Genomic DNA, 143,121 nt, shown 5'->3' with positions numbered 1-143,121 from the left:
GTCCAACGTCATCAAGGTGGGAAGCAAGGCAGCTTCCAAGCCCACGTGGTGCTGGAAGAACCAAGTGCTCTACATCTTGATCAACGGGCAGCCAGGAGGAGGCGCCCTTCCAAACAGGGCGGAGCCTGAGCACTAGGAGACCTCAAAGCCCACCCACACAGTGACACACTTCCTCCAAGGCCACACCCATTCCAACCAAGCCACACCTCCAAATAGCGCCACTTTCCGAGGGGCGAGCAAACCGCCCTACAGGCTAACACAAAATGAACTCTGGTTTTGTGTTTTACGACATGTGTGTCTCTGTTTCTTGTGCTTTTCCTTTGGTTCTTTTTCTTCTGTTTGTATTTGTTTTATCCTATTTTGATTTGTTTGGCTTTGTTATATCTTATTTTAGTTCATATTATTTTTTAGATGCCTTGTTTGTTTTCTAATGAGAGATGCAGATGGAAGGGGAGTTGGAGAGGAACTGTAAGAAGTTGGGGTTGGAGGAGGACCATAATCAGAATATACTGCATAAAAAGTCTATTTTCAATCAAAGAAAAAATAAACAATAAATAATTTTATAAATAATTCCATACATGCATTGAATATGTTTTGATCAAGTCTACACCTCCAATCCCCTCCTCTCAAAACCTTTTAATTGTTAAATTAAATAGAAATACACAGTGAAACAGCAAACACAGAGCTTTTGTATTATAGTAAGATGGCTCTCCCTGCAATCATAAACTAGTTCCAAACTCAGAAGTGACCCAGCATCCTTAGGACTCCCTTACAGTGGTCCAGCTAATCACGTCCCCCTCCCTTCTCCCACGGCTTCTCTTCTGACTTTTGAGCAGTCATCCTCTGGCATTTCTCCGCAACTCCTTCACTTCTGCCTGTGTATTTATACACCAATTTACTCTTGCCCAAAAATCATGCACCAAAAATTGTTTCATTGTATCGCTCTTGTCTTTGGATGTGATGAACTTTATATTTTAATAAAGATGGTCAACCTAGGTGCAGATGATTAATGGTGTCATTGGCTACATATGTGTCCTGAGTGTATTCTACCTCTGTCAATGGTAGTGGAGGAGGAGGAGGAGGAGGAGGAGGAGAGGAAGAGGAAGGAGGAGGAGGAGGAGGAGGAGGAGGAGGAGAGGAAGAGGAAGAGGAAGAGGAAGAAGGAAGAAGAAGAAGAAGAAGAAGAAGAAGAAGAAGAAGAAGAAGAAGAAGAAGAAGAAGAAGAAGAAGAAGAAGAAAGAATAACAAGGCAGGCATGGTACCATGAGGCCTGGATTCTTAGAATTTGTGGTGCTGAGGCAGGAAAGTCATGACTTCCAGGTTATTTGGGCCATATAATGAAACCCTGTCTTAAAAACAAATTAATAAAATGCGAATGAGCTCTTTTGAGGTCTTTGTTAGAATCAACTCCGCAAACCTTAGCAAATGTCTGGTGTGTGTGGTTGGGGGAAGCCCCTCAAACATTTGTAGTATCTTTAGAGTCTCTTTTGGTCTACCAGTTTCTTCTCTCTCTCTCTCTCTTCCCCTCATATTTATTTACTGCAGGATGCCGTGTGTCTGACTCGGATTCCCTTACCATGGTTTGTTGACCTTAGATTCGTCGTTTTGTTTTGCTTCTTCTGTCTTCCATGTTCCTTAGAAATTGGCGCTAGGCCCAGAGGCATCGTCGACCCAAGTTCAATCCGTTGTCTCATGCTCTTTGTGTGTGTGCTTGAGAGAGAGCCTAGCTATGTTAGACTTTGAACTTTGATTCTCCTGTCTCAGCCCTCCAAATACCGGGCTTACAATTCTCTTCCACCATGCCGATCCTTTGCCACCTCCATCCGCTTTTTGACAGTCTTATTTGAATTTGCCCGGCCAGAGGCAGGGGAGTCCGGCCTCTAAAGTGGGCTCTGTATAATGGAGAGGTAGAAGCGCGGCTAGCCACGCCCAGGAGCGTGAGCTCCTTCCGTAAGCCTTACCACATGCTCACAGTGCGGATTTCAGCGGAATCCAATCCATGCTCTCACGACTTGACATTCAGGTTGTTTTAGATTTAGCTAATGGGAGACCTTCAGACTAGTTCTTCCCCTTCTTGGTTTTTATTGTCTTTCTGAGCCCTGTGTTAGTTATTTTCTTGGTTTTTATCATCTTTCTTTCTTTCTTTTTTTTTTTTTTGGTTCTTTTTTTCGGAGCTAGGGACCGAACCCAGGGCCTTGCGCTTCCTAGGCAAGCGCTCTACCACTGAGCTAAATCCCCAACCCCTTTTATCATCTTTCTGAGTGCTGTGTTTCTTTCTTGCCCAGTGAGATGTCCCAGGAGCGCTTTGGCTTCGCCCTGTCCCAGCCTTGAAGTCAGCCATTCATTTGTAGATTTTCATATCTTCTTTTTAGAGAATGAGGCTCTCTTCCTGTACGAATTCTCTTCTTTGACTCTGACAAAGACGGTTCCCATGATCACAATGTCCTCAGCTAAGCTTCCTGCATGTAAACCATTTCCCCACCACTAGCTGCCTTGCAGACCAAGACAACACCAACTGTGGCTGCCCAGGAGTGGAAATGTCTCCACAGAGAGGCAACGGGGTCTGCTGTTCCTATTGTAACTTGTAAAATCCATTATCCAAAACATGAAACATTTTCTTTTCAAGTGATTCCTATGTAAACGTTTACAGAGAGCTTTAGAATTCTGTTTATTATAGCTATGGAAAACTTATTTTACTCTAGACATTGATGGTATATGTATTAAAGCTGGGATTGTCCTCTGCTCTGACACTTAGACTCTGTTTACAGACTTACTGCAAGGAAGTGGTCGTACAACTCCTTTTGTTAGGGTTCAAGAATAGCTGAAGGAGACCCAGATTTAAACAGTATGCAACAGCAGTCTTTATTCAGCTGTATTTCCTACATGCAGGGGTCGCCCCATTTGGGAATGGAGACCCCTGGTGGGCTCATAGGCCCAGCTTTTATTGTCAGTTAGGGGAATCCCAGGGAGGGGTGTGTGCCCTTTTATCTGGATTGGTTAGCGCTATCTCTAGGGGTCTGATAATCCTACAATTGGTTAGGCTCTGGAGACCTCCCTGAGGGGTCGCTTACTCATTCTACCTACCTATTCTTACCTCAGGTCAGGTGACAAGGTGTCCTCAGATTGGTTGCCCAAGGCTGTGGTTGGCTGACCTGGTTCTTGGATCCTGGTTCTCATTTCTGGCAAACAGAAACTTAGGCCTAGTATTTCAAGGCCAAGTATTTCATGGAGTCAGCCTGGCTCTGGCTAACTCAGTCCTCTCATTTTCTGGATATTAAATTTCACAAATGATATGTGATCATGTCTTAGTTGGAGTCTTATTGCTGTGAACAGACACCATGACCAACGTAAGTTGTATAAAGGACATTTAATTGGCGCTGGCTTACAGGTTCAGAGGTTCAGTCCATTATCATCAAGGCGGGAGCATGGCACCGTCCAGGCAGGCATGGTGCAGGAGGAGCTGAGCTCTACATCTTCACCCGAAGGAAGCCAGGAACAGACTGAGCATCCCCAGGCAGCTAGGAGGAGGGTCTCCAAGCCCACCCCACAGTGACACACTTCCTCCAACAAGGCTACACCTTCTAATAGTGCCACTCCCTGGGCCAAGCATATGTAAACTATCACAGATCAGTAGGGAAAAAAAAAAAAAGACAGTGAGAAAAATTTAAATTCAATTAAAGCCACAGATACTAATCACATTAAAAGAACAATGTTAAAGAGGTAATGAAAAATCTCAAATCTCACCCTAAACTCAGTGTGTTCCTAAAAGGTTTACTACATTGTTGTAAGCATTGTTGTTAATAAAGATAGCTTTTCTCTGCACGACTAACGAGGTTTACAAAGCACTTAAGAGCCAACATCTCAATTACCCTCTCCTGGGTCTGTGCCGTAGCTGAAATTATCCTTACTTAATGGATCCATCACAGGCTTGTTAAGAATGTAGCTTGTAACTGGTCACTCAGCTATTAGAATTAGAACCCAGACACAGTTCTTTTTTTTAAATTAAACTATTTTATTTTTGTGATGGGTGTTTAAAGTCTGTCCACTACACATGTACCTAGTACCTGAGGAGGCCAGAGAGGACTTCAGATCCCTGGACCTGAAGTTATATGTGGTTGTTAGCCGCCATATTGGGCTGCGTATTGAACCCTGGTCCTCTGTTAGACAGAGTTGAATGATCCTTGCAGGGCCCAAACAACAGTTCTTTTATCTCATAATTTATTGGTCGATTTTCATTATTTTATTTTTCGCTACTGGGGTTTTCCTCTCTCTTCTCCTACCTGTCTCATTTGCTAGATTAGAAGTGGATAATTGCTTTCCCGAGTTTTAATAATTCATTTCTTATGCCACCAGGCTTGAGATCATTTTCCCAACTCCACCAGTTTCATTTCTTTAGAGAAGCTGAAAATGAACATCGTTCCCGAAGTTTATTTCCCCTATTGCATAGTCATAGAATGTTTACAGGAAAGTGGTCATGCCAGGGTAAGCATAGGTCTGAGGTAGGCGTGGCCATGTCTGAGGTGGGCGTGGCTATGTGATAAAGGCATCCACATGCACAGCAGTTGGTATCCCTGCTTTCAATGTGACCCATGCTCCTTCTCCCTCCTGCTGCTTGGAGTGAGGCTCATGAAAACAAAGGTTGTATCCTAAGACTGTCATTGGGGTCAGGACTCAAGGCTCCCAAGGACAACAGAGAGAGCTATGGGCCGGTCCTGTACTATCCACATTGTAGGTTTTAGAAGAGAGAGATACTCTGTCTGATCCATTAGTAGCTTGACTTACCTAGACACATCCTTATGAACTTATTCATTTTCTCGTCTGGGCTCTCCCGCCTTCGGTTGTCATCAGCCAGTTTGGCCAGTGAAAGAGGGTGATCATACACTCCATTTCTAGAGATCTACCCCCTGGAGTTATGGCCACTACAGGGAACTTCAGCAGGGTGCGAGCAACTGGCTCAATAAAGAGGGTGTTCGATCGTTAGTGACAATCAGCTTCCAGCCTTCCTGGGCCCTTGGTGATTGGTTCTGCTGACACAAACATGGGAAGTTTGTATAGAGGCCACCTTCTCCTCAGGAGAGCATGCAGCTCCACATGTAAACATGGAAGCTTCCAGCTTTAGAGAAACCAAGTAAAGAGAATGTTAGTTGGTGGGGAAATGTAGACTCAAGAGAAACTGTGAGTGGTTTCTCTCAGATTGGACTAACCCTAAGACAACATATGGTCATCTTAATAAAATGGGCCAACAAATATATGGTCAGATAATTTAAGCTCAGTTGCATTGGGTTTTGTGCTAATAGCGCAGAAGACAGACAGCTCCTGTCACATTTTCCAGTGACTTCAGTGTTCAGTAGCTCTCAGCAAGCTGAGTATAGTGACAGACACCTGTAGTCCCTGAGGTAGTCGAGGTTCTGAGGTCTGGACTTTGATCCCAACTTTGGGTTCAAGGTCATTCTTGGTTCTATAGCCAGTTCAAGGTCAGCCTAGGCTACCTGAGACTCTAAAAAAAAATTAAAAGATGAAGTTGGTTAGCATGATGTCAAACACTTGTCTCTCAGCCCTCAGGGGATAGACACAGGAGAGAAGCAAGCTTGAGGCCAGCCCAGTCTGTGCAGAAAGTTCCAGGTTTGGAACTTGGAACCTTGTTTTCTTCTTACAATGTGCATGCATGTGTACATGTGTGCTCACACATGTATATGTGTGTTCACACATGTGTGTTTATGTGCTCCTGTGTGCTAATGTGTGTGTATGTAAGTACTCATGTATGTATGTGAGTATGATGTATGAGCTTTTGTGTGTGTGTGTGTGTGTGTGTGTGTGTGTGTGTGTGTGCTTGTGTGTTTTGGTGTTACTGAATTTGGAGGTCAGAGGCCGATATTAGGTGTTTCCTTCAATCACTTACCTTATTTTTTGAGTCAAGGTCTTTCACTGAACCTGACGCTCACTGATGACATCATTCGGCTAGATTATCTGGCCACCAGGCCCCAGTGATCCACTTATTTATACCTCCCCAGTGCTAGGATTACAGACATTGACTGAACACCTGTTTGGTTTTTTTCTTTCTTTTATGTGCGTACTGGGGATCTGAACTCAGGGCCTCATGGTCGCATAGCAGGCACTTTCAGTAATGTGAGCGATCCCATAGCCTGTCTTCTTTTTCTTTTTATTAGAGGCAAATTGCTCCACAAGATCTGTTATATGTCAAAGGCGTGTGTTGGATTCCCTTCTTATGTAACTCAGGCTGGTCTCGAACAGGCTATATGGCTGAGGCTGGCCTTGGACTCCTGATCCTCCTGCTTCCATTTTACAACCGATGAGATTATAGGGTACCATATCACACCTAGACGTCCTCTGTTATTTATTTTTCTACATTTTTTTTTTTTGCCCATTTCTTGGATGTTGTCTGTAGTGAACTCCTTAAAGGTGATTTTGCTAAGCTTCAGGAAGACAGGCATGTTCAAAGGCTTGTTTGTCGTCATTTGAAATATTTCTCTTTCATTGACAAGTAAAAATGTATTTGTGGTAGACAGAATGATTTCAAAATATGTATCCATTGTAAAATGGCTAGAATGAGATTAATTAACATGTACTTTATTTCACACACATTTTCTGTGGAGCACTGAGAACGTATTGTGTTAGTGATCTTCAAGTAAGTGATACATTGTTATTAACTACATCAGATGGCCTGGACCTTCTCCTCCCATACAACTACAGTTGTATCTTTTGACCAACATTTTCCAACTCTCCTCCAGTCCCGACTCCGCTATGCTTTCTTCTGCCCACTACTTCACTTTGGCTTTTTCAGACTACGTTCATGAGGGAGATGTTTATATGTCTCTTTGTGACTGGCTTATTTCAAGTCTAGTAGTCAAGGTCCATGGTGTCTCCTGGCATGGCGAATTGTCTGCCCGATTTCATGTGCAGCCTATCCCTGAGAGCTACTCACTCATAGTTTAGGGATCAGCTCTCCTTGTCCTTTAGCCCCCAGGGCTACACACTCCTGAAGTACAATGACGATCTTTGTGCACTAACCTCAACTTGCCTCCCAAACTCCCCTCTTAGTAAGATTTCTCTGTTCTCAACCAAAACATTATTCTCAGTCTCTCTGCATCTCCAAATTCAAAGTCAACCTTATCTTCCAGTTTCCCCCCTTTCAACCATATTTAGCCCATTATATACATTTTTTTCTTCTGCAATGAATTCAAGGCCCACTGCCTGACATCTAGATATTTGGTTTTTTTTTTTAAGCTTGTGACACTCTCTTCACTTTCAGTTCAACTCATATATGGAATTATAATATCCTGCTAAGAGTCTTTGAAGACCCCTTTGAAACCCTTGCTATGGAATGTGTGACTTCGTGTGTGTGTGTGTGTGTGTGTGTGTGTGTGTGTGTGTGTGTGTGTGTGTGTGTGTGTGTGTTTGAGACAGGGTTTTTCTATGTAGTCCTGGATGTCCTAGAACTCACTCTGTAAAACAGGCTGGCCTTGAATTTACAGAGATCCACCTGCCTCTGCCTCCCAAGTGTTGGGATTAAAGGATATGCTTCCACTGCCTGGTTTTACTTTTTCTCTTCCCCAAATCCCCCAAATCAGATACACTTTGGGCCAGACTATCAGAGGTCATCTTCAGCAAATTTTCTAGCTATTGTAAGAAGCAGTGTCATGGTACCTAATCTGGCCTCAGGATCTGGGGACCCTATAGATTATACAGCATGAAGGGAAAACATCGATAAGTCCTCCCTAGCCTCTCCTTTCACCCTTTCTACTTTGCTCTCCAGAACTAGAAATCCTAATCCCTTTTGGAAGCAGACTGAATCAGAAGAGTTGTTGACATAGAAGACAGTTGGTGCTGGGATTCAGGAGGCAACTACACTAAGGAGCGGGGAGAAAGGTTGAGATCTGGCCCCGGTGGGAAAATCTGGGGAGTAAATACTGAAAGAAGCAGAGGCATCCTTTATCTCCAGTGGTACAAAAGGCCTTTCTTTGTGTATTTGTTCTGACTGTGTGAACGTGACCTGCTTGATAAGGTCGGGCAGTAAGAAGTACAGTTAACTCCCTTCTGGAATATGAACAGAATGTGACAGTCAGTCTGTCACAGTCAGCCTCTGGCTGTAATGGATGACCCACTTCTGGGCTGTAAGGAAGGGTTTAATGGAGACACTATTTTCAGAAGTGTGGGCCAGGTTAAGGGGCCAACAAATGCCGGAGAAAGACTCAGGATTAGCAACAGGTGGAATTGCTGCTGTAAACCTGGAGAGACCAGGGAGGGAACAATAGCCCCTGAGACCCCGGAAGCTGGAGCTGGGAAGGGACTCCCCAGCCACAACTGTGGCCATATCGTAACACAGCCATGACCAGAGGCACACAGGGTGTAAATCTTCACTTTTGTCTCATTTCCCACTTCTGGGGAGCAATCCAGTCATTCCCTTTGAAAGCCACAAAATAAGGGAGCCCAGGGTCTGAGGTCCTTGGGCGCCATCTTTCTAAGGCACAGAGGAGAGGCAAGAAAGCAGAGGATGGGTCAGGGATAAACCCAGGTGATGTAGCAAGCTGAGGTTCTAACAGCTACAGTCTGAACTCTAATACAGGATTGCGCATACTCCACAAATTCCATCGCATTTATCTGTGTCAGTGGGTTTGATGTTTTCAGAGTTCAGGAGCAGGGCAGTATCCAGGCCTTTTTATGGGATGGGAGTTTTGTGTTAAATTCTCAAACCTAAGATCTTTGTCTGTCCGCTGTGGAAATCCTAGAGGCACCACAAGTGCTTTGTAGATGACGTGTCTGGATCAGGTGACTGTGGCTTGTTACTTTCCACTCACAAGCTGTCTCCCATGCTTTTTGTTTCAGTGGTGTGTGTGTGCATGTGTGCATGTGTGTATGTGTGTCTGTGTATGTGTGTGTGTGTGTGCACGTGTGCGTGTGCATGTGCGTGTGTATGGTGTGTGTGTATGTCTCTGTGTGTGTGCATGTGCATGCATGTGTGATGCATGTGTGTGTGTATGTGTGTCTGTGTCTGTGTATGTGTATGTGCATGTGTGTGTATGGTGTGTGTGTATGTGCATGTGTGTGTGTGCATGTGCGTGTGTATGGTGTGTGTATGGTGTGTGTATGGTGTGTGTATGTGTGTGTGCGTGCACGTGCATGCACGGACATGTGTGTACACGCATGTATGGTGTATGATATGTACAGCTGTGCAAGCATGCCTATCACAGGTATGAGGGGCCTAGAGAAGGATCTCCTGCTAGGAGATACCATAAAACATGCCATTGAACCGGAAGCTTAGACTTCCCCCTAGCCACTTTGAGTTTCTTTTGTTTTGTTTTGTTTTGTTTTTTTTAAAGATTTACTTATTTATTTTCTGTATGTGAGTACACTGTCACTGTCTTCAGACACACCAGAAGAGGGCATCAGATCTCATTACAGATGGTTGTGAGCCACCATGTGGTTGCTGGGATTTGAACTCAGGACCTCTGGAAGAGCAGCCGGGTGCTCTCAACCGCTGAGCCATTCTCCAACCCCTACTTTGAGTTTCTGATGCCCTTAGTCCAACAGGCTAAGAAGTAATAACAGCATTAGGAAAGCGATTGATCCAGATTTACAGGCGGGAATTGGATTGCTTCTCCACAATGGAGGAAAACATTGAATGGGTAGTGGAGGAAGGCAGTCACGAATACTAAGACCGCATGACCAGGGGTTGGGGATTTAGCTCAGTGGTAGAGCGCTTGCCTAGCAAGCACAAGGCCCTGGGTTCGGTCCCCAGCTCCAAAAACAAAACAAAACAAAACAAAAGACCGCGTGACCAGATGCAGAAATGACATGCGTGTTTCTGTCATATTTTGCTAAGAATGTGCTTGAGTAGATATTTGTGTTTTAGTTTCTCGATTTCCTCATCAGGTAATGTAATATTAATTGAAAAAATATCAATGGTTATCATATTTAAGTTTTGGGGGTTGGGGATTTGGCTCAGTGGTAGAGCACTTACCTAGGAAGCGCAAGGTCCTGGGTTCGGTCCCCAGCCCCAGAAAAAAAACAAACCAAAAAAACCAAACAATCATATTTAAGTTTTGAGATCCTAAAAAAAAAAAGTCCCTCAAAGGGCATGGCCACTTATTCTAGAATGTATAATGCAGTGTGATTGTACCTGGGATAGCTGTATCATTTAGGCATAATTATGGTTATTGTTTTCATTTGGAGATTAAGCGTAAAACGAGAAGATATGATTGACTGCATACCAACTTGACAAGACGTGAGTTTGCCATGACTATTCTTGGTTGTCAATTTTACTACATCTGGAATTAACTAAAAATCAAAACCCAAGCAGCTAGTACAAGTGTGAGGGGTTTTTCTTAATTAAATAATTTGAAGTAGGAAGACCTTCAATCTGGGCCATGCCTTCTGGTGGCAGGCACCATAAAAGTTATGGAAGAGGGAAGCCGTTGGCTCCCTGCCTGCCTGCCCTGGCTCCTGCTAGCAACTTCACTCCTTCACTGGAATTAGAGCCTGAAGACCAGCTGAGACTTCCAGTTTTGTGGGCTGAGCAAGCACTGAATTCTGGATTTTCTGCTGGTGGACACCCATGGTTGGACCCACTGGACCATGACCTATAAGAACTCCAGTAAGTCTCCCCCATTTTTTTTTCCTTTTTTCTTTTTTTCGGAGCTGGGGACTGAACCCAGGGCCTTGCGCTTGCTAGGCAAGCGCTCTACCACTGAGCTAAATCCCCAACCCTCCCCCATTTTTTAAAAAAGATTTATTTATATACTTAATGTATATAAGCACACTGTAGCTGTCTTCAGACACACCCAACCCCATTACAGATGGTTGTAAGCCACCATGTGGTTGCTGGGAATTGAACTCAGGACCTCTGGAAGAGCAGTCAATGCTTTTAACCACTGAGCCATCTCTCCAACCTGTAAGTCCCCCTTTAAACTATGCTTTCATTGCTCTCCTAGAGCAATGTTACCCACTGTTACTCCACTGTTACCCAAGTCCAGTTCCTAGTACTAAAAAAAAAAGTAACTTATGCTTTAAAAAGAAGTAAGAAATAGCTACACACTAGATCCCAGGCTGAAAAAGGTAAACATGTGGAAACAATAGAATTTATTGATCACCAGGTACATGAAAGGGAAGGAGGGACAGACCAAACATAGAAGGCTGTCTGAATAAGGGTTTCCCATGGCTGTGAACAATCACCACGACCAAGGCAACTCTTATAAAGGACAGCTTTTAATTGGGGCTGGTTTACAGTGTCAGAGCTTCAGTCCATTATCATCAAAGCAAGAAGCATGGCAGCATCCAGGCAGGCCTGGTGTAGGAGGAGCTGAGAGTTCTACATCTTGTTCCGAACGCGAGGAGAAGACTGACTTCTGGGAAGCTAGAGAGAAGGTCTCAGAGCCCATCCCACAGTGACACACTTCCTCCAACGAGGCCACACCCACTCCAACGAGGCCACACCCACTCCAACGAGGCCACACCCACTCCAACGAGGCCACACCCACTCCAACAAGGCCACACCTCCTAACAGTGTCTGTCCCTGGGCCAAGCATATTCAAACCACCACAGGAGGCTTTGTGGTAGTGAAGCTATTCCCCCCGCAACACTGCAATGATACGAGCATATCGTTACACACTGGACCAAAGGTGGAGGAGAATGTTTGACACCGAGTGATAACGCTGTTGTAAATGATGAACACTAGGTGACAGGCATGTGCGAGTGTAGGATCATCCCTGTAACAGATGTGCCACGGTGTTAAATGGTGGGGGATGCTAAGCATGGATGGGAGCACTCTGCACTTCCCATCTAACTGCGTTGTGAATCTAAGAATTCCCTCAAAAATATCATTTGCTAACTTAAAGACAAATCTTAAGTTTACTAGGAAAGTTGTAAGGATAATACAGAAAACTTAAACAACAACAACAACAACAACAACTACTACTACTACTACAAATCTTTTTTTTTTTCCTTTTCTTTTTTTTTCAGAGCTGGGGACCGAACACTACTACAAATCTTAAACCAGTCTGGCCAGGCGGCCCGGATCTAAGTTTCAGAACTTGGTAGTGCTGTAAGTTCAAGGGCTGAGCTCTGCACTGTGTTCCAGACCAGCCTGGTCTACAGAGTGCGACCCTGTCTGAAGAGGGGTGGGGTGGCGGGAACAAAGCCACATAATACATCAATAATAAAATCTTACACAGTATAACAATTGAGCTCAGAGCTAACTTCGGTAAACGTCACTGCTCATCCCTGAGCTGCCATTAGATTTCGTAAAGTGTTCCAATAATATTCTATATGGGGAAAAAACTCAGGTCCCCTCCAGGGGAGAAGGAAAAGGTACTAGGAAACGTTCACTATTTTTCTTTTTAAAAATTTATTTGTTTATTATATAAGTGCACTGTGGCTGTCTTCTCACCAGAAGAGGGCATCAGATCCCATTACTGATGGTAGTGAGCCACCATGTGGTTGCTGGGATTTGAACTCAGGATCTCTGGAAGAGCAGTTGGTGCTCTTAACCACTGTGCCATCTCTCCAGCCCTATGTTCGTCATTTTTAATGGAAATGCCAGTTGGTAAAGACCTGTGCTTTCCCAGCTCCTTCCTTCAGTTTAAAACCAGGAACTTAGGAAAGAAAGAACACAGCATTCAAAACAAACAGAGATGTGACTGACAGAGTGCGAATAGCTCAGTCCTTAGAAGGCGTGACAAACAAAACGAGGCTGCCACCAAAACAGAATTCAAAATGTGTGGCAGAAATGCAAGCGACTTCAGAGGCGCCAAACGGAATTTTGGATGAAAATTCGGATTTTCAAGAAAGCGTGAAGCTGTGTTTGCAAGAAGCTGAAGAATGGAAGGAGAGATTGAATGCATTTATCACACAGGAAAAGTCTAGAACTGCTAAGGACATATGGAACATGTTTTAAATGACTTTTAAAACACGGCAAGCGTATGGGTTAAATTGGCCAAACATGAGAAATTGGACTCAGTTGTAGAAAGATTGGAAGAAACCCTCACAATGTGAGAAATTTGGAATTGGATGCCTGAGTGGAGAGTGAAAAAAATCGATTGCTAAACTGACTTACTGTGCAGAGGCTTTTGAATTCAAAATAAAAACAAAGCTAAATGTATATACTAAGTTAACAGATGGGAGGGAAGGAATCAGTAAGATCAGTTGGTGACCATAGTAGAAGTTTCCAAACAGTAAACTGTTTTCTCACAATTATTATTTTGCAGCTTGGTGTTTTCTTCTTTATTGATTATTTTATCTGCTTTGTTCCTGTGACTTCAGCCCCCTTACATCTATGTCCCTAAAAGAAGGCAATAAAAAGACGGAATGTCAGGGTTCTGAGCCCCTGAGGCAATTAGAGAGGGAGTAGAAACCACAGCAATCATCGGACATGACACAAACTGACAACCAAGAAATCCAAAGCAGGGCAGGCATGGAGGACAAACAAGGGGAAAGGAGAGAGAAGAGGTTCCAGTGGCTGTGTCCGCCATTACTCGTTTGCTACAAGGACCTGGAGAGAAAGCCTCAAACATTAAGGTCATGAAGAAGGAAAATGGTGTTAAATAACGCTTGAGTTTGAAATGGAGGCCAAGGTCCCTTCTCCGTGTAGAATGGAACCCACTCCAACCTCAGAGAAAGCAGCTTCACAGACAGCGAGCGAGACACTTTGTTCACCGTGGGCAAAGTGGAAGGAGAAAGGCAAGTCTTAGAAGTGTACTAGAGGTCCTGGCGTAGCTGACCCAGAGAGGCACTATGGCTGTGAAATGGTGTGGTTGATACAGAGAAAAGGCATCCTCAGCTCAGAGATGAAATTGACTCCAGATGGAGGGCTAGATTGAGCAAACACGAGGGGGAAAACCTTTGACTCAGGTCTTCTATTCCAGAGTTGGGAACTTTTCCTACTGTCACCAGGACCCACTCTGGTTATTTCTCTTGACTCTTCTTGCCCACAGGATGGCACTTTAAAAATAGATGGTCCTCTTTGTACTAGAACTTCACCCTTCAGGAGACTAGGGCCAAAGAACATCGACAGCTGTCAGAGTAAAGGAAGGTGCGGGAAGAGTGGACCTCAGAGCTCCTGGGAAGGGAGAGACCGAAGCGCTGGCAGAATGATCTTTCAGAACGACTTCAAGGAAAAGAAATGAATTTTCACAAACAAACAAACCTAGAGGCAACTAAGTTAATAAATACAACGCAGACTCTTTCCCAAGCAAATACGGAGACCAGTGCTGAGAGCTCAAGGAGAAGAAGCCATGAGGTGCTAAAGTCCAAAGCCCAAACCAAAATTTCTTCCAAAGAGACTGAAAAAGATTGGTGAAATATCATCAAAGCTACTTTGTTCTTTACAAAAAGAAAGACTTATAGCAGTCATTTGAGTGTTATTTAGGCTGGAGAATCCTTGATAGCTTGTGAAGAGAAAATGCCTTTATAAATTAGGTGTTTGGAAAATACCCTTAAGTTCCTCCTAGCTTTCAAATTGGTCAGAGATCCAAGACTAATCACGAAGGAACCAACCCTCTTGCAGACTATATCACCAAGGAAGAAGGACTATCCAACAATGTCATGGAGATCAAGGGTCTAGAGTTCTGTATGGGATCACGTGCTACCCCCTAGAGCTGGGGTCCCCTGGCCAAGGATTCTTCACTTGTTCTGACCCGGTCTGTCCTAATGCCTATCTTCTAGAGAATCCTAGTGTTTATCAGAATGCTCAAGGTTATCTCTCCGTCCCACTTGCCACCTGCACTGAAGGCCACTGGTCCGAGTGGTTCTTCCCTTATCCTCTTCAGGGATCTGATGTTACAGCAAAGCCCAATGTAATCTGTTACTTTCTAACTCTTTGTTGTAGCTTCCCCGTCAACAGTTCCCATGGCCGGGAGCTAACACCCAGGAGCTGCCAAGATGCAATTCAGAATCTCCCTTCCCGACTCTGATACATAAATCAGCTTGAAACTGCCGGGGCGGGAGTATCCACACTACTATACAGGCAAGTGCTGTGTGAGTCCGATTGAAGCTTGGCCGCAGTGCTCCTCCAGCTCCCCCTCCAAATCCTCTTTATCCACAGGTCCATCACCTGGAGAGCAATTCTCCCTTGTTCTTCAGTCAGATGTGGGCGTCACTGATGTAGAGCTCCTCAGTCACCTGGTCAAGGGCAATGTCTGCAGTCTACTTCTCTTCTCCTGCCTGCCGCGTTCCTACCCACCCCCAGCAAGGTAAGTAAAGAATAACATGAAACCAGACTAGATCGGCTGCTGTGCTGGTCCAGGCTTCTCTCGGCTGGAACTCACTCTGCTGCCACTGGCTTCCAGTCTTACTCAGTATTCAACATGGTGAGAGAATGGCTTCTTTATGCCGAGCACTGCCTTTGGCATAGGTCTTTGTTACAAATTCATTTTGATTTTTGTCACATTTATTCAGCGTGTGTGTGTGTGTGTGTGTGTGTGTGTGTGTGTGTGTGTGTGCTCTTGACTGTGTGAGTTTTTTGAAAAGTGTTGGTGATGTTTTCAAAGCAAGATTTGGCATTAAAACCATCATTATGGCTGCTAAGAAAATGTCAGCAAACTCGGAAACTGCACCAGAAGTTGCTAGCGTTTTCAAAGAACTCAATTCTGCATAAAATCCACTCTCTGAACTATCTTATCGAGCTACACGACTAGGTTATTCTAGCCAGACAACTTCTTGCTGGGGCAGGTGCCTGCTAATTAGGTGTGCAAGAGCTTAAATAGGAGCGAGGGCAGGCTGGCTGGCCTCCTGTTAAACTGTAAACATTAGGAAATGCCAGCATCTTTTTAGCGATTTCAAAATAGCACACTGGATCCTGATGGTTTATTTAGAGAACACCGCCTTACGCGTGAATAGAAAAAGTTCTCCTCCTCACTGTTTTTTATTAGCCCCTGTTATAATTAATTCAGCAATGTTCTGGAAGCAACAAAAATAAAAACTACTCTGTTATTAGGCAGCCACCAGACTTGTTCCCAAAAGAATAGGCCAGAGTCTTTCTCCCCAGATTTTATTTCCTATTCGACATTATTAAACAAAATAAAAATATACAACACGTACATTAGGATGTTTTCAGGCACAGTTTCTTAAGCCCCACAAAGTCTTTAATAGTAATAATAATAAAAGGATGTATTTATTACCTCAGATGACAAGAAGTCTCAAGGGTGGGCAATTAGAGCTTCATGGATCCCACGAAGGACGCAGGTAACTTCTCTTTTCTGCTTTGCTATCTATCCTCACTAAGTTTCTTTTGCTAACCACGCTGAGGTCCCAAGATTCCTGACAAGCGCTGTTCTAGACATCACCACCTCAGACATGCATCTCACAGCTGGGCTGGAACCTACATCTGTGATTTATATCCTACCCTGTCTCCCTCCTCTCCTCTCTCCCTCTCTCTCCTTTCCTCCCCCTTCCCTTCCTCTCCTACTCCCCTCTCCCTCCTCTCCTTCTCTCCCTTCCCTCCCCTTTCTCTCCTCCTCCCTTCCCTCCCTCCCCCTCCCTCTCCCCGTCCTCTCCCCTCCTCTCCCATTTTTTTTTTTTTGTTTTTTTTGTTTTGTTTTCTTTTGGAGCTGGGGACTGAACCCAGGGCCTTGTGCTTGCTAGGCAAGCGCTCTACCACTGAGCTAAATCCCCAACCCCCTCCTCTCCCATTTTTAATTCCCCCCTCTTCCTCTTTCCCCAAGCAGGAAAGTGTGTAATGCATTTTATCAATCTTCCTTAAGGTGAGCAAAGTCCTTTCACCTCAGCATGGAGCTATATGCCTGTTAGGACGCTGAGCCAGGATTGCTGGGAATTTGCAGATAGACTGAGATATACAGTGGTACCAGGCTAGCCCAGGCTACTACAAGATTTGTCTGAACAAAACAAAACAAAACCCCCCTTCCAACAATGTCTCAGCAAACTTCTCTTTAAATTTTATTGCTATGATTTGAGTCTCACACACTGGAGCCAGTCATTCACAGGGAGCTTGGCCAGCACTGTTTCGCTCTCCCCTTAGGCATTGGTCTCTAGAAACGGTCTGTCTTTTGAAGGTGAAATGAGTCTTCTGTGGAAGGAAAGTCATTGGTTTAGGTCAATCATTATTTACCCCGTGGTTGCAGATCCACTGTCGCTGGAGCCCAGAAAGGCAAGCAGAGAGGAGTTACCTGTGGTTTCCCAACTAATGCTAGTCTGTCTAAATGCTCGCTGACTAGAACACATGGTTTTGTGATCTGTCGGTGGAGAATATCAAAACAACACCCTTACTTTAGGAGATTCTGGTGTCCCTACCATCTGTGGGTCTCTGCAGTCATTCAGGATCTGCCTTTGTTAAGGCCGTCTTCTGTGTAACATCCAAAGCTTCTCGATTCTTGTGACTTCTGTCAACCATCTGCTGGGGATTAGTACTTATGTCCTAGAGTCAACTATTTTTTAATGAGAAAAAGTATGAATAGTTTAATTAATTTAACAACTATGTATTGGGTACCTGTCATGATCTGGGGATGTGTATTATAAAGGAAAATGACCAGGCTAAATTACTAGAATTGAGAGTTAGGGAAAGCTCTCCGAGGAGAGACATTCTAGCTAAGATATGAGGAGTTTGTCTGGCATGGATAGGTCACACTTCTGAGAGCAGACTGAAGAGTCACAGAGCTTGGGAACACCCATGGAGACGGTGATGATGGTGATGGGTATGATGATGACAGTGATGATGATGGTAGTAGTGATGGTGATAATGAGGATAGTGGTGGTGATGATGACAGTGATGATGAAGACAGTGATGATGGTGATGATAGCAGTGGTGGTGGTGGTGATGATGGTGATGATGATGGCAGTGATGATGATGGTGATGGTGAGTCCACTACCTTGGACCTGATATATTTTTGTCCTTGGAATAGGAGTGGCTTTAATTCTTTGTGTGCTATAATAATTTATTTATCAGGATACACAAAGTTGCATTCACCTTTTGTGATTTTCTTCCCCTAATTCTTTTTTTTTTTTTTTAAGATTTATTCATTTATTATATATAAGTACACTGTAGCTGTCTTCAGATACACCAGAAGAGGGCATCGGATCTCTTTACAGATGGTTGTGAGCCACCATGTGGTTGCTGGGAATTGAACTCAGTACCTCTGGAAGAGCCGTCGGTGCTCTTAACCGCTGAGCCATCTCTCCAGCCCCTCTTCCTCTAATTCTTTTTTTTTTTTTTTCTCTTTTTCTTTTTTTTTTGGAGCTGGGGACCGAACCCAGGGCCCTGCGCTTGCTAGGCAAGCGCTCTACCACTGAGCTAAATCCCCAACCCCTTCCTCTAATTCTTAAGGCAGCATTGTTATCCTGGTTTTCTAGGTGCAACTCTTAGGCCCTTTGCTGTAAGAAGTCCTCACTTCTGGGTTTCTACTAGATCGACTTCAGACCTCAGGGTCTATGTCTTCACAGACTTTTCCCATCTGACCTCACTGTCTGAGGCCATCTGGGAAGTTTGAGGAGGATTCTTTGGATCTAAAAGATGCCTCTCGCCTTCCCATCTGTTTCTCAAATAACCCCCACTTCTTGTGACTGCAGAGACTAAATACTTCTTCGTATAACTCACAGTTATTCTTACAGAAAAAAATCCTTAAAATCCTCCCCTTCAACCTTTGCTTACCGAGTAGCTTCTAAGCTTCGGAACTTGAGGTTAGTTACACGATATGATAATGACTAAAACTCAGTTCCCCACCTCTTTGAGCAGTCTTGCCACAGGAAATGATATATCGACGTGAGTGGAATTCGTGTTGTGAATTCCACTCTACAGTTTTGTGAAAGAACATATTTCCAGGAGACTAGGTAGGTATTGACTCGAGGCTTTAGCTGTGTCTCCATGCCTCCTTCTGCTACAGAATTCCATGCAAGAATTAGAACAGAGACATCCTATCATCAAAATTAGCATCAGGGCGGGTTCTGATAACAGAATACAGCGCTTTCCAATCCTGTCCCTTCACATTTGACTTTTAACTAGAATCCTAGGCTTAGGCAGAAATCTTCAGTCTTGCCAATCTCTTACTATTTGGTTTTATTTTGAGACACTGGCCTTCCATGACCAATCCCCTGCCTCTATCTCCCTGTCTGTTTGCTGAGACAGGTTTCCCACTGCAGCTCAGAATGGACTGGAGTGCAAGATCCTCCTGCTTTGGCCTAGAGTCCTGTGGTTTCAGGTGTGTGGCGTTGTGCTCAGCACCTGGTGAGTTCAAGGCCAGTTTGAGGTACATGACACCTTGTCTTTAAATATATTAATGAACGAAATTGTTTACCTAGCCAAGTTTAAGTAAGGGTAGCACAGCAGAAATCAATGAAGCCATCTTTTTTTTTTTTTTTTTTTTTTTGAGCCTCTTGCAAGTTGAACCATCTCTATTCTTAAAACCCATCCTTATTCCTAAGCCTGGAAGGTTCCTCCCTACACCTGGTTAACCACAACATTATTTTGGGTGTCAGGTTAAAGACCCCCTAAAGCACTGAAGTCATGACTTATATTTTAGGGTAAAGCTACACTGGGAGGTTTGACTTAGTACATCAATGGCAATGAGCACTTCTTAGAGTGATGTCACAGGGATGCTTTTCTGAGAATGATGTCACAGGGATGCTATTCTGAGAGTGATGTCACAGGGATGCTTTTCTGAGAGTGATGTCAGAGGGATGCTCTTCTGAGGGTGATGTCATAGGGATATGGAGACCCAGATGCTTGACTAGCTCTTCCATGATCTTGTCAGTCACAGTTCCATATGTTCTTTACTAAATATTTGAAACTAAATATTTGAAAGTGTGTATGAACTAAATAAAGTAAGTTGTTGGTCCAAAAGATAGTCTTAAAAAACAAAATTATTATTATTTTTTTCTTTTTTTTTTTCGGAGCTGGGGACCGAACCCAGGGCCTTGCGCTTGCTAGGCAAGCGCTCTACCACTGAGCTAAATCCCCAACCCCAAAACAAAATTATTTTAAAAAAATATAACTCCCACCTTTTTTGTGATAGGGCTTCATGTAGCTTGAGTTGATCTGTTACTTGTAATACTCATACCTCTGCCTCCTGAGTGCTTAGTTAAAGGTGGCCATCACCAATGCCAGACCAATTGCAAAGTTTGTGTGTGTCCATGATGGTGTGTGTTTGTGTGTGTGTACCCATGATTGTCTCTGTGTGTGTGTGTGTGTAAGTATGTGTCCATGATGATCTCTATGTGTGTGTGTGTGTTTGTGCATGTGTGTGTGTGTTTGTGTGCACATACATGTGTACTTATGTCAGGTATCTTTCTCAATCATTCTCTACCTTATTTAGTTAAATTTAAAAAATTTTTAAAAAATAGATGATTTATTCATTTCATTGTATGTGTTTTGCCTGCATGTACTGCATACAGGCTTGGTGACCTCAGAGGTCAAAAAATGGCATGGGATCCCCTGGAACTGGGGTTATGGATGGTCACAAATGACCACCTAGATGTTAACAATCAAACCCGGGCCCTCTGTAAGAGCAACAGACACTCTTTTTTTTTTTTTTTTTTTCGGAGCTGGGGACCCGAACCCAGGCCTTGCGCTTCCTAGGCAAGCGCTCTACCACTGAGCTAAATCCCCAACCCCCAACAGACACTCTTAATGGCTCAGCCCTCTCTCCAGTCCTTCCTTAAATGTTTTCAACATTTATGGACGTACAGGCACGGGAAGGTCAGATGACAGATTTAAATTTTGCTTCTCAGGCACTGTTCCCTTTTTAAACCTTTTGACAGGGTCTCTCACAGGCTTGGGACTTGCCAAGTATGCTTGACGGGCTGGCCAGTGAGCCCTGGGGATCTGTCTGTCTCCTCAGCTCTGGGATTATAGCCCAGGCTACCACACTTCACTTGTTTGTTTGTTTGTTTGTTTTTTAATGTGAGTTCCATGGCTTGAGTTCAGGTTCTCACGTTGGCAAAGCATCAACTGAGCTATCTCCCCAGCTTTGCATACAGTTTGGACATTTTGTTGTTTTGGTTTGTTGGTTTGTTTTCAGACAGAATCTTGCTATGTAGACCAGGCTGGCCTGGAACTTGCAGCAATCGAGCCTTTGTCTTCTAAATGCCCGCCTAGGTGCACATGCCTTAGCCTTGCAGTTTAAGAGCCAACATTTATTACATGTATATTTAGATATTTCAGACATTTACATATAGTATTTGTTTAATTCGGTCTGTGATTTTTGGGAGAAGGCTTCACTGTATAGTTCAGGATGACCTGGACTCACGGAAGTCCTCCTGCCTCAGTCTCACTAATATAAATATTTTATGGGGTTGGGAATTTAGCTCAGTGGTAGAGCGCTTGCCTAGGAAGCGCAAGGCCCTGGTTGGTCCCCAGCTCAAAAAAAAAAAAAAAAAAAAAAAGAAAAAAAAAAAATTTTATGGGCATGCGCCACCCCACCTTACTGTGCTGTTTCTGGGAGTTTCGTGCATTAAAGAATTGACACTTCGAAGCACAGCATAGATGCCGCTGTACTGAGACGACAATGGCTTACACATTGGTAGCGTTATCAAATGTTCTTGGTTTCCTGGGCTCTAGTGCAGTATCTGTGGTTTAAAAAAAAAAACAAACATAGGGCTTTGTTTTTCTTTTAAGAATCTGATACTGCATCTAGGGAGATGGCTAAGTGGGAAAAACATCTTGCTGCAGAAGTCTCATGACCCGAGTTCCATCCCTGGAGCCTACACTCCTACACACAAAGCCTTGTGCTGCTGAGCGACTGAACCAACGGAAGACTCAGCCTCAGTGGGAAAGGCTCATCCCAAACGCGGCGGCACCGTTGGATGTGCTGGGGCTCCGGATGCAAAGGTGCTGAGAACCATCATCCACCTGAACTTCCGGTCTACTTCCTGGTTGTAGTTGCCAGCTGCCTCATTCACTGCTTCAAATTTTGAGTACCATAAGCTCCACCCCCTTTAATGAAAACGTCTTGCTTTATTCATTTTGTTGTATATTTTATGAGTGCTTTGCCTGCATCTGTGTCTGCGCATCACATCTGCCTCGTGCCGTAGGAGGCCAGAAGAAGGTGCCAGAGCCCCGGAAGCTGTAGGTTACAGCAGGGTGTGAGCTGCGGTGGGTGGGTGCTGGGAGTCGATCAAACTCAGGTCCTCTGTGAGAGCAGCAAGTGCTCTTAACCACTGAGCCATTTCCCCAGCCCCACAGAATAAGCCCTTCATTTCTTTTTTTTTTTTTTTTTTTTTTTTTGCTTCTTTTTTTCGGAGCTGGGGACCGAACCCAGGGCCTTGCGCTTCCTAGGCAAGCGCTCTACCACTGAGCTAAATCCCCAACCCCCAGCCCTTCATTTCTTAATCAAGTATTTTGATCACCACAGTAAGAAAGTAACCGATGCAGCCCAGTAGGCCTGGTATATGCTATGTAGCCCAGAGTGGCTTTGAACTGCCAGCAACCTCTTGTCTCAGCCTCTCAGATTCAGGGATTACAGAATAAGCTACCACGCTTGGCTTATTTTTATATTTAAAAATTATAAGTGTGTATGCGTGCGTGCGTGTGTGTGTAGTCATATATCCCAGCCCACATGCAAAGGACCAGGAGTCAGTTCTCTCACACCGCGAGGTGGATCGTGGGAATTGAACTCCGGTTGTCAGGTTTGATGTCCAGCACCTTCATCTGCTGTAGCATCTCACTGGTCCCATTCCTACATTTGGATTCTTTAAGACTTTACGTACATGCCGTATATCTATGTTTCACAAAAGTTTTTTTTCTCTTGCTTCTCAGGTCGTTAAAAAAATTATTTTATGTGCATAGGTGTTTTGCCTGCACGTGTGTGTACCAGATCTGTGTCTGGTGACCAAAGAGGGCGTTGGATCCCCTGGGACTAAAGTGACAGATAATTGTGAACCACTGTGAGAGTGCTGAGAATCGAACCTGAAGAGCAGCCAGTGCTCTTAACTGCTGAACCATTTCTCCAGCCCCTCCTTTCATAAAGGGCTAGATAAAACCACACACCCCCCCAACCCACGTTTCGGATGCTAGGATTTGAACCCACGGCCTTTCACTTGATAACTTGTGCTCAACCCTTCAGCAACACCCCCGAAAGTAACTTCAGATCCAGGGAACCTGACACTTTCCTGTTTCTTCAGGAACCCACGCATGTGACACAGACAGACAGACAGACACACACACATACACACTGCACCCGTAGAGGCAGGAGCTGATGCAGAGGCTAGCCCCTCGGGCTTGCTCAGCCTGCTTTCTCATCTGACCCAGAACCGGTAGCCCATGGATAGCACCATCCCCCAATGGGCTAGGCCCTCCCCCATCAATAACTAAGAAAATGCCCGCTGTTCCCTCCTCTCATATTACTTTAGCTTGTGTCAAGTTGACATAAAACTAGCCAGCATTGTCCAATGTGGTTAAGATTATTCAAAGGAAACAATATTTTTTAAAGATTAAAAGACCGTTTATTGATTCAGCGGCTTGAAGTAGTTAAAGCCTCTTTTAATTCATTGATAAGCTTACAGGGCTCTTGTAGATTAGCAGTTCAACTTCAAAGTTTATGTACTTTCTGGAAGGTACTTCTGCCATAATTTCATGGAAAATATATTCTTCTGTAGTTTTAAAATTTTTTTATGTATATGGTGTTTTGTTTGCCTATGTTTGCACACTACGTGCATGCGTTTGTGGAGGTCAGAAAAAGGCATCTGATTCCTTGAGACTCGAGTTACAGACAAGTTGCGATCAATCTTGTGGGTGCTGGGAATTGAAGCGAGTTCCTCTGGAAGAGCAGAGGAGCCCCCGCTGATCTCAAATTTGCTTTGCTTTGAGGATGACCATGAACTTGTGGTCCACCTACAATTACCTCCCAAACTCTGGGTTCATGCCCAGTGTATAAATGACACCAGGGATCAAACTCAGGGCCATGGGCTTGCTAAGTAGTACATTTTACAAATTTGAAATAGAGCCATATATATGCTAGTGGTAGGACCAAGATTAGGAGCAGGCATGTCGGATATCTAACAGTGTCAAATATATTAAGGCTTCTGGACTACCTGGGAGCGTTAATGAACTTGTCACTGTAACCGTGCTCTAGGGTTAGGGTCCTTGCCATGTGGTGACACTCCATCTCCCCAATCTCTGCTTCTCAGGGCTCACGTCCCGGCAGCTCCCACCTCTCCCCACAGCGCTCGCGGCCGCCGGCAGGGGGCGCTGGCGCACTCAGGCTCCGCGGCCCCGCCCCCGGGCAACCGTCGATTGGGCCGGCGCGTGATGTCACGCCGGTTTAGCCAAACAAATGGGTTTCGGGGCGAGCGTTGGGCTCCGCCGCCCAGCGCTGAGCTCCTGGTCCGTCTCAGTCTCGGGGAGCGAGTCAGGCCTGCCGCCGCCTCATCAGGCTGCCGCAGCCCCGGGCCAGGCCCCGGCCGGGCAGACGCACAGGTGGGCCAGGCGGGGGCGCGGGGCTGCGAGGCGCGGGGCGGGCGGACACCGTGGCGGCTCCCGCTGCTCCCCGCGGCGGGGCCGGGCGTTGGGGGCGGGGACCGTGGCTCGCCGCGCTCGGGGTGCCGCCGCCGCGTCCTCCGGAGAGCCGTCCGCGCGGCCTGGCCCCGAGGTCGTGCGCCCGGCGGCTCCCTGGGCCCGGAGTCGGGCGACCGGAGCTAGGCCGCCGCGGGTGGGCTGCGTGCGGGGCGCGGGGCAGGAGGGGGGGGTCCTTGCGCAGGTGAGCGGCGCGTCTCTTCCTCCCTCCCCGGGGGGGCCCTGGCGTGCGAGCCTGCGGCGGTGAGGTCACAGTACCGAGGCTCGGCGTGCGGGTGATGTCAGGGCTCTACCGAGATAGACCGTGATGTCACCGCAGGCCCCGAGTGGCGACCTTGGCGCGCGGAAGGGCTGGGAGGACCCGCGGGGAGAAAAAGGAAGTTCGGTCCTTGCAGATTTGAACCGAAATCGTGGGATCTCAGCTTCGTACGGTTTGAATGTAATAATTGTCAGGTGCTTAAACTTCGTTTCGGAAAGCATCTATAGTACAGTTTAAGGACGTTCAGTTTAGAAATAGAGAAATCACGGGGAGATCTTGGGGGGGTGGGGCGTGGAAAGGGTATTGGGGTGTTCACTGTAAGTGCCTTCAGGAAGCTAAACTCAGTTTGATGGGTTGATGTAGCAGTTGCTGGGGAGCGGTGCGCGGGGGCTGAACCAACTGGAGGGCTGATAATTCTGTTGGCTTTATCTGGGGGCGGGGGGGCAGTGATCTGCTGCTTAGCTTTTTTGTTAGCGAATGGCCAAGGCAAGCAGATCTTGAATGAACTTTGTCTTGCAAAGAGGGGGAACTTGAATTAATCCAAATTCTCCTTAAATAATAATCACCTGATGATGTAATTTATCCAGGTGTTTTTTGCACATCACCCCTCCCCCCCGGTTTCATCAGGGACATTTGGTTTTTTGTGATTATAACTCAGCGATAAGCCTTTTCTTTGCAACGCCCCACCCCCACCCCCCAAGACTGGGCTGTAACTTAATATAATAACACGTCTGAAGACTACTTTCCAGGTCAGGTGACTAAATTTTGTCGGTAGTGCTTCCGAATGTGAAATTATAAATTTTAGCAGGTGATTCTGTGAATGTTGCTTTCCCCCTGGCTTTGAAAAGATAGTAGACCTGCATAGAAGCTGGTGTGCTAACCTGCTGGGGACATTCAGAAGGTCCTCTCATCCTTTCTTCCTTCTAGAATCTGGTTCAAAAAGATAGGGAGGGGACTTGAAACGGAAGCATAGTTACAGTTAGGGTTTTCAGCAGGAAGCTTTGGTAGGGAGCTTTGGTCCTTGCTTCCTCAGGGACAGTTACTTGAACCCCTCCCCTGTCCCCCTGCCCTCCCCCCCAGACACACACACACACACACACACACACACACACACACACACACACACACACACACACACAACCTTCTACTTCTCATTTGTTCTTCAAATATTTGCATTCTTAAAATGCAAATATATCTTTGTTTAATAACTTCGTTTTTCCGACAAGGCCTCACAGTGACTGAGTGATGTAGTACTTGGTGTGCAGCCCGGTAGTCACCGCCTGTGTGTGCCATTACACTTGGCTCCTTGAAGACTTTCAGTGACTCTGGATTTTGCCTCAGTTTGCAGACGGAATGTCAACAACACAGGAAAGGAAACGAAGCAGAGATCATCTCTGTTATTGCTGGTTTGGGGGTGTGTGTCCTGAGACTCAAGGCCAGGGTCTTCTGCATGTGTTGGCCCTGAGCCACTTTCCCCAGGCCCTTTTGTTGGATTGGACCGGAAGTTCCTAAGACAAGACTTTCTCATAAACCTTACCTTTTGTGTTCACCAAACCGTGGTAATTCAGCAGTCAGTGGTAATTTTGAGCAGGATTTTTCCCTTTAAGGGAATTAGAAACTGTATGGTAACAGTGTTAAGGCTCCTAAAATAAAATTTGAGCTTCCTGGGGTTGGGGATTTAGCTCAGTGGTAGAGCACTTGCCTAGGAAGCGAAAGGCCCTGGGTTCGATCCCCAGCTCCAAAAAAAAAAAAAAAAAAAAAAAAAAATTTGAGCTTCAGAACACAGTGATCAAGGGAAGCTGCTGTTGTGGGGTGGGATGAGTGGGTGTCAATCAACCTACAGGAACTATGTCCTGAAGTTGAACATTATATAAAATAGATACCCAAGGCGGGTCACTGCTGGACAGTAGCCCTTCATGGCTCTGTGTGCATGGCTCTCCACCTTCCTGATGCTGTGACCCTTAATATGGTTCCTTACCAACCATGTCGATGCCACTTCATAACTGTAATTGCTCCTGTGATGAACTGTAACGTAAATAAATCTCTGGTCTGCATCCTCATCCTCAAATGGACTGAGACACACGCGCTGAGAACTGCTGCCCTACAGTCATACCAGAAAAGGGCATCGAATCCCATCACAGATGGTGAAGAAGGTCGTGAGCCACCAGGTGGTTGCTGGGATTTGAACTCAGGACCTCTGGAAGAGCAGTCAGTGCTCTTAACCGCTGAGCCATCTCCCCAGCCCCTGGAAGTGAGTCTAAGCGGGACTTGAAAACCCTGTCGGTGATGGCAGTAGCTGTGCTTGGCCGTGCTTGCCCACCTCACTGCCTATCTTGTTAAGGTGTTATTTTTTATGTTTAGGTGGAAAAAGAGTTAATGGGTGGGAATAAAAGCCTTCCTGTGTGGTGCTGTTACTAAGGCATGCTGGTGGGCATGGAGAAGCCTACTTACTGTGTGCCATTGCATAACCAGGCATAACTCTAGGGAACATTGTCTGATCTGTTTCTACTTTTAGCAGGTTGCCTTTCACCCACGCTTTGCAGTTTTGGGTCTAGGAAGCAGCCTTTACTTCTTAAATGGTTTTGTGGAGATTTGAGGTGAAGTGAATTTTGAGACATCTGTCGTTCATTTATGCACTTGAAGGGACCGAAGCGGTCATTGGTAACGTGGCATCTTTCTGATGGATAAGACTTTAGGATACATGTGCTGTGTCAGATATCTCACCCACACGCGGAATTTAATGTCCTATAAGCATTTTCTACTTTAATTTTAAACTTAGTTTATGCTCACCTAGTTTAATTTCCACAGTATTGAAGTTCCGGCAGATTTTACTCTTGTCTCACTCAGTATTTGTTGGTGGGACATGTTTATCTCGAGAGGCTTCATTTAGTGCTACTTTCCAGAAGTTGCGGCTGCTTCAAACCAGGTAGTTGGAGGAAGTGCCTAGGACGTGATGAACGCCTCCCTTGTCAGGCAGAATTCAGTAGGTGCATAATCTGCGTGCAGTCCTCTGGGAGCAACAACAGAAAGGGACGGATAAGCTCTGAGGCACTACAGGGAATTGGACACGGTGCCTTCAGTCCTCTGTCTAATTTATCTTCCCACTTCTCTTTATGTTTATGGGATTTTGAAGCAGATGAGCCTACTGTATTATCCAGGACGGTGTTAATAATTCACACGTACCTGATCCTTGGTGTTTATTAAACTACGTAATTGTTCATTTTCAGCTTCATCCTCTAGTTACTGCTTCACAGGAGACTTCAGAGCCGTGTTTCTCAGCCTTCCTAACGCTGGGACCCTTTTACACAGTTCTTCATGTTGTGGGGACTCCTGGCCATAAAATTATTGCTGCTACCTCATAACTGTCACCTGCTATGTTATGTTATTGCTACTGTTACGAATCATAAAGTAAATGTCTGTTTTGGGTGGTCTTAGGGTGACCCCTGTGAAAAGGTTGGTTGATTCCAAAGGGGCAGCACCCCACAGATTGAGAACCCTTGCTCTAGTGCGTGCTGTCTAAATACTTAGCTTCACAACCTGTCTTGTCCATTTCCTACCTCAGTCACAATGTAAGTCTGTGATTGCAAACCTGTGCTAGTGTGCTGTGTAACACTGTCGGCCAGCGAGCAGGGACTGGTGCATGATGTGATGCCTACTGCATATTCTTTCTCTCTCTCTCTCTCTCTCTCTCTCTCTCTCTCTCTCTCTCTCTCTCTGTCTCTCTGTGTGTGCGTGTGTCTGTCTCTTTGTCTCTGTCTCTCTGTGTCTCTCTTTCTATGTCTCTCTCTTTCTCTGTCTCTCTCTCTCTCTCTGTGTGTGTGTGTGTAAGCACCCTAATGTACCTTCCTGCATGGGAAGATGTGTGCAGACCTGGTGTTGATATCAAGATGCCTCCATTAGTCACTTCCACACTCTAATCTTTGAGACGGAGTGTCATTAAAACTGAGGTCACTACTTTATCTAGACCTTTGTGACCAGTGAGTCCGTGGGATCCGTACCTCTCCCAGTAGCAGGCATGCAGACATGTGCCACTGCGCACAACTTTGCATGGGTTCTGGGGATCCGCCCTCAGTCCTCACACTTGTGTAGCAGATTCTTTTACTCATCTGTGAGCTGTGACCCTGCCCCTTCACCTTTGTTTAACATTGACGTGACTGGAGAGCACAGTGTCTGCGGGATTAGTCAGACTGATGACGACTGTGGCTACACTGGCTGGGCAGAGGTTTCGTCCAGATGTTAGTTTAAGGAGGAATTAGGAACTCAGGTACTTATAGCCTCAGACCAGGATGTGCACCAATACGTTACTGAGCTGTGTTGTCCCAGAATGAATGGACATGGACGGATGCATGCCTCAGGCCACAGCTTGTGTGTGGAGGCGATCAGATTCAGTAGATGGAAGAGGCATCAGCTGTCTGCCCTCTTCCCCTTCATTCTTCCCCTTCAAGCTTTGGCCTTTTGAGGCAGGATATTATCAAATGGTTCAGGCTGGCCTTAAACTCAGTCTCCCTGCCACAGCCTTCTGAGGTCCGAGATTCTAGGCACGCTTCGCCATGCCTGCCTGTCTTCACTCTCAGACCTGTGCCTTTTACTGGCATGTGCTCTCTTGGTTTGTGGCCTTCATTTTTAGTCTTCTCTTTTCCTGATGTCTTATGTGGAAATCGTTAATCATTACAGGAAAATATTGGAACATTGAATACCTACATACCCACCATTTAGATTCTATAGTTCCAAGGGTTGGGGATTTAGCTCAGTGGTAGAGCGCTTGCCTAGGAAGCGCAAGGCCCTGGGTTCGGTCCCCAGCTCCGAAAAAAAAAAAAAGAACCAAAAAAAAAAAAACTAGATTCTATAGTTCCATAATGTTCTGTGAAATAGTTAGCTGCGTTTATTTTACTACCTGCATATTTCCTCCCTCCCTCGTATCGGCCAATCTTAATTTTTGTTGTAGTTTATAGTGACTATAACACACACACACACACACACACACACACACACACACACACCAGAATATCATTACTTATTTACTTAATTTTAGGTAACATTTATAGTAAAATGTAAAAATGTTATGTGTACATATTCGTGTATCCTGTGTACATATTCATGTATCCAGTCAAGATCACATTCCTGTTATCACAGAATGTTTCTAGTCAGTGTAAGTGATTTTTAACCTTTTGCTGTATTACATTCATTAGTTTCTTGTAAACCTGTTCAACAGACCACTTACCTACCTGTTAGAGCACACTTGGGCAGGACCCGGCTGGGAGAGAAGAATATAAAGATGTGGTCTGTCAGAGGTGATGGGAGCAGAGTGCTCCTGAGAGAGACTTTGAGACCTGTGTGACCTTGTCATCTTGTGACTCCTCAAGGTGTCAGGCACCCTGAGCGTCCCAGCCTCCAGAGCTCAGTATTACCTCCCGTTTGTACAGAACCCAGGCAAGGTGCTTTGCTTCAGCAGTTCTCGAGTGAGGGCAGAGAGAGGCACCTAGAAGCAGTGGCTGAAAATGCGGGCTGGCTTTGGAGTTGGGGAGAGGTAGAGAACAGAACTGGCTTGGGAGTGGGCTGCTGGGAAAGGAACTGTAAGGACAGCTGTGGACTCAGGCGGAAGTGAGGAGTGTGTTGGAAAGGGGGTGGGGGGAATTGTAGAGACAGAACTGGGTAGACTTATGCTGTGTGCCGTGCTTTTCCAGAAACACCTTCCGAGCAGTAAGCTTGTGGCAGAAGCAAGCACTGTCGTGCACAGGGCCTCTGAATGGCCCGTAGTAACATGGGGGACAAAAGCAGTCACACAGTTGATACTTAAAGGGGCAGAAGGGGAAGAGTGGAGCACGGTTCAGACTGGCCATGTTCTAAATGAGGAGATTCAGTAGAGAGCATGCAGGGTGTAGCCAGGTGAACTTTGGCTGAAGAGATTAGCGCAGGTCGATGATGCCAGGTGCTGCTCATCAAGACAGTAATCCCTAAGGCACGCCAGAGCTTTACAGCTGCCCTGCCCACCACGGGCCCTGTGTGGCTTCACCGTTCTGGTCCTCACATCCCAGTGCTAAGTAACCCAGGTGCAGTCTAAGTCACAATGACCTCTCTGGAGGTCTTAAACTTTGGCTTGATCCATGTGGCTCGGGCTCCTTCAGAGCAGACTCTGTGTGCATGTGGGGGCTGGGGAGAGGAGTGAAGTCATGAACACTAGTGGGTTCTGTGAAGATATTCACTTCGCCTATATTTCAGATGCTCTGGAGAACTCTGGAGTCCAGACAGGCCCCTCCCCCATCCCCAGGAGGTGGCCATGATGGAGAGTGCCCTCACCAGGCAAAGTTCAGTGGAGTTTTAGGGATGGGGTTACCCCTAAGATCTGTAGAGCCTTTAGCTAACAAGTCTAGGTTGAAGAGATTTGTGGCTTGGGCTTTGTCCAGAAAGGCCATGGGAGTGGCTACTGCTTGGCTCCTTAGGCGCCCAGTCTCCAGCATAGTTTGGAAAGCAGACTTTCAAGTCAGAGAGACTGTGGAACTTTAAGGTTTAACATGCTCGTGGGAGATTCTGTCCTAAGTGACTGTTTTAAGGGGAGATTTGATTTTAATGCACGTTCTACTCCCTTTGGACTTGTGACTGACCCACCCTTGTTTTTGGAAGCATATGAGCTATTTGGTTTTACAGGCCCCTGTCGAGTCAGCAGTTTGCTTCATGACGAAGCTCACCTTTGATTCTCATCCATACCCATGTAGATGAAAGTCTGGACTTTAGATTCTGGAGCTGTTGCTGCAGTTAAGATATATGGGGCTGTTGCTAGAAAGGAGAGAAGGTATTTTGTCTGACCTTGGGAAGACTAGGTGTGAATGTCCCCCTAGGTTCTGGGATGGATCCTAAGCTCCAGTGGAGACTGTGGGAGCTTCAGGATGTGGTTAGGTGTGCCCTCACGAAGAGGCTTGTGCCTTTAGACAAGTCTCACAGGAATCCCTGACCCTTCCACAGCTTGAGAACATGGTAAGTGCTCTGTCCCTGCTAGGGTATTGGTTATAGTTCCCCAGCCTCAGCTGACTTGTTCGCTCTAGTCGTCATCAGACAAAGGGAAGAACTTCTGTTTGCTTTTTTTAAAGCCTGGAAGTTTTGCTATAAAGTAAGTATTAGAAAGGATTTTAGGGCCAGAATTTAATGAGAATTTTTTTAAAAATTATCTAGTTTCCAAGTATTTGAGTGTTTTCCTGTTGTGTGCTTGTGTACCGTGTATGGTGCCTGCTGAGGCTGAAAGAGGATGCCGGAAACCCCAGAACTGGAGTTAGAGAGGGTTAGAGCTGCCGTGTGGGTGCTGAGAACTGAAGAGTAGTCAGTGATTTGACTCCTGGAGCCTTCTCTCCAGCCTCCTGTACTGACATGATTTGAGGAAAGACTAACCTGGAAAGTAGACTCCCGGGGAGATCTTGTCCTATCTGTTGTCAGTCAAAGGTTTGGCTGACTTCGCTCCTCCCTCCCCTCGTGTTTCATGCCTGCCTCTGCCTTCTCACCTTTGCCGGTGGCTCTCTCTGTTCCAGATCCAGACTGTCCCGTGTCTCTGACACTCTGAGGGCTTCTTAGCTGTAATCTCTGAGAAGACATGGCTTCTATCTGTACCCCATAGACCCTAATTTGCTAGGAGAGCATCTTTTGTGGATCGTTGATTCAGATTACTGCTAAGGACGTGTGGCATTCTCAATAGTAGTGGTACCAAATGGGATTTAATGAGAATGGACTTGTGAATGTTGGGGTGACTACCTATGTTAAATTGAGCGTCAGGGAACAAACACCGGAATGACAGTGCAGAACTTGCCTGCTAAGTGCCTACTGCCAGCTCAGACCGTACGCCCAACGTTTGAACCAGAAGCTGATGCCACTGTATTTGATGGCAGTTCTTTGAGAAATGTCGTTATTTCTGTCTCTGTGAGATCTTTGCTTTCATGTGAGGCCATGGATGGAGTTTGTCTGCAGTGCACTGGGTGAAGATCTGAGCTCATTTTCTCAGATTGTCTTCTATGTGAGGATAAAGCCTTTTCTAATTTTGTTGCTTCTCAACAAACCCATGGATTGTAGTTTTCTGAGTGAGTCTATGAAGTCAGTGGTAACATTAATTTTTAAAATGTTAAAACGGAAAGCTAAGTCATTCACAGGCTAGCACAATTGCGGAATCTAAAGATGAAGTTTGACTGAGTCCTTATGTGTCTGACCTCCTTTTCTGCTTGCTTCTTTCCTTCATTACTGAGCTCAGCTTTTACACCTTTTGCCCCGTTGTGGTCATAGTACATTTGTCATCATTCAGATCGTGTCCTCGTGTCATGTGACTACATGAGGACATGCAGAGGGAGGGAATTGTGGAGAGGCTATGGGAGGGCTCCTAGGCCATTCCACAAATACCTTTGGCAGCATGGAGCCTGAGACCCCTTCTCTTGAGAAGAACTTAACTAGCACACTACCTACACAGCATTGATGGAGAGGGGCGTTCCTGAGGCCAGGGGCTGTGATGCAAACAGCAAATGCGAATTATTGTGCACTTCTAGTCCACCTTTCCTTGCTCCCATTGTTCCCTTTAGTGAATTTATCTTTTCCAGTTTAGTCTTTGCTACTGTCCTGACCCTCTAATAGAGGAATAAGGATAGTCGGATTGAAGAAAGAAAACTCCTTCATTTCATGAGTGCTTAACAGAATGAGCTGGGGTAGCTCGGTAGGGTAGGTGGTACTGTCCCATAAGAACACAGTGTGAGCCATACGGCCCTTTACAAGTGTAGATAGGACACTGTGTGTGTGTGTGTGTGTGTGTGTGTGTGTGTGTGTGTGTGTGTGTGTGTGAGAGAGAGAGAGAGAGAGAGAGTGTGTGTGTGTGTGTGAGAGAGAGAGAGAGAGTGAGAGAGAGAGAGAGAGAGAGAGAGAGAGAGAGAGAGAGAGAGAAAGAGAGAGAGAGAGTGAGTTAGTTGCTGGGAACTAAACCCAGGGTTTCACATGTGCTAGGAGAGTGTGCTTTAAAAGTTAAAACAATTATGTTTATGTAATTGCGTATTTGAAGCCATAAAACCACTCTAGGAACTACAGAGGTAAGTATTGATTAGCTGGAGTTTCTTAAGATAGAATCTGTGTTTGATAAGGATAGCTCAGAGGACCCATTTACTTTACTGCTGAAGAACCAGGAGAGGCAGGCCAGTTTCCAAAAGTAGGGCAGGAGATCTTATTTCAAGCTCAGGCCTCAGGCTCAGTCTCTGGGTTCTTAGGACCTTCACGGCCCCACTCGCTTTAGTTGTAGGGTGAGTTTCTGTCACAGGCTGCCTGCTGTTCTAGGTGAAGAACCCTTGGAGAGTGGTTCAGAGCGGCTCTGAGGACTTGACGCTTTCTAAGGAACCATCCCTTCCACCCAGTTTCTTTAGCATGTTCTAATGATTAGCTTGGTGCAATAGAAATACATTGCCATTTTTAATTTGTGGAATTTTAAAACCCATTAATTATTTCCTGGGACTGTAAAGTACACATTGATGCTAAGTGCATTGATGCTAGTGCATTGGTGGTTTGTCTGAGACAGTAGCTTCCTATATAGCCCAGGGTGGCCTAAACCATGAGCCCCCCTGCCCTGTTCTAAAGCTTGGATGGCAGGCATACCCGTCAGACCTGGCTGTGCTCTGTCTCTCTTCTCTTAGTTCAGGTTTATAGACTCCTGTTCTTAGACAAGTGCAAGACTTTAAGAATTCTCCTGTGTTCTGTTGTTGTTTCCCCCGAATACCTTATGTAACACTTCCTTTGCTAAATACATATGGATGGTTATAAATTTTCAAAATTTATTGTCAACAGCCAGATAAATGGTTCCTTTTACTGGAGGGCTTACATTTTTGTTCTGTAAGCTGGTTAGCTAAAACTTTGCTTCAAATTAATGTGCAACTTGATGTTTTAGTGGCATATTGTTACCCTAAAACTTTCAATAAAAGGGCTTAGGACTTTTCAAAACAACAGTCTGATGGTCTCTAAAACATGAATTATTGTAAAATCTCTTGATTTAAAGAGTGTATTATGGATGAACTCAGTATTTATTGTATAAGCTATTAGAAAATCACTTGTTTTTACTGTAGTTGTATGACTTTGGGAATGTTTATCTTGCCTGTGTTGCTTGAAATGTGTTTGTGTGTGGTGTGTGGTTGAATGCCCACATAGGGGAGGCTAGAGACCTACACCAGTGTTTTCTTGGTCATTTTTCACCTTATTTACTTTTAAGATTTATTTTGCCTAGAAGTATGTCTGTGTACCATGTGTATACAGTGCCTGTGGAGGCCAGAAGAAGGCTTTGGATCCCTATGGACCTGGAGTTAAGGATGGTTGTGAGCTCCCATGTAGGACTGGGAACTGAACATGGGTTACCTGAACACGAAGTGCTCTTAAGGGCTGAGCTTTCTCTCTACCTCCGTCCACCTTACATTCTGAGACAAGGTCTCATGGTGAACCTGGCCTCACCCATTGACTAGGCACTCTCAGAGCCTCCTGTCTGCCTCGCCCAGCCCTCCCTACCCCCATCGCTGGGATTACAGGCTTAGTCTGCAATGCTTGCTTTTATGGGTGTGCTGGGGATTTGAACTCTGTTCCTTAGCTTGGGTAAGAAACACTTTACCCTGATGATTCATTTTCCCAGCCCTTGAATTTTATTTACCATTGGGAATGAGATTTGCCCTACCCCAACCTGCTTTAAGAGGCACGTGAAGTGAAGTACATATTTCTGGAAGATGTTATCGGCCTGACACGGTACCCCATGCTTATAATTTCAACACTTGAAAACCCAAGACTAGAGGATTTTTGAGTTTGAGGACAGCCTGGACTACATGGTAAGATCCTACTTCAGAAAAAGAAATAGGAAAGAAAAGGATATAATTTGTTTGGCAAGATACCTCAGTGGGTACCTTCCATCAAGCCTAACAACCTAAGTTTAATTCCCAGAACCTACATGGAGAAAGAGGAAATATGCTTCCACATGTCGTCATCAGACCCACAGCCATGCTGTGACCCATAAATGCACATGAAATAAAAATGTGGTAAATACATAAATAAAAATTATATACTTTGTTTGGTAAAGATCTGTTCGTGAGTCTCGAGTGCTTTCTGACCTTCCTCTGGCTGGACTGAACTCTTGAATCCTTCCGTTTAACTGCTTCTGTTCTTACCTATTCATGTGTTTATTTGCTTGTTCATTTCTTAATCCAAAACAGGGTCTTAACTCGGTAACCCTGGCTGGCCTAGAATTGCAGTAATTGTGTGACTGTTCAGTTTTCTTTGCATTTCCCATTGGTATTATGTGGCTGTTAGTATAGACATCTTAGAGATTTTAGCTTGATTCTGTTTGCTTGGTGTGTTTGTTTCTAAACTGTTTCCGCTCATTGCACTCACCGAATGTGTGACTGACTGCTTTGATCCTTCTGTACCTGAATGTCCCGTTATTCTGTGTTGCTGAGATTCTGGCTTATAAGATGATAATATATTGGAAAGTACAGCCTTGTCTTTGAGAGTGTTTACTTTGAAAAGGTTGGTGATTATTGTCTGTGCCAACCTGTAGTCCAGACGACCCACTGCTTACTAAGGACTTCTAAGTAGTCGATGGTTGGCTGTAACTTCTCGAGCCTATGAGAAGCAGTGCGACGTTCAGCTCTGTTTTGTTCTGTAGTACTGGAGGCTCACAAATGCTGGGTGGACTCTCTGAGCTACAGTTTTAGCCCAGCATGTAGTATTTGCTCCCGACAACCTGAAATGATAGATGACGTCTCCTTTGGGTTGAAATGTATTTATGTTTAGCTTAAAAGGTCGTTTGTATCTTGGGTGGATCCATACTTGAGTGGAGTTCTGTGTCTTAGTTGTCATCCTGGTACTGGTGCCAAAAGCCAGGGTTTGCTGCTGCTGTAGTTCTCCGTGTACATAGCCTTTGCAAGCCTCCAGTAGTCTTTGGTGCCAGAGATCCTACATTTTATGTATATTTTTAAAGTAAAGGAACATTTCATGTAGTATAATTATAATTATTACATAGAAATATGTAGGAAATGAAGTCTGAAATTATATATTCAAAAATAGACCCAGTCTTAGATGATGTAAGAATAGTTAGTTTAGACGTGTATGATGGTGCTTATCTGCAATCCTAACCTCGTGGGGGCTGGAGCAGGGGTATTCTGTGCTCCAAGCCAGCATAAGCTACACAGTAAAACCTTGCATTAAGACAGTGACAATAAGTATATATACTTAATGGCTGAGGCAGCAGGATCACCAGGAGTTTGAAGATGCTTGCCTTACACAGTGAGTTTCCTGTCTGTATGTTTATGCAGCATATGCATGCGGTGCCCACAGAATGCAGAAGAGGGCGTCAGTCAGATCCTTTGGCGTTAGTTACACATGGTTGTTAGCTGCCATGTAGGCGCTAGGATTTGGATCCGGGTCATCTGGAAAAGCATCAGGTGTTCTCAACTGCCGAGCCATTTCTTCAGCCCCCTCTTGGCTGTTTAGCTGTATGTGGTTGTTTTGTTTATCTCTATTCAGAGCAGGTGATGAGAGACAGGATGCGTTTTATCGCTGAGCAGGCCATGTGCTCTTGCCTCCCTCGTATCATGAGAACGGACATGGCAGTGCTACCCACCCCCTTGCCCTCTCCAACACTGTGATTCCCTTTATCTGGTGTGTGGTGGCTTGAATGAGAGTGGCCCCCACGGCCCAGTCACCAGGGGGTAGGAGGTGTGGCCTTGTTGGAGGAAGTGTGTCACTGGGGCTGGGCTTTGAGGTTTCAGAAACTAAAGCCAGGCCTCGGGGCTTTCTTCTTCCTGCTGCCTGTGGATCTGGATGTAGACCTCTCAGCTCCTCCAGCACCTTGTCTGCCTGCACTGCCACACCATGACGATAGTGGACTACACCCCTGAAACCGTAAGCCAGCCCCAATCAAATGCTTTCTAAAGAAAGAGTTGCCATGGTCATGGTGTTCACAGTAGTAGAACACTGGCTAAGACATAGTGGCTCTTAAGCTCCATGCAGAATTATCTAAAAGTATGGCTTTTGAGAAAACGTTTTTTGGCTAGGTCCTGTGCTTAAATGGTTGAATGCCAACTGTACATTTCCTCCTTCGGTCTGTCGGGTGCCCATTCCCCTCTGTAGGAACAGCAGGGCTGCTTGTGTCTTGCCTGTTCTTTCTGTTCTTCCTCTGCCTTAAACACTGTAGCCTTCATTATCTCCCCACCCACCATTAACCTATGTTTTAGTTCCATCTCTTGTTGGCTGTCCTTCATGTGTCAGCAGAGCTCCTGGGCGTACGCTGCCTGTCTGCAGCAGGGGCTGGCTGGCTGGGCCTCAGTATGGCTTATGGGCTGTTGTAAGGGGTAAGTGCTGGGCCACACTCACAGTGCTGAGTCAGCACTTCCCAGTGCCCCGTCAGAGGACGCCTCCCTCGTCCTTGCTCCTGTCGCTCCTGTACTCACCTGTTGCTCTTTCAGAAGACCTGTGTTCCGTTTCCGGCATCCATGTACTAGGTCTACCAATCCAGTTCCAGAGGTTCTAATGGGCGTGCACGTGATGCTCACACGCTCATGCAGGCAAAGTATTCATACACATAAGATGAAAATAAACCAAAAAATTCTTAGAGAAATAGGTGGCACTTTGCTTTTCTTAGGTTTTTTCCCTTTAACATTTTTGTCAATCTTTACACAAAGTATTTGTGAGATAGGAAGCCTGACCAGTGGGTTAAAAACAAATACTTCTGACGCGGGAGTTCGGGAGCATGTAGGCCTGGGGTAGTATCTGTAGTGCCCGCTCTTCCCTGTCTACAAGAGAAGGTATAACATAGAAGATGCACATACACGCATGCATGGCTCAGCACTCTCTCTTGTCACGTAACAAGTGCTGCAGTCGTGAGAAGAGGCGTCGAGTCTGTCCGCCTGTCCTCCCCAGCCCTCACCTTTCAAGTTGTGTAGGCTTTTTCTCTTCCAGGGTTGACCAAGTCCTCAGTGACCTGTCTGGATCTTCAGGTGGACTCACTCCAGGCAGTGTGGGTCAAAGAGCAAAGGCTGCGTGCTAACCTAGTTTAACAGGACGGTTTCTAGAAGTTTCCGTCCACAGCGGTCTTGTTAGGTAGAATGTTGTGGCCACATCAGAAGAAAAGGATGCTGGGAGATGTAGGCATTACCATCTTTCTTTCTTGCAAACAGTACCACAGTGAGCCCTTGCTTCGGTGCTGTTTTGTAGATGAATCCCTAGAAGTTGAGCTACTCAGTCAAAGTAGCGGCAGCCGGAGAGCACGCCTGCTCTTTCCTTGCTGCCACAGTTTTTATTCTTTACCATTCCCATAAGTACAAAAGAATTATGGCAAGGCCAGCTCTGGTTGCCCAATAAGATAGGTAGACAGGTAATTTTATCCTAATGCCCCAGTGTATTGACAATGGCTTGAGAATGCAAACTGCGTGAAGCGGATGTCGTGCTCAGTCGGATGATACACGCGGCTCACTTACGCTGTACTCAGTCCTAACAGGATGAACGCCAGTGGGCCATACAAACGCAGAAGGACTAAACACCTCACACTGGGCTGGTGGGAAGATGGGAAGGAAGAGTGTCCAGGAACCAGTACCCTGGTTGAAGAGTAAAGTAAGCTTAGTGTCAGTGTGCCTGTCGTTCCAGCTACAGAGGACGGTGGGAGGAGACCAGGAGCTGGAGGCCTCTGTCAGAGAAATGAAAACTAGATTAGGCCGTCAGGTTCGTTCAGCGTTACTGCTATTTTGTCTGTTTTTCCCCGTGTACCTTCTTCCCCTGTGGAAACATGACTCATGGTCCGTCCACCTCTTCAGCTCCCTGGGTGTGACTTGTCATTGTCCTCAGCCCACAGGGGAAAGTCACAGTAACAGACACACGTTCACTTTGATTTTCTCTTACACACATGCATATGTCTATATAATTATGTTTGTTGTGATTCTCTAAGTTTTCTTTTTCCTCTTCAGTCAGAGGGATCCAGGTATCATACAATGCACTTCGCTGAAGTGCCTTAGAGGACTGTGGGGGTTTTTAAGATCATTCTAGATGCCCTAGGTGCTCTGCTGGGTGCCGTGGGTGCCTGTCATTTTGGCTCTCAGGTGATGAGGCAGGAAATTGTAACTTGGGGTCACTTTGGGCCAGTAAGGTTTCTCTTTGTAGCCCTGGCTGTCCTGGAACTCACTCTGTAGACCAGGCTGACCTCAAACTCAGAGATCTGCTTGCCTCTGCCTCCCAAGAGCTAGGATTAATGGAGCGTGTCACAACTGCTGTTGGTGGTAGTTTTTTGCTTGTTTTTGGTTTGGGTTTTTGTTTTTTAACTTTAAAAAGTGCAGAGACTGGAGAGATTGCTCAGTGGTTAAAAGTATTGACTGCTCTTCCAGAGGACCCAGGTTCAATTCCAGCACCCACATGGCAGCTCTGTAACTCAACTTCCAGTGAATCCAACACCATCACAAGACATACGTGTAGGCCAAACACCAAATGTATATGTATATGTGTGTGTGTGTGTGTGTGTGTGTGTGTGTGTGTTTGTGTTATACATATATATTAAAATAGGGATTTTGGACTGGGAGGAAGAGTTTCATAGTGTTTTTCCAGCTAATACTATATAGAGTGTTATAAGCTATCTTTTTTCCTGACACAGGAATGGGGCAGTTAATGGAAGGTGCTCTATAGCCCCAGCTACTTGAGGTCTGAGTCAGGAAGAACTTAGCTGTTACAATACCAGGACCGTAAAGCAGCTTTAATGAGAGCCTGGCCTAGGACCCCAGACGGGGATTTCAGAATGCTTTGACTTTAGCGTCACTGGGCTGCAGGCCGAATTTCTATGTATCTCTTTCTTTAAGAACAACAACAAAAGTCAGAAAGCATTCTCTCCACCAGTGGACTTTGTAGTTAAATTTAAGACCTTCTGTGGCCATGAATGCTACACTGACGGTGGCACAAGCCTCTGTGTCAGATCAAACGAATGCATGTGACTTGTTTCTCCAGCACATACTTCTTAGGGAAACGAGATAGAAGAGGCTAATGGGAGGCTGATGTTTCGGTCATTGGTAACATCCGCCACTACCTGACTGATCAGAGCAGCCAGCACTTGCCCTGTGATGTGTCTCGGTGCTTCTCTGTCTAGATTGCTGTCATTAGATAAATCTGACTTGTTTACGCTCTTTCCTCATACATCACCTCAAAGGCCGTGCGGACCACACTCTTTAGGTTGCCATTGCCCTTTGAGCCTGCAAACGCCACAAGTGTGTATAGCAAGTGGAAGTTAAGTGAAGAGGAAAGGGAAGGTCTGTGCTCCATTTTCTCTAGCAGTCAGCTCCGAGCGCTGAGTGCTGGAGCTGCAGATGGGGCCCTGTGCCCAGCCTAGAGTGTCTTGATGTTCATGTGTGTGCTGCCCATTGCCTTCTCACTCTGTGTGGCAGCCCCTGAGAGCGTTTGCCAGTTTGTTGTCCGCATTCTAAGTACTTGATAGATGCTCAGAAGATACTTGTCATCTGACTAAAGGTACGAAAGAAATAACATGAGGTTGGTAATAAAATAGCTTATATAAAATTATTTGTGCTCAAAAGTATTTTCATTAATTAAAATTTAGGAGCTTAGTATAATAAAAAAGACTATTTTGGATACCACTGTGTTCTTTAATGATAGCAAGGCAGACAGGCCGTGCTCGCTTAGTACTGTGACGGTGGATTCTGTTTCCTCTCACTTTGCACTGCTGAGTACTGAAGCCGGAGGATTGCACATTTGGGCAAGTGTTCCCCCACTAGACGACATCCCCAGCAAAGACCGTTGGTAGACAAGGTACTGAGCAATTTTTGTTGTTGTTTTTGTGCGTGTTTGCGACAGCTTTTTTTTTCTCTGTGAAAGGTAGCCCTGGTTGTCCTGGACTTGATTTGTAGACCGAGGTGGCCTCAGACTCACCCAGATCTGCCTGCTTCTCCCAGTGCTGGGATCGAAGGTGTGTGCGGCCTCGCCTAGCAGGACTGAATTTTAGTTTGATGGCTCAGTTCAGACTCCAAGCACTCACATAAAAGCTGGGCCCTGCAGTGCTGTGACCCGGGCATTAGGGAGGCGGGTAGAGCTTGCCCGTCAGGCAGCCTGGCTGAATCTTGAGGTTCCGTGAGAGACTCTGGTCTCAAAAAAAAATGACACTTCTGGCCTCAGACGTGTGTATGTGTAAACATGTACCATTTACACACACACAAAGCTGAAAAAACAAATATATACATACATACACATATACACATATACATACGTATATACATATGCATGCATACATATAAAATCTGCCTTGTGCCTGGTGTGCCATCTTTTCAGTTTAATGGGACAGTGAGGAAAGCTCCCTAGGTTTCAGTTGTCCCAGTGTACAAATGAGCGTCTCCTGTCGGAGCCCTGCAGCTTTAACAACGGTGACGGTGACGGTGTGAGTAATTCACCAGAGCCCTGCGTTAGGTCTGAATGCCCCAGGCCCCGTGTGTTGAAGACCTTTCCCCTAGTGCAGCAGCTCCTCGGCCTCGCACAAGCCAGGCCGTTGTCTGTCTCTCAGCTGCGTCCTCCCTCAGCGTTTTAAACCATCTTAAGTCGTGAAACAGGGTCTCGATGGTTACTGTGGTGGCTTTCTGTCGTCAGGTTTATTTAATTTCAGTTGGGGATTCCTATACCACTTTAGATCATTCCGTTCCCAGATAAAAGACGCACAACTTGTCTATTTGTAATAAGTCTCTAATGCACCAGAGCTGGGCAGATATCTGCCCTCGAAGCTGTTACAACTTCCTTTCCCACAGTAACCCCAGTTATGCTGTAGTCCTCCTGGGCAGCTCTTCATTTCAGCTGGCCAGCCCTCAGCCATGTTTTCATGATTCCTACTCCATCGTTGTCTTGTCCCTCTCCATCTTTGCCTTCCCCGTGGTTCTCCTCCACCCCAAGCCCAGGAGCCAGCCTCGGCCTCCCTGTCTTCTGCCCAGCTCTAGGCTGCCCACATCTTTATTTACCGTCAGGGATAACTCGGGCAAGGTTACATAGACTCATCTGGGGCGGTGTTGGTGTTCACTTGTCCTAAGCCAGGACAAGGCCTAGAACACTGTTTCTTAGTTTGTCATCATTGCTGTCATGAAATAACTGAGACTAGGAAACATTTATTTATACTTTGTTTCGTTGAGACATGATCTCATGTAGCCCAGGCTGTCCTTGAACTCACTGTGAAGAGGAAGATGGCATTGAACTTCCAATATTCCTACTTCTTCATAACTGCTGGGGTTAAAGGTGTGACACTACTTCTGGTTGGTATGGTGCAGGGGATCAAACCAAAGGCTTGAGAATAGAAAGCCATACCTAACTGATGATCACAGGGGTGCTTTTCCCAGGGTGAGACTTACCCATTGGGTTCCAGATATGCTGACCTCTGGGGTTTTCCCGAATGTGGGAATCGGACTGCATAATTTGTGGTAGTGGGGGACTGCTTCACACTCTCCCCTGAAAGGGGGAGAGAAGAGTGATAGGTGAGTACTCTGCCAACTGACTGTAAGCACCTTAGTACCTTAGTACCTTTGTTTGCAGTGGTCCTAAGTAGCCCAGGCAAGCCTTGAACATCTGACTTCCTGGCCCACCTTCTGAGTGCTGGAATTAGAAACATGTACACCAGGTTCAGCTCTAAGACTTCAGAAATGTTTATTTTGCTCCGAGTTCTGGAGTTCAGAGCACGGTTCTGGACTTGGCTTAGCTCTGGTGAGGACCACCTGGTCAATGCTTTACAACAGTAGGAAGGCTTGGGAGGGAGGGATTTCTTTTGGAGACAGGAATGGGGAATGGATTGGGCTTGCTTTTTTTTCCCCACAAATAACTTACTGCTAGAGAACTGTCTTAATCCTTCCAAAGGCAAAGCCACTCAGGAGCACCTCTTTATAGTCCATGTCACTTTCCAAGGTGCTGGAGTAGGATCACACTTGTAACACTTGGGACCCATATTCAAAGCCTGTCCAGTTCAGGTAGAACAAAGAGAAAGGCAGACTTGAAGGAGATAACAAGAAACAAGTCTGAGAACTTAAGAGAGACTTCATATGAAACGGAGAATGGTTAAACACCTATTTGAACACACTTTCTAGTTTTAAAGGTAGGCACTAAAATATGAATTTTGCCGTGAGTTAATTATAGCTTAATGATGGGACTTTGTGTGAATATTATCATTGTCTTTCTCAGGCCTTAGAACTTGGTCTCTTTGGGTTTACATGACCGCACTTTGTAGCTGAGTGTTTTAATGTGCTTACTTTCAGACTTGGAGAGTTTGTTACTCTTTGCCCAGATTATTAATGTGTGAGGCAGTTGGAAAAATCCCATGTTTACAGGCTTCTGTGTTCCCTTCTGAGAAATCAAACTATCACCAACTTTTAGGCCACTGGGCATCACCGCCATTCAGTACCAAGAGATAACTCTCTCTTTGCATTCCCTAGCATGCTACCATTCTTTGTTCTGCAGTGATACAGTTTATGTCAGTAGAATTTGAAAGGTTTTTCCTTTTGCCTCTGACTACTGTAATGAAATAAGAATGATGTGTAGTGGGTAGCTTTGCTACCAGCCTAACCTCTGGGCATGGGCTGCGCTACCAACCCCTACCCAGAGAGTATTGGATCCTCGAATGAAAAACACGGACACACACAGCTGTTTAATTTCTGCTTGCCTTATTGGCTCAACTGCTGGGCACCTCCAGTCTACCTTGGCTAGCGTGCCCTTCTCAGAACTCCCAGCTCAGCACCCTAAATCTGCACTCAGCCACCTTCAGTTCCAGCTCAACATCCCCACCCTCCACCCGGAGAAGTAGTCCATGGCTGCTCAGCCAGGATATCATATGGCTGGTTAACTTTTCTCCCTCCAAAGCATGGCAAACACCTTTCTTCTCCCCTGTGTCTGCCAGCTTGCCTGAGGGACCGAAAGTCCTGCGTAGTCCTTCCACTCAGCAATTTGCCAATGGCATCTTTACTGATAGATCAAGAACCAATTGGGAATAGGACCTTAGCATCAGACCCACCCCTACAATGATAAAGGGTTTGTCACACAAATCTGCATCCTTAATCTTTGGAGGAGGAGAATTCTCATGCTGATAAATAATCTCATAGGTCAGGTACTTGCCTGGGACTCAAGTAGAGGGGCAGGGGCATTGCTGTGATGGTGGTGGTCAGTAGACTGGTATTATAAAGTAACTTAATGAATGCGTTAACCAAGCTAATGCAGGTACACTGCCGGGTTTTAAGCATGGAGTCATTAGAGGACTTAAGGATTCTAGGATTAAGCTAAATCATAGAGAAATAGATGCCCTCATTTAACATATGCACATGTATATTTCAAAATCCAAAATTTAAAGGCCTTGAAACATCTTTTTAAAAGACTACATGTATTAAACTTAGGATTCGAAGAAAATTATATATGATTTTTTTTCTGCCAGAAGAATGTTTAGATTTATTGCTGAGTTATTGTGACACGGAGGCTTAATAAACGCCTTCATTCTAATGGAACTGGCTCCAGGCGTATGATTATGCTTGCAATTGAAGTGTGTGCTGTGGGTTTCCTTCTTAGAAAAAACTAAAAAGCTGTTGTGCATTTGAGTGTCGCACGTTCATGCTGTCGGTAGTGGAGTGTGTTCAAGAGTGGAAGCGCGAGTCCTCCTGGGCACCGGCACAGTTACTGTTGCTCTAATCTGTGGAAATATTCCCAAGACTATTCGGAGGTGCTAATTGGACATTATAAGTGTTCTTTGATTCATAGAAGTCAACTACAAAATGTGCAAGCCGCAGCTTCCCCGGTGTCCAGAGAGTAGCAGTTTCTGTTCTTCACAGTGCATGTGTGTGGTAGCAGTTGGTTGAAATGGTTAGTCTTTTGTGTGCTGTGTTCTGTCAGTTAGGCTGCCTTTTAGACCATTGAATTGGTCTTCAATGTATAGACTACTGATCTTTTTAAGTTACTTATTTTGTTATTCTAGGATGAATTACTTCCAAGCCTGGCCTGATGGCTCACACCTGCACTCCCAGGACCTGGGAGGATTCGGCAAGGGGATTGAGTGAGTTTTGGGCCAGCCTGCTATATGGATGAGTTACAGGCTGACTTGGGGCACAGTGAGACCCTGAGTGAAAACTCGTAAAGCGAACGCTCCCACTCACTTCTCGTGTCTGATGAAGCTTCATTTGTTCTCACTTTCTACTTATCCAGGCTTATTAGCAGGCTCCTTCTCATGTTGGCTTTCCCTGTTAAGTCACTGTAAATACCAGATAATTGGGGGGGCCTCTTCATTTTTGTTGTAATCATCTCTCCTGACTGGGTGTGTAAAGTGATTTTTTTTTTCAGAATGTTTTTGAAGATGCTGGGAAGATGACTCAGTAGATAAGGTACTTGTCTTGCAAGCATGAAGACCTGCACTCGGTCCTAGAACACGTGGTCTTTTGTTCGTTTGCTTCAAAGCTGCCCACTGTGGCACACGCTTGGGGTCCCAGTGCTGGGGGGCAGAGGCGGGCAGATGATGAGTTCCAGGCCAATAAATGGCCTTATCTGGAAAGAAAGATAGTGGCGACTCTTTTCCAGGGTTGCTCACCGCTTTCACATGTGCACAAACACACAGACGTCGTTGAGAGAGGTTAGAAACATGGGGCTGGAAGAGGAATCCGGAGAGTCAGTCACCAGTAGGGAGGGGTTGTTGATCAAGTTTAGTAGACATCTCTGATAGGCAAAGTGTAGTTTGTTTAGTGTTGGAAGCTCCGAGTGTTACTGTGTCCCGAGTGCCACCGTGGTGACTGTTTATCAGTGGGACCTGTAGTGTAGTCATGATCCTTTCGCTGTCTGCAGGCTTTCGCTCAGCTCAGTTTCCAGTCCCTCAGCTGCTCCACTGTGTGGTCTCCCCCAGCCGCTCTCAGGGCCACTCTAGCAGGTGGACGTGCTTAGAGCCAACAGCCTCTGGCGTCATCTGTTCTCCATGCAGCCAGCCCAGTCTGCGCTAACCACAGTGAAAGGTCATGGGCCAGTGAGACCAGTCAGGTCACTGAACTCAGTCTTTTGGGGGCCCGTTTTACAGCACAGGGAGGCAGTGCACACGTGGGATGTCTCCTGGACTGGACCGTCTGAGGGGAAGGCTGACTGTATAGCCATCCGTGCGTTAGTCTTAGATCTGCTAACCACAAGCTTTTGCAGAACCACACTATGTAGAGTGCATAGGCTGCACAGGAGTGCTAGTTTGCCTATCCTGTCGCCTGTGAGTCGGAGGTACAGGGAGGAGTAGAGGCTTTTATGGGGGCTGACGAGTGGGGGTGGGGGGGCAGTTTCCTGGCAGCACATTGGGAATGAGTGTGGCTGAGGCATGGTTTATGGTTATGTGGTTATAGTAGCTGTTGAAAGGGATCACGAGTCTTTCCAAGTGGCTGTGAGATGTTTAGAGCATCCATTGCTGGCTGTCATAAGGACAGGTCCATGGAACAAAGAAGTCATTGTTTAGGGCTCAGTGAGTGGAGAAAGGTACTTGCCACCAGGCCTGACAACCTAAGGGTCATCCCTAGGATCCAAGAGCACAGTGAAAGGAAGGAAGTGACCCCTGGCTTCTGAATGCATGTGTGCACACAGTGTACACTGATTACCTGATGGTAACTCTTGTGGCTTCTGTAGAGGGGGCACAGTTAAGGTTGTGCCTGCTGCTGCCTTTGATGAGACCTTAGAAATGGCAGTGCTGCTGTGGTCAGTTTTCTGTCAACTTGACACAAGCTAGAGAGTCTTCTGGGAAGAATGAGCCTCAGATTGGTAAGCATGTGGGGCCTTTTCTTATAAAATCTTTAAAACTTTATGTGTTTGGTGTGTTGTCGTAAGTTATTTACTAGGTCTCTAATGCCCCAGCCAGCCCCCAATAATTGAGGCAGAGTCTTACCCACTCATTTAATCAGCTTAGCACAGTCACGGGGCGACTACCCCTAAGGTATTTTCCCACCGTAGACTGGCCATTTCCCAGCAGCTCTCCAAGTTACTTGCTGTTTGAGTCTTGCCTGAGCTCTCTCTGGTCCTTCTGGTCTAATGGAAACCTCCTGCTCCCACTGTCTTCTTTGTTCTTTTTTCCTCTGGGCAGTCTTGAGACCACTCACTCACTTGAGGAGCAAGGTTTTACACAACAAAGGCCAGTGCATGTGATGATGCACTGTATGGAGGGCAACCTGATGTTGGGGTTCAGAATTAGCATTTGTATGCATATCAACAGACCATGTCCCAACATGGTTGTTTTGCCTGCATATTTATGTCTGTGCGTCAATTGGGCATCTGTGCTACGCAGGTCAAAAGAGGGTGTCAGATCCCCTGGAACCAAAGTTAGAGTGTGTGAGCTTCCTTGTGGGTGCTGGGAATTGAAACTGGAAAAGCAGCCAGTGCTTTTTACCCCAGGGTCATCTTTCTTCCCCATAGAGTTGAGTTCTGTGAACAGCATAGAAACAGTTGCTCAATGCCGTAAGCCTCATCTCGCTGTGAGAACAGAGGTAGAATTGAGCACCTGAATATTTTGAAAGGCATTTGCTAGAGTTGCTTCTGCAAAGCATCCTTTTGAAAATTCTCTCTCACATGTACCATTCAATGTATATAATTTAAGTTTACAAATTATATAAGGAAGTAATGTATGATCTTTCAGCTCTCTGTGTTTAGAAACAGGACTTACAGCTTTGAAAAAGAAAGCCTTTCACTGATACTGCTTTTCAGGTGGTAAAATGTTTACTGTGTGTGTAAAGGGGAAGGGCACTTTGTCTGCAGCAGGGTCAGTTTTTCTTGTCATTAGTTAATTGTTAAATTTGATCTCCACACCCATTTCGTTTAGCCACAGCCTTTGCTCTCATGAAAGGAAGACTGATTGTTCAGAACTGCAGTGTGTGTGTGCTTTGGCACTCCGTGAAGGTCCCCCTAATAACAACTGCCTGTTGTCTTTTAAACAGCTTGTAGTTACTACCACGAATAACACGGCCCAGCAGGAGATGTGGGAGGTCAAAGCTCTGCTCCCAGGGTTTAATAAAATCTGTCCTGCACTTCTGGTGTGTTCCCTGAGCGACCTGTTGCATTTTCTGTCAACTAAAATGTGTTTGTGTCGTCACTCAAACTTTAACCTGTATACTACTTCTAGCCTTTTTTTGTAAGATGAGGTCTTCCTGTGTTGCCCTGGCTGGCTTTAGTCTCTCTTTGAATTCTTTTCAGAGTGACAAGCAAAGCAAATGTGTGGCACTTAAATGGCCTTACTTGTGGGAATTTAATGTGCGTTTAAATACTTCAGCACTGAGTAATTGGGTGTGACTCTTGTCCTTCCAGTGTTTGTTTATTTTTCTGGTTTAGAATCCAACCCCTTTGTGTGCTGCTTATTTTTCGATTTTATTGTTGTTGCCGTTTGCTTTCTTTTGTTTGAGACAGTTTTTCTGTGTAGCTCTCTGAGTTACTTTTCTATTGCTGTGAAGAGACACCAAGACCAAGGCAACTTTCTTTTTAACCATTTTTTTTTTTTTAAAAAGATACACTGTTGACTATTAACCCATCAATCAAAATGATTTTATCGACACTTTTTTAGTATGCCAAAAGCTACTTAACAGTAACTTTACCTTCCGAGTAGTAAACATAATTGTATATAGGGATCTTCAGAAGCCCCAGCCTTTAGCGTGTATAAATCAGCTGGCCATCCTGTCTTCTTTCAGCCCCGGGGAATCACCCCGTCTATATTTTCTTTCTATGAACTTGAAACATGTAGGGCATTAGAAATGGCATGTTAAGTAGAATCATGCAGTAGAAATCAGTTGATTGGAAGCTTTATTATTAATATATCAATAACATAGCTAACTTATGAAGGCAACCCCTAAATGATTCTTTGTTTTTTGTTTTTGCAGTGCTTATTTTCTTTATTTACATTTCTTTTTTATTGGATATTTTTTATTTGCATTTCAAATGTTATCCCCTTTCCCGGTTTCCCATCCATAAACCCCCTATCCCATCCCCTCTCCTCCAAGGCAACTTTTAAAAGTATTTAGTCGGAGGCCCTACAGTTTCGGAGGGTGAGTCCATGACCGTGTGACTGAGAGCACGGTAGCAGCTGGGCTTTTGAAACTCAATGCCCACCCTGTAATACTATTCCTCCAACATGGCCGCATCTCCTAATCCAGTGCTTCTCAACCTTCCTAACGCTGCAGCCTTTTAATACAGTCCTCATGACGTGACGATCCCCGACCACAGCATTATTTGTGTTGCTCCTTCATAGCTGTAATTTAGCTTCTGCTGCGAATCCTAATGCAACTCTTGGAGACGGAGGTTTGCCATAGAAGTCACAACCCACAGGTTGAGAACCCCCGTTCTAATCCTTCCCAAAAGAGTTCCACCAACTAAGAACTAAGCATTCAAATTTATGTGCCCGTAGGGACCATTCTGACTCAAACCCACATCCTCTGTAGCCCAGAACTCCTGCCTCAGCCTTGAGTGCCAGGATTAGGCATTCGTCAACACACTAGACTAGTGACTTCCCTCGTTAGTGTACATCCCTACTCGATAATCAAATCAGTCAGAGCAGGGAAGGGGTAACTGCACTTAGCCCTGGCTGGCTTGGTACATACCTAGGCAGGCCTTGAGTCAGGGTCTTTCCGCCGTAGGCCCCGAGGGCTGGGCTCACAGGTGTGTGCCGCCCGCCATGCCCAGTGGTTATTACCTTTTCAACAAGGAGGCTCTGGGGCTGGAGAGCTGGCTTAGCAGGGAAGAGGTCCAGCTGCTTTCCCAAGGGCCTGGGACTGCAGGACTCAGTGGGCAACTCAGCCCACTTGTCACTCTGGTACACAGGGGTTTTAACACCTTGTGGCCTCTACAGGCACAAGGCATGCGTGTGGAGCAGACATGTATGAAGACAATACACTCATACACATAAAAATGGAAAGACATCAGACTCTATGGAAAAGTAATTATCGTTTACTGAATTTGTTATGGAGACATTTGTTGGTGACATGAGACAATTATGCCATATTTTATTATAGTTCTGTTTTCTCTTAAACTTCTGTTAGGGGACGACTCACTGTGTAGACCAGGCTGGCTTTAAGCCTGTGGTGATATTCTTGCCTTTGCTAAGCTAGGATTACTGGCATGTGGCACAGCACCTGACCCTTTATTATATCTAGTAAGTGATGAAGAAAAACAAGGTAAGCATCTACAGTGTCGAGCGCAGGAAAGCCTCCTTATTGCTTCAGAAGGTTACTTCCATAATGCATAGCTCCCGGCCCATTTAGGCAGGAGTCCTTCATGGCACCCTTGTAGCTGTATTTATTCCCATCTTATTGACTGACAGGCGGAGAGTCAGAGCAAACATATTTTGCTTAGCGTTGCAGGCACATAAAGGCAGTTCATTCATATATTCATGTATTTCATCAGATTACCTTCATGTGCTCTGTTCATAGGGTTCTGTCGTCTGAGCATGAGAGCCAGGGCTTTGCACTTGCTAGGCCAGCTTTGCTACTGAGGTTGCTAAGTCCCAGCCTTTCTCCCTTCTTAACTTTAAGAAACTGATTCCTAGGGTCAGTTTGATTTCTAGGGAAATCACTGGATGACAAAATATTGAATATATGAGGTAAACCAGAATTTGATGACTTAATACACATAGAAAGAGTATCACCTTTGGTTTCTCAGGAGACACACTGTAATAACGGTGGCTTGGGAATGTAGCATAGGGGTGTGGTGGCACTTGCTAGGCTACTCAGCACTGGGGAGGCAGAGGCAGGCGGTTCTCAGAGTTTGAGACTAGCCTGGCTGTCACAGTCTGTATATGCTTGGGCCAGTGAGTGGCACTATTAGGAGGTGATGTGTCACTGTGGGGGTCTGCTTGATACCCTCATCCTAGCTCCCTGGAAGCCAGTCTTCTGCTAGCAGCCTTCAGAGGAAGATATAGAACTCTCAGCTCCTGCACCATGCCTGCCTGGATGCTGCCATGCTCCTCCCTTGATGATAATGGACTGAACCTCTGAACCTGTAAGCCAGCCCCAATTAAATGTTGTCGTTGATAAGACTTGCCTTAGTCATGGTGTCTGTTCAGAGCAGTAAAACCCTAACTAAGAAAGAAGTTGGTACCAGAGGCTGGGTATTGCTGTGATGGGCCTGACCATGCTTTTGTTTGGAAGAATGTGGATTTTGGGACTTTGGATTTGGAAAGAACTGGACTGCTTCAAGTGGGGCTTAGTGGGTTTCTCCTAGTAGGACTGTGAAAGACTTTGTTACTGAGAGTGATATGAATTGTGCAGACCTGGCCCAAGAGGTTTTAGTGAAAAAAAATTTCAATATGTGGCCCAGAGACTGTTTTTGTAGTATTTTTGTGAAGAACGTGGCTGCTTTTTGCCCTTGTCTGGAGTCCGCCTGAGGCTAAGGTGAAGAGATATTAATTGCGTTGACAAAGGAAGTCTCTAAAGGAGCAGCAGAGACTTTGTTCTCTGGCTAAGGTGTCTTCAAGAGCGTTTGAACAAGTGCAGTGAGCTTAGACAGGAAAAGTATAAAATGCATGGCTTGAGTATTAAAGGGGCACCAGGAAGTGAAATGGAGCCGAATCCTGTGTTCTAGGAGATAACAGATTAAGGGATGGGGACGTTGGGGTAAGATCCTACCCAGCTAAATTTAGATCCAGGCATGGTGGTTAACACCTTTAATCCAGCATTCAGGCGATTGAGCCATGCTGATCTCTGAGTTCAGGCCAATCTACAGAGCAAGTTACAGAGAAGCCAAGCTTAGCCAGAGAGAGTCAGAAAACAGAGAGCTGGTGAGAGAATAAAGGGGTGGGGGGTGTTCTAGCCCCAGAAAGCAGCCATGTGGCTCTGGCTTTAGAGTTAAGAATAGAAGGGGCTACTAGGACAATTAATGCTGGTCAGCTGGAGCTAAGAAATTAGTGGTGATAAAGAGACCAGCATCATTGCGGTGAAATCTTCTGGGAGGTGTTTTCTGAGAGCACAAAGAAGCTGTGTTCCAGAGATAGCCAAGGTTGTAACTCTTGCTGCAGCTGGACTTGGTAATGTGTAAGAGTCACTCAGGTGGTGCTGGTTTTGAAGGCGTGAAGGGGTCATGAAGAGCAGCTGAGGCTGGGCACTGTGAGAGGCCATGGAAGGTCATTGGTGAAGGTGCAGCCTCAGTTGCAATTGATGGCCCAGGACTGAAGGGGTCAGGCAACGGAGTTGAGGCTTGGAACCATGAAGAGAGCCTGTGAGAGGCTATTGGTGAAGCCTAGTTGCAGTGGAAGACCCCAGTGTATTGGAGATGCCTGTACCATGGGATGATCGCCAAGAACAGCAGCCGCAGTGGAGTGGATCAACCTGAGCTTAGAGCGCTGCAGAGGGCAGAGCTGGAGAAGGGACAACGGCACTTTGGTGGAGCCCAGAAGATCAGGTGTGGATCCCAGACATTGAAACAAGGAGCCGTAACATTAAAGTTGCTTTGAAGACCCCAAGCTGTTTGAGGTGCCAGAGCCATGGGCTATCTGTTGAGGAAAGCTGCTAAAAGGGAAAAAGGAGTCGGAGATCTGAAGACCGCTTTGACATCAGCCATGGAGATGCAGAGTTTGGAGTTTGCCCAGCTGGTTTCCTGTCTTGCTTTGGAGATGGCAGTTAAGTGATTGGATGAATCTCAGAGGATACCTTGAACTTAGGACTTTTATCTTTGTTGAGACTGCTATTGACGATGAGGACTTGTGAAGTTGGACTGAATGTATTTTGCATTACGCTGTGTTTAGGTATGGCCCCCATAGACTCCTATGTTTGAACAAGTCTGTGGGGGCCAGGGAGTAGAATGCGATGGTTTGTATATGCTTGGACCAGGGAATGGCACTATTAGGAGGTGTGGCCTTGTTGGAGTAGGTGTGTCACTTAATACCCTAGTCCTAGCTGCCTGGAAGCCAGTCTTCTCCTAGCAGCCTTCAGATTGAATATGTAGAACTCTCAGCTCCTCCTGCACCATGCCTTTCTGGATGCTGCCATGCTCCTGCCTGATGATAATGAACTGAACCTCTGAACCTGTAAGCCAGCCCCAATTAAATGTTGTTGTCCTCATAAGAGTTGCCTTGGTCATGGTATCTGTTCACAGCAGTAAAACCCTAACTGAGACACTGGTCTACAGTTCTAGGACAGCCAGGGCTACACAGAGAAACTGGGGGGGTCGGGGAGGGGAGATGGAGAGAGAGGGGAGAGAGAGCAGCACTGTGTAATAATCAGATTTTACAGTGTACATTTCAAATTACAATCTGATAATTATCTTCATTTTATATGTATGGAATTAAGGTGCAAGCTAAGACTTTTTTTCAGCTTAAGTATATTGCTTTTTACACTGTATCATATGTATGTATTATTACTAGATTTGAGGATCAGACTTTCAGACGTAAATGATGGTTTATTATAAAAACACATCCAGTACTTAGGGGCTGAAATACTTGAGGCAGTCAGTGTCAGGCACTCTAGCTTAGCTCACCAGTGTTTGAGTGAAGAGCCTGGACGATGAGCCATTGCCTCCTTAAATGCGCCACTGCATTTACTCTGTGTGTGTGTGTGCGTGTGTGTGTGTGCGTGCGTGTGCATGCGTGTGCATGCGTGTGCGTGTGCGTGTACCTGCGCCAGCACAGGCGGAGCTCAGAAGACAACTTTCAGGATCCGGTTCTCTTCTGCTCCCCAAGCTTTTCTGAGTTGAATGTGGGTGAGCTCTCGTTGACTTAGTGAGCCATCTTGCTGGCCTGCTGAGTGTATTTTAAGAGCTGGCGGGGGTGGGGTGGGGGTGCCTGTATTTGGATGGTGAAAGTCAGTACAAAACAGTAGTTGCTTTCACTAATTTTTAACGAAACTGTATTTTCTTCCAGCTCTTAACAGTATTAGAAATACATTTGACATTGTCACCAATAGAAAGTATAATTATTTCCTTTTAAAAATTTATTTTTGAGATAATATAATTGTATTTCTCCCTTCATTTTTCTCCCTTCAAACCTGCCATATATGCAGAGCTCCTTGCTGTCTTTCAAATCCATGGTGTATTTTTACTAATTGTTCCATGCATATATGTATATGCATGAGCATATATATTCCTAAACATAACATCAAATGGTCTGTACAATGTTACTTGCATGTATGTTTCAGGGCTGACCAGGTGTGTGATATTGGTTAACCAGTTCCTATGCTCTTCACTGGGGACAACCACCCCGGCTTTCTCTAGTTGCCTACAGTTCTTTGTGTGGGGTTGAGGCTTTGTGGGCCACCACCCTCCCCCAGTTTGTCCTTTCTTTTGGTGTCCCTTTTCAGCTCACATTTAGGCAGTCATGTTGGCGAGAGTTACGGATGTGACTTCTGATATCACTGCAGACACAGTCTGACAGTAGACGCCCTGACCTAGCTTGTGACGGTTTCTCCACCTCCTCTTCTGCAATGTTGGCTTAGTCTTAGGTGTTGGGAGTGTTCATAGCGTATCCGTGAGAACCGTACTCCACCACTGTGCCTTTGGATTGGTTCTAGTTTTCTGTGGTCGTCTCCTATCTGTTGTAAAGTGAAGTTTGCTTGATGAGGGGGGAAAACTATACTTCCTTGTGGGTATAAGGACAGCTGTTTCGGTTGTTGGTAGGATCATGTTGGTTTAGTAAGGTAGTGGGTTCTCTCTGGTACCGGTGACTTCACTAGGACTGAGTAGCTAGCTAGGTTTCCAGTACCAGTCGTGGCTCCCTCTTGGTGAGCAGCAGTAATCTCTTGCTACTGCTTGCTACAGTACCTTATGGATATTTATGTTGGTTACAAATTAGAAATTAACGTAATAGATAAACTCTTACTAGAGCCTGCTGGTTAATTTGTTAAAAAGGGGAAAGCAGACGCAGAGACAGCAGGATCTCTGACTTTTGGGCCAGTCAGGATTATTCAGTGGACCCTGTCTCGGGGAGGAGAGTGGGAGACTGGGCCGGCCCTGTGATTCGGTACTACACTGCTTGCTGGCATGACTGAGCTCCTCCGTCGAATACGATAATTGATTTGCTTACAGTACGCTGAGAGGAGCTTAAGGCTCAGCCAGAGGAATTTATTGCACTCCTCTGGATTAAAGATTAGGGATTAAATGGCTCAGGTTAATTCTGGTTTAGGGGGTAGTGTTCTGTGAATGGATTATGGAGTTCCCTCTAGCAGAATGAATTTAGGGGTTCCAGAAGGATAATCTATCCTATGTCACATTTCTCTATAAGAACTGAGTTAATATAAGGCAAAGGATTAAAGTAAAAAGGAAGGTGTGCCTGGGACTATCCACTTTTCTCCTGTTTCTTTTCATTGATTTTATTTATCCCTATTTGGGATACATTTTCTGGAAGAATTCAGTTTGTAAGTAGTCGTAAGTAGGTAAGTAGTTTTGATGGGTGTAGGAAAAGGACTCTTGAGGTTATCTCCTGTTGGTTTTCCAGACTGGAGAACTAGCTTGCCAAGAACAAAAGTCACCACATAACACATGTACTGTACAAAGTATTTCTGAAACAGGAGGCCAGTTGGCAAGTTGCTTTACCCTAAAAGTACCAGGGCACTTGTTCCTGAATGAGAGAGGGACCAGGGAGTGGCAGTGGTTCCTGATTAACTGGTTTGAAAGGAAGGAAATAGCAATAAAAATCTTAACATTAGTAAGAATATACGGAAAACTGAAAAGCTTGTGCTTGGAACACAAGTACTGCTGGAGTTGTCGGGTAGAGGTCATTATTCCAAACATAACGAGTTTATCTTTAGACTGGGTAGGGTGGGATTTGCACTGCCCAGGTTACAATGAGTTTCCAGATCCTTATCAGCCAAGTGTTAGGAGTGACTGTTTTCCATGGTGATAATGGGGCAGCTGTTCCCAGGAGGGGACTTAGTCACTGGCAGGGTTGTCAGAGCCCTGAAATAGTTTGGGAAAACTCAGGATGGAAAAAAGCAAACTGTTTTCCCCTCAGGACGGTGAGGTAGATCTGATGGAAGTGGCGTCCACCTCTTATCCAGGGAAACAGTGGGCTTCCCAGCAGCCAGAGATCAGGGCTCCTCACCAAAATACTGCAGGCTCAACAGGAAGTTTTGAGTAAGGCTGAAATGATAACAGTTGCTAAGCCAGAGGTAGGCTTTGTAGAAACTGGAAAACCTAATTTTACATAGAAAAAAAATATTTAAGCTGGGTTTGGTGGCACACACCTTCGATCCCAGCACTCGGGAGACCGAGGCAGACGGATTTCTGAGTTCAAAGCCAGCTTGGGCAGGACAGTTAGGGCTACACAGAAAAATTCTGTCTCCAAAAAAAAAAAAAAAAAAAAAAAGAATCTTGTAGCAGCCCTGTTTTATTTGTGTGTAAGTGCGTCTGTGTGAGTGTATACCACACGTGCACAGGTGCCCAAGGAAGCCAGAGAGGGCACCTGCCTTCCAGGTGATGGAGCTCCATCCTGTCGGGAACCACCTGGCGTGGGTGCCAGGGACTGAGCTCACGTTCTCTGGTAGAGCACCAGACTCTCTGAGCCTCTTTCCAGACCCTGCTGGCAGCCTTTTGAAAGAAAATTTAAGTGGCATTTCATGCCGTGGGATTATTCTTCTGTGTTAAGAGTAAAAGTGGGGTGGGCGGTGTTGATGAACTTACAGACACTACTCTTTAACACCAGGAGTAGTAATGTACTTAGTAATGTTGCTGGGTAGTGGTTACTACCATTGTTAGGCAAAAAGAGGATGAGAAGGGTAGGCTGCTCTTATGTTTATCTTACTTCTGTGCTAAGAACAAAAGCAGTTTTCGATGTCAGGGCTTTAAATTAACTATGGCTGCCTGCCTACCAGCGTATCAGCTAGGGAACCAGCTTTCCTTAAATCCAGATTAAAGCAAATGGAGTCACTCTTAAGGGAATACATGCACACACGGGCCTGCCTTGGACTGGTCCGCATCTCGTCGCAGCTGTCTCTGCTAATTTCTCTGTAAAGATGATGACATCATGGTCCCTGTCATCCAGTCTGGAAACAGCGGTACTGTCTGAATTGTGATTAGAAAACTCAGGCCAGGGTAATGTTTCTATCTAAGTAGGAGTCCACTTTAAAGCTACATAAAGAGGTTGGCTCAGCGGATAAAAGCCCTTGCTGCACAACTCTGATGACCTTAGTTTGATCCTTGGAATCCATGGTCGAAGAGCGAATTGACTTCAAAAAAACGATGTCTTCTGACCCCACCCGTGTGCCTTAATATACATACTCAGAAATACTAATACAAATAAACTTGTTTAGAAGTTATATAAAGTAGGGGTTGGGGATTTAGCTCAGTGGTAGAGCGCTTGCCTAGGAAAAGCAAGGCCTGGGTTCGGTCCCCAGCTCTAGAAAAAAAAAAAAGAACCAAAAAAAAAAAAAAAAGAAGTTATATAAAGGTGTCTCAGTTAAAACAGTGTATTTCATATTTCAGGTTATATTTACATAACTAACAATGTTACCCTCGGGGTTGGAAATAATGACAGTATGAAAGATCAGAGTTAGCTGGGCAGTGGACCACACACCTTTGATCCAGCACTCGGGAGGCAGAAGCTGGAGTTTGAGGCCAGCCTCGACAGGCCAGCCAGGGATACACAGAGAAACCCTGTCTTGAAAAAGAAAAAGAAAGAATGAAAAAGAAAAAAGAAAAAAAGATCAAAGTTGTGGCCATCTTAGGGGACATTTGAGAATTTACTGAGTTGATCATTTTAACTTCTTGTACAATATTAAGACAAAATAGCCCCTCATAGTGCTTTGAATATTGTCTTGAAGGAACTAAAGTGTCACCAAATTTGTGAACTACTGAGGTAACTTCCTCTGTTCCTGAGGTGAGTTAGGTATGCCATGTGACAGGAATGAAATTGTTAAAAACAGTTACAGATAATTTGGAATATCACACAGAATCAGACAGCTCTAGTTTTATCCAGGTAATACTTTTTTGTTGTAGAAACTTAGATTATTATAAAGAAAATAAAAATTCTTTTAGGGGAAATTCTTGATTATTAATGTGAAAAGGGAGTCATGAAGGTAGGGCGAGGGAGGTGGCAGTGGATAAGAACACTGCACTCTTGTAGAGGATGGAGTGTGGTTCTCAGCGCACACCCACGCAGTCACAGACACACAGCCACACACATACAGACACACAGACACACAGCCACACACACACATAGCCACATACACACACAGCCACACACACACACACACACACATAGCCACATACACACACAGCCACACACACACACACACAGCCATCCACACACAGCCATCCACCCACACACACACACACAGCCACACACACACACACAGCCACACACACACACACACACACACACACACACGCACACACACACACACACACACACACACACACACACACACACACACACACACACATACACACACACAGACACACACACATACACACACACACCCACACACACACACACACACACACACACACACACACACACAGCCACACACACACACAGCCACACACAGCCACACAGCTACATACACAGTTAAAACTAAGAATCTCTCGAGAGGAATCTGAGTTCACTGGTTAAATGCTTGTTACAGTGATGTTTTGCATTTCTAATTTGAATATTAAGTGCATTCGCCTTAGCAGCAGCAGTCTGTAAGGGCTGCTCTGAAGAACGGCACCTCACTGTGAGCCCCTGTGCCTTTCATTGCCAGCTTTCCCTGGAGGCAGCGGCAGCTTAGCCTTCTGGGCCCTGCTCTGTAGCTTGGCCTGACCTCAGGCTCCCGCAGTCTTCTTTCCTCAGCCTCCGAGGAAAGGGCCTGAGATGTGGGCATTAGCACCCTGTGTCACAACCTCCTTTCATGACCTCTCGTCAGCCTCCCTCCTGGCCACTGAGGCCCCATGCTTTTGCGGACATGTTTGACCATTACTAGCACTCCTGTATTCTGAGTGTAGAGCCTTAGCTGTGAGGAGTTAACTTTTTCCTCATTCCCCAGAAATGTTTTTGTTCCTCGTTCTTTTAACGTAGGTAATTAGGAGTCTGCTTACATTGTCCGTGTTTTTACGTATTAAGACTGAGAGTTCCGCTAAGCTAGTGCAGCTTTTCCAGCTTCTCAGGAGCAGTACTCTTGAGCTATTCTGACGCGCTGTATTCTCGAATGTGCACTTTGGTTTGGATCATCTGCTGTTGTGCCGAGCCACTCACCAATGTCCTGCCCCCGGCATCTTGAAGATAGCACTGTCTGCTTGTACTGGACTTCTTTTTTTTTTTTATTGGTTCTTTTTTTTCGGAGCTGGGGACCGAACCCAGGGCCTTGCGCTTCCTAGGCAAGCGCTCTACCACTGAGCTAAATCCCCAACCCCGTGTACTGGACTTCTTGTTTAGATCTTCTGTCTTCTTTATCTTGGTTTAGATCCCATGACTCCAGCTGTCCTCCTCCATGCTCTTGACACCGTCCCATCGATGGAAATCAAACCCGAGCCTCTGCATGGTAGGTGAGCTCTTTCCCATGTAGAACGTACTCTCCTAGTTAGACTTTGCAGACACTTGAAGTATTTTAGTCAAATATACTGACAACTGGTAGATAACATGAAGAACCTAGAACTTTATTACACACCTAAGTAGAGGAACCTTACGTATTTGGGTGTGGAACCCAAAATGAGGCAAGAGGGCTGAGGAGTGTGCGGAGCTGAGCAGACAGAGGGCTAGGGGCTTGGGCTTCTGGGGAAGGGAAATGGAGCAGACTGGAAGTTCAGTGTAAGCATGGAGCAAGGGTTGCAGCAGCCTCTGGGGTAATCTCCCTCTGTCCAGTGTCTCTTGATAGACAGAAAGGACAAAACGTGAGGATCTACCAGAAACACCTGCACCTGTACTGAGCACGGTCTGTGAGCGAAGTGTAAGTGTCTTCTGTAGAGGAGGAGCTTTTCAGAGCCATTGCTGTGTGCACGGTGTGTGAGCTGCCCTTCACCACGGTGGCAACGCCTGACTTAGGAAGCAAAGGTTGACTTTAGATCCCGGCAGGGAAGGCATAGCAGCAGAGCTCAGGCAGGAAGCGGGGTGGGGAGTGGGGGTGAAGGATGAGCTCCCCCACCCCCACCCCAGCTGAGGACCGAACCCAGGGCCTTGCACTTAAGCGCTCTACCACTGAGCTAAATCCCCAACCCCCTGCCGAGCTCTTCTGTTCCTTTTCATTTGATCAGGGCTATGGACAGCGTGGTCCACACACAAGCCAGGCAGGTCTTCACTCGCTCAAACCTTTCAGAAAGTGTCTTCACATGACAGTTACTTCTCCATGCCCGTAATGTCTGAAGATGGCTTATCCATCCTTCTTGTTAGCTGGATGGACTCGAATTTGAAGTTTTGAGTTTGTCTCATGTTTTTCTCCTGCTTTCTCGTTGCTAGAAGCCCGAAGCCGTTTGGATTTATTTGTTGCTGTTCAGACAGCTTCTTTCTGGATCTTAGGCAATCTCGAGCTCTCTTGGATGGAACTGACTTCGTGCTTGGGCTTCTTCTGCTTGAGTCTCCTGAGTGCCAGGGTCACAGACCTCAGCTGCCTGCCTACCTGAGTTCCTGAGCTCTGTGTTTGAAATGTTTGAGGCATAGGTGCCGAGGGCATCAATGCCGAGGATCTGATGAGCCTCTGTCATCTGGGAACTGTTTTCTGATAATTTTGTTGACTTTCCTTCTTTTTTCTCATTTTCTCTTAGTTTTATTTTGAACTAAGTAAAGTTTAGTTTAGTAAGATTAGTTTTAGATTTTCTGAACATACCATACAGTGTTTTTATTTTCCTATTGAGGGTTTAGTTTCATTTCTCCTTTCCTCTCCACTCCTGTCCCATTTCTGGCTCATGAGATTCCCGTGCCTCAGCTTTTCTCGTAGATCCTGTCTTCCCTCTGTCTCCTTCCATGACGGTTCACTGTGCTACACAGACTGGCTTTGAACTCCATGATCCTCCTGCCTTTGCCTCCCAAGTGCTGAGATTAGAGTCACGCCTCCCTCCCCTGTTTCCTTGTTTAGTCTTGTATGCTAGAGATGTCTAAATTCTTGGGTGATTTCTCATTTCATGGTGGAGTTTGGTAGGAAAGTTCTAACTACACATATAGGACTTAGCAGCGAATGTTAAGCTCCAGTGTTGGGTAACTTGCCAGATTTGGTCTGGGAGCGTCTGGAAGCATCTTAGATTTTTTCTGTGATTGGATTCCCCAGAGACTTCCAATTCCCCTCACAGTGAATATCTGATAGCCTTTCGGGTAGAGTATTGGTAGATGGAAATATGGTCAGTGATATTTAAAGGTGGCTCATGTGACAGAAACATTTACTTGAGATGGAACGATGGCTCAGCAGTTAAGAGCTCAATTCCCAGCATCCACATAGAACGCAGCACAGTGTAACTCCAGTCCAGGGCATCTGCTCTCTTACGGTTTCTACATCACAGACCTGGGTCTCTGTGTATTGATCACTTTGCAGGTGTTAAAGGAACGTCCCTTTCCCCCTGAAGGCTCCAAATTTGAGTTCTGGTGACATGACAGAAAAAACATGCGTATTCTTGTCTTCCTACAGAAGCGGGAAGTGGGATACACGCGGCTTTGGAGTATTTTGAGTAAATGGTTTTAAGAGGAGATTAAGAGCCACGACGAACAAACGATAACAGTATGGGGCAGAGTTCATCTGGGCTCTGGACATAGTATTCTCCCGGCCATCTTTTCCCGAAATCACTCTTTCCTGTTCTACAGGTGAGGAGAACTTAGGACTGCCATTCCTCACGGAAGAGCTTTAGATAAGGAACTCCAGCGAGCATCCCTCCTGCTTGGAGGGAGACGGAGGATGCGAGAAAGTTAGAGACCTTGGTCTTGAGGTTGCTTTTATAGCTTAAGATTGTTCAGCATGTCAGCATGCCGAACTTTGCAATGTTACCTCTCACCACCTCAAACCTTGACTGGGATACGGAAGTCTAGAGAACCATCTGTCTTAACGCTCTCAGAGGACCCACAGCATTATGGAAGTGGGGGAAGGGAGAAGGGCAGACAGCGATATACCTGAAACAGTGAGAAATCAGATGTTGTTTCCATTTCTAGCCCTGCTTCTGCTGTTTGCTTGTTTGATTGTTAGGTGTGTGGCGTGTGTGTGTGTGCTTGCGTGTGAGCACGCCACATGTGTGTATGGAGGTATCTTTCATCCCTTCCTAGTTAGTGATGCAGAATCTCTCACTGAGCCCAGAGCTCACCAATTCTGGCTAACCTAGCCTTCAGCTTGCCCCAGGAGTCTGCGTGTCTCTGCCTCCCAAGTGCTGAGATGCTAGGCAGCTGCCCACACCTGCCTGGCGTTTACCTAATTGAGGCTGGGCATCCACTGGAGCAGCTCCCAGCCTTTAACTTCCTGTTTCTCTGTCTTTGGGATGATGTTCCCTGATGTTTACCTTACAACTCAGTGTTCTTCAGCATCTGAGTCTTTTACCTCAGGTTTTTGTTTCCAGAAATTTCTGGCTGTCATCCGTGTATGCATGACTACTTAGGACTCTTGATAAAATCGGTAACTGATTTCAACTATTAAAGGGATTTTGAAATAAGCCTGGCCAATCTCCAACTGGTTTGTAAGTCAGGAAAAGATTTTGCTTATTTTGGGAGGAAGATTTTCATTTTCCTGACATGTGTCTGTCGTGGTTGACACTGCATGACCTGTGGTTGCTAGGTTGCTTGTGAATGTTGGGAAGGTGGAGCATCATCAGATCACATGGCCTGCTCTTCAGAGGAACTGGAACAGTCACAATTCATTGTTGTGGATTCCTAGCAGTTCGTCATCCGTCAGTGACTGGCTGTAGTTACCCGGTCACTCACATCCACTCTGGTAGGCAGGAACTGTGCCTACGCTAGTGAGAGTTTGGGTCTTAGGTGTCATGGGAATGGCCTGCTGAGGCTGTCAGTGCCCTTCATTTCAGAGCAGGCAGGCCATGTCATAGTCTGCCACTCCACGTTCTCTTTCCTTGTTTTCACTGACAGATCCATGTGTGACCAGGGAAGAAATGTCATGGGAAACAAGGTGGTACTTTAAAGTGAACCGGACTTGAGAGACAGAGGCAAGAGAATCATACAGATTCAGAACAAGCTTGAAAAGGAAGGGGTGAGGAGGAGTGCGAGTGTAAGCTTCTGGGAGATTCAGACTCTCAGCCTCCTCTATCGAGGGGTATCTCTTACCTCTTTTCTTTCTTTTTTGGTTGGTTGTTTCTGGGCTGAATATTGAACCCAGGGTCCTGCATGTTCGGCATGTTCTTTACCACTGCGCTAAATGCCCATGCTTCATTTTCCAGAAGGTATTTGTGGTTAAGACAGGAACTGTTGTAACTAAAGTGCATAAATTCCTGCAAGGCCCTTCAGCACGGGCTGTGTGAATTACCGTTGTTTGGCTCTGAGGAGACACCGTGACAAAGGCAACTTATAAAGAAGGCCATTTGACTGGGGCCTGTAGTTTCAGAGGGCGAATCCATGCCCTTCATGGTGGGGAACATGGCAGCAGACAGGCAGGCATGGCACTGGCACAGTTGCTGAGGACATACGTACATCCTTACCTGAGAGAGAAAGGTCTCCCGTGACACTCTTCCTCCAACGAGGCCACACCTCCTAAACCTTCCCAAACAGTTCTACAGCCAGGAAAAGAAGCATTCAGATCTGTGAGCCTTTGGGGGCATTGCCCCTTAAGTCGGTTGCTACGGCGGTCATGGTCTGGAGGCCTGGTTGCTGGGTTTTATTAAGCATCTGCACGGACTGAGTCTCTTCCTCGCTCCAGTCCTCCGTCACTGTCGTCTCTTGCAGGCAAGAGGTTTGTTGTCGTTCTTCTTACCCCTAGTTGATGTGATGAACTCTAGGTCAGACATGGCTAACTGCTGTTTTCAGACCTTGTAATTCCCAGTGATTCCCTCAGATGCGCTCCTCTTTTTTGGAAGGAAGGAAGGGGTGGCAAGGGAATTGGGCCAGGTTTCTTTATAGCTTATGTTTAAGACCAATGCCGTGGTATCTGGAAGGCCCTTCTCCAGGACTTCGTTCATATGAAAAATCACCTTGAATTGCATGTTCAACAGATTACAGTCAGTGAGACAGTAGATATTCTTGGTTACCTTAGGCCTTCCTCAGAAACTGACCTGCATTTGCCCTGGCATTGCCTACAACATACATTTGAAATACAGAATCTATAAATGATGAGAGACCTTTCAGAACATGGTCTAGAGAGAGTTACATGGGGTTTTTATTATTGCACTTTTGCTGCAGTGAGGATTGAGCTCGCGGCCTTGTGCGTGCCAGGGGAGCAGTCTACCACTGAGCCAGTACTGTAGGTTTTGAAAAGCTTCTTCAGGCCCTGGGCCTTGTGGAAGTGACAGCAAGTGTGTGGTTGAGCAGAGCCCTCAGCAAGCGCTTATCTTGGCCTGAGAGGTGAGGTGGGCAGCGGTGGTGGGAGGACCTGAGGCTGCTGCTGTTGCTTTTCACAGAGATTCCAAAAGACGGGTGCGGCGAGGACTGTGCCAGCATGGTTTTGTTTGTTGGTTGGTTTGTTCTGTTCACAGGCAGTAGATGCTTTTCTCTTCCTTTTTCTTCCCCTGAGGGTTCCTCTGTGTAGCCCTGGCTGTCCTGGAACTAAGGCAGGAAGATGAGGTTTGAGTCTAGCTCAGGTAACAGACTGAGCCCTTGTCTCTAAGCTCCAGTCTTGAAAGCTGTCAGGTGAGAGAGTTTGTCGTCTTTAATGCACAGTCATAGTTTTGTGAAAACTTCTGTGAAAGCTGGAGGGCTGCTGATGTGGCAGATGGTCACATAAAACGGGAACAAAGCAACGAAAAAGAAACCAGTGTGGGCTGAGTCATTAAAAATATCTCTGTGATTCACTGAAATAGTTTTCATGTGGGTCAGCTTGCTAATGCTGTAATCTTGTTTTATTCATCTTTGAGAAAAACCAAATACGAAGTAGACAGAGCAGGCTGGCAAGATGGCTCAGTAGTTTACGGCCTGCTGACCTGAGTTTGATCTCGTGGGGAAGGAGAATTGTCCTAACCTCCACACGCCCACCACGCACATGGTATTTTCTAAGTAAAATAAAGCAGACAAAAGGAAGTAACCAGGCATGGCCTTAGCGTTTCTCCACTGGTGAATTTTAGGGCATGAATGTTGGAAGTAAAAGAGTCTTGAGACATTTGCTTGTCGGAGCTGATGGGAACCTTTGCTTTCTCCTCAGTGACTGGTCAGAAAGGATTGCACTTGTCGGGAATACCTGGTTGTCCTCCCAGATTATCCCCAGATGTCTCAACGACAGACTTCCCAGTCATGGCAGGAGGAATGGCCACAGTAGGCACACAGATGTTCTCTTGAGGTTGCTTCCAGCATTTCATGCCTGAGACCTGACTGAGCCCAGCGGGAAGCAGCTTCCTGGTGAGCGGATGGTTTTGTCAGCAGGAAAAAGGGAGGGACCTAAGTGTTTTCACAAGGGCACAGGTCTGTTTAAGAGGTCTCCATTTTCTTTATCTAATGATCCCTTAGGTCTCACTCTAAATACAATGACCCTAAAGACTAGGGGTTCAGCATAAGACACACAGTGTGACCGTACACCAGCGAGGAATGTTGCGTAAGAAGTTGTAGGACAGCTTCTCAACACTGTCTTAGCACCTACACACCGCACACTGCCCTTTGCTCTCCCTGCTTCCATGTCTAACCCTAGTGGATCCTTATTTGCATGGGAACCTTTTAGATTTCCTGGTAGCTTTGGGTTTTGCCCAGTCTCAGCATCTGGGACACTTAGTTCCATGATGGATACTTGTGCTTTCTTTGGTCTTCTTTCTTACTCTTGTTTCCTGTAGACCAGACAGTTTAAAATTTTGGGAGGCTGGAGAGATGGCTCAGTGGTTAAGGGCACTGACTGCCCTTCCAGAGGTCCTGAGTTCAATTCCCAATAACCACACGGTGGCTCACAACCATCTGTAATGAGATCTGATGTCCTCTTATGGTGTGTCTGAAGACAGCTACAGTGTACTCATATAAATAAAAATTAATAAAAAAATATTAAAATTTTGTTACTTAAGAGTCAAAAATACCATCTTATGTTTATAGATATACTCTAAAATTGGCTATCTTGGTCCTATCTTATTCCTAATAAGAACAAAGCCCCAGAATGTTCCACACTTTCAGCAAAGTGGCTTGTTACCATGGTGACAGGGAATCTGCTTATTCTGAGTCAGGGTTCTCTGTTCTCTTGCTTTTGGGAGAATATTTAAAAAACCGATCCAAATACCTTCTTGTATACTTGACAGTGTGACCTGTTCAGGGTATATCTGAGTAGCCTTAGCTTACAAATATGGCAGCCCAGCTAAGGTATATTAGAAGGGAAGGACAGTCCCTTGAATTGGGATTCTGTCACCTTGTGAGGACTTCAAAACAGACCGTGGTGGGCTTCTTACAGGTACCTGAGGATCACCTGACAACCTCCTGTTCAGTATCATTACCCTCCCTGTAACTGGCCGAGGTTTAGGAGAATAGAGAATCACATCAGACAAACGTAAAAAATAATTTTACTTGGGCCGCATTGCCCGTGTTGGTGGGCCCCACAGTCTTTCATCCAAACATGGTGGTTGAGATTTTGAAGTGCATTTCTTAGAGCTTAGCACTGTTTCGTTCCAGTACAAGAGTAGATGAAGGGACAAGATGAAGTAACCGTGGCTTATAGAGCAGGGTGGCAGCAGTGGATAGTGGCGAACAGTGGCTGACTCTTGTTAAAGTTTGAGGGCAGACCTAGGGGGATGTGTGAGGGAGAGGGGAGTCAAGAACAAGGCAGGGCTTGGGTGATAACAGCTGGAAAACTAATGTTTCTGTTTACTAAAATGGGGAAGATTTCAGTGCGTGAGTGGAACGTGCGAAGGGATGAGGATTTTCACTGGGGACTGCTGAGTTCGAGATGCTGGTTTTACAGACATGCACATGGAGCGTTAAGACAGCTAGGGTAGTAAAGGGAGAGAGGTTTGGGTTGGTGATTTGGTGAGGCATAGGGTGCCATTGAGAACGTCAGTGGACTGAGGGAGAGTAGGCCCCGCCTGCTTGGCTGCCGTGGAACGTCCTGACAATGCAGAGTGTTCTTGAAAACACTGTGGCAGGGTGTCTGCTTGGCCCACATGCATAATAGGGCTGTGTGCTTCGTGCATCTTGTGTATTTCTGTGGGGTTGGATTCTGCCTCGCAAATGCTAGCTAGGATTGTAGGCTGCACCCCGTGCCCAGGTTATGTGCTCTGGAGACCAACCCAGAGCTTTGTGCATGTTAAGTAAGTACTCAGTCAACAAAGCTGCCTCCCAACCATACCCTGTTGTAGGTTTAAAAGCACTACAAACTAAGTCAGTGGGATAGCATTTATTTCAAAGGCTGACGGGCTGCGGGGACAAACCCCTCCCCCAGCTTATTTTTTGGGGACAGAATTTCTCCAGTCACTATTGGACTAGACTGGCCAGCTTTGGAGCTCTGGGGGTTATCTTTTCTTCTTTCTTTTTTTTCGGAGCTGGGGACCGAACCCAGGGCCTTGCGCTTGCTAGGCAAGCGCTCTACCACTGAGCTAAATCCCCAACCCCTCTGGGGGTTATCTTAACTCCCTCGCCCTGGAATTACCCTGCCTTTGCTGGCTTATGTGAGTGCTGAGATGTGAGCCCCGTGCTTCAAGCACTTTGCTGACTGACTGGTTCCCCAACCCCAATCAGGCATCTTTGGGAGAAACATAACTCACTAAATGAGCACCTAGAAAGCTTTAGGGCAGTCAAGAAAACTCTCTCCCCTTCACAGCAGTGTGGGCACCAGCATGTTAAGGTTACTCAGGTGCATCTCCTAGAGAGGGCAGTAAACCAGCTCGATGAAGGCTACTTAACTAGGCTGCTTGGTATGCACCCGTCACACTGGATTCCATTCCTCCCAGGCCCACCCTCCTCCCTGGTGCCCTCCCCATTCCAAAACCCCCACCGTGTCCAGCTGTATTGCCCACTCTCGGGGGAGGGGGGGTGTTTTATAACCAACTGTTTTTGTAAATATAAACACCAAAAGGGAAATTCACAATTATGTGATATTTCTTAAAATTTAGCATATCTAAGATTTTTGTCAGGCATGGTGATGCCTGGTTGTAATCCCAACACTGAGAAGCAGAGGTAGGAAGGTCATCCGTGGTTATCTAGTCACAAGAGCAGTTAGAGGCTGGCCTAGGATGTGGGAGATCCTGTCTCAAAACAAAAGATTCTTCTCTTGGCTTTCTTATATCTTATTTCTTATTTCTTCTGTTCTCAGTAGATCTGTATTAAGAAACATGTTGGTTTCGGTGACGTTTTCTTTATTGATTTCTTCCCACAGTAAATTAAAAGTACCTGTTTGTACCGCTTGCCTTTCATGGGTTTTGCTCCATAATTCCCGTGTTCCTGCCTCTCCTCCTGTCTCTCCTCCTGCCTTCTCCCAAACGAGCGCCTGTGGAGGACAGTATGTGTGGTCTCAGACTTCAGCTTTCCCATAACTGAGGCAGACGTTGATAGCGAAGAGCTGGGTGTGGTACGCGTTCGTAATCCCTGCGCTCTGAGCGGTAGCATAGAGCCATGATGTCACTTTTTCTATATAAATTTAGTTTCAGGGTAATAAACTCTGCAGTTCCTCTCTGCCTTTATTACTATGAGTAACTTTAAATTTTCAGATTTATAACGTGCTTTGGGGGAGTTCTTTCTCTATTATTTGATCCTCCCTAATAGTATTTGGAGGTCTCCATACCTGTTTTCCTAAAATTTGCTTCAAATCTGAGACTTTAAGAACTGATTTGACTGCATGCCAGGATCAGTCTAAGACCTAAGGTGTTCTTGTTGGTTTTATTTCTCTGGTAGCCTGAGGCGCTCTCTTATCCTCCTATTTCTGCTTGTCATTTAGCTGAGTGTCCATGTTGTCTTCATGAGTTCTGTGTTAACAGCACCACTTTGTTTTGTGATCTGGTTGACTCTGCAGTAGCTTTCTGAGGTCTTTGGCCTAAGTGTATCTGTCTGTCTGTCTGTCTGTCTCTCTGTCTCTCTGTGTGTGTGTGTGTGTGTGTGTGTGTGTTCTCACTGTGCTTCTCTGCTGCCCACAGTCTTATGTTCTGTGTACTTTTTAAATCCATGTCCCAGTTTAGAAGGCACTGGAAGACGATGGAGTCTGCTTACCGCTGTGCTAGCCTCTGAGTACGATTAGAACCTAGGCAAGTTGGAGCTGGAGAGATGGCTCAGTGGTTAAGAGCACTGACTGCTCTTCCAGGGGTCTGGAGTTCAAATCCCAGCAACCACATGGTGGCTCACAACCATCTGTAATGGGATCTGATGCCCTCTTCTGGTGTCTGGAGACAGCTGCAGTGTACTAATATATAATAAATAAATATTTTAAAAAAAAAGAGAAACAAAAAGTTCAAAAAAAGAAGAAGAAGAAGAGAAGAACCGGGCAGGTCTCAGGAGCCTGGGGGGCCAACACCATTGCTTTGGTAATAAGGAAGGAGGCTGGAACTGTGGTGTTTGCAAAGGACAAACCGTTTACTTACTGTCCAGATCAGAGGCTGTGGTTGTCCTATACTTGTTCTATGAAATAGGAGAAAGTCCCACAAAGTTAAGCGTTCTAACAGCCTAGTCTCTGCAGACTCTGCCAGATGCCTTCAGTTTTAACACAACAGTGTCACAGATGTGGAGGTGTGCCTTGGAGATTGTTGCCTTCCTTGTGTTTTTCTGAAGTCCCTGGTTTATATCTGTTCCTAGCTTTCCCTCCATTGTTCTCATCACCTTCTGCACTGATGACTACTGATCTAAAGTCATATGGTATAAACTAGAGTGCCTTTTGCTATATCCTCCCACATACACAGTTTTCTAGTTTTATGTTTTATGATCATATGTTTGCTTTTGGGGTTTTTTGTTTGTTTTTGTTTTTGTGGAGTTTGGTTTGAGTTTTCAAGACAAGCTTTCTTTGTGTAATAGCCCCAGCTTTGTAGACCAGGCTGGCCTCGAACCCAGAGATCCACCTGCCCCTGCCTCCCTGAGGCCTGTGTGTGGTTTTTATAACAAACTGGCTTGAAACTGAGGTTGATAGATGCAGTCTAAGTGCGGATCCCAGTTTCTTCTTAGGATTTTATTGTTTGGGGTGGTGCTATGGTGCACACTTGAGCACCCCACCCCCTCCCTTACTTCTTCTCTCCTCCCTCCCTCCCTCCCCCTCTCTTGGCCAGGTTAGGCTCAGACCCATGAACATTCCTCAGAAGGCTCAGGGCACATCATGTGCCTTCAGGTCTGGCTGGGGTTGGCAGGACCTGCTGCCGAGCCCTTCACTGGGTGTTGTTAGCTTCCATTTTTACCTTGAGGAATGAAGATTCTTCTAGTATATCGAGACTTAGGTATCTTTAGGTGTTAAAATATTTTCCTAGTGATTAGTGTGTTCAGTATTTTTCTTAACTGTACAGTCTGTTCAAAGCAAAATGATGTTGCTTTCACTGTAAGAACTGACTTTCTTTTTTTTTCTCTTCCTTTCTCTTCTTCTTCTCTGTCCCTCTCCTCCCTCTCTCCCTCCCCTTTCTTCTCTCCTTTTTCTTTCTTTGGCTCTCCCTTGGCAGCATCTCATGCGGCCCAGGCTGGCTTGAATTTGCTCTTAGTTGAAGAGGACCTTAGACTCGCGAGCCTTTTCCTGAATGCTGAGATTACAGGCACATGGCACTCGGAGTGCCTGGCAGAAAGCCCTGGCTTTTTAGGGGTCTGCTTGAATGTAAGCTAGGCTAGCCCTTCATTTCCTCACAGCACCTCAGGCAGTGAAGGTTGGCTTCAGTTTTGCTTTCCAGCAATTTTTATTTGTTAATCAGTGTAAGGTTTTTTTTTTTTTTTTTTCAGATTATCTGATAATAAGCTGTCAAAAACTGAGAGATAAGTACTGTTTGGTATTTGGTAGGACTGAGTATTAGTTCCTGAAGCAAACCCATAATGCTGAATGTTTTTACAGTAGGGGTTTAGTATATCTAGTTATTTACATTTTTAAAAAAAGTTTACGAAACATGTTGCATCTTGTTTCAGTGTATCAGGAATGTTGATTTATGATGTAATGGCTGTCTGTCTATGGCTGTCTGTTCATTGGGAGGGTCTTGAGTTTCTGTTGCTGTGATAAAAAACACAGACCAGAAGCGACTTGGGGAGGAAAGGGGTTATTTGACTTACATTTCCAAATCATAGCCTATCACTAAGGGGGACATCAGAGTAAGAAACCATGGAGGAATACTGCTTACAATCTTTGGACCACCAGTCCAAAGGTGGGACCACCCATGATGGGCTGCCTGCTGGCCCATTAATCAAGAAAAGGCCCCACAGATAAGCCCTGGGGGCCAGTTGTGTTTGGGGCAGTTCCTCATCGAGGCTCCCTCTCACCCTCCTCACCCTCCGGTCTACAGCTTGTGTCAAGATGACAGAATGAACCAGCACAGCGGTTTTGAGCTGGTATCGTTCTCTGAATGCTCACCTCCTTTTTTGCATAATGGCTGCAGGTTATGAATACAGATGTTGAGAAGCTGACAGAGAACCTCTAACAGTGGCACCCACGTAGAAGTGATTCAGCCCCAGAAAACTTAGTTTAGGGAAGGTGGATGGGGTTGTATCTGTGTTGCTTCCTTACTTTTTCCAGTGGCCTGTGATTGGCCACCAAGCAGTGCAAAGCAGTAGCATCCTGTTTTGAGTGAGAAGGGAAAGGTCGGAACCACGCATCACAGATGCCAGCAGTTTGTGAAGTTTGTGAGCTGCGATTATGGTTGCTATTTTCTGTAAGATTGGCAATACGGAAGGAGCAGTAGTCACCTCTCAGCGCATTTCTGTTACTTTTGTCTCTGGCTTTTCTTCCTGTGTCTGTGCTATCCATGGCAAAATCCTTGAAAGAAGCAACTTAGCTTGCGAGCCCACATCTCCTAGGGCCTGGAAAGAGACTCAGAAGAGCCCTGGGCTGTTCCTGGGCACCCTGTCTCCATGTCCCTACATTTATTTTTTAAGATTTATTTTTATGGGGTTGGGGATTTAGCTCAGTGGTAGAGCACTTGCCTAGCAAGCACAAGGCCCTGGGTTCGGTCCCCAGCTCCGAAAAAAAAAGTAAGAAAAAAAAGATTTATTTTTATTATTTCATGTGTACGAGTGTTCTGGCTGCAGGTACATCCATTTACCACATGTGAGCCTGGTACCCAAGAGGTCGTGAGCCTCCATGTGGGTGCTGGGAATTGAACCCAGGTCTTTCGAAACAACAAGTGCTCTTCACCATTGAGCCAACTTTCCAGCCCCATGTCCCTACATTTTGACGTTAATTCCCATGACCAAAAGGTTCCATAACATCCCAAGACAAAGCCACCAACTGGAACCAGGCGTTCAACAGAGGATCCTGTGGGGACTTTTCTCACGCAGCCGTGACAGTGAGCTCTGCTGTCTGTAGAACAGGGGGCAGTGAAGGTGACCTTTGCTGTCTCAGCCACTCTCCCGGGTCATTGTACTAGTGATAGATACCGAAGGGCTCGGATGTGATCTCGACATGCTCTCTAGCGGTCTGAGTCAGGTAAGCTGGGGTTTTCTGTTGAAGTTAATTATATGTTTTAAAACAAGTATAAGATTCCTGGGGTTGGGGATTTAGCCCAGGGGTAGAGCGCTTGCCTAGGAAGCGCAAGGCCCTGGGTTCGATCCCCAGCTCCAAAAAAAAAAAAAAAAAAAAAGATTCCTATACAGAAATAATTATACTTTTTAATTATACTTTATAATGTAAGCCTCAAAGTCTTTTATGTTTCTTGGTATTTTCTTCCTTCTAGTCTTGGTGTTTAGTAGTCTGTTTATTAGAGTTTATCAGTGCTGATAATAGTCTGGTGTTTTTTATTTTTAAAAGAAATCTATGTAGACACGTCTCTAGACACCTCTGTTTGGCATAGTGAAGAAATGTTTCTAGTTAAAATTTGGTGTCTTTATACTTTAAAAAACAGGATTTGTGGCTTTTGAAAGTGAGAGGGAGGTTGCTGAATGCCTACCTATCTAGAGTGTTCTGTCCCAGAAGCTATTAGCAATGTGAAAGTTGGGGTTTTTGTTTGGTTTAGTTTGGTTTTTTGAGACAAGGTTTCTCTGTGTAATAGACCTGGCTGTCCTGGACTGGCTTTGTAGACCAAACTGGCCTTGAACTCAGAGATCTGTCTGCCTCTGAGTGCTGGGATTAAAGGTATGTGTCACCATGCCTGGCCTCAAAGACAGTATTAAAAACTAATTAATTTGACAGTATTAAAAACTAATATGACTTTATTGTAAAAGTGACTGTTTTCATAAAGCTAGCGTCCGAATTTTCTTTACAATCTGACATTGCATAGGAATATTTGCAGTAACTAGAATGCTGGGAAAAGCTGCTACTTAATGTACATGTCTGCTCTGCAAGCATGTAACTGAGGTTGGGAGACTGCGGCCACACAGCATCCTCTGTTTCTTTGCTTGTCCACCTCACACCTGCGAGGGGGAACTAACTGCACAAGGTGAGGAAACAATAGAAGGAGTTGCTTAACTTTCTCAACTTCATAGGCTGCTCAAGTACTGATTAATTAGATCCTTATGATGCTCCACTTAAGAGATTTCTGTTTATTGGCTGGCTGAAGTCCTTACACTTGGCATTGATTTTACATGTTTCCTGTGTTTAAGCCATTGTGGTGCATACTCTGAAGAATACAGAAAAGAATTAGGATTATCCTGCTATCATATAGGGTAACTGCCCCCAGGAAAAGCACAGTTTTAGCAGTTTAAAAGAGACAGATAGATGGTGGTGGGTCAGTAATTGTGATGGGTTGAGGACAGGACAGTGAATGAGACCTGGGCAGGGAAGGGTGGGAATAGCAGTAGCCATCACTTGTCAGTTACAGGCCCTTTGCAGAATACTCAAGCACATACATAATGACTCTGAGAAGCTAGGCATGCTGTCCTACGCCATTAATCCTGTGCTTAGGAAGGACAGGCAAGTGACTTCAAGACCAGCCTGGTCTACATAGCAAGCTCCAGGCCATCTAGGTTACAGAGTTAAGACTCTTAACTTAAAATAATTAAAACAAACAAACAAAAAAAAAGCCAAAAGCTCTGACAAGATTTTGGATAAACATTAGGGCTTCTAATTAGGGGTAACCTGCTGTAGCTCCTCCCATATTTCACATTAGTGATGGCCTGTTCCTGACCCTTTGGGTTTTCTGTGATATCTTTATCACTCAAACTAAAAGCACTTATCCAATGGCCTAGAAGACACAAATCTTGCTTTAGTCTCCCAAGTACTGTGATTACAAGAGATAAGGCACCATGTTTGGCTTACTAAATTGCCTGGCTAGGCATTGAACTTGAACACTTCTGTGCTAACTGCATCATTCTGTCTTCCCACTAGCTGGGGTCTTAGTTACTCGTTCACTTGCTGTAAGGAGACACTGTAATCAAGGCTGCTTAGAAAAGGAAATTTAAATGGGGTTAAATACTTGTCGTTTCAGAGGGTTAGTCCATGATCGTCATGTTGGGGGGATGGTGGCAGGCAGACAGGCAGGCATGGTGTAGAACTGGAGAAGTAGCCAAGAGCTCCCATCTGATCCACGAGTAGAAGGCAGACAAGACTGGGCCTAGCATGGGCTCTTGAAATCTCAAAGCTCACCCCAAGTGACACACCTCCCCCAATAAGGCCATGCCTGCTAATCCTTCCCATACATTTCTCCTAACTGGGGACCAGGCATTCAAGCACATGAGCCTATGGTGGCCATTCCCACTCAAACCACCACACTGGAATTGCAAGTCTGCACCACCAGACCCAGATAAGAACTATTTTCTATTAAAATGAACTTTCAGTAACTTTGATCTGTGATTTCTCTCTCTCTTCAGGGAGTGTAGAAGTAGATTAAAGGAAAGCCATCAAATGCGTTGTGCTTACCAACAGGAGGGGCCTCTGTGAGGGTGCTTATTGCATAATTCATTTGACATTTGTTGACTGTGACTTAATTTTATTATTTAAAATTTATTTGCATGTGTGTGTATGTCTGTGCACCCCAATCACACCCACTGGAGGAGTCTAGAAGAAGGTGTCAGATTCCAGACAGTTATGGACAGTAGCAAGCCATCATATGGTGCTGGCACTCAAACCTGGGTCCTTTGAAAGAGCAGCCAGTGCTCTTAAATGCTAAGCCATCTTTCTAGCCCCCAAGAGCCATAAAATTTAATTTGATAAGTTTCACATTTGTGAAATGAGAATATTGATTGTATCTAGCCAAGTAGTCAGTGGTCAGTAAATACTAGTGACTACATTGCTATGATATTTACATAAAAATGTCTTTTCTCTGTCCCCACTTAAGGAAATGCGGGCAGTTTTGATTCTTGTTATCAAAGGATATACAAGATAGTTTAAAATAGCGGATTTTTGGGTTTATTTAAATCCTTACATATACCTTTCGTTAAAGTTGGTGAAACTAGGCTAGAGTCAGATACTTCCACAGGCTTTAGTTATGTTACGCAGACCGAGGGATTGAAAGTCATACCTGTGTAGGGCCAGCAAGAGTGCTCATAGAGTGCTTGCTCCCAAGCTTAGTGACTGCACAGATCCCACATGGGAGCAGGGGAGAATGGACTCCTGCAAGTTGTCCTCTGACCCCCCCACCCCCACATGTGCGCGGCATGCATGCCCCTCCCCCATGCATACATACACTTACTTTAAAAAGGAAAACCATACATATTTAAGAAGTGGTTGACTGAACCAGCTTTGTTGGTTCATGCTTGTAATTAAAGCACTTGAGAGACTCAAGTTCAAGGACAGCCTAGACTACAGCGGGGAGACCTCTTCTCCAAACAGCACATCTTGAGCTTTCTTAGAAAGGAAGGAAGGAAGGAGAAGGAAGGAAGGGAGGGAGGGAGGGAGGGAGGGAGGGAGGGAGAGAGAGAGAGAGAAGAAAAGAAAGAGAAAAGAAAGAGAAATTAAGAAATTGGTTGCCATTTGCCATTGTTACCTTCAGTCCAGTTCTTTTTATTACTTGATTTCCTAGTGTGCCTCCTTCTCTTTCTTTTTAAATTGCTTCCTGATTTGTTTCCTGTTCAGTTTTCAGTAATGGGTGTGGAGTGGAGTAAGAACTTTTGCCCCTTGTCTGAACCGGGAAGGAGTGAGGCGGCCGAGAGTGGACTCACCCCAAACCTCCCTCTCTCCCAGTCAGTCAGACTATAGCTGCAGACTGTGTACATATCGAGCACTTCAGCGCTTGTCTGTCCGTGTTTTCCAGATGCTTCTGCCTGTTTGTTTGCACAGAGACAGAATAGTACGGGAGTGTCAGCCATTTATTACCCACATGGCTCAGGATTGGCTCAGTCTCCTGATCCCCTGTTTGTACCTTCCAACCCCCAGGATTGCATGTTCACTGCGTCCCTTATGGCATAGATCCCTCCCAACCTTTTCTGTTTGAAGTTGGAAGATGAAAAAAACAAAGATTTAATTCCCATTCTGCCATAGTTCCTGGAAATTAGTGGCTGGTTCTCCAGGACTGACCAGATTAGAACTGGTAGGTTTAATTTTTGAAAGTGTTCTTTTCTTTCTCATCAGGAGTCCCTCTAGGGTCTGATTGTGTTCCTGTTTGTAATACTAGTAGTGCTGTACTAGAGTCCTTAACTTAGTAAAAGCTGCAAAACAGAGATAACTGAGTGTCATTCCAGCTGACTGAACCACAGCCTATGAGGAAAGACGTTTTCATCTGAAGAATCTGCGGTCTTCAACTGTATTCTCGTTGGAGTTAATATCCTTTATGACACTGGTTAGCAGTGACAGGATTTGGTGTTGAGATTTTCAGTATAATATATACTGAGTGGTTGTTAACAGTTAAACTGCAAAGTCCCTGTAGTTCATCCAGTTAGGGTGCCGTCTTCGACTACATAGTCACCTCTCAGCTTGATAGGGTTTAGTTTGTGTTCAGATTAACATGTATTTCTTTACCTGGATACTACATTTCGCTGCTTTAAGGCCTTATCTTCTTGCTTTTTCTTGTTTTCTTTTTCTATGGTGTTGGGGTTTCTTTTTCTGTGGGGGCTGAACCCTGGGCCTTAAAATACATGCTGGTCAAGTGCTCTGTCATAATCAGTTTGAACAGTAAAGTCTAAGATATGTCTAGACTGAAATGTTAGTATAGGCAGCTTATTGAAGACACTGAGTTTGTTGTTGTTGTTGGTCTCTTGCTTTTAGTCCGTGCGTTGTGCCCTGGCTGGCCTCAGACTCCTGCCAATCTCCCCTGGCTTGTTCTCTCGTGCTAGGATCTACAAGCGTGTGCACCCTTCCCCCGTTTGAGAAAGGAGGCCCGGAGGATAAGATACTATTTATTCAGGCTTTCTAGTTATAGTAAGGTTTCCCTTCATAACTGCCCATTTTCCATTTGAATTTCCTAAAGCCTCTAGGGCTCCTTTGGTAACGTCTAGGGCCTTGCCACAGTCCTGTTAATGTTTATACCATGATGATACCTTTGTAGCGTTTGAAAGAATAGTCCTGACTCCTGCTCACCTCTTAAGGGTGTTATTCCAAGCAGATAGCCGGGGAAGTAGAGGTTGTCCAGCTCAGTGAGAATCTAATGAGACGGAGGGGAGGTTTTCCTGAGAGGTGTAAGAGCAGCCCGCTGTCTGACACCATCGCCCTCCAGTTCCCGCTGCTCTTCTTTGGAGCTCGTTTAACCTCAGAGCCACCTGAGGCCTACATGATGAGACTGTTGGTGAGGACACAGAGGACATTAAGCTGAGACAAAATCTAAGGTGTTTTTTTTTTTAAACATTCTAAAGAGTGATGCATGTGTGTATGGTGTATATGTGTGTGTGTGTCTGTGTGTCTGTGGGGTGTATGTGTGTGTGTGGTATGTGTGTGTGTGTGTGTGTGTGTGTGTGTGTGTGTGTGTGTGTGTGTGTGTGGTATGTGTGTGTATGTGTGTGTGTGGTATGTGTGTGTGTGGTATGTGTGTGTGTGTGTGTGTGTATGTGGGTGTGTGGGTGTGTGGTATGTGTGTGTGGTGTATGTGTGTGTGTGTATTTTACCTGCCTGTTTGTTCACCACAGGTGGCATGGGAGCCTCTGGACCTGGAGCTACAAGATGTTTGTGAGCCACCATATGGAGTCTGGGATTCTAACCTGGGTCTTCTGGAACAGCAGCCAGTGTTCTTAAACATCGGGCTCTCTCTCTCTCCAGCCCCGAATATTAGTGTGTGCACGCATGTGTGTGTACATGTGCACGCATGTGTGTGTACATGTGAAGTGATCCTTTTTAGTTCTGTGCTTCATTGTGCTAGTCTAATGCTTTGATACAAAGCCAGAGTGAGCTGGTTGAGCCACTTTGGACAGTGCAGATGGACATCACATTTGTACCCCTTTCTGTACTAAGGCCATCTCATAGAAAATACATTCACTCAAATTAAACAGTGTAAGAGCAAGGCTTTGGGGCAGTAGCTTTTAAACTTGTCAGACTCAGCTCCTGAACACATCTAGAACTCCTTCTAAAGGAATTCAAGCAGGAATACAAGCCAGGTCCTAGGATTTCACAGCAGAGTGTCTCTGTTGGCTGTGAGTTTGGTATGCTGAATTATAACCTGTCAGTGACTCCATCCTGGCCTCCACAGCCAGCTTTGCTGTGTGTGTGTGCACACCCACGTGAGCATTACTTGTTTATGTATGTATGCATATGTGTAGAGGCCTGAGAACAGCTATGATAGGTGTTGTTCCATCTACCTTGTCTTTGAAGACAGGCTCTCTGAGTGGCCTAGAACTTGCCAAGTAGGCGAGGCTGATTCGTAGTGAGCCCCATAGTCCGCCGTTTCTACACCCCCAGTGCTGAACTGTGGGTGCATGTTGCTGTGCCCAGCTTTTTATATGGGCCCTGGCCCTCAGCCTTTGGCTGTAAGACCAGCACACTTTACCAACAGAGCCATCTCTCCAACCCTAGATTAGATTTTTTGAAGACTAACCCTCTTACCCCGTAGTCATGCTAGTATTTAGAATTCATTACTGAATCGATGATTGTGCTTTGGAGAAGTAACTAAATGTTGTTACTTGTCTGTAATTTTCAAGGCGGTCTCAGTTACAAGCATTTAAAAAATTCTTAATCTTGAGTGTGTGTTTGTGTGTACATATAAGAACACACATGCTATATATAGCACAACATGCTGTCAGGGAACAACGGACTCTCTCCTTCCACAGTGGGTCCTGGGCTCAAACTCAAGTTATCACACTCGCTCAGTTTTTAAGAGGCTTTTTGTTTGTGTGTGTTTGTTTGTTTGTTTGAGAGAGGGTCCCATGTAGTCCAGGCTGGCCTCAGACTTGCCGTGCATCTGCGGGCCATCCTGAATGTCTGACTGCCTTCCCCTCCCAGCTGCACCGCCTCGTCCCAGCTCTGCAGTACCAGGGATCAAGCCCAGGGCCTCCGCACACTTAACGCGCTATGCCAAGTGAGTCACAGCCCAAACAAGGGTCTGTAAGCAGCACCCGTGACGTAGGTCTGGACCCTGGTGACCTGTGGAGGGGTGGTTTGTGGCTCTCGTGAAACAGGGACAGGCCTGGGACATATGCTCCATTTCCTCAAGAGCAGTCTGCTTTCTTTGATCGGCATTTCAAAGGTCAGATGATCATAGTACTTGATAGAAAAGACTTTAATTAACATGAATGATAGCATGTTCTCCTTTCCATATGTGTTTTCCAGTGAGTTAGGCACCTGTCCACGCTATCCCAGCAGGGAGCTCCTGAGTCCTCTTGGGCTATACAGTCTCTGGTTAGCTTTCCTGCCTGCTTTCCCCCGCCATCCCGCCCGTTCTCTCCTCTCTGGCTTGTCTCTTCCCATCACTGTAGACCAGGCTGGCCTCCCTCAGGGATCCCTCTGCACCTCCCCATGCCATGACTGAAGGTGAGCGCCACAGGTGCACCATTTGTTGTGTGATTTCAAGGCACATTAAACCTGGCAAGTTTAAATATCTACTTTAATATAGGAGTTGTGCTCCCACCATTGTCTGTTGCCCATTGTCCGGTTCCTCAGAATTTGACTAAATTTAAAAAGAGGGCCTTTGCAGAGGAGTAATGACTTAAAATGAGGCTGTGTGGTAATCTAGAGAAGTCCCATTGTCCCATGGAGTCACCGTAAATTACTTAGTTTGGGCATTTAGTTTGTTTCGTCTTGTGGTATAAAATGTATACAGCAACCTTGAGACAGTTCTAAGGAGGAAGCTGGGAACACCAGACTCTCTAGAGCTGCATGTTTCAAAAGGCCATTCTCCCTGATTCCTTGTTTGGTTGGCTTTTGGTTTTGTTTTTAAAAAGATAACTAATTATTTTCTCACTATGCATTATTAAACCATTACCCATCCCAGGACAAGTTCAGCCTAAAGGCTTTGGTGACTGTTCCTTTAAAGCCCTGTGAGAATGGATAACCCAGGCTACAGCCGACGTCCCCACGACACCCTCCCCTGCTCTTGTGTCTGTGTTCCTGCCCTCCTGGTCCTGGCACCTTTTCCACTTAGCAGTGGTGGAGTGGGTGTCTTGTGCTTTCTTTGAGACTCGCTGATGCGATGATGTCAGCCCATCACTCTTCCGGTTGCGCAGAAGAGGAACTGACATCGTGGGAGGCAGGGCTGCCTTGGTGAGCCCTCGGCGTCCTGCGTGGTTTTGTTTGCACTGCACATGAGCCCAGATGCTTCTGTTGTTACTTTGGTGTTTGTTTATGGATGCCTGACGTGGTGTCCAGGCTGGCGCTGGGCTCCAGAGCTAACATAATCTTACCTCATCCTCCTGAGAGGCTGAGACCTCAGGTGAGTGCTAGCATGCCCAGCAGCACCTGTGGTAGCACTGTTAATTTTTGTTTTGTTACTTTATAGTCCAGGCTAGCCTTGATCCTCTTGCTTAGCCTCCTAAACGTGTGATTTACAGGTTTGAGCCACCATACCAAGTTGCCTTCTTTTTTTTTTAAGAGGGGACATAATGTAAAAATCTCTATATCTCTCTCTCTCTCTCTCTCTCTCTCTCTCTGTGTGTGTGTGTGTGTGTGTGTGTGTGTGTGTGTGTGTGTGTGAATGTTTGCTTGTTTGAGTGTGCTCCACATTTGTGCCTGGTGTCCTTAGAGGCTTGAAGCGGGTGTTGGTGGATCCAATGGGATTGCAGTTACAGAACCCAACTCTCATCTTTTGTAAGGGCTCCAAGCACTCTTACCTACTGAGCCATCTTTCCAGTCCTCAACTTGCAGCTTTATTCCCAATGTAATCTTAATTTATCATGACCTAGAAGTCATGATGAATGCCATGCTCCGAGAAGTCCGTGTAGTAAATATCTGTCTTGTTACTGTGATAAGACAACCTGACGAGAGCGTCGTAAGGAAGGGTGGAAGGGTGTGGTTTGCTCTGATCCTCAGTTGCGGAGGCTCCAGTTGACGGTGCCCAAGGATGGGGGAGCAGAAGACGCCTCTTAGTACCGTACAGCCAAGAGCTGAGGCAGAGCAGTGACTACGGAACTGTCTGTCTTTGTCCTTCTCACGCAGTTGAGACCTCACATCAGAGTCGCTCTCCCACCTCAGTTAACGTTGTTTAGAAGTTCCTTGCAGACTGATTCTAAATCCCATCAAGTTGACACTCAGAATTAATGCAAATCACTTGCCTCCTCTAACTGAAACACACACACACACACACACACACACACACACACACACACACACACACACACGTATGTTGCTGAGATTGCTAGCCATTTGTGTGATGCTCTGGTGAAGAAGATGAAGTCCGTATTTGTATTTTCTGGGAGCTTTTATTGAACATTTGAGACAGGGTCCTCAGAAACTCTGACTTTTTTCCTATTCTCATCATGTATTTCCCTTGAATTCCTTACGGATCAGGTTTATCCCTCTTTGTAGTTACTAGCGACAGTAAACGCCTGCAGCCCTAGCATGTGAGGCTGAGACAGGCACAGGGGCTGACAGGACAGCTCGTCAGTCACTGTCACCTCGCATGGCAAGGCTCTGGATCTGCGTCCCAGCACCACACACATGAGAAATTACTTTGGCTTTTTCACAGTTTGGTGTTCATACACAATTTTCAGTGGGGTTGGGGTTATGGCGTGTGTGAGGTAGGTCTCATATCATAGCCCAGGCTGGCGTGGAATGTGACACAGCCAGGCTGACTCCGAGCTCATCCATCCTGCCTCACCCTTCCTGAAAGCCAGGATCACACGCGTGACCTGCCACGCTCCACCCATCTTCTAACATAAATTTAATCCTTGCGACTTTGTGATTGCACACTATCTTTAGATGACAGTTCTCCTACTTTTTATGTGTTTACTTTTATGTATGTGTATTAGTGTTTGCCTACATGTATGTATGTGTGTGTGTATGTGTGTATGTGTGTATGTATGTATGTATGTGTGTATGTATGTATGTGAGTACCGTATGCATACCTGCTGCCCTCACAGGTTTGTTGGCATTGGATGCCCTGGAATTGCTGATAGATATGGTTGTGAGCCGTGGCTGTGGTGTGGGAAGCAAACCCTGTGCAAATCCTGACCTCTCTCCTGCGTCCTCCCAGGTTTCTAGAGCTGGACTTACATAGAGTGTCTGACCAAAATATGTGGAGCTTTTGAAAACTAGATTTTGGCCATTGCTGTGTGAGGTTGTCTGGGTTTGAGGTGCCTAACGGATAATCTCACATTCTGGAAACGGAGTGTGAAGGTGTCCCTCCCGGCTGAGCTTCCGAAAGCTGCTCTGATGGTGCTGCCCGCCCACTTTCTACACTGCGGCTCCTCACGGGGGCAGCATCATGGGGGCCTTTCCCATCTCCTAACCACAGCCGCAGTCCACCTGTTAATTGATTATTGGACATTTATTCTCCAGCCTGTGAGGGAGGGACTATGTGCTGTTTTAGAATTTGTCAGTGACTCGTCCTGTTTGTTTTGGCTTTTTGAGATGAAAACTGTGTGTGTGTGTGTGTGTGTGTGTGTGTGTGTGTGTGTGTGTGTGTGTGTGTGTGTGAGAGAGAGAGAGAGAGAGAGAGAGAGAGAGAGAGAGAGAGAGAGGGAGAGGAGAGGGAGAGAGAAATTCTTCATCCTTCTACCTCAGCTTACCGACGGCTGCATGGATAAGCATGCACTAGCATATTACATTTACACATTTTCTCTATTATAAAGGTTATATACATGTTTGACTTGAAGACTCTTGGGACACTTGTGTTCAGACAGCCTGTGTCTCACTGAAATGCTTCGGTGTCACTGTCTTCGTCTTCCTTTGCTCTGGGCTCCCTGACCTCCTATCTACTGTTTGCAGGCACGGGAGCTGCACGTTTCTGAGAACTTGAGCTCACTGCCGCCTCCTCCCCTTGTGCGGATCTGACCAGCCACCTCGCTGCCATCCACCGAGAGGAACCGTTCTTCATGCAGTTGTTGAAGCCATAAACTCGAGGATCCTTGATGCTTCTCCACCTTCTAACTGTAATGAAATTAGAATCTCGCCTGTTTGCAAACCATCTCTCTCTATTAGTCTCTTAGCTCTTATTCTTCTCTCTTACTTGCATTTCCTCAAAACATCTACTTTGTATGTCTTCCTTCGGGGTTTAGCTTAGAAAGTAAAGCCTCTCACACCTGCTTCACCTCAGCTCAGTGCCAGGAGACTCACCTCTGAGATGCCCACTCCTCCTCTCTCCTTACAGCACCTGTACCACCCTATGGAACCTGTCAAGGCCTGTTGTAACGTTTGGTTCTGCGTATCTTCGTAGCAGTCACTGTGTCTGTCTTACAGTCCAGACAGATTACTCATGCTAGGTAGTTAGAAGGAGATAAGGTCTGTGTTTGAACCTCATTGCTTTACCACTGACCTGTGATGTGATTGGCTGCCATCGTTCTGGCCCCATGCTAATCGTTCTATGAAGGAGCTTCCAGAGTGAGAAGTGTGGCAGGACAGAGCAGGAGTGAGGCTGACAGACTGTGGCCATCCAGTACAGCAGGGACAAGATGGACGCTCGCTAGCAGCTGTGCCAGCATGCAGAGGAGGCATGTTTTAGTGACGAGGTAGGGACCAGGGAGGAGGAATCTAAGTGACTTAGTTTCTGTTTGTTCGTGTGGGTACCTGAGGCTGTTTACTGTTGGGTTTTGAGGCTTTTAGTGACACATCCAGGTGAGCTGGTCTGCCACACAGCAGGCTCTGGAGGTAGAGCGTTTGCCACAGGAAATGGCAGGACGGAGAGTCACCATGTGGGGGAGCTAATTAGAGCTAGGAGTGGTCATCTAGACATCACCGGAAGGACTCATGGTCTGTAAAGAGAATGGACCTTGAGGCCTCTACTATCTAAGAGCTAGGAAAGAAAAATCTGTGCAGGTTGAAGACTGGGGCACTAAAAAGCCTGTTCACTTAAGTTTGTTCCAAGGAGAAGGACAAGGAGCTACATCTTTTTTATTTTTTACCCAGTTAGGACAGATGCTTCAGCACAGACTGCCTCCCTGGCTTCCTGTTACACGGGTCTGCCTCACTCACCTCCTCAGCCCCAGGCCGAAGCCCCCCAGTTCCCTTTGCTGGGTGCCACAGACACAGTTACCGAGGCTCTTGCTAACCCTAGTATGAGGTTTAAAACAGAATCTGGGCCTAATCCCAGGAAAGCGGATGAATTTCTGGGGCCTTTCCGAGAGCCTGAGAAGCTGGTGAGTAAGTGCTGTATTGGTTTGCATTTTGTCTTAGTACCGAGAGGAGGGCTAGAGAATAACAGACTTTGTTTAAAACAGGGCTGTGTAGCCCACGCTGCTCTCAATCGCCATGGCTGACGGTGTCCACCAGCTGACACTGTCCTCAAGCCTGTCAGTCCTCATCCTCCTGCCTCTATCCACGTGAGGTGCAGGACTGTGCCATCATGCCTGGCTGATTACAGCAGCCTTCTATAGTGGAATTTTGAGGACTGGGCATGTGGCTTGCAGGGTTCTGATAAAGCGATGAGAGACAGGCAGCCACAGACGCCTCAGCGGCTCTTCCTAGGCCTCTGTCCCCAGAGTCACCTTTACTCCTCTTTCCCTCCTCTGAGATCCCTCCAGTTTACCTCACTGAAGCTGTTCATTCAGTTCCTGTCAGTGGGGCCGACTTTACAGATTATATGCAAACAAAAACCTTCCCTAGTTATACTAATTTGTTCTCAAATTTGAATTAATAATTATTGTCTGTTGATAACTGACCTGTTCTAGTTATGGTTACTATTACTGGGATGAAACCCTGTGGCCAAAAGCAAGTTGGGGAGCAAAGGGCTTCTTTGGCTTAAACCTCCACAGCACTGTCCATCATCAAAGGAAGTCAGGGCAGGAACCTGGAGGCAGGAGCCGAGGCACAGGTCATGGAGAGGAACTGCTTACTGGCTCGCTCCTGGGGGCTGGCTGAGCCTGCTTTCTTATAGAACCCAGGACCACCGGCCGAGAGATGGCGCCCCCCACAGTGGGCTGTGGCCTCCCCGTTGATAACTAAGTACGGGAATGCCGCACAGGCTTGTCTGCACACAGCCTGACCTTACGGGGCGTGTTCTCAGGTGAGGTTCCTCCTCTCAGATGACACAGCATAACAAACAGCACCTAAAGTACTGTGTGGGCGAGGGAGGCAAGGAAACTGCAGGGCAAAGCTGCGCCCACTGCTGAAGCGTACATTTCTTCCCGGGTGCTCTGAGGTGAGGTCACTCTGATAATTCACTGTGTCCCCAGCCTGCATTGTCTCCATTTCACTTACAGGAGGCTATGAGAACCCAGCACGCAGCTGGCTCAGAGGCAGCACTCGATGTGACCCTTCTTTATGGGTCACCTTGGTCCTGAAGAATTCTGGCAGTTCTTTTGGGAAGACTAAATTATCGCATATGATAGAAAGCTGTTAAACTCTTACGGTGCAGAAAAGAGAACGCTCTCTACCACGCTGAGGTTCTGCGGTGTCAGAGACCAATCACAATGGTCTTAAGATCTACTCCAGGATGTGGGAGATGGCTTCTGGGTAGAGGTGCTGTCCCCCAAACCTGAGACCTGAGCCGATCCCTCGAAATGACATGGGGAAAGGAGAAACAATTCCTGCCTGTTGTTCTCCGACTTCTCCGTATGCACTGCACAGCTTGTAGTGTGCTTATATAGAAACAAATGTACAAAAATGCTTGAGAGGCACTTTATGTACGGTAAATGCAGAGTTTCTGTTTCCATAGTTTGAAGAGAGCTGAGACTGGGCTGGAGAATTCTAGAAGTTAAAATGAAAAGTAAGGACCATGCATCCATTCTCCACTGTCAGCACCGATACCTGAATGTAGTTAAAGGGTGCCCTGTCCCAGGCGCTCACTTGTAAATGTGGAACCTGTGGGAAGGATAATTAGTCGCCCCGGGATGCACGTCTTACACAGTAATCTCAGCCAGAGTGGGATCTCCCCTGTGCATAGGTCTGAAAGTGTTGTGGCCTCACTCCCACAAGCGTGTGACTACAGCTCTCTTATGTCACATGGTAGGGTTATGTTACAGGGGACCACACATCCCAGAAAACATACTCTCTTCAATCCCCAGGAGCTTTTTAGCAAGGGTCTGTGGATTATTGGATTATATCTGGTGTTTCACCCTTCAGTTAACATTTCCATTCAGACCAAGTCCAAGTACCTTGCCCAAGTTGTGCCCTCTTTAGCTAATCTAATTAGTCATCTCGTAGAGACCAGGACACAGGCCAGCAGCAAGTAGTCCTTTTCTGTCATGCTCTGAAATGCCTCTGTCCTCACCCCACTGGGAAAGACAAGAAAAAGCACCATATTTTTGTTTTGTTTTGTCTGAATTAGTTCAAACTTTCTTAGAATAAGGAGTATGGCCTCTATGTTTATTTAAGATCGCTCTAGACTGTTTAATAACTAAGATTTGATACTTGGTCTTAGCCAAAAGGTCGGTAAGGATGTACAGTTCATATGAATGGATTATTTAGAAAGTCAGAGCACATGGCAGACAAGTTGACAAGTTAAAGACAGAGTAGCCCACACCGTGGGAACGGTTGAGGAAATAACAGTTGTTTTATATGCAACCAATAAAATGTGAGTGTGGCTAACTGGAAAGATAAAGATTAAAAATGTACTAGGGCCTGAGACTTACTGCCATACCTTTAATCTTAGCAACTGGGAGGCAGGCAGAACTTTTGTGAATTTCAGGCCAGCCAAGACACTCTCTAAAACAAACACCCACACAACAAAACAATCTACTAGGGTCAGGCATGGCATGCATGCATGCCCAGAGTCCCAGCACTGAGGGAAGCTGAGGCAGGGGGATCACGAGTTTAACCAGCATGGGTTAGGTGGTGAGAACTAGTTAGGGAGGAAAGGACGGTGCTGTTGGAGCTGGTAGAGCACTTGCTCAGCGACTGTAGAGTCCTGGGTTCAACTCCCAGCACTGCTTAAAACTTCAGGACTGTGGAGGCAGGAGGATCAGGAGGTGGTCAAGGCCAACCTGGCCTACATGAAACCCTAAAAACAAAATAAAACGAACAACATAGGAAACATAGAGGAGCGTCCTTAATATTTCCTACCTCTGTGCCAAGGTGTGATTTTTAAAAAAGCAATTTCAGGAAACAACTTTAGAGGATTAATTTACATTAACTAAAAGCCCTTTCTATAATGTATCATTCAAAATCAGCGTATTTTCTGGCTGCTAACTCCACGGAAAGCGGTTAGTTTGCTTCTGTTCTTCTTGACCAATGTATTAGAAACAAGCCAGAATACAACTTTTCGGTTAAAGATGTTGGACGTTGGGGAGATACATTTCTCTTGCTAGAAGCAGCAGCCAGGGCCTAAGTCAGCTCTGTTCTCTCTGTTCCAGGGCATCTGTTATGCACCTTAAGCCATACTGGAAGCTCCAGAAGAAAGAGCGCCCTCTTGAAATCGGCAGGGACACACTGAGGCGGCCTGTGAACCACGGAAACACGGACAGTGATGCGAAGGGCAGAGCCAACTGCATGAAACCCACCTCCTTCCCTCCCGCCTCTCCTGTCAAAGCATCGTCTAGAAAGCCTTTCGGGATCCTTTCTCCAAATGTTCTGTGCAGCATGAGTGGGAAGAGCCCCGTGGAGAACAGCTTGAATGTTAAAGCCACAAGGAATGCGCCGTCTGCAGCCGTGCACCAGACTGAAGAAGGCCTGCCGGGGAGCTGGGCTATTGTCAAACCTGGAAACACCAAGGAGAAAATTGCGTTCTTTGCAGCCCACCAGTGCAGCAATAGGATAGGCTCTATGAAAATAAAAAGCTCCTGGGATATCGATGGGAGAGCCACTAAACGAAGGAAAAAATCAGGGGAACTTAAGAAAGCCAAGCTACAGCTAGAAATGATGAGGGAGATCAACAGCCAGTGCTACCAGTCGGAGCCGTTTGCCTGTGGCGTCGAGCACTGTTCTGTGCATTACATGAGTGACAGTGGGGACGGTGTCTATGCTGCGAGGCCTCTGTCAGTGATACAGATGGTTGCCTTCCTCGAGCAGAGAGCCACTGCTCTGCTAGCTAGCTGCACAAAAAACTGCACAAATTCACCTGCCATTGTGAAGATTTCTGGCCAGTCTCGAGGTATGCCACCTGCACCTGAGCCCTTCTCTGCTCCAGACACTTGTGAAGAACCCAAGGAAAGAGAAAATCCTGAGACTGGCAGATCCCAGAGTGAGCCGGTCCGTGTCCTTGACATGGTAGCCAGGTTGGAGTCCGAGTGCCTGAAGCACCAGGGCCAGCGGGAACCTGGGAGCTTGTCACGGAATAACAGCTTCCGTCGGAATGTAGGCAGGGTGTTGCTCACAAACGGCTCTCAGGCCAGCGACAAAAACAGAGAGGGCTCTGCAGACACACCCGGCACTCAGGTGCACCCCTTGCAGCTGGTATCTGTGGGTGAAGGACCCCCTGCAACTGACCGTTCTGCAGGGGAGCAGGCCTGGGATGGCACTTCTCAGGGCTGTCCCCCATTGCCGGCTGATGTGAGCTTCCACACGGACAGCACCGAATCAGAGCCGGCTCAGCAAACAGCTGTGAAACGCTGCAGCCGCGATGATGTAGAAATGGCAGAGGAATTTGATGAGTTGCCTACAGATGCTGTCAGCTGTAGAGAGCTTGGAACACTCACAAGCCACAGTCCTGAGCAGAGACAAGAACCTCTGTGCGTTAGCATCGCTGTGTGCACAGTGGAGAAAGCCCAGCCACCTGCGCTAGACCCCCTTGAAGAGCCTCTTCCTGGGATGCTGTTCTTTCTGTCACCTGGGCAGGACCAGCAGGCGCACCCCCAGTTGAGTGAACACCCGGCGACAGAGGCGACAGAGGCCAGCCAGCCTCCAGATGCTGCTGAGGGCAGCAGTGCCCGTGAGGAGAAAGAAGCCTCTCTGGAGCCGCTGGTCCCAGCAGCCTCTGGGGAAGGACGCACCTCGCAGGGACTTGAGGCAGCCGCGTGTAAGAAGCAGGTGTCTCAGGACTTCCTGGAGACCAGGTTTAAAATCCAGCAACTTCTGGAACCTCAGCAGTACATGGCATGCCTGCCTCACCACATCATGGTGAAAATCTTCAGGTTACTCCCGACCCTGAGCTTAGCAATCCTTAAATGTACCTGCCGCTACTTCAAGTCCATCATTGAATACTACAACATCAGGCCAGCGGACTCTCGGTGGGTCCGAGACCCACGCTATAGAGAAGACCCTTGCAAGCAGTGCAAGAAAAAGTATGTGAAAGGGGACGTGTCCCTGTGCCGGTGGCACCCCAAACCCTACTGCCAGGCATTGCCGTATGGGCCTGGGTACTGGATGTGCTGCCACCAGTCTCAGAAGGGCTTTCCGGGCTGTAAGTTAGGCCTTCATGACAATCACTGGTTACCCGCCTGCCACAGCTTTAATCGGGCAATCCATAAGAAATCAAGAGGGAGTGAAACGGAAGAAGAGTGCTGAAGGCCCGCCTTGAGGGGTGCGACCTCACCCGGCCCTTCTGGATCTCTGCTCAGATCTGACTGCCACTGCTCAGGCATTTTAAACTGTTTCCCAGCTATACAGGAGATTAGCTCCATGACTGTATGGTGGCGCCTCACTTTAACCTATCCAGCTGTGGAGGACTCCTGCCTGCTTCCCTCCTTCCGGGACGTTCAGACGTCACCAGGCGGTCTCCACCAGGGGACCCTGTATCTGGAGTGAGTGGGAAGGAAAGCAAACCTTTGAGAATTTATGCCTCAGAAAAGAAAGAGCAGGCACCTTACCCTGGCCCTCGTGTGCTTGTTCCTGTGAGAATGGTGATGGAGACGGGTATGCCCTGTGCTGTTTACAGTGTACATAATGGGTGTCTGCACAGGGCTGTGACGTGCACATTAAACCAGAGCGCCTTTACCTGTAGATGAGTGCTTTGCCCTCTGTAAATAACGTGATTAAAATTCAGTATTGTATATTATGAACGGCTGACTAAGCATAATCACCACAGAATAAGACTATCATATAATAGATTAAAATGTTGTGCATCCTTTTGTCTGGTTAAATTTTTTTAAAAAAAAACTTCAATAAAAAATAAACATTTTAAATGTGGTCTGGTCTTAAAATAAGGCTTATTAACTTTATGAATGTTCGTGTAAATGTAGGTGGTGTTAGAGGCGAGCAAAGGAGGGTGTGACCCCCCGAAGCTGTGCTGGGAATCTAATCTGGGTGAGCAACAGGTTCTCCTCACCGCTGAGCCGCTGGCGCCCAAAGGTTTATTTTGTGCGTGTGCGTGTGCGTGTGCTTGCCCGAGTGTGAGCTCACTAGGGTGGCAGATCACCACTGTGGAGCTTGAGTGCCTGTCAGCTGTGATCCCCCAATGAACTCAGCCAGATTCTCCTGCCTACGTCATCCGTCCAGATCCTGGCGTGTGTGGGTATTTTGCCTACATTTATGTCAAATCACATGCTTGTCTGTGCCGGCGGACGCAGAAGAGGGCGTCCAATCCCTTTGAACCGGAGTCTGAGCGGGTGTAAGCCCTCATGTGCTTGCCGGGAACCAAGCCCCAGTCCTCTGGGGAGCAGCAGTGCTCTTAACTGCAGTCACCTCTCCAGCCCCCTCGTCAGAGACCTGTTAACGGTTTTGTCTTCAAGACACTTGTAGGGACTCAGCCTGGGATCCCAGAGCTCTGATGAGGCAGAGAGGAGAAGTGCGGAGTCTGAGGCCTACCTAGGTTACAAGAGGAGATACTTCAAATGCACCTGTAACAAGGCTATTCAGAAGAAGGGTGGCTGGCATTTTATAGTACAGAATCACCTTTCCTTAAATTGTTTAAAATTTTTTAACATTTTGAATTTGACCAGTGCCTGCCATACTCCCTGTCTAGGGAAGTAATATTCAAGGATTCCCATAGCCCGTCCCTCAGATTCACTTAGAGCCACTGGGAGCCTTCATGCTTGTGGACATAAAGTCAGAGCTCTAAAAACAAAGTCCAAAAGCCAGATTGGTCTGAAATGAAACACACAAAAACAACAGAAAGCCTTCTTATCAGCACAGTTGCAGGTAGGGAGGCCAGATGACAAATTTGGGCGAGTGACAGGGAAGGGCAGTGGTTACTTTGGGGGGCACACATTTGGCCAGGACCCGCAGGGAGCAGAGGGCAGGGTGGCCTTTAGGTAGAGCCAGCTTGGTCTGTGTTAAGGAGAGGGGCACCAGGCCAGTGACTTCCAAACTGGGATCTAATTCTGATTTTATAATTGTGAGTGTGTTGGTATACAAGTGAGTGTATGCATCCGTGTAAGCCAGAAGGTGTCAGATACCCTGCATCTGGAATTACAAGCAGTTATGAGTGTTGAATGCCAAACTCGGGTCCGTGGCTCCTAACTGCTGAGCCATCTCTCTGAGTTTGGGTTTTTCTTTCATCCTTCGCCGTAACTGCCGAGCGCAGGCTGAAACTGCAGTGATCCCATGCCAGGGAGGCCACCCCCTGACAACTGGACCATGCCATGCTGGCCTGGAGACTCAGACTTGGTCTGACACCAACACGAGAGGCTGGGAACAGCTCATCTTCACGACATCTGCTGTTGGCATGTGCCAAACCGGCAATCTAAGTGTCCTGTAAGTTTGTGTGACTCACTTGGGATTAAAGGAGATGACACACAGGACAACCAGGGGAGTGACGTGCCTTGCACACTGTGTTCAACCCTTGCTGCCCGCGGCTCTCCCATGCGGGAGATAAACAACTCTGGTCTTCATGAGTCAGCATCCCTGACCTGGTTATCACATGCCCTGCAGCTGCGTGTGAAGCTGAGCTCACTGAGCAGGGGCACGGGATGGCCCCAGGTCACTTGGCCTTACCTCAGAAATAGATGCCCGTTTGCACCGTGCAGGACGTGCTTCCCAGTGCTGAACAGAGCCACAGACCACCACCAACCCCATCCCACAGCCACGGACGCCTCAGCCAGAATGCTCTCTGAGACTCTGTGGCCCCCTAGTGTCGAATGTAAAATTAATGCACTCGGTTTTAAGAGTTTGCGTATAATATCTGTATACCACACGCATGCTGCTCTATGGAGGCCAGGAGGGCATATGTCCTCTAAAGTCCCCTAAAGATGGCTGTTAGCTGTCCTGTAGGTGCTGGAAATGAATCCCAGTCCTGGAAGAGCAGCCAGTATTAACCCTGCCTGTCAGAAGTCCCAGGAAATAGCCACTCGCATGTCCTGCCATGTGTTCCTTCCCATCCTGCACTGCCAAAGGATCACAAAATAAACACTCCTTTGGCTGGGGTCTCACCCTACCCCAGTCAAAGAAAACGCCCACTTTAGCTCCATCCTTTGCTGAATCTGGGAATTGGGTCCCCATCCTGTCCCTGAGACTATTAGACTCTCCTGTACCAGTTGGGGAAGGAACCAAGGGCACAGGCATTGTACATGTATGACAGTACATAACTTGTAATCCCAGCACACAGTAGGACCACCTCTTTGAGGCCTTCTTAACAAAACTACTAAGCATGTGTCTGTTCATTCTATACACTGTTGGCCCCACTACAACACTGGAAGTCAACCCCATCCTTCTGCTGTGGTGGCCCCTGTATCTCGGGGGGAGGGGGTTCCCCTGGCCTCACAGAATAGCTAGTTTGAGCACCTACCATCATTCCCTCACCATGATCGCGTCCCATGTTTGATCAGCAGTCCCTCTACAGTTAAGCCAAATTCCCAACAAAAGAGTTGAGTACCAATTCAGTGAGTGCCGCTGGCAGGTTTAGACAGCTCTAGCTCGTTCCATAATTGCCTATGAAGGAAGAGAAACCTGAAGGGAACTTAAAGGACCTTCGCCTCTGGACATCGCTGATCCCGGGCAACCAGGTCTGGGGAAGTTCCTACAGGAGCTGTGGCTGCACCACTGCCTGCTCGACACTGCTGCTGCCAGCAGCTCCCAGCCGCAGGCTGTGGGCAAATGCTTATGGTCTGGCCCTAGTCGTCTCTGCAATGCGGACTTTGAGTGCCTGTTAGCCGTTTGAAGCCATTCGGACAGTTTGTACGTAAGTACTCCCAGCTCTTTGCCACACCTTCAACTGCCGCCATTTCTTTGACAGACTGGCTTTGTCTTTCTTCATCCACAGACTGCTTCATATATGCCATAAAGTCATTTGACACCAAACCCTTCTTCACACTGAACACTGCCAATAACGAGTCGATGCTGTCAACTGCCTACCAGGCACGAAGTCCTGTAATCGAATGCTGAGCACACAGTGGAATCGTACCCCTCAAACTTGTTTCCTCGGGGTTCATGCAGGCTCGTGTTAGAGTCTCAGAACTAATGACGTGCCCGTGTGGGAAGTGCACCATGCTTCTGACACACCACTCCTAACTTCACGGAAGTTCGTGGCCACGAATGATACTCGCAAAGGCTTGTGGGAAGAGCAAACATTGTGGTTAGGCACCTTTGGGTGCCTCAAGTTTATCTGTGTCTAGTTGTTGATGCAGAACCTTAAAGCTGTAGTCTCCCACTCTAGGTGGCCGGCCTTGTTACGTGTGGAGAACAGGGTCACTGGTTAGGAGCTGGGAAGTGAAGTGGAATGGGGCAGAGACTGCGCCCTTATGGAATAGAGGAAGAAACCCACCAAAAGCCAGGGAGGCGACAGCCTGCTATCTGGTAAAGGTGTTTGCCTTGCAAATCTGGCAACCAGAGTTTGATCCCTGGGATCCACAGAAAGGCCAACAGAGAATGAACTTCTCTGAACTTCTTCTGATCGCTGCAATGTTTGTTAAAGCACACACACTCCCTCTAATAAGAGTAATTTGTACAATTAAAAAGCCATGAAACCTTTCCCACCTCTTAAGCCAGTGTTCTCAACCTTCCTATCGCTGGGATGCTCTAATACACCTCCTCACGTTGTGGTGAGCCCCAACCATATTTTTTTGTTGCTGCTTTGTAATTTTGCTAGTTATGAATTGTGTTTTTAAATTTTATTTTTAAGGATTTGTGTTTTTTCCAAAGATGTATTTATATGAGTACAGTGCTGCTGTCTTCAGCTACACCAGAAGAGGGCATCAGACCCCATTACAGATGGTTGTGAGCCACCATGTGGTTGCTGGGAATCGAACTCAGGACCTCGGGAAGAGCACTCAGTGCTCTTAACCGCTGAGCCATCTCTCCAGCCTGCTAGTTATGAATTGTAATGTAAATCTGTGTCTTAGGTGACCCCTGTGAAAGGGTCACTGACTGTCCCCCAGGCTGACTGCTGTCCTAAGGTCTCTGAGTAGAGACAGGAGATTCTACAAAGGCATCTGTTCTAGAGGGTTGGTTTTTCTTCTCGTTTAGTAGTGGAGTCCAACCCGGGGCCACGCTAGGCAGACTGCTCCCCACTGAGCTGTTCCCCCACCCTTTTAAAGCTCGCCTTGTTGGGTTTAAAGCTCGCCTTGTTGGGTTCTAATTTAGAGACGGGTCTCAACTGTCTCAGGTTGACCTTGAGGTCATTCTACCTCAGCCTTTCCAGTGCTGGGTGAACTACCATGCCGGCTCCCCCCTGGGTTTTCAGACAGGTTCTCATGATGGAACGTGGAGTACCGCCTCCTTCCAAGCGCTGACATTAACAGGGATGTGCCATCACACCGAGTGCAGATGGAATTTTTAGGCTGGGTTTACAAAAATAAAAACAAGTAGGCTCCTGAATGTTTCCTCTTTGAAATGCTGTGTGGGAACTGGGCTCTCAAGTAAGCACTGAGACAAAGTGGCCTATGCCCAAAATTACTCCTGAGAATATGGTGCCGACCACTGGGCAGAAGACCGCACGCTGTGTGCTGGCCAGGGAGGGCTGGCTGCTGAGGTAGGGCGGTGAGCGGTGCAGACACCGGGAAGAGCGGAGTCCACCTCCCGAACAGCAGGGCACTCGATCTGCCACGCTCTTTAACTCACTTTCCTTCCTCTTCTGCACACGCTGAACCAGCACTGAATCTATGATCTGACACTGGCCTCCACTGTGTCGTATGAAAAGTTGATGTTCTTTTTTGAAAAAGTAGCCGGATAAAAAGTGGAAAGTTCTCCCGTGGCATCACATGACCCGTCTGCACAGCCGTGTCTACAGCTTGATGGGAGCCTGGCCCACCGGCCTTCCTTATTCTGGCCAAGCTGCTGGCCTGCACTCGGCCCGTCCTCTGGAAGCCTGCAGGCTGCAGGGAGTGTGGTCCTTGGCTCTGCTTTGCCTTATCCTCCATCCCAAGTAGAGACGGGAGGCAGGCTGAACTGGGACCCATGGTATGAGCCTCTCCATGGCCATCAGTCTTGGCTCTGGCCTCCTTGAACCTGCTAGCAGATTCTGAAGAAATGACTACACTGTGAAAATAAGCAAGAGCGTATGTGCAATATCAGATGTGGACATGGGGATGTAACATCCCCAGTATTTGCCAAGCCCAGGGTAAGAACAACACCCACCTTCAGCCCACCCCCATCCCCTGTGCTCCTTTTCTCGCCCTCTGCAGAGCCTCATCTTCAAATACCTCAAGGGGGTTTGTTTTGTTGAGACAAGGCCTCACTAGTCTCCCCGGCTGTCCTGGAACTCACTGTGTAGACCACCAGGCTATCCTCTAACTCAGATATGCACTTCCCAGTGCTAGGATTAAAGGCATAGGCTGCCATGTCTAGCCAAACATTTAAGGCTCTTCTCTGTGGAGGACAAAGCACAAGGCTCATCCTGGAAGTGGGAGTCCCCAGATGAGTCCAAGCCTTGCTTCACAAGGGCTGTGACAGAACCAAGAGGTGAGTATGGCGATGGGTCTGAGGGTCCACAGGCCTGAGACGGAATGGAGGAAACCCACTCAGGCTCCTGGCCACAGAGCAGGAAGGAGGGGCAAGGAGACAGCCCAAGAATGCCTCGTGTAGAGTACACAAAGCAGGGATGTGGTCCGTGGGCCAGATACTTTCCCCAACTTAAAGCTCCTTAGAGGACACTGGAGAATTCCCTCCTCGGTGCCTAGAAGAAGGAACCGAGTGTCTAAATCTTAAGGCTCTTCAGAGGCCTTCAGTACTTTTCTATATATCTATTTCCAATTATATCTATTTCCAATTCAGAATAGGCAGTTTCTTTCAGTGAGAGCACGGGCAGTGATGTGTAAGTTCTATCATCCCCCTCCTCAGTGCAGCTCTACCTCATGATCGTCGGTCTGAAGAGCTGTAGAAGGCAGGCTGATTCATTTCTGAATTTCAAGGGCTCCTCTGACAAGTGGACAGTGCAGTGGGTGCACCTTTTCCAGAGGTGCCTGGATGGATGCTTGAATAGAAGATTTGCCAGATAGACATTGCGCTGTCAAGAATTTTACCATTAAAAGTGTATTATTGTAGCAAAAAAAAAAAAAAAAGAAGGCAGGCTGATGCAGTGGGCCTGGGCAGTACGCCGGGAGCAGACGCTCTACCAAGCTCCCAGGCGATGCTCACACTGTAGTTAGAGGCTCATCCAGCAGGAATCAGGGGACGAGCAAGTAGCTTGGGCATGGCTGGGTGCTGGGGAAGCTCTCAGCTCTTAGGATCTTCTCTAAGGCCATCAGGAGGACAGAATTCACTGAAACCGTCCCCAGCAGCACTCACCAGAAAGCATGGATATTTCCCTGTCAACACCAGATGGCCTCCTTACTGGTCATATGCCTTGCCCCCGCCCCGTCAATACTGACCGTACACGGGGATGCCTTCTGGCTACTGAGGCCAAACCAATTAGCAAGTACCCAACCCAAGAGCCATGTGCTTGTTTATGCCAATGATACCTTCAGAATCTTTTTAAATTTAGAAAAAAATGTGCTATTAAACATGTGTAGGAGAGCACTCTCCTCAATACCCAGGTCTCTCTGGAAGTCACAGGAAATGCTAGACCACCACATTCAAAGGTAGGAGAGGCATGGAAGATGGGTGCTGGGAGCACCGATGTCAGCTGGCTCCAGCCCACTGTCATGACTCACCTTGAGCCTATGGTCAATTTAGTGGCTCTTGAAAAAAAAGACAGCTTGGGCACAGTGACACATACCTTTATTCCCAGCACTCAGGCAGGAGAGCAGGCAGATCTCTGAGTTTGAGGGTAGCCCGGTCTACAGTTTCAGGCTAGCCAAATCTGCACAGGTTTTTTTTTTTTTTTTTGATGATGTGTGTGTGTGTGTGTGTGTGTGTGTGTGTGTGTGTGTGTGTGTGTGTGTGTGTGTGTGTGCTTTGCCTGCATGTGTATTTGCAGCACATGCATCCTTGATGCCACAGAAGTGACATCCTTGAAGCCAGGAAGTGACAGATCCTCTGGAGTTTGGACAGTTGTGAGCCACCCTATGGGTGCTGGGGACTGTATTAAGGTCCTCTGCGAGAGCACCAAGCACTCCTGACCTCTAAGCCATCGCTTCAGCAATGTTAAGGTTTCGGTGTGTTAAGGTTTCTATCAGACCCTCTGTCACACCCAAGTACTCTGTATTCCTCCCTACAAATACTAGACGACAGACAGACAATCAGCTCTTGCTGATTTACTATTGCAATTCTTTAAGTTTGCCCCAGGTTGCCAAGAGAAGAGCGAGTGAAAGCACTTGCCAGCAAGACTGCAGAGCTGTTTCAATCCCTGGCCATAGGAGGGCAGACTTACCTAAGCTCCATTTGACCTCCACACATGCACCTGTGTGCCCCCCCCCCCCCCCACAAGCACAGACAATAATGTTCAAACCGTTACCCTGGTGGGTTTTATGTTACAGAAAATTCACCTCATCTTCGCCAGATGCTTGGGGAGAGGCAGTGGCTCACAGCAGAGAGCTCACACCACGCCACACCCGAGCCAGGTTCAGAGCCTGTCCTGAAGCTCCCCACCCACCAGCAGGTTGTCCTTTCCTTCCCACTGTCACTCCCTGCCCTCCCTGTGTGCACCACACGCTCACTTGCTCCCCGCTGCTATGCAGGAAGACGGGCGGGCGGGCGGGCACTCAAGCCCACATCCTCTCTGAGCTCTCCATCCCAGGAAAAGCAATGGGTCGGCGTGAGTGTCCCTCAGTGTCCTGGCTACAGGGTTCTCCCCAGTTCTTGGCCCTCTCCAGCTCTAGCCAGCTCTCCACATCCCTTGGTGGCTACTGGTGCCCGTCTGAGAGATTTTTGCAAAAAGGATTCTTGAAAGCTTGCAGCCGCCTAAGGCCTGAGAAACACCGCTGAAAAGAAAGCAGGCTCCTCACGTGCATCTCAGAGGCTCACTCCTCTCCAGATAAGGACCACTGCCCTTTAGAGAATGAAGCCCACAAGTGATAAGCAACGATTGCTTGCCAAAGCTGAGCCATCACCATTAAAGCCAGTAACCGGTCACTTGAAAACAATTTTCTTACCTAGCAAAAAAAAAAAAAATCTTCAAAATTTATTTTTGAACTGATATGACGTACTCCAGGGTTAGCTTGTGCTCTTGCTACTCCATCGACGTAACAGCAGAAATAAACAGGGACCAGGAGAAGGGCGCACATAGCCAAGTACTGTTAAAGGCTTTATTGCAGTAATACAACAAAAGTTTAGAAAACATCTTTATGATCAACCTGACTTGCAAGTTCCGGTTGCAGCAAGGGGGTTCTGATGTGACAGTTCTTTCCCGATGCACACCGAACCCCGCCTAATGCTGACCCCCATACCATGGTAAGTTACATTTCTTGGTTCTATGTAAGACCATGTAAAGCAGCCTGTGTGGTGCCTCTGAGTGTCTATTAGTATTACCTTGTTCCAATAAATCATTTTAAATGAAAACCATGATCAACTTCTATGGCTTTTGGTTTAAAAAAAAAAATACCAGCTTCACTTTTTTCCACAAAGCTGTTTGTGTATGGTTCTGGCACCTACACAAAAGGTTCTAATGAGCAGCAAAGAGTATGGGAAACGAAACAGTGGCTGAAATGTGTAGTCGAGACTATTTACAACAGGGGGTCCAGTGCAAAATAACAAAATCCCAAGTAGGTGAGCAGCCTAGGTGGTCCGTGCTGGATCACTTAGTGTGACGGAAAGTGACAAACGTGCCTCTAGTTGAAACTAAATAAAACGAAGTCCCTGTCCAGCCCGGTGCTCCTGCATCTGCAGTTAGAATTGCCGTTGGCCTGAGCTGGCGACCTCTGTGCTTCCTGCAGCTCCTCCGAGCTCGCGGTCTCGCAGAGGTTTGTTCCGGCACACTCAGTCTCTCAGTCTACAAGCGGCAAACACAGGCCCAGCAGTTGCAGAGCTGAGCATGGAACAGGCTCCAGCCGTCCGTCTCCTCCACAGCCGGAGCATCTAGAGCTAGGGAACGTGGGGTCCTGGCGAGGATGGAGTCCTCTCTACAGCTCTACTACAGCAGAAGCTCCACAGCGCCTCAGTCTGCAGGCAAAGTACCACCCAGAGAGTGAGTCAGCAGGAGCTGGGGTGTGGCCGGCTGCGGAGGCCCCGGCTGAGGTACCACCACACCAGTCCCAACAGGACGATACGGTGACAAGGCCTGGGGTTTTCTCACAGAAGTCTGTTACATAGAACTTCCTTTTGGAAGTTAAGAAAAATAAAAACTACTTACGATGAATTAAACATAATGCCTCTCTTGTTCTAGCTTTCTCTAAGATTGTCATTAGAACGGCCTCTGGGGAAACCCCTTGATAGCTGAGCACTTCCTGGGGCAGCCACTCGGCTGCCACACACTGCACAAGGCACTGTCTTCAGAGCCTTGGAGACCCCACAGGCAAGCAGGGAGGTTTCCCTGGAAACACCTGCTACTAGTCAACCCCACCACCACCACCACCACGGAAGAAACCAGACAGCAAGCAAGGGGCCACTTAATCATCAAGTGGTCAACCAATGCTCAGGGAGCATTCAGCTCATCCAGGGAATGACAAGGAAGAAGGTCCCGGGAGTGCAGGACAGAGAACTCCGAAGACTCATCCCCCTTCAGAATACAAGAGAAAACTGTTTAGACAGCCATTATCCCTGCAGATTCCCCCACTCGCAGATATGGGTCCACAGAAATAAACCTCGTTTCTTTGGTGTGTAGTAGGAAATCAGGAATGTGACACACAATGACGACAGCAGTGAGCTTTCACCTCCTCCCTCCCCAGACAACACCTCTCCCTGATGAGGCCAAAACTGCCACTGGCCTGCTGGCCGGTCTCTCGAGAGGATGACAGAAAAACAAACTCAGCCTTTGTCTTTCAGTCCTCATGACCAAGAAATGTCTGTGTGCTCTGACCAAAGCCTAGAACTCAGTGTCAGGAAGACTCGGCACCCAGGGACCAGCGTCCGGAGGACTTGGGGCCCAGGAAGCCCCAGCTCAGGCCCTCCCCCTCCTCCTCCTGTCCTGACGATAGCTCCCAAGCTCTACCAACTACACAGACAAGGTCATGAGTGCAGTGGGGGATTCCCAGACACAAAATGAGCAGTTTTGGTCCCCACTCGTTAGCGGTGTCCAGTGTAAGCTTTGAACCAGGAGGTCACTGAGGCCGCAGCAGAGGAGATCATCCCACCAGCGCTGCTGCTGGCTATGGGAGGGGACGCCTGGGTGCTCTGGCTCTGGGAAACTTCTACCGGCTGGGAAGGGATGTCACAGAATCGTGGGCTTGGCAGGTTCTCCCAGTCTGTGCCCAGGTCAGTCTCTTCATCGCTCACACGCTCGTCTCCACTCACATCTGATTCTCCAGCAACTCCAGGGTCCACAAATTCCATGGACTCCTCGAGGTCTGCTCGCACTTCAAAAGGTCCTGACCTGTGTGCAGACAGAGGGGCTGCATAAGACACTGCCGTTCTCCCACCCCACAGTCCTTTGAGTTTGGCATCACACGATACGGGAGAGGAAAGGGACTCACCTTGCTGTAAGAGATTCCCAGCATTTCCTTCTGTGTGTGTGTGTGTGTGTGTGTGTGTGTGTGTGTGTGTGTGTGTGTGTGTGTGTGTGTGTGTGTGTGTGTGTGTGTGTGTAGCAGAAGGGAGCAGGCATGCATGTGAGGCCACGGGACAGCTTTCAGGAGTGACTCACATACTCTTTTTTAGAACGTGTGTACACCAGGCAAGATGGGTGATTGCCCTGCCTCCCATTTCACTCCAGATGTGTCACCTCATTCACCTGGCTTTTTCCATGGGTTCTGGAAACCGACCTTGAGTCCCATGCTTGCAGAGAGAGCACCACAGCCCACTGAGCTGTCCCCTAGCCCCACGTCTTTATTAATGATTGAGCGACCTGACTCCCTTGTCTTTTTCTAGGTTTCTTTTCCACTCCTCATTGAAAGACTGGCTAGCTCTGGATTTTTTTCTCTCCACTGTAGATGCTGCAAGCCTGCTCACTGTTGTCTCTGTAAGGCACGAGTGAGGTCTTTCTCACTAGAGTGAGTCCCTGCACAGTAATGTGTGCCTTCTCTGTTTTACAGAGTTTTGAGGTTGGGGCTTGGTTAAAATCTCTTTCCCCACTCTATGAATATAAAATAGCCTTTTCTATTAGGTCTTCTGTGTGTCATTTTAAAAAGGACCTTTACTATGTGGAAGTTGTCTTTATATACAGGATATAGTATGAAGACGTTTGCCTCCCTTGAATGCCAACTAGTGAGACACTGTTGACCACGATCAGCTAACCCAGCCCAGCAGCTAACCCAGCAGCTAACCCAGCCCAGCAGCTAACCCAGCAGCTAACCCAGCCCAGCGGAAGCGCAGTCCTGTGGACACTTAGATAGTCTAATGTTATTCACATGCGAATGTGGGAAGGTCTGTAAGTATAGAGATACTGGGTGTGGTACCTGAGATGAGAGCTCACTAAGTGGCCCCAGGCTGGCCCCTAGATACTGAGGTTAAACAAGCCTTGGGTGCCTGTTTTTCTGTTTGTGTTACTGGGGCTGGAGTTCCCAGAGCAATTGGGAGAGATTTCTCCCTCCACCATGCGAGGCAGAGAGGACTGAGGTCAGGGAGGACTGAGGTCAGGGAGGACTGAGGTCCTCAGGCTGGTGGCAAGTTCTTTCACCTATTAAGTCATCTTGTTGACACCCCCCCCAAAAAAAAACCTTCTTTTTTAAAAAAATTAACTTTATATACAGAGTTTGGGAAAGGGCTTTCGGAATCAGTGTCTGACATATCTGCTTCAGTCCTCACCGGTCTTGTCTGAACTGAGAGAACGATGACAGACTCTAGGCCTCAGCACCAAGCGGCCATTCTAGAACTACATGCCACAGAACACCTCGCTGGTCTCTTTCTACAGACGCTCCCCAATGTGGGAGCTGAAAATGAGTCAAAAAATGCAAACAAACAAATAAATGTGAGCGCTGCGCATGCTGGCTGCTGTTTGACCTTCAGCCACTCTCACTCCTCCCTGAGGGCAGGATCCTATTCCGTGCTCAGGCCAGCCTTAATTTGTGGTCCTCTTGCCTCAGCTCCCTGAGGGGCCAGATTATAGGCATTTGCCACCTCAGCCAGCTCAAAAACTCATTTGCTACACCACATAACAAACACCAGCAGGAGTGTTGACAGCCTACAGTTTGTGGGAAAAAACACCCAAAGAATGTACACATCAGGTGTGTCCCATTTTACACAAATGTGTACTGATGAGGGCAAGGACGCTGGGTAACTAGAGCAGGGCACCGAAGATGAGCCTCTCCCAGTCTGTGCTCTTTTGGGCTTAGTGACTAAGAAGTCACCGAGAGCAGGCCATGGAGCAGAGCCGTAGTCTGTTACTGATTTCTGTTTTTTAAGCTGATACATTTCAAGCCAGCTCATTGTATGACTCTACCAAATGGTGACCAAACTGACTGGAGATGAAGAGAAACCCTAGACACAGCCTATGCAAGCACAAAAGAGCATGCACAAGAGACAACACCACTTCCAGGGGCAGGTTAGAAAAGACACTGCGAGCTTCAAGAGAAGCACAAGGCACTCTATGACACGTCACATGCTAAATGTACCCCACTGCAACTTTCTGTCAGGAACGATGAAGGATCACAGAAGCCCACACATGACCAGCTGCTTCCTTCCACAACTTTTATCCTTCCCACAGAATGGGGGACCTGGGGAACGCTGGATACTCTGCCAGTGAGCGTGGCCGAGAAACAGCCCCACAGAAACAACGCTTAGCGAGAAGCCCAGCCCACGTCACTCACCTGCCCAGGTGCTCGGAGTGCGGGCTGACCAGATGCATCAGGTTCCTCAGTGTGTGCAGGGGTTGCAACTGATCTAAATTAACATGCTAGAAAGAGCAAGGCTCCATTAGTACTTTGAAATGCACAGCAATGAAAAGTGAGTTCAAAACCCGGGACTTGTACCTGAGAAGAACAAAGGTAAAGGATGTTTGCGTTCAGTTTCCTCACTGCGCGGGTCAGTTTCTGTTTGCTGAGGTTTTCTCCACAGAACTCACTGTAAGACAAGCATACAGCTTCTCAGATTGCTCTGTTAAAATGTCCTCCTCAAGGAAATATCTGAACTACAGTTCAGACCAACACAGCATTCTTCCTCCTCAGTAAACTGCCTGAAGCAGACTCTTCCCAGTCCCCACACCTAGGGGACTGAGCAACTGCCCCTGGACCTGCTGCCATAGCAACAGGAAATGCTGTGGGAGTGACGCCTGTGGGAGCATGAAGAGGGGACCAACCACCACCCACTCCTGCGGAATGACCGCTGTAGACTCCAGGGGGCACATGTGAGCTCCTCCCCCTCCCCCTGCACCTCCCGGGACTCCTCTGCCTACAGTTTTCTTCCTTACTGCCCTGTCCATGGCCTGTTCCCTTCCTACTTCATGCCCTGGACTGGAAATATAGCTCAGAGGAAGAGAATCTGCCCATCTGGGTTCAATCCCCAGTACACAAAACAGAAGGGCACTGCACCTCCTGCTTTCAATGATCTCACAGGCCCCTGTCACAGCAAATGTGTAAATTATGGCTGTTCATTACTTGAGCACACACCTATAAGCCCAGTAACCAGATACTGAGGCAGGAGGATAAGACCCTGCTTTAATATAAAAAAAAAAAAAAAAAAAAAAAAAAAAAACACCCAAAAAGCAAAATACTTCAGTATAGGCTGCTACAATCCAGTGATAAGACATTTACTTGTGCTAGAAATGCAAGGGTGACTAGAGGGTGGGCTCTTAGTGTGAACTGGGCAGACTGTGTCTTTAAACACTTAACCACTAGGTTTTCATAAGAACAAAACCACCCCCTCCAAACCCCACTGGTACAATTCACTCAGCTTCAATGCATGGAGACCTGCAGCACCCTCCTCATACAGATGAACCTCTCCTTCAGTTAGTTAGTTCCCCAAGAGTCACACGACCCCTTTTGTGACGGAACGAGACAGGGTCACCCTCAGAACCAGCCTTACATCTTAGTCAAACGCTCCTGGGCTTACACTGGCTTTTCTCTCAGCTAGCGAGAGGGCACTCCAGAGAGACGGTCAATGGTGACAGCACTGCCCCCGCAGTGACTTACCTGTTGCACAGCTTTTTGGGAAGGTTGATGTCGAGGATGTGAGACACGATGTTGACTAGCTGTGTGGCATAGCCCAGCGCGGCGCTGATGGTGTAGGCAGGGTTGTTATGCTCCATGTCTGTGTGCACACAGAAGGGAGGGGTGGGGGAGTGTTTCCATTGTAGGAAACAATTACATCACTGATAACTAGGATTCACTCTCACTCCATGATCAGACACAAACAGTCCAAAACAGGCCAAGCATAACTAATGGTCTAGACTGGCTGGACCTGCCAATGTATCGTCTCAGTAATTAATGACCAACTTAGCCCATGTGGCGGCTCATGCCTGTTAACATCAACACTGGGAGGTTACGGAAGGAGGCCAGCCTTAGCTACGTCAGACCGTTTCAAAAGATGGAGGGTTGTCACATCCACTGTACCTTTGCCTACCCCCAATCTGCGGGCTGTTCTCTTACATCAACTCCAGAGTGCGGTCCCTTGGACACTTCTTTTCAACCTGGGATGGCTGGATTTCAAACCAAGTGAACACAGCCAAGTCTCGGGGGAAAGGCTCAATCTATCATGGCGGCCTAGAGCAGCTAGCCTGAGAGTCTGTCTGTGGGTTTGTCTTGACTACGTTAACTGACGTGGGAACAGCTAGCCCACTGTGAGTGTCCTGTGGACTGAGTACAGACTGTGAGCTGAATCCTCGCCTTCACGTTTTCCCAATGATGAACTACAATCTGTAAGTGCAGGCTAAAGCAAACCCTTTCTCCACAAAGCTTTGTATTTTGTAACAGAAATGAAGCCAGGTGACAGGCCATCTCTCCAGGGAAAGACAGAAGGCTACCTGCCACCTTTCTCAGGCAGCCTACAGTCATCAGCACCCAGCACTGTGCACAGTACAAAGCCCCGCTCACTGACTGTGCTCATGTGCTCATGGTCACTCTGTGCTGGCGCCATGAGAAATGCATGCTGAGTGACTAAATGAGCCATCCCTTCTCCACAGAGGACAGACTGTGGGGCATTTCAACTTCCACCTCATACTCCAACAGTGTGAAGCTGTAAACTAAAGCCACAGGCAAGATACATCTACAAACAGGAGTTTTTCCCTCCCTTCTTTCCCATAAGAGATAGATACGGCTTGGCTACGTAGCTCAGGCTGGCCTTGAACTCTGGACAATCCCCATGACTCCGAATGCTGGGATAATCATCACGTGTAACCAGAATTTTTTCTGCCTTTCTCTAGGAATTAATACTAACCCAGAAGTGAGCAGCCATCAATCATCGAGTGCTGAATATAAAATGTGACATATCCATACAATGGAATAGTATTTAACCATAAAAAGCAATGGAGTACTAACATATGCTGTGATAGGAACTTTGGGAAAGAAGGCTAAATCGAAAACTGCAACACTGCATGACTTCACTATCGCTAGAAAGCACACTGCCTCCCTAGAGCTGGCTGGGGAAGAGGAAGAGGGACAGTGTGACACCTTCAGAGCACAGGGTTTTCCTCTGGAATCAGGAAAAGGTTTCAGATGGGCAGAACTCATGCTTAACGGACGTTGTGCACACTAAATCCAAGTGTTCATCCCAGCAGTGTTCACTCAGGCATGTAGAGTTTACCTCACAGATTATGTACCCAAATACATTTGCAATGACTTGTTCTGCTTCTCACCAGGTCCTTGGGTTGTTTTCTTCTCTTCTACCCAGTTATAGTAAGCAGAGTAGTCCCCATTGTTCGGCAGGCTGATCCAAGGGCCCGTGATGCTAATGCTGGTGTCCCCGTTGTGGTCGTCACAGACCCATCTTCCGGAGAGGTACGTCGTCCTCCGGGCCTCAGCAAGCTTGCTCACCATGCTGGAGGTCATGGCACTGTCAGTCTCTGAGGACACGTCTGCAGGGTCTCTGCAAACGAACAGCAAAGACTATTAGCAAGCACAGCACACATCTAATCCATGCTAAGAAAAAATTACAAGCTACGACAGAAGGTGAGGTCTTCGTGTCCTGTCCAGCCACATACATGTGCAGTCTGAGAAACACAGCAAGAACGAAGCCATGTGAACAGCAGAGTACACTCATGTAAATAAAGACTGTAACAGCACATCATACATGGTACAGCATCGTGGGACTACGTGGCCTACTGCTCACCACAAGTCATTATTTGCTACACGACTACACCGGCATATGTTTTCTCGGTAAACAAAAATTTCAACCTTATAAAAAGACGCAAGAGTTTTAAGGTTTCACCCAAATTGCCAACTTAGGAATATGCAATGATAAAGACTGGGAGGCCTGGATCCAATCCTCATACTGAAACCCAAAGCAAAACAAAGCCCAGTGAGTAGAAGAATTAGTCTGTAAGTTAGGGGTTCATGTGTCCCAGACTGGCCTTGAATTTGCTCTGCCACAGAGGCTGGTCTTGAATTTCTGGTCCTCCTGCCTCAGCATCCTTAGAGCTAAGGTGCCATCACACCCAGCTACCACGGTACAGGAATCAGGTCACTTACACTACAGTCCTACTCACTCACCCACAAGCCCTGTAGCCACAAAAGCACTGTGTACAGGATGCAAAGTTAGCACAAGACCTCTGCACTAGCTTCTCCCTCCCTCACAGGCCTGATCTGTGTCTCCATGCCAACTGGTGGTAATTTAACTTTTCTCCACTGATCCAAAATACTCGCCAACTTTGTATCTGGACTTTCTAACGGCATTGATGGATTGAACCCAGGCCATTTGCTTGCAGCCTAAGGGCTCTACCACTGAGCTATATCCTGGCCCCTTTGCACTTTTTATTTTGAAACAGGGTCTCCTTAAGTTGTCCAGTCTAGGCTTAACTTGAAATCCTCCAGCCTCATCCTTCAAGAGACTAGGATTACAGGTTTGAGCCACTAGGCCCAAGTGAACTTTTTCAAAAGCATCCAGATGACTGATAAATTCTAGGGAGTGGGGAGAACCATTGTCCTCTCTACCCAGTCTCCTGAGAGCCCCTCTGCACTAGAGTCTCAGCGCTGTCTCCTCATTCGGCCTCCAGTTAACAGAAAAGGAATCAGGTTTGTGGGTTCAATAGTGTGTCTAACACATGCACAACTAAAAATGCCCTGGCTGGCATGACTACACAGATGACAGAGCACAGGCCACCCCACCCCTTGTCCTGGCTGCCTCCCCAGCCTTTATTTACTGTTAGCTGAGGATGATGAGGACAAGTTCCATTATCAGGAAAACCAACTGACCCTCAAGCGAGGGGCAGTAAATTAAGTGCTGACATACTGAAGACATAGGGCTCGGCACCTGCCCCTCCCACACCAAAGCCTTCTTACTGTACCTCCCAGAAGTCTTCACTTCATCCATTGGGAAGATGACAGAGGTGAGCTCTAGGATGTGTAACCTCCGCAAACATGCCAACCGATCGTAGTGTTCCCTCAAGTCACTGGTTTTCTTCTCCACCAGGTCCCCAAGCTTGCGGTTGTGCCGCTGAATCTTCTCCTTTTTCTCTTGGTGTCGCTGGGCTCGGCTGTAAAGCTTCTGGTTCTTTTCCTTGTTCTTGAGGAGGCCTTCAGAATCTACACAGCAAACCAATGACTGAGCAGCTGTGCACCGCAGGCTCACAGCGGCTTCCCTCCACACTCACTGCTGTGCCCTCAGAGAAGCTTGACTAGGGCCCTCCTAGGGAGAGCCCCTGGGTCATGGAGTCTAAGGCTTGCTAGGGCCACTGTACTCAAGTTAAGCCTCATTTGAGTCACAAAAACAAACTGCACTCTAAGACAGACCCCTAGGAACCATTTCTCTGGACCCGTGTGTCACCCCAGCGGTCACTTTACTTTGGTGCCATTAGCTGCTCTACAGCTGACTTAGGCTTTTCTCTCCGTGCCTACTGTTGCTTCTGATTGTATCTCATTAAGTGCCACCCACTCTAGGAGGCTCAACTCCACCCTACCCACCACTCCTTCCTCCACCCCCTCCATGAGTGAGAGAGAGAGAGAGAGAGAGAAAGAGAGAGAGAGAGAGAGAGAGAGAGAGAGAGAGAGAGCGAGAGAGAGAGAGCATGAACCTCTTGCCTCAACCCGCTGATGGGATTACAGGTGTGCGTCACCATGCATGGCTCTTGCACAATCTATAAACTACAGATAATGCCTGGCAGTTCTCAAACACAAACTTCTGAACCTGCAAACAGGCAGAGCCACAGATCCCTTTACCCTGGCTATGTTCAGTGCCTCCACACTGAGATCTTCGCAGATGGACCCACTTAATGTGAGGGACGGGATGAATGAATGCTGAAGTAGCTTCTGTCCTGCAAACACCCATCCCCACACTGCTGTCCATCTGGGACTGTGCTGGATTTGCTCCTATTTCCCCAACCCAGAGTTTTCCTATTAGAAAGGCTCTGCCCATAAATGTTTCCCAGCCCTGCCTCTCATAACCTGGACTCTGGCTTCTGCTGACCCTTTGTTCTTCACTCCAGAGCCACGGAAGCCTTGCCACCTTCTAAGCAGGTTGTCACGGGCCCCTCCTAATCACCTGGACACAAGCCGCTGTCTCCGAAGGCCTAAGCCTGCAGTTAGCACTGGCATGAGCTTTCGAGTTTCCATCTCATCTCAGAAACAGCCTTTCCCAAGCCTGTTCTGTAGATGTCCGGGTAAAACCATTCCAGGTTTGGTCCCATACGAGTTTACTTTTACTTAATTTAAAAACTCTGTCATGTCCATGATATTTACTGACAAGACTCAGGAGTCTGTCTGAGGTCCTGAACCAGACAGGACAGTTTAAAATCCAGTACTGGTGACAGGGCACACAGTCACCCATCTGCAGCCCGTGCTGATTTTGGAACTCAAGGTTCACTCAGCCCCTGTTGGTGTCTCCCTTAAACATCTGAGCGCTTGATGCCATTTCTGTTCTACTCTGCAGCCAGCCAAACCCCACCCTTCAAATGCACACAACTAACTTTCCTACCCATGCCCCTCGATGCACCTGCATCACAGTGCCCGGTGAAAGCCCAAGTCAGGCTCTAGGGTGTCTGTGCGCGCTTCACTGGACTACACAGGTGTCTCAACAACAGCTTCCAGCAAAGATGGCTTGAGTCCCTCTCCATCATCTGTGAGCTGAGTTCATGAACCACTTCTAACTTTGTGAACTCCTTCAACCCAGCTTGCCAGACAGCGAGAAGGCTCTAGAGGGCACCTTCTATCCAGCGCAACCCTGGCAGTCATCCAAGCTATCCACAGCAGCCCAAAGTGAGGTCCTGGATCTGAGCGGACAGCAGTCGGGAAGTCTACAATGGTATGCACAGCCTTTTTTCAGCAGAGCAGTATTAGATGCTGCTCTAAGCCTAGAGCAGACTCTGCATTGCTTTGCCTGGATTCCCAGATGGTCACGAGGTCACTCATAATGTGCTACAGGGTACACTGCTTGTGACCATCTTTTTGTTTTAAAGTTTAGGAACCTGATAGAATGAACTGATTAAAGGTTTATGTATGTACACGTCCAGCATACTGTGCATCTTCGAAAGGATGGGACACCTGCCTGAGTATCACTGAGGATGTTGGGGAAGCAGAAAGCCAATGTTAAACAACAACTTCTCGTGCTGCTGAACCCAAGCCCTGAAAAGCGCAAGCAAACATCGTCTGGGGTCCCTTCACCCTGCAGATCCGCATGCATACACCATGCTGCCCTGATGCCCCAGGTGACCAGCCCATCCAACTTCACGCACACTTGAGAGTAAGCACCTTGAGTGGAAGGAGCTCCAATACCGTCACAAGCCACTACAAAGTCACTGCTTCTAAACCACGAAGGGATTCTTGAGACAATGCCTCTAAACTTAGAGACTAAGGGTGGTTCGAATGAGACTGGCCCCAGAGACTGGAGAGTTTGTATGATCTCCGGCTGGTAGAGGTTTAGGGAGGAGTAGGAGGTGTGGCTCAGGGATGGCTTTAAGGCTTAAACTTCCTGCTGTTCCCACTGTACTCTGCTTCCAGCTGAGGACTTGAAATGTGAGCTCCGAGCTGTTCCTGCTACCATGCCTTTGCTCCACCCTCATGGCCACTAACCTTAGGGTCAGATGTACAGTTAAATGTTTTCTTTCATAAGCCTTGGTGTGGTGTTTTACCACAGCCACAAAAGAAGGTAACTAAGACACTAATCTTGAAAAATAAATGTGTCTAAGGATGTAAGGTTTCATAGAGGACATAAAATTTGATTACCACCTATGATGATATCTAAAGCATTTATCTGAAATGGGAAACCAGTACAGGTTTTATGAATTCACCAGAGGGAAAAGGCATGGTTTCACATTCCTGCATGCACACTGAATATCACAAGTAAGTGCCAAGTCAGACTCTGCAAATGTGCCCCAGGGTTCGGTTTTTATGGTGTTGGTGAGCAAGCCAAGCGCTGAGGGCATGCACAGCACTAAAGTGAACGATGTTCCCAGTCCCTCCCTTTTATTAGACAGAGATGAAAATAAATTACTGATGACCTCTGCAAAATAAATCCCTATGGAAATGTCTCAGAGAAAGGAAAGCTGGCAGAGCTCAGCTTCCCTGGTAAATTAATCTGGAATATGGGCAGTACTCGGTGGCAAAGGAGAGAAGAGGATTGTGAATTTTTGGCCAACTTGGGCTACAGAGCAAGATCCTTTCTTGATAAATACATAAATCTGATGGATGAACTGCTCTAAAACCAGTGGTTTTTTTTTTTTTTTCCTCTTTCATCTGAAGACTGGATCTCACCATGTGGCCCTGGCTGTCCTGTATGTGTAAACCAGGCTGGCCTGTCAGACTGCTGTAATTAAAGATGTGTCCCCTACACCTAGCCTTACAGTTTTAATTCCACACTGAAACACAAATTCATCTTTAGATGGGCCCCAACAGTGTATCTCAATACACACAGGCACACACACATGCGCGCGCGCACACGCGCGCGCACACACACACACACACACACACACACACACACACACACACACACACACACACACACAAATATTCCAAGACTCAAATCCAAAACACTCCCGACTTCTGACAGGCATTTCAAATTAGGGATTTGATATCTGCAACCCAGTCAAGTTTCCAAAGTCACTAATAGCCTCTGATGGTCAACAAGCCACCATGACAGATCAGGCACCACAGCAGATAAACCTCTGGGTGTGTTTGTCAGGGAGTCTCTAGATTAGGTTAACTGAAGTGTGGCTCCCAGACTGAACAGAACCAGAAAACAAGCTATGGATGGCACTCATCTCCGTCCTGACCGGCTGCAGTGTGACCGGCTGCCTCGGCTCCGGCTGCCTCAGCGCCCTGCCCTGATTGGCCATATACCCTTCAGCTGGGAGCCAAGTAAACCCGTCTTCCATTGAGTGTGGTGCTGTGCCAAGCGTGTACTCACAGCTGAGAAAGCCAAGCAAACCCCACACCTCTCTCACCACCCACCCACCCACTCGCAGGGAAGGGATTACTTACTTTTCTTCATTTCCTCATTTCCTTTACATATCGTTTGCTTCAGCTGTTCAATCCTCATCTTGCAGGACATTATTTTCCATCGCTTAAAAATACACAGCAGATGTCACAAATGTTAGTCTCATGGGCTTAGCTACCTGATTTCCCAGTTCACCTTAGGAGACAGTGAGGAAAAGGCTACTGTAATTCCATTTGTTACGACTGTTTCTACCTAGGGTAGATTACAAAAGGGAAAGTATTTTCTGGTTCCATACAGCAGCTGCTGGGAAATCAATGAGAAAGAAACTTATGCAGTTCTTTCCCATGGGTTAGAACACAGAGGAAAATGCTTCTAACTTCCCTTACCCAGTAAATAGCTATCTACCAACCTAGCATGTGGTGATGTACAACAGAATCCTAGCATGTGGTGATGCACAACTAGAATCCTAGCATGTGGTGATGTACAACAGAATCCTAGCATTTGGGTTGGTAGGCACATAGTTCAGGACTTCAAGGCCACCCTGAGCTACATAAGCTCCTGCTGCAAACCTATCATAAAGCAATTATAATACTTTCTTCTTCCTGTATACTATCCAAATGTCATGGGGTCAACAACACACATGCCTAATGGCTACCACGAGGACAGAGCAGAGTGTTTGTATCACAAAAACACCAACCTAGTTCTACATTCAGATAACTCAGAAAATTACATGAAACATGAAACTGTACCTTTACATTTCTAGGAATGGTACAGCCAGGCACAGCCTCCCCTAGTGAATAAAGCACCAAAATTTATAGGACACATGAGGTGTTTCGAATGACAGTGGCCCTCAGGCTCAGACTGGTTGGACACTTGGTCCCCAGTTGGTAGATGGTTTGGGAGGGATGAGGTGATGTGGCCTTGCTGAAGGAGATGTTATCACCGAGGGCAGGCTCTGAGGTTTTGATCAATTGACTCCTAGTACCCTCTTTCTCTCCGCCTGTGGTCATGGATAAGGATGGAGTTCCTTCACTTCCCATAATGGACTCTTAATGCTCTGAAACATTAAGTGCTCTCTCTTACAAGTTGCCTTGGTTGTGGTGTTTTGTTGCAACAATAAAAAAGTAACTAAGACAACTGTTAGTTAATGCACAATTATTTTGTATTGTCTCCCTAATTGTAGGTAATTAAAAGTCTAAAACAAAGTATTTACAGTGCTAACATTTACATAAGCAGTCCCATCACACACATGGACCAGATGGCAGGGGTTTACTGTTTATTTTTATTTGTCTACAAATATTGGTGTGGAGGTGGGGCATGAAGTACTCAGAGGTCAAAGGACAACGCTGGCATTGCTTCTCTCCTCCCACTGTTGTGTGGATCTCGGGGGGGGGGGGGTGGGGGGGATAGGGCTCATGATGCTGATGCAGTTCTTTACCTGCCGAGCCACCCTGCCCACTTCCCTGGTCTTGACATGTTCCCACAATCCTCAATCCACCCGCCTGACAGGAAGACGGGACGGCCGTCTGAAGACACAGCTGCAGTGACAATTGAGGTGGCAGCAGCATGGAGGTGGGGCAGGGTCTTCAGAAGGCAGCATAATGCTCTGAATCAGCATCTCATATATGGTACAATTTCTCCCATCGGGTCCAGTAATGGAGGGATGGAGAAGGGAATGGCTCAGCTCTCAGCCCTGGTGACCCACTAGGAAAGTTTTTGCTTCCTGTTCCCATGACCTTAAGTTCTGCTGGCTCAGAAGTTTTGGTTGTAGAATAGAGAGCACTCCTGCCAGGAGACACCACAAACAATCCCTTGATCTGTAAGCTCAGACTCCCAATAACCACTTCTGGCTTCCGGTTCCCTTAAGCCAATAGGCTAAGAGAAAGGAAACAGTGTTAGCAGGGTGACTGATCCAGATTCCCAAGGGGAAACTGGTTTGCTTCTCTTCAACATAAAGATTCTGTCTGGAATGCACAAGATCCTTTTGGTCTTATCTTGGTGCTATCATGAGCTGGGAAACTACAACAATCCAATCCAGGTAAGATAACAAGAGGGACAGACCCTTCGGGTGTGAAAATGTGGGTCACTTCTCCAGGAAAAGAACCGAGAGCTGCTGAGGTGCTTGCTGAAGGAGGACGAAATGCAGACCAGGCAGGAGAGGATGGTAATAGTAAATCCCAGCTAAGGTCGCTTGACTAGTTGCAATCAGGTGGGTTCTAACTGACCGAGGTATTCATGTCATATTTTATTAATGTGCCTGTACAGATTTTGTCTTCCTTTATTAAGTAATGTAATATCAATTCAGATAATTCAATGGTTATCTTATCTAAGTTATGAAATAGTAAAAGAATGTCCCTCAAGGAAATTGCTACCTGGCCTAAAATATACAATGTGTCTGCAATTGTGTGTGGGATATTTCTACCATGTTAAGTATAATTATGACCTACTTCTTGTTTTCATTTGAAATTAGGTGTGACATAAGAAAATACGATTATATGTCAAGCTGACAAGGGGTGGTAGACTTGTGATGTCTATTCTTGGCTGTCACCTTGACTCCATTTGGAATTAACTAAAACCCAAGCACTTGGGCATACGTGTGAGGGACATTGTCATGCATTCTGTATGAAAGACAGGCCTGCTTGTCCTTATTGTCACTGCCAAGGTCAATACCCTACTGCTGAGCTATTCCCTCACTGGCATTAGAGCCTACTTCTTTAGGATTCTGACACATACCACGGACCCTGAGGCACCCAGTCTCATGGACTGAACACCTACTGGATTCCTGGACTTTGATGGACAGCCGCCGTTAGACTGGCTGGACCACAGCTGGTCCAGCTAACACGCTAACATGCTAACACGTCCCCTTTCTACATAGATACAGATCCACTGTCAGTTCTGCTCCTTCACAGACCCTTACTACACCTGCTCCTATGTTTATCTTGTGAGGACTGTGCTACTCTACAGCCCAGCCTGACCTTAACACTCATGATCCTCTTGCTTAAGCCTCTCCACTGCGCATCACTCAGGCTGAGGGTTCTACAGAAAACAGAGAATGTTTCTCACTGAACATCTTATTTATAATATTCACAGCATGAGTTATTTCTATTCTTTAACTGTCATAAAAGCCACACACTGCAGAAAAAATCCTGACCATTGTATTGAGTCCTCCACCTTGTCAGGGATAAGCTCGCTCAGATTCTCCTGCAGGCTCGGCACGCTCCACCACCACAACCACCAGGCTACACTTCAGGGCTATCGCCTGGCCGCCATGTATTATTTAGAGTATATTTAAAATACATACAAAGGGAATGACAGTGTCTTACCTTTTTTCCATTGAAAATTATATCACAGACATAGTTCCTTTGGGTAATATATACTAACTACATTTTTAGATCATTAAAAATTGATTTGCCGGGCTGGAGAGATGGCTCAGTGGTTAAGAGCACCCGTCTACTCTTCCAGAGGTCCTGAGTTCAATTCCCAGCAACCACATGGTGGCTCACAACCATCTGTAAAGATGCCCTCCTCTGGTGTATCTGAAGACAGCTACAGTGTACTTATATATAATAAATGAATAAATCTTTTTTAAAAAAATTGATTTGCCACGTTAACTGGACATAGTTATAAGATTCTCTGCGACACAGGCAGCTAGCCCCACAGGCCAGGGGTTCTTAACTCCTGACTAGAACGTTCCTTCACTAGCTCTGGTTTGCTGCCCCTCATATCTGTGTTCTACATTTCTCAGGAGGAACTTTGCTGAACACCGAGTGCTGTGTCAGCATCACAGACTACTCCACGTCAAGTGTCTCTGATGCTGCAATGCTACAAACAGGGGAAAGAGGTCTGAAGGCCCTAATTCACACACCTGTGTTCACTCACCAGCTTAGTGGTTAATTCTGTTCAATATGCAAAGCTTTTAAATTATTTTCTATGCCAAAATGCTTTTGTTTGTGGCTTCTAAAGGTCCTAACAATCCCAAATTACATAAACCCACTGCTAAATTCTTTTTCTTTTTTTTTTTAAGCTGGAATCTCATGTCCAGCCCGGCTGCCTCCAAGTCCCCTCTTACCACTCCCCTCCCCAAGAACCGGGATTCCAGGCACACAGATCCATGCACAGCTCTTGCTGAATCTTCAGTATTTTACATTCAATCGTGTGTTTATTATCAGTAATTTTACAAAACGGGTGCTCTACTGGTTCTGTAGTGCTATGCCGAGAGCATTATCTATCTAATTGCCTATTCCACCTGACACATCTCATGTCAAGTTTAGAAGGCCATACTACAAACAAATTAAACACCAGGCTGTCAAATGTGGCGAAAAGTAAATTAAATAATTATTTCTTTAAGCTCTACCAACTTAAAAACATGCACCCTCATGTATGAAGAAGAATATTAGCTTAAATACTTCTTGGAACTTACCAACTGATCTGTTAGCCGTTTTCCTTCCATGGCTTTTAGTACTCTGTATGGGAAAGAGACAGATGGAAACCCTTACTGACAGTCTTATAAAGCTCAAAAGATAGAAATCTATTTTTAAAAAATGATGTATTTTATGTACATGGGTGTTCTGTCTGCATGAGTATGTCTGCGCCATGGGTGTACCTGACCTGAGGAAATGCCAGATAAGGGCATCAGGTCACTCTCCTGGAGTGGCAGACTGTGGTTGACTGTTGCTGCTGGGAATGAAGCCCAGTGCCTCTGAAGGGCAGCCGGTGCTCTTCAAGGCTGCACCATCTCTCCAAGCCTTGCTTCTTCTTTTGTTTTCAATAGTGGCTCTTGCTCTGTGTGCCCAGGTTAGCCTTAAACTCAGCCTTCTGATTACAGGTGCATACTGCCGCCCCTGGCTAAGATCAGCTTTAGTAAGAGTCAAAGGTCACCAGGTGCCACAGGACAGCTACCAGGTCAGTTTAGGGCAGAAGGTTCTACAGAAATTCTCGAACTTAAGAGGTTTAAGGTAAGAATGTCATAAGGGGGCTGGAGAGATGGCTCAGTGGTTAAGAGCACTGACTGCTCTTCCAGAGGTCCTGAGTTCAATTCCCAGCAACCACAGGGTGGCTCACAACCATCTGTAATGGAATCTGATGTCCTCTTCTGGTGTCTGAAGACAGCCACAGTGTACTACTCATACACATAAAATAAATATTTTAAAAAAAAAGAATGTCATGGCTAACAACCCAGTCTTGGACCTCACCCTAGACTTACTATATCGGAATGTCTGAAGCTAGGAGTCCAAGATCTGCATCTTAAAAACATTCTATCTCAGCTACTGAGGTGAGATATAGCCAGCTGGACTTTACTGCTCTAGACTGACGACCAAAAGACACACTGCCCTTTACCAAGTCCCAAAGAAGATGAACTCGAGCTGTGAGGGCCTATGGGAATGACCTGTGAACCCTCACTTTGGTCTCATAAAGCCTACCCTTGCAGGGCCACCAGCCACCAGTGAGCACGGACAAGGAAATGACTCACCTTCCAAACCACTTGGGATTATCTTGGAGAAGACTCCAGGCCTTCTTAGGTCAAGATTTCCCAGAAACTTGATCTTCTCTCCTGCTTTGTTTCTCTCAGACACAATTTCTTCCCCCACACTCTAAGTCTGATATTACACACACTGACCTATCAGGGTTCCCTTCCCAAAACTTTAATAGTCTGCCAAATGAGGTGGCAAGTCACAAATTGGCACACAGAAGCAACAGATTAAAAAACAAGTGGCGGGGTTGGGGATTTAGCTCAGTGGTAGAGCGCTTGCCTAGGAAGCGCAAGGCCCTGGGTTCGGTCCCCAGCTCCAAAAAAAAGAACAAAAAAAAAAAAACCAAAAAAAAAAAACAAAAACAAACAAACAAAAAAAACAACAAGTGGCAAGAGACAACCTCTACAAATTAAAGAATAAAAACTTACTCTTTTTGGAATTCTTCTTGCTTGTTCTTAAGTTGACTAAGCCTTTCCTTCTTGTCAATAAACCTGTTTTAAAAAAAAAATCTTGGTTTATTTGCATGTCTCCCCCTCCCCCCAGTTTAATGAGATTCCACCAATTCCTGAGCTGACCACTTCTGCAAATTCCTATGGAAATGCTTATATCCTGAAAGCATGAAAGTAAACACTTTCTAAATAGTGACGCCACTAGCCAAAGTTAGAACTGTCAAACTTTAAAGCTCTTTTCTCACTTTAAAGTGTTTATAGATCCTATCCTGTACCTCAATGCCTGCTGTTTTCCAAAACACACACATCAGAATGCTAACATGAACTGTTGTTGTTGTTGAGACATTCTATATACCTGGCTATGCTAGAATGCCCTATGCTGACCAGGTTTGGACTTGAATTCTTAAGAGAGCTGCCTGTCTCTACTCCCCAAATCACACTCTCAAGGAACACATGACTATGCACAGCACCATTAATGTGAACAAGATACAAGGTAGTTAGGCTTTCATTATGAGAAGAATATTAATCGCCAAACTCAATTTAATTCTGCTTTCCTCTACAAAATGAGTTTTTACACCTTCTGTTCTGTTTTGTCTTTTGGGAAAGGGTCTATATAGTCCTCCTTTATTCTGGACCTTGCTATGTAGACCAGGCTGGCCTCAGACTTAGTGAGATCCACCTGCCTCTGCCTTCCCAGCACTGGGATGACAGTTGTATGCTCCACTGCCCGGCTGACTCCTTACGACTTGTAAAGTTGACTTATTTCCACTGGGAGCTCACAAGTTAGCGAAGGAAGGCGGACCACACCACTGCTATCTCTAGGCCTGTCAGTCTCTCACTGCTGTCACTCACTGTCTGCTAGCTGTACGTCTGGATTCAGTTTTTAGGTTAAAGTAGAAATTTAGAATAACTTACCTCTATTAAGTTAACATTTATTTGACATATTAAATACTAAAAATCAGGGCTGGCTCAATGGTTGAGCACTTGTTCTTGCAGGACTCAGGTTTAATTCCAAGTACTCACATGACGACTCACAACCCTATGTGACTTGAGTGCCAGATGATCCAAAGCCCTCTTCTAACCTACACTCTCACCACACACACACACACACACACCAGGAACACACATCAGAAACATATATACATGCAGGCAAAATGCTCATATTCACAAAAATACATAAATCTAAAAACATTTTTAATTTAAAAATTTGATTTTTCATACATAAATGTATGGTGTAATGTTTACATCTGCTTAGGCATATCCATCTCCCATTTATCAAGTCTTTATGATACAGATAATCAAACTCTTTCATGACTTTTTAAAATCTAGCTTACACAATTATCTAGACTATTCTATTCTACCTCACACCAGGACTTGCAGCTCTCACCTAGAGAGAACTGATCAAACTTTTGCTACTCTCCCTCCTTCTTGGCCCTGTAACCATCAGACTCAGCTGAGACCAACTCTTGGATCACACATGCAAGTAATGCTGTAGGAGGCTCCTCTCTCCATGCCCGGCTTCTGTGATTTAACACTAGTTCTAACCACGTTGTTGAGAGTACTTTTTAATAGAATATGAAACTGTAATCATCCCCTCAGCATCACTTCAGTTGAAGCCTACAATTTCTTTTTATTTTTTTTTTCTTTTCTTTTCTTTTTTTTCGGAGCTGGGGACCGAACCCAGGGCCTTGTGCTTGCTAGGCAAGCGCTCTACCACTGAGCTAAATCCCCAACCCCTCTTTTTATTTTTTTAAAGATTTATTTATTATATGTGAGTACACTGTAGCTGTCTTCAGACACACCAGAAGAGGGCATCAGATCTTATTACAGATGGTTGTGAGCCAAAATGTGGTTGCTGGGATTTGAACTCAGGACCTCTGGAAGAGCAGTCAGTGCTCTTAACCACTGAGCCATCTCTCCAGTCCAAAGCCTCCAATTTCTGGTAAGAGTATATTTTTATAATTTAGTTTGAAACTTCTTTGCCCCATAATTATTTAGAAGTGTCACCACTGTTTCCACATTTGTAGGCATTATAAGTAGCTTCTTATTACTCTTTTCTCTTTTGTTTGTTTGGTTTTGAGACGCGATCTTACTACACAGTCCTGACTGGCCTGGAGCTGACCACCCAGATCCACCTGCCTCTGACTTCCAAGTGCTAGGATTAAGTCTTATTACTACTTTCTAATTTAATATTATTATGGTCCATGTATAGTATATTTATTTAAATAATATAAAATAGTAGTTAATATTACAATCTATAGTATATTACAGAATACTCTATGAACTTTAAGGTCTATCTATATCTGTCCTATCTGTAAGTTCCACCTACACTTAAAAGAATATTTCTACAGCCATTTGGTACAATGTATATAATGTCAATGAGTTCAGAGTAGCTAACAATATCTGAACACCTGTGGCTTGTTGTGCATTTAGGATTTGTGAATGAGGGGTTGGGGATTTAGCTCAGTGGTAGAGCACTTGCCTAGCAAGCGCAAGGCCCTGGGTTCGGTCCCCAGCTCCAAAAAAAAAGAATTAAAAAAAAAAAAAAGATTTGTGAATGAAACAATTAGGAAATGAGCAAACAGTAGCTACCATGGTGTGAGTCTCCTGAAATCCCAGCATAAGCAAAGCACATGAACAGAGAGAGCTACTACCATTAAGGGGGGAAATATCAATCCAGACAAATAGCTCTCTCTAAAATACTTTCTTGGGTGACCCCATGAAAGGGTTGTTAAACTCCCTAAAGGGATTCCTACCCACAGTTTGAGAAGCACTGTCAAAATGGACAAGATAACATGATTTAATCATGACCTTATAGTGTAGCACTGAAAATATACAACATATACTAAACAACTAAGTAAAGGCAGCAACTACACACACACACACACACACACACACACACACACACACACACACACACACACACACACAGAGTTGAAATAGACTTTGCAGCATAGCCCCATTGCTGCAGGCTTTTCTACTGGAAGCACTAGAGTGTCCAGTACTAATGATGCCAATCGCATTTAACGACTCAGAAACAAAGCCTACAGAGTCAGCAATAAATCAGGCATTTACCACGTGTTGCAATACAGATCGAGCAGTTCTAAGAACTGCTGTACATTCTACAAACCTGTGCCCTCATGTCTCCCCTGCCTTGCATGGGACAGTAAGCTAGGTATGGTAATGTATACCTGTAACCCTGTACTCAGGTGACTGAGGCAGAGGGATCCTGAGTTCCAGTCCAGTGTAGACTACAGAGCAGGATTTGGGGAGAGGAAGACTGAGTGAGACTGAAGTGATTTTATTGGCTTTGACCTCAACAGAGCAATCAATCAATAGTAACCTACACTCAAACCTACAAGGTTTTCAAACCGGGCAGAAAGCTGCTGTGGAGGATAGAATCATGCTTTCATAAGCTATAACAATGAGGCAACATTCCCAGCACTGACAGAGCCAGGCAGATCTCTGTATTCCAGACCAGCCTGGTCTACAGACTGAGTTCCAGGACAGTCAGGCTACACAGAGAAACCCTGTCTCCAAACAAACAGTACAATAAAATCCTTACAGATGACAGCAGCAATAGTAGACCAAATAACGAAAATCCCGAATACTTGCTGAGTTATGTTATCCTTCATGAAAGAGGAGGGGCGGTACTAGCAAAGCAGCAGGGTGGACAGGAAGGACCAAGGCTGCAGGCCCTAGCTCTCTCCTACACCCATCCATTCCCCACTGCTCAAAGAAATGGATTGTTACACCACTTAGTTTCCAAGAAAGAAGTGAAAAGAAAAAGTTACCACATCAAAGAAATCTTAACAGTTTATCTTCTATGTTAAAATAGGGTGTGTGGAAGGTGGATCCCTATTTAACGCACTGTTTTGCAAGTTGGTTAATGGGCTTTGAGGCTATGTTCAAGCTCCACCCATTGTGAAGAGAGCCTTCTGGCTGCCTTAGGATCAAGATACAGAACTCTCAGCTTCTCTAGCACCATGTCAGCCAGCATGACGCCATGCTCCCACCAAGATGCTAATGGACTGAACCTCTGAAACTGTAAGCCATCACCAATGGAATGCTTGATGTTATAAGAGTTGCCTTGGCCATGGTGTTTCTTCACAGCAGTAAAACCCTAAGTTAGTGCCACAGATTATCTTGTAAACTGCAACATACCAAGATCTATCTCAATCTTCATAGTTGGTTAGCATAAAGCTGCTTACGTAAGTCCTTACTGACAAGCACACAGCTGCTCCTATAAGCTCCAGTGACAGGCAGATGTACAGTACAGTATGGTCTTTACAAACCTTTTATTTTCTGGCTTGACCTGAACTCACAGAAATCCATCTGTTGTTTAAAAAACTAAATCCCAGCCACACAATTTTACCAAATGAAGACTCAGGAATCAGACACTGTAGTGAAAGTCTGCTAGCTTAGAGGTGCAGATGAAGCATCCAGCTGACCTTCCTACTCTACCAAGGTCTCAGAAGGAGAAAGTCCTTCCTTCTCCATGCTGTCTGAAATGCCCTTCCAATCAACATTCCTTCCTTCTCTTTCCTTGTGGTCACTCCCTGTTGACTGGTTGCTTCTGCCTCTTGACCTAGGGTTAACTTTATTTAGCTCTTAAATTAAGGTGTGAGCACGAGCTGAACCACACCACTGCTTGTTTAGTCAACAGAAAGCTCTAGGATCAAAAGCTGAGCCGTGGAGCTCACAATCTCAGGGTTTACAGTGTGATTAAACATCCTTATAACATCTACTTCTGCCTTCCTGGTGCTGAGATTAACAGTGTGGGCAACCACCCCTGGCTTAAATATGACTTTCTAGGGCTGGAGAGATGGCTCAGCCGGTAAGAGCACTGACTGCTCTTCCAGAGGACCTGGGTTCAGTTCCTAGCAACTACAATCATCTGGGATCCATGTCCTCTTCTGGTTGTGTCAGGCAGCTGCAGTGTACACATGTAAATAAATAAATCTTTAGAAAAAAAATGACTTTCTGAAGCCAAGTGTGGTAGGACATGCCTATATTCTCAGCCTCAGATAGTCATTACATCCCTCCTTACTTACATTTTTAGAGTATATTCCTTTAAAAGAAATTACTCTTTTAAACTATTGTTTCTTTTTTTTTCTTCCTTTCCTTTAAAGATTTATTTTATGTATGTAAGTACACTGTAGCTGTCCTCAGACACACCAGAAGAGGGCATCAAATCCCATTACAGATGGTTGTGAGCCATCATGTGGTTGCTGGGAATTGAACTCAGGACTTTTGGAAGAGCAGACAGTGCTCTTAACCACTGAGCCATCTCTCCAGCCCTAAACTATTGTTTCTTAAACTCTTAACACCCCTCTTCTCTCTCCTCTCTCTCTCTCTCTCTCTCTCTCTCTCTCTCTCTCTCTCTCTCACACACACACACACACACACACAAAATCTGGAAGACATTATTAAGTACAAAAACTTAAGATCTACAAAAATACGTCACATGGTCTCCCCTAGCGTGAGGTAGAATACTAAAAGACTATACCTCATCTACCACAAAAGCAGCTCTGCTGTGGGGCAACGAGACATAGAATGATGTCTCAGAGCAACATCTTCAATGTTCATATGCTGGGTTTATACTTTTTCCTTACCCCTTAAACCCAGCTCAATTTCCATTGTCCTGTATTTCTGCTTCTGGGTAAAAGATGCAACCGTGTATTTCTAAGCCACTGGTGAAGATAAAAACCATCCCTAAAAAATGCTGAAGTCTCACTGTAGCATATGGCCAGAAAATGGTCTTTCTCTCTACTGCACACTAAGGTAACCTTGGCTCTTAGCACAGCAGGTAGAGCCCCAGCTGTCCAGATCAACTTTCCACTCCCAGTCATCTACCTACCACGAAGTGATCAACAAGTGCTTCCCAGATCTGAGGAAAGAGATTACACAACCTGCCAGTTTTCTATTGTGTAACAGTGCTATTTTTATAGTTAGGTAAATACATAATCCAGAAAAGTTGGGCTCCTGTTAAGACAGCATAAACATCCAGCAGTATAAGACGCAGAGAAGACTTTGCTGGAAGAACTGCTTCAGACCCCAGGGATGACAAATGGGAAACTTGCTCCTCTCTGTCCGTTATGAACCGGTGAAGTTAAAGTTCAGAAAAAAGAGAAGAACACCGGTGTTGCTTTAAACACGAGACAGGCAGCGATGAGACTGACAGTGTCCTGGACAATAAAAAAGAAATATTTCCATGTCTGTTGAACATAGCAAAGTATCTAAAAGTACTAAGGACACGTCAGCTAGGTTTGATGGCTAAGCCTATAACCCAGAACAGCAGCACTTGGCAGGCTGAGATGGGAGGATTACCAAAATACAAGGCTAGCCTGGGCTATGTAGTTCCAGGTCATCCTCCTAAAACCAAAACAACATATTTCTTCCAAATGATCTAATTACTGACATTTACTGCCTCATTATCTAGTTCTCCCTGAACTGCCACCTCTTTAGCTAGTCTAAGTTAAAGCAGGCTGCTGTGGTGCTATGAAGCTCCAGGCTTTATTTCCACGTGGATCCAATCGGTGAAAGGTTTTTATGAAGTAAAAGTAAAAGTAAAAGGAGTTGAAAGGCAAGCAGAGTACAGAATTATTTACAAATGAGACAGTAGCACAAGCAACCTTTGTTCTTGAGGTTTGACAGCTGCCAGAATCAGTTAAATTCTTGAGGGCAGGGCAGCCTTTCTCCTCAGCAATCTGACAGTACACATGATCCATGTACTGACATCCAACTAGGGCTCTTAAAACATATCAGGACAGTGGTCCTGGGCCTGAAGAGATCCTTTCATCCTACTAGACACTGGGTAATGTTCTGGAAACAAGAAAAGGCTGACGAACAGCTTCTGAAGGCACGCAGTCCAGGAGAGGGCAGGACGAGTGAGGGAGCAGGCCAGTGGACCACTGCGGCGGTCCTTTACCGTGTAAAGGTCTGGGATGCTTGTTCTTCCTTTTCCTGCTTCGTTAGAAATAAATCCACTGTAAAAGCATCCCTCTCCAGAAAACTCTTTTTTTTTTTTTTTGGTTATCAGATAGTTTTTATTTAAGTATTTTCTTGTTGCCTAACTAGCTGGGCACTCCACCGCACCGCTGTTGATGTCATCTATGATGTCATGAGGGTGGCGGCCATCCACATTGCAGCCCACAGACTGTGCAGTACCCAGGATCTCCTTGATAGTTCCAGAAAGTTCTCTGGCCAAAGACCGGTGTCTCATCTGCCGGGCAATGTTGACAATCTCATCAAAAGTGATGTTTCCACTGTGTTTAATGTTTTTCTGCTTCTTCCTGTCTCTTGGTGGCTCCTTGAGGGCTTTGATGATCAGGGCAGAGGCAGAGGGCACCACCTCAATCTGGGCCTGTCTGCTCTGGATGGTCAGTTTCACTGTAATCCTGAGGCCTTTCCAGTCACCGGTAGCCTTGGCGATGTCATCACCAACTTTTTTGGGAGACAGACCCAGAGGACCGATCTTAGGGGCCAAGGCGGATGTGGCGCCGACCTCGCCTCCGGTGCACCTCAAGTACACGACTTTGATCTCGTTGGGGTCGAACTTGGGCGGCATGGTGGAGGTGGCTGGTGTCGGATGAACCCGGATTCGGGACGACCGAAGAAAGTTGCACCGTTGCCTCCTCCGAACCGAAAGCCGAAAAGACGGATCTCATCTTTTTTTATAAAAGATTTATTTATTTATTGCTGGGATTTGAACTCAGGACCTCTGGAAGAGCAGTCAGTACTCTTAACCACTGAGCCATCTCTCCAGCCCCAGAACACTCAGAGTTAGCCACGACTTTCTATGTAAATAGGTTGTGCTTGTGAGTTTGCAATGCTGGGGAAAGGGGGTGGGGGGTCAAAGGTAGGCTTTGCACTTACCACATAAATATTCTACCACTAGCCACATCTCCAGGATTGTTTTAAAAGTAGTACCACCTTGGCCATGCTAATGTGCTACACCCTGCCACTGAGCTGATGATGTGACAGAACAAGAAGCTGTGCCTTCAGGAAGACATTCTGGAAACTGGCATTTTACTCAAATAGTATTACACATGAAGGAGGCATTGTCCCAACCACAAAATACACCAAGCGTTGTGACAGCAAACACGATGATGGCGTGAGAGTGAGCAGGCTACATTAGAAGGGACATTTACCTTCAAAGGTGAGCACTCTAGATGTCCACCAAGGGATAATAATGAAAACACATTGCGTATACACAGTGGGATTTTATTTGGCCATAAATACAATGAAATTATCATGAAAATGGATGGAATGCAGTATTAAACGAGGTAACACTGGCTCACAAAGACTAATAGAACATATTCTCTCTCTCTCTCTCTCTCTCTCTTGGGTGGGGATGGTGGGTGGGGGAAGGATGACTTTGGGCTGAAACCAGAAAACTGAGCCCACAGGGTTGGAAGCAAAAGAGGCTTTAGTGGAGGGTGACAAAACTCGTGATATGATCTATGATTGTAGAAAGAATATTGATACCAGAAAAGTTCAAGTGGAAGGGAGAGGGAATATGAGGAAGTGAAGAGAAGCAAAAAATAAGTAGACAAGAGATTAAATTTTATCATAATTGCATTGAAAACCAAGAGAAAGGTTTAAGCAATAGATTGACATGATCTTGCTTACTTTTCTAGAGGTGAAAATCAGGGGTGGTCACATATGCATATAAGACAGGATTGCATGTGACTACATAGACGGATGGTAAGTAGACAGATTAAAGATATTCTTTGGTGTTGGACTGAATTAAACAGGCTGCTAGTTTATGACTTAGAGAAAAAAGTAAAGTTCAAAAAACTCACAGCTTTTTGGCTTTAGTAACCAGTGGATTGTAAGAGAGATATAGAAGTTGTCTTAGGGCTAGCCAGTGGTTTCTCACACCTTTAATCCCGGCAACCCAGACACAAAGGCAGATCTGAGTTTGAGGCCAGTCTGGTCTACAGATCAGGGTTCGGGTTTAAGAACAGTTAGTTCTACACAGAGAAACCCTGTTTCAAAAAACAACCAAAAAAGTGGTCTTAGGAAGACTGAAAAACTGAATACTTTAATCTGCTATATGATACAACAGTTTACAAAATAATATCTTGCCCTCAGAGTCTACACCTGAGGGGATCAGACAATCAATAAGTTATCAAATGGTGAAAAGACAATAAAAAAGCATGTTAGGAATAAGAGCATTAATTAAAGGGTTCAGAGAATCTTTAATATATAAGCAGAGTTCTTAAGGAAGAGTAGGCAGCCATGAAGATTACTACAAGAGTTCTTAGCAGTCTGTAACTTCAAAGACTCTGAGGCAGGAATGCTCTTGGGACTGACAGGGAAGCCAGGAAACCATTTTCTCCCTTAATAAATACGGAAGAAAAATAACAAGAGATTAGGTCAGAGGACTTTGCAGGACTATGGCTCAAGACTGTAGCTTTGCCAGGTGGTGGTGGCACATGAAATTACTCCCAGCACTCAGGAGGCAGAGGCAGGTGATCTCAGTAAGTTTAAGACCTGCCTAGAAATGGCTCAGCGGTTAAGAACACTGACTGCTCTCCCAGAGGTCCTGAGTTCAAAACCCAGCAACCACATGGTGGCTCACAACCATCTGTAATGGGATCCAATGCCCTCTTCTGGTGTGTCTGAAGACAGCTACAGTGTACTCACAGACATAAAATAAATAAATAAATCTTTTTAAAGAGTAGGATGCAAAAAATAAATAAATAAATAAATAAATAAATAAATAAATAAATAAATAAATAAATAAAAAGACCTGCCTAGCCTCCAGGGCGACTTTCAGGACAGTCCGAGTTACACAGACAAACTCAGTCTTGAAAAGTCAAGGCTGGGTGTGACAGTGCACATCTTCACAGATCGATCTCTGAGATCCAGGCCAGAATGGTCTACAGAGTTCCAGGACAGCCAGAAATGTCACACAGAGAAACCGTCTCAAAACAAACAAACAAAAACAAGTAAAAACAAAAAACAAAAACCAAAGACTGTAGCTTTCACTCTGAGTAAAACAAAACCATGAGAAAGTATGAACAGAAGAATGGAGTGGCATTACTCCTGTAATACATTAATTACACTAACAAGAAGGGTAGAGGAAGCGATAATCCTCTGTGGATTAGACTGTATAATAATGAAAGGATCAGATTTAGGCTAAACTTTGAAGAGAAAGAATTTGTTGATGACATTAGATGTGGTGGCTTACTGAGGAGCGGAAGGGGTTTTTTAAGTCTGAGTAAAAGGAGGGTGGGCTGGAGAGATGGCTCAGTGGTTAAGAGCACTGGCTGCTCTTCCAGAGGTCCTGAGTTCAATTCCTAGCAACCACATGGTGGCTCACAACCATCTGTAATGGGATCCGATGTCCTCTTCTGGTGTGTGTGGGAACAGCAAGAGTGTACTCACATCCATGAAATAAATCTTTTTAAAAAGGAGGGTATTGAAATTTACTGTATTGAGATTATGTGAAAAACACATTTATTAATATAAAACTAGGAGTTCAGGTTGTCATGTTAAAACAGTGATTACTACCACAAATGGGAGGCAAAAAGAGAAGTCAAATACAGATACTGGCTAGCACACTTGTCTGGGTTGGATGTTCAAGACTGGCCGTCTTCACCATCTAGATGGTATTAAAATTGCAAGAATAAATCTAGGAAAATGTAAATGTCAAATACTTCATTAGGCTCAACAATGAGACATTCCCATCTCCTATCTGGTTTCCATAAAATAAAACTGGTCTAATTTTTTTAGAACTATAATGTACTAAGATCGTCAAGCTGATCAAAAAAACAGCAATTAACTTAAAAAGACGATGTTACTCCAAAATTTTCAGAAGAAAAAGAACTGAGCCGCATTCATGCTCACAGGAATGATGGGAATTAAAACACCGCAAAATTTATATTTACAAAATTTACATCTACAAAATTTACAGTCTTGCAGTTAAATGCACAGGTATATGGATCCAGGATGTCTTGGTTTTAACCTTTTGGGACCTTGGGACAAGGCACTTCCTTTATGTACAAGTCTCCTGAGTAATTAGCCGACAATAACTTGCATGGTTGTTATAAAACAATAAATGCGGGCTGGAGAGATGGCTCAGCGGTTAAGAGCACTGACTGCTCTTCCAGAGGTCCTGAGTTCAAATCCCAGCAACCACATGGTGGCTCACAACCATCTCTAATGGAATCTGATGCCCTCTTCTGGCCCGTCTGAAGACAGCTACAGTGTACTCATCTATAATAAATAAATAAATCTTTAAAAAAAAAAAAAAACAATAAATGCTTCAACTTTAAGACTAAAAAAAATGTTTTTCTGTCTTAGCCGGGTTTATCACAGTGCTCGGGAAGCAGAGAGAATCTCTCCGAGTTCCAGGCCAGCCTGATCTATATAGTGAGTTCCAGGATACCCAGAGAGCTACAAGTGAGACACAGTCTCAAGCAAACAAACCAAAAAGTTACCTGTCTTATCGTTGAAACTACATTGTTGAAACAAAAGTAAGGAGATAAAGACTCTTCAGCTAAGCATTGATTTTTTTTTAAATTAACTTAACTCAAAAGAAAGCTGAAATCTTTTTCTAAACGCAGTTCTTTTAGCGAAGGACTTTGCAACTCAAAAAAAACAGTCCAAAATCCCCAGTGACACAAAATCATCTTTGGGGTTTCAGAAGGAAACCAACCTCCTAGTCCTCGTCCACACAGAGCTGTATCCACCTGTGACAAGACAAGCAGGGCTCAATCCCTCCTAACCAACGTAGTTCTCTGCGGATTCCTTCAATAAAATGTATTTATGTCTGAAGACAGGAAAAGGCAGAACTAAGCTTCTGAATGAGAGAACTAGGACTCCTCTACACAGACGCCTCCAAAAGGACTGTATTTCCTTTTCCCCAGTACCCAAGAGGACCGTAGAGAAACTATCAGGTTGGTGATGGGGAACAGCAATCTACGTTCACCTGGCACCGACCCCCACCCCACCACTGCCGGCGCAGAGCTGCACATTCTCTCTTCCACACTCGCCGGGCTCCTGGGCCCGGACTAGGCTGTCCAGACTCCAGCTTCTCGTGGCTGGGCCAGAGGAAACAGAGAAGCAGAAACAATAGGGCCGTGGCGGCCGCCGTACCTCTCCCGGTCGCGGCCGTCGAAATAGACGAAATCACCGCTCTGGACGCACTTAGCGCAAGTCAACCGCCGGCGAGTGGTGTTGCACAGAGGACACCGCTCAACAGCCACGTAAAGGCCCTCGGCGTCGTCCACCGAGTCCACCAGGTCCGGTGCTAGAGCCCGCGGCCCAAAACCAGGAGCCTCGGGCGTCCAAGATCCCTTCCCACTGGGAGACGCCATGATGATCTGAGCTCAGGGCCAGTCACGTGGGATTTTGTTTTCATCCAGGTGCATCCTGGGCTCGGAGGCGGGGCCTGAAGGCGGGGGCGGGAGAGGGGGCGGTCCAGAGGTTGGGGCGGGGCTCAGAGGCCACTGCTTTAAGGTTGAGGGAGCTCTTGGTCCTCCTTCCTGCACTCCGGGGCGGCTGCGCAGTTTGGCCCTCGGAGTGGAGCTAAGCAAAGCCTCCACGTTACGCAAAATACGAATAAGTGCCCCAAGCATTCTCTGCGAAACGTGTGGTAACAGAACAAGGGAATTCATTTCATTAAAGTTACTATTAGGTTTTTGGCTAAAGCTGCAAGGAGCAAGGTTAGGAGAGAGTTGGATCTCAGAACTAACTGAAGTTTGACTCACCTTCCTCCTTAATAGCTGTGGGATTTGAAGAAAATCCTTTAACGTCTCTGCCTGACTTTGTCTTGATTCGAGGATATAATTGCTGTTCCTCCATAACTGTGGAGGGTTGAGCAAAACACCTCCATAGCAGCCTAACACTTTCCGCATCAGTAAAAAACAAACTGAAGGTATAAATCCAAGATGCATGTTTTTGAAATCAGGTTTTAATGGATAGTGCCTTCTACGTAGCCTCCATTTTCCTCGAGTTCCAACCCCACTGTGGCAGCCTCGAGAGCTAACCGATTACAGGTATGTAACCACAAAAATCTGCCTGGAAGCACAGCGCGAAAGCTGAATTCTAGTGACTTTCGTCCTACCCTCTGGACCATTTAGACTCACTAGTTAGGATTTCCTCTTAAGCTTCTTCAGGAAGAGGAGGTTTATATCAGATTTTTTGATATGCCTGAAAACCACAGAAGGGAACGGAAGTGAGACTGCAGGTCCAGTTGAACCAAAGATTCTCAAGGATGGCTACAGCAGGGTGTTTGCCCACTGATCAAAGCTCTGAACTCTTTGTTCCCCAAGTCACACTCCCAGCACACAGAGCTGATGTTTCCACTTTGGGACTGAAGTCTGTCTTTGAAAGGCCAGGTTCAGTAGCCATGTAGGGCCTAGAACCTGTCAACCTTCCTGTGCCTGTCATCAAATGCTGGTGACTACAGCCTGGCTAGATCTTTGCTCCTTCTCCAAGATCTGTTTGAATACAATTGGGATTTAAAAAGTGATAAAACAAAACAAAAAACAAACAAAACAAACCCATCAAACTCCCTGTATGATTTTTCCAAACAGTTTTCCCTAAAGTTAAATGGTTTCCAAAAGTTTAAAATTTTTAAATAAACAATTTTATGTGGTCATTTCAAGATGACCATATAAAATTTTATATTTTAAGGGTTGGGATTGTGAGAACTATTCCTGGTTGTCAACTCGACTCTATGTGGAATGAACTACGATCCAGAAATGGAGGGCAACGCTGAGATCCAGATCTTGAGGCATAGTGGCCATGAAAAGCTTAGGCCTAGGCTTGATATTACAGATAGTCTCCAGACATGCAGCTTTAATCCCAGGAGACACGGGCAAGCAGAGCTCTGAGTTCAAGGCCAGCCTGGGACAAAGCAAGTTCCATGAAAAGCTGAGGTCCAGGCATAGTGGTTCGCAACTTTAATCTGGGTCATACCTTCTGCTGGAGGCCTACTGAAGGACAATGGAAGAAACACCCAGCCTCGTGGGACTGAGCAACTACGAGACTCTTGGACTTTCCATTCACAGCTGGCCATTGTTGGGTTAGTTGGGCAGTAGCCTGTAAGTCCAATAAATTTCCTAAATATGTAGAGACATTCTCTAAGTTCTGTGACTTGAGAGAACCCTGAGTAAACAGGGATATCTCATTGGCTTTCCCAAGGCAACCTTCATAGTGTTTGTTACTACAGGCTTGTGAAGCTATCTCTTCCATACTTCAGGAGGCAAAATATTATACATGAATTTCTACTGATAGCTTATTACTGATAGTATCCAGATACGCAGTTACTTGAAATTTCAATGTATTGCTGTCTTCAGAGAATTAATGCATTACATGTTTACAAAAAAAAAATCCATTTAATGCCTCAATCTAGCAAAGCCTGAAATATTCCAGCTTCTGAAATAAGTTCATTTTTCTACATTTCTTAAGTTTAAATAACACATGAGTCATTTTAAGGAAGAAATTTCTTTCTTTTTTTTTAATTTCCATTTCTCAAACATGATTCTTCACACAGAACCACACAGGTGCACTTTGGGCTACATAACAACCTCTGCTTCAAAAACATACAAACAAAAACCAAAACACCCCTCAATCCACCATCTTGTTAGCATAATAGTGGAAAATAACAGAGCTGCTGACCAGTGGCAAACATGGGAGACTACTACAGTAAGTGTAGAAAAAGCCAGCTCTTTCTCCACTGTACACTGTGGAGCGCAGTGACATATAATTTCAGGAGCCCAGTGACATATACTCAGGCTTTCTTAAAACCTTTTAGAATAGGATACATGTTTCCAAATGCTACCTAGATCTCAGAAAAATCTTCAGAACCTATAAAGAAATCCAAGTGCCAAGTATATATAATAGGGTTTTTTTTGGGGGGGGGGTGTTTCCTTAGTTGGTTTTGGTTTTAGTTGTTTATTTTTCCTAAGACAAGGTTTCTTTGTGTAGTCCTGGCTGTCCTATAACTCACTTTGTAGACTAGGCTGGCCTTAAACTGACAAAGTTCAGACTGCCTCTGCCTCCCAAGTGGTGGGATTAAAGGTGTGCTCCACCACACCCAGCTATAATCTTTTTTTTTTTTTTTTTTTTGGGGTGGGACTGAACCCCGGGCCTTTTTTTTGCCTTGCCTTTACCCCTGGGTTAAATCCCCCCCCCCCCAGCTATAATCTTAAACACAATCTTAAACAGACTAGAGTCATTTGTGTCTGCCTCCCAGTGCTGGGATTCCAAGGATGTGGTACTATTACTATGCCCAGTTTTCTTTTTCTTTTTTTTTTAAATTAACTTGAGTATTTCTTATTTACATTTCGAATGTTATTCCCTTTCCCGATTTATGAGCCAACATCCCCCTAACCCCTCCCCCTCCCCTTCTCTATAGGTGTTCCCCTCCCCATCCTCCCCCCATTATCGCCCTCCTCCCAAGAATCCCATTCACTGGGGGTCCAGCCTTGGCAGGACCAAGGGCTTCCCCTTCCACTGGTGCTCTTACTAGGATATTCATTGCTATCTATGAGGTCAGAGTCCAGGGTCAGTCCATGTATAGTCTTTAGGTAGTGGCTTAGTCCCTGGAAGCTCTGGTTGATTGGCATTGTTGTTCATATGGGGTCTCGAGCCCCTTCAAGCTCTTCCAGTTCTTTCTCTGATTCCTCCAACGGGGGTCCCATTCTCAGTTCAGTGGTTTGCTGCTGGCATTCGCCTCTGTGTTTGCTGTATTCTGGCTGTGTCTCTCAGGAGCGATCTACATCCGTATGCCCAGTTTTCTGATTATCTCTATGACATCTCTTTAGCCGTCCCCCAAAAGGAGCATTTCTTTCCAGGAAAGAAGACAATTGAGGGGACACACTATAGCCACCGTCTCCCAAAACGCACACCCTACAGCAGAAGTTGCTTTAGTATTTCCAGCCTGTAAATACTGCCTTCAGTCCTACAGGGCCCAGCAGAAATATGGATGGAATGTTATTCCAGTGAGTGACACAGCATGACCTAAGAGTGACGTCATCGGCACTGGTGAACACTTAGCCATCAGCAAAAAAATGACTTCTGTGGACCCACCCACTTCTTCGTGGTGGCTTGGCTTCCTAGTTTTCCACAAGATAGAGCTGTTTTACTAGTTTTCAGTCTTAACACATAGGAAATAATGAAAGGGAAACTCTCCATCATTGTTGTTCTTACAGTCTTAGGTGTCAGCAATCATTCCGACCTGACTAACATGGAGTTACAGTGAAAGGAAAATTATACAGATGTAAGGTTTAAAAATATGAAGTTAAAAGAAAATTCAGACTCAGGACTAAACACTGTGAAAAGCAAGTCCAGGCAGCCCCGCCCTGCCGTTAGGACTAACAGACCATAAAGATAAAGAAAAGGAATGCAGGAACCAGCCTGGCCCGAGTTATCAGGACTAACCCAAACCATCTGGCAGAAGGGCACCTCCCCCAGCTTACTCAGTCACACCTTAACCGGATGTCCTTCAAACCCTGATACGCCCCTAGCTCCTAAAATCCTGTACGCTCCAGTCAATATGTACTCTCCTGCTGTGCTGTAATCTCACTGCCATGTTTAAATGAGCCAATCACCTATAGCCGCGCCAGAAATTAGCCAATTGTGTGTAACCGTGCCAAACCCCTAACCTCCCTATATAAACCCCGAGTTTGAGGCTGGGTCGATTCCTCTGTCTCCTGTGTGAGATACGTGTCGACCGGGATCCCGCTAAGACCGGGATCTCGTTAATAAAAAGCTACCTCATGCTTTTACATCAAGAATGGCTACTCGTGATTCCTGGGGGCACCCCACCCCGCGATCGGAGCGAGAGACACGTCCCCCGTTTTGGGGTACGCTCTTTCAACAGCACTGACAACACAGATCAGACCACCTCCCTTGAGGAATATCAGTCAGTCCCTACTGGTCTCTCAGCAACAGCGGCCAACCCAGCGAGTGCTAGGGCTTGGTTCCTATGGCAGCAGGGGACTTTTACTAGTTTGGAATTAGTATCTAACATTCTTTCTTTCTTTCTTTTTTTTTTTCTTTTTCCGGAGCTGGGGACCAAACCCAGGGCCTTGCGCTTGCTAGGCAAGTGCTCTACCGCTGAGCTAAATCCCCAACCCCGCTAACATTCTTTCGGACAGAAAGCAAAGAAGGGAATAACAGAAACCGTTAGAACCTGGTATGGTGATGAATGCTTATAATCTATCACTTGGGAGGCGAAAGCAGGAAGGTCGTAAGTTCAAGGCCACCCTGAACTGCACAGCACATGGTGTTTCAAAAGCAAGGCAAAAGCCAAACAAAAACCATAACCTGCTAGTGTGTGACTAACTTGAGATATTTGGAGTCACAAGACCCTTCCTTCAGAGATGCAGATCTAGAAAGGAAGAGAGATGGAAATCTGATGGTGGTTACCTGATTCAGCTCCAGGCCTAGTGAAGGAGACGATCCAAAAAGAGGATTGACCAGGATTCAGGATGGTGGCTGAGCTGTACAGCTTTTATTAAAGAATAACACAGCCGACAGCAAGGATGTGGATGGTCACATGCGGCACTGCCCGAGGGGACGGGGAAATGGGTTCAGCGCCAGATGCAGGATGATTCTCAAAAGTTAAGAGAATCACCACGCAACCCAGCGATTCATCCAGGCAAACCCCTCACAAAACCAAAACCAGATGTAAAGTGCAGGCTGGAACCGCAGAGGCAATGAGAGTAGTGCAAAGATGGACACAGGCTATGTGGCCACCAACGGGGTGCAATCTCAGTGTACGTACACAGGGCAGTGTTACTCAGCTAAAGAGGATGAAATTTGGACATGCTTCCACAGTTAAAAAAGAAAGGCATATACTTTCTATACTTTCGTAGTAAGTCTATGGAGACAACAAAGGCTAGAGGCTTCTGGGAAACGTGGAAGACTGTTCAACAATACAGGGACTTATTTGGGACAATGGAAGTGTTTTAGAACTAGATGTGGTGGCGTGGTTACATTTCAGACGACTAAATGTACTAAATGTCCCCCAAACAGTTAAAAAAAAAAAACACCTTAAAGAAGTAAAGAGATCCTTGTAAGTCTATAATTTTGGGGGAGTTGCTAATGTCCAAGTTGTACTTATTCCTTGCTAGGGGGTTGCCAATTTGGGAGTTTCCATTCTGAAAAATGGCAGGGTGCCGAAGGAGTGAGTTAGTAAGAGAGAAAAGAATCTTTACCTTTGGGGTGGGATATCTCCCAAAGTCTCAGAGTTCAGTGTTAAAGTTTTCCTTTCCAAAAGATAGGCTTTGTGTGAAGCAAACAGTGATTATGGATGCTATATGTACAGGGTTCCTGTACGTATATTTAAGGAGCTTGCCTCTGGCTTTGCCAACCCGAGCATCTGGAACAGGTTTCCATGGGAGGGGGGGGCGTACAACCATGCACACCAAAGCAAACCCCAGGGCAAGATGTTCCTCTTACAGTTCCTTTAGGACAGGGCATCCAGGTCTGGCATTTGGGATAAACACTGTTTTGCTTTTCCTTAAGGTTTTATATAAAAAATACCATGCCTTAGAACATTCAAACATGAAGAGTATCCCTTCTGGACACCCCTGGATGCAGAAACACAGCCATTGTTTTACATAAAAGAAAAATGGTTTCTGACAGAATAGAGGATACAGCTTCCTCATTTCGTAATGCAGGCCCAAGAAGTAGAAGTTACCTAAAACATAAAGCAGCATCCATGAGGGAGACACGTAGCCACTGTTCTTCCCTTTACACCGGAAGCCATCAACCAAATGCCACCAGTGCTCATTAACATGCATTAATGAGGTTTTGTTAAGTTAGTACGATTCTGGTACTTAAAGAGCCAGAGTTTGGGTCAATCTAAGGTCAGTGGGAAAGTTCCACAGCACAAAGACCCCTCCCTTCCAGGGAGTAGTTAGCTTCTGGAACAACTGCAAACCAAACTGTCAAACAAAACTACCTGTGACTCCCAACTGACCTCCCCTTGACTCCTAACCATCCCCGCTGGAAAGTCCAGAATGGTTCACTGATCACAAGTCAACTTAGAGGTCACTTTGTCCCATCAATAATACTCTGCCTAGTTACCAATTGTTTGAATTCTGTCCCAATGGTATGCAAGGTATATAACTCCCTGTCAGAGTCAGCTCAGGGTCATCTCCCCTTGAAGTGAGATGACCCCAACGTGTCAGAATTAAACTCCTCTTGCTTTTACATCAATCACTGTCTCCATGAGTCTCATTCAAGAGGTCCCGGAAGAGGTTCAACTCAGACCTCACAGTACCAGGGATCAGACCTAGGGCCTTTTACATTCTGAGCGAAGCCTTTCCCCCCTGATCTGTGCCCTAACCCTCACCCAACACTTGCCCTTGAAACATAGCAAAGGAAAACTTGGATTCCAATTAACAATAATGAAATGCCCTGCCTTACAGCCCCTGCCCCAACTGAGTGACTCTTGCTTTTAAGGGAAGCTTTTTCTGTGCGCTGTAATAACTGACCCACTGGGACACACATCACTCCCTAGCCACTGAGGGGGCAACTGTAGCCTGGCACACCAGATAAAGGACTGGCTTTGAAATTGAGTAAGAGCCCAAATGCCAGCTCTACCAGTAACTTTGAGATCACACACATTTCACCTCCCAGTTTCCGCTTCCTTACCAGAAGAACAGCAGCCCTTCTCATACAGTAGTGACAGAGGTATGTGCACTTACATTGGTGGAAAGGCCTTTGAAAACCATAATGTTTTACAAACCCCAGGCCACTGTCCTTGAAGAGCATATAGCAGGATTAGAGACTAAGTGGTCGGTCCAAGTGCATGTGGCTCATCTCCTGGTTCAGTGAGAGCTTGTACAATTCAATGCCTTTATCCGTCTCCTCCAGGGATTGACGACCTCCAGATGGGCTGCTGCATCCTAACACAGGACATTCATCTGATGGCTCCCCAAAGGAGGAGCCAGTCATTTGGACACTAGATTTGTGAGTTCATCATTATGTATTAGTCTTAGTCGGCTAACACACCGACCAGCAATATAATGATTTGAACCAGTCAAAACAAGGATTTGGTGTTTTAGGGTATGTGTGTGGGAGGCAAGGTATTTGAGATCAGATCTCTCTATATAACCCTGATGTCCTTGGGGCTGGAGAGATGGCTCAGTGGTTAAGAGCACTGACTGCTCTTCCAGAGGTCCTGAGTTCAAATCCCAGCAACCACATGGTGGCTCACAACCATCTGTAATGAGGTCTGATGCCCTCTTCTGGTGTGTCTGAAGACAGCTACAGTGTGCTTACATATAATAAATAAACAAATCTTTAAAAAAAAAGAATTACCATGAACCCTGATGTCCTGTAACTATGTAAAACCAGGCTACCTCTTACTCAGAGGTACCAGGATTAAAGATGAATACTACTACACCTATCCTTCTATGCAATTTTTCAAATGCTGCTGGAGATCTGGGTGAAAAACGTTTATACATATTGTTGGAAAGAAGATTTGATATAGGAGAATATATTATACATTCTGTTTAAAGAATTTGGCAGATTATGCCAAAACTTTGAAAACAGTCATATCCTTTAAAGTTTCACTTTTGAGCATTTGCACTAACTGAAAGACCCCCGGAGTGGGGAGACCCTCACTCAAGTCTCAGGATGACGCAACCCCCAAGAACTCACACAAGACCGTCCTTGTTGTAATCACATGAGGTTTATCGATAGCAACCAGTGCACTGGGGTCGAGACTCCTATCCCACGAAGGGGCAGTGGAGTTCGACCCCGAGAGGCTGGGAGAAGAGGTATTTAAAGGGAGAAACCACAACCCGAGGGGGCAGGGATGGCGTCATAGAATAACAGTGAAAAATCACAAGGAAGAACTCTGTCCCCTAAGATTGTTTAACTTCATGGTCCGCTAGTTCCTAGGAGAAGTTGTTTCCTGCTTCTCAAGATTGTTCTCTAAGATTTATGGTCAGCTAGTTTCTGGGAGAAAGCTGTTGAGCTGGCCAATGTAATTATCCATTCTATAGCCCTAGGAGAGGCTTCTTGGAACATACAATTCTGGGGCCTAACCTGTTTTTTGTTTTTGTTTTTGTTTTTGTTTTTGTTTTTTTTTTTTGCTCTAAACTTTGTGTCTAGGGGGGCAACTTTAAAACTTTTTTTTTTTTTTGGTTCTTTTTTTTCGGAGCTGGGGACCGAACCCAGGGCCTTGTGCTTCCTAGGCAAGCGCTCTACCACTAAGCTAAATCCCCAACCCCTAAAACTTTTATCTTTCACTAACAATGCTCCACAAATAAAAATAGTCAAATGTTTGTCTCACTGATAGGCAGCAAACACAAGGGGACACAGAGTCATCTGACAGTGGGAAGATAAATTTTATTCAGTAGCCTTTTAGAATGAGAGTCAGGGAATGCAGGGCAGTTGGCAAAGGCAATGGAATGACTTCATGGTTTCCACCCCTGGAACAGAGTCAGCAGGGCATAGTCTCCATGAGTGTGCATGGTTGGGTGTGGGTGTAAAGCTTGTTTGTATAATAATGTGCATATTTTCATGTTCTTCCTTCAGGGAACATTCTCCCTGATGACGTTAATGACTCCATGATAATTAGAAACAGCACTAGTCCAGGAGTTGAGGGTGTGTCTATTTCTCAGCAAAATGGTAAATGCTGAGACCTTCAGGACAGCCCTAAAGGCTGTGGGAAAGAACTCTAAAAACATGAGTTCAAAAATATATAATTTATCAACTGTGCAAAATGTAAGTATACAATATGCATTTTATGGGTTGGGGATTTAGCTCAGTGGTAGAGCGCTTGCCTAGGAAGCGCAAGGCCCTGGGTTGATCCCCAGCTCCAAAAAAAAAAAAAAAAAAAAAAAAAAAGAACCAAAAAAAGTATACAATATGCATTTTATAAGGTATATCACAGATCTAAAAGAACAGAGGCAGCTGTACTGTGAGCCAGCTTGTCAGAAAGATAGTAAGGAAGGAGATTAGAAATTTAGGAAGTGGTATTACAGGGCAAGATCCCACCCAGCTAGGTTGGTTGTTCCTGTTTACAGATTCCCGAGTTCAAGGTCAGCCTAGGAAGACAGAGGAAGTTTAGTTTCAGGTGCAGGCATAGAAGGAATGGTAAAAGTCAGGGTGGGGTCCCACCCAGCCTGTTTATTGTCTGTGCTTAAAAAAGGCAGGCAAATCTCTGAATTCACTTTCAGGTAGCTGGGATGGGAGACAGTGAGTAGGATGTAAAGTGAATAAATAAAAGATGTTTTAAAATGTGCTTGCTGTCTCTTTCTGAGAATCAAGGGGATGGGTCAGGGTGTGCTGATTCATGGGACAATCAAAAGGGAACCTGGGGTAAAGACTGAATTGATATGTAAATGAAAGACCCAGCTTTTGGTCTACAAAACATGAGCTATCCAGAGAGTTTTTTAGAATGGCAAGAGAAAGCTGTCTGGAGAACTTAGCTTGTAACCCACAATTTGACCTCAAGTCATTCATTTCTCCACTTCCAAACAGCCTCTAAGCCAAGACTAGTCCTTGGCATGCATCTTTAAGTAACTGGGAGAAAATGAGAGTACTGGTATATGACTTGTTTAAATCATAGTCACATAATTCACAGTCCAAAGCCCATTCCTCCGTATAATATCTGTTCCAGCAGAGACCACTGGGACCAGAAAACCCAAACTGTTTGGCCCTTTACAGATAATGCTTACCAACCCCTGCCTTTAAACATTGTGTAGATTTATTAAAAGCCTCCCTAAAGAGTTTGAATCAGTAATTCCAGCTGTACATGTGATAATGGTTGATTTAAAACAGGATGGCAAAAGGAACATATACATCAAATACCATTTAGAAAGCTTGTTTTGAGGAATAGGGATTGTCTTAGTTATTGTTCTATTGCTCTGAAGAGACACCCTGACCACGGCAACTCTTATAAAGGAAAACATTTAATTGGAGCGTTAGTTCGTTATCATCAGGACCGGAAGCATGGCAGCATGCAGGCAGACATGGTGATGGAGAAGGAGCAGAGAGAGTGCTTCATCTGTGCTTCCAAGACTGGCTCAGCACGTGGTATGCACATCCCAAACTGGCCTTGAGCCAGTGGTCTTCCTCCCTCAGCTTCCTGAGGATTTCAGGCAGAGGCCACCATCCCCAGCTTCAGTTAACTTTGTGTTGTTTTTCCCAGGTGTGAGCCACCATAGATTGTTAGAAACTGAGAGTAACTTGGACATCAGATTTAGCGTGAGGGCCTCGTTAAATGTTCTCCACATCTCAACAAAAAATTTGTCAGTAACGGCCTAGAAACAAGTTTTCTGATTTTTACAAGTTCCCAACAATAAGCGTGTTGTGGTTTGCACTGGAGTTGTCTGTATTTTGATGCTAATTCCACTGCCCCAAGGACGGCTCCTACTCAAATACTCAGGACTCATGTGACTTCACCAGAACCTTCTCCCCATTTAATTTGTAAAATACAGGTGAGTGCAGGTACGGGATAGAAGGAGGCCTGTCATTGGATGAGAAGGAAGGATGAGACTGGGACAGAAAGGAGGGCAGAGGGAAGGTGGAGAAGCTGCCGTGGAGAGAGAACATGGAGGCTGATGTTAAAATTCTGTACTGTACCTTTACAGGTTGTTATGAATGTTTTTTTTTTTTTTTCCGGAGCTGGGGACCGAACCCAGGGCCTTGCGCTTCCTAGGCAAGCGCTCTACCACTGAGCTAAATCCCCAACCTGTTATGAATGTTCTTAAGGGATGGATGTGTACAGGGCTTTGTATGTTTAGGTGGGCAATTATATCTTATCAATTGGGTCAGAGGTTATTGTATTGCATGTTCTTTCATGTGCAGAGTTAAGTGTAAGGGAGTGCTGGGGCAGCTGGTCTGGGCGGCCATGGAGTTGGGATGTGTGTTTCTGGCATGGAAACCTGCCTTCGGAACTAGATAGGTAGAGAGATTGCTGACAGCTCAGAGAGAGAGGCCTTCGGCAGTGTGATATGGGATGGAGCAAAGTGGGTGAGAGGCTTTGCTGACTAAGATTAAGATATCTACGAGAGGGGTTGGGGATTTAGCTCAGTGGTATAGCTCTTGCCTAGCAAGGGCAAGGCCCTGGGTTCGGTCCCCAGCTCCGGAAAAAAAAGAAAAGGAAAAAAAAAAAAAAAAGATATCTACCAGATATCTTGGGGCACAGCAGTGTCGGATCTAGTGGGGATAAAAGATACCTTTTTATTTTTTATATTTTTACAACAACATAAGCACATTTTGTGTGCATTTATACATTGCTAATCATTATTAGTCAAGAGCACCTGAAAGAAATTAAAGACCATGGCTACTTGTCTTTGGGTGGCCGCTGTGCTAGGATCCAGGCTATACAATCCCAAGTGTGTAAAAGGCAGAATTTGTCTCTTTACATAGTAATTTCACT

The 143,121-nt window shown here is 46.0% G+C and overlaps 3 protein-coding genes and 1 pseudogene across 8 annotated transcripts; 2 read left to right on the top strand and 2 right to left on the bottom strand.

The window, feature by feature from the left end:
• The first annotated feature begins 24,224 nt into the window (after positions 1-24,224).
• On the top strand, positions 24,225-91,156 carry Fbxo34 (F-box protein 34). Of its 6 annotated transcripts, none has more exons than XM_032917233.1 (4): positions 24,225-24,373; positions 60,050-60,127; positions 83,927-84,090; positions 88,447-91,156. In XM_032917233.1, exon 4 carries the CDS (start codon positions 88,457-88,459, stop codon positions 90,533-90,535), a length of 2,079 nt encoding a protein of 692 aa, XP_032773124.1. In that variant the 5' UTR covers positions 24,225-24,373; positions 60,050-60,127; positions 83,927-84,090; positions 88,447-88,456; the 3' UTR covers positions 90,536-91,156. The 6 variants fall into 6 exon arrangements, 5 of the variants coding, with proteins under 5 accessions (XP_032773124.1, XP_032773123.1, XP_032773126.1 ...); XR_004389597.1 differs by lacking the exon at positions 88,447-91,156 and adding an exon at positions 85,064-85,552 and having other exon boundaries at positions 24,287-24,373; XM_032917235.1 differs by lacking the exon at positions 60,050-60,127 and having other exon boundaries at positions 24,230-24,373.
• LOC116914138 lies at positions 43,031-43,178 on the top strand (annotated as a pseudogene).
• A 9,548-nt stretch (positions 91,157-100,704) lies between the features above and the next one.
• On the bottom strand, positions 100,705-131,096 carry Atg14 (autophagy related 14). Its single transcript, XM_032917647.1, has 10 exons — positions 130,860-131,096; positions 118,728-118,790; positions 117,249-117,291; positions 112,873-112,954; positions 108,747-108,984; positions 107,100-107,329; positions 105,439-105,556; positions 104,281-104,371; positions 104,119-104,204; positions 100,705-101,747 (listed from the first exon to the last, which is right to left on the bottom strand). The coding sequence occupies exons 1-10, from the start codon at positions 131,078-131,080 to the stop codon at positions 101,441-101,443; spliced, it is 1,479 nt and encodes a 492-aa protein (XP_032773538.1). The 5' UTR covers positions 131,081-131,096; the 3' UTR covers positions 100,705-101,440.
• On the bottom strand, positions 125,787-126,406 carry LOC116913445 (60S ribosomal protein L12-like). Its single transcript, XM_032917646.1, has one exon. The coding sequence runs from the start codon at positions 126,316-126,318 to the stop codon at positions 125,821-125,823; it is 498 nt and encodes a 165-aa protein (XP_032773537.1). The 5' UTR covers positions 126,319-126,406; the 3' UTR covers positions 125,787-125,820.
• Positions 131,097-143,121: the final 12,025 nt, after the last annotated feature.

The sequence above is a fragment of the Rattus rattus genome, chromosome 12 (genome assembly GCF_011064425.1).
Source record: "Rattus rattus isolate New Zealand chromosome 12, Rrattus_CSIRO_v1, whole genome shotgun sequence".
Taxonomy (NCBI): domain Eukaryota; kingdom Metazoa; phylum Chordata; class Mammalia; order Rodentia; family Muridae; genus Rattus; species Rattus rattus.
Note: the sequence above shows the minus strand (reverse complement) of the source record. Positions and strands in the feature narration are given on the sequence as shown.

Excerpts from the sequence above, each read along its gene's own strand:
- LOC116913445 (XM_032917646.1), bottom strand. The coding sequence starts at position 126,318 with ATGCCGCCCAAGTTCGACCCCAACGAGATCAAAGTCGTGTACTTGAGG.
- Atg14 (XM_032917647.1), bottom strand. The coding sequence starts at position 131,080 with ATGGCGTCTCCCAGTGGGAAGGGATCTTGGACGCCCGAGGCTCCTGGT. Across the intron at positions 118,791-130,859 it reads GACGGCCGCGACCGGGAGAG|GTTTATTGACAAGAAGGAAA; the intron begins GTACGGCGGCCG and ends TTTTTAAAACAG. Across the intron at positions 112,955-117,248 it reads AACGGCTAACAGATCAGTTG|CGATGGAAAATAATGTCCTG; the intron begins GTAAGTTCCAAG and ends TGTATTTTTAAG.
- Fbxo34 (XM_032917232.1), top strand. The coding sequence starts at position 24,231 with ATGGGTTTCGGGGCGAGCGTTGGGCTCCGCCGCCCAGCGCTGAGCTCC. Across the intron at positions 24,374-88,446 it reads CCGGCCGGGCAGACGCACAG|GGCATCTGTTATGCACCTTA; the intron begins GTGGGCCAGGCG and ends TCTCTGTTCCAG.